The 144179-nt window shown below is 41.3% G+C and overlaps 1 protein-coding gene across 2 annotated transcripts; it reads right to left on the reverse strand.

Annotated features, from left to right (window-relative positions):
- Nucleotides 1-20902: 20902 nt before the first annotated feature.
- Nucleotides 20903-85424, reverse strand: JAG2 (jagged canonical Notch ligand 2). 2 transcript variants are annotated; one of them, XM_069949988.1, is made up of 26 exons: nt 85034-85424; nt 83861-84187; nt 58345-58399; nt 52232-52486; nt 51617-51677; nt 45074-45204; nt 43967-44086; nt 43740-43853; nt 43003-43116; nt 41498-41611; nt 38844-38890; nt 38461-38634; nt 31786-31936; nt 31346-31510; nt 31062-31175; nt 30505-30618; nt 30304-30417; nt 28803-28919; nt 27526-27553; nt 26308-26393; nt 25934-26047; nt 25705-25820; nt 23598-23840; nt 23068-23199; nt 21805-21961; nt 20903-21627 (listed from the first exon to the last, which is right to left on the reverse strand). In XM_069949988.1, exons 1-26 carry the CDS (start codon nt 85202-85204, stop codon nt 21191-21193), a joined length of 3771 nt encoding a protein of 1256 aa, XP_069806089.1. In that variant the 5' UTR covers nt 85205-85424; the 3' UTR covers nt 20903-21190. The 2 variants fall into 2 exon arrangements, with proteins under 2 accessions (XP_069806089.1, XP_069806090.1); XM_069949989.1 differs by lacking the exon at nt 41498-41611.
- Nucleotides 85425-144179: the final 58755 nt, after the last annotated feature.

Here is a 144179-nt window from a genome sequence, read left to right on the forward strand (position 1 = left end):
GGGTAAAATCACTGCCCAACCTCTTTGTTCTGGGAGAGATAAGCCGCAGTCAGAGCTCTCTGGATGCAGCTTAACCCTCCCCATAGAAAACAATGGAAAGCTCACGTGCCAACGATTCCCATGAAGTTCGAGAACTGTGGAGATAACTGGCGGCTGAATGATCATTCGAGTGTCAGTACTTTAAGGTGTTTGGCCACCTTTAGCTGTTTACAAAATTATAAAATTATGTTTTTCCTATAAGTGTCGTGGAGAACATGCTGAGCTGTAGCATTGTACGCCTTTTCCTTCCTCTGCATGATTTATGTACAAGGCCTGGTTCTGGAAGCCAAACCCTATACATCAATCATGCAGAGCAGCTAGGGGTGGGGGAGAGAGGAGATGTGCATGCTACAGCTCAGCAAAGCCTCTGCAACTCTTGACCTTATGAGAAAACACCATTTAATACCTCTGAAAACGGCCATTTGCTAATGACTGGAATTATTTATTTTATCTTACCATCATCTATCTGCCCATGTCCACAGCTCTGAGAAAGACATTGGGGGAGATTTATCAAACTGGTGTACAGTAGAATTGGCTCACTTGCCTCTAGCAACCAATCAGATTCCAATTTTCATCCCTCACAGATTCTTTGGAAAATGAAAGCTGGAATCTGATTTTTAGCTAGGGGCAACAGAGCCAATTCTACTTTACACCGGTTTGATAAATCTCCCCCATAGTGTTGATAAATTCCCTTTAACGTTGGAGGTATCCAAAAGGTATATTGTAGCAATAGATTTGAAGCAAAAGGCGTACCCCTTGGGCTCTAACTTTTTCACTTTCTATAGTTACTTTCTTATAGAAAATAATGCATAAATTTTATAGAATGCCAGAAAGTCTCTACCACTGGGTGCGTCCATTTTTTAAAGCATTCTAGGACTATATTTAGATGCATGTGAAAAGTTCCATTGACACATAACGGGAACGCTCAATGAATATCCTGTTGCTTTCTCAAGAATTGTTCAGTCGTGCTCCTGGTCCCTCATTTTTGCATTGAGCTGCCAAAGCTCCTGAGTAACAAAAGAGGAAATTCTTATCCCTTATGTCCAGTCGCTGAGGCTAATTGTGAACCTTGGTGGTTTTGTTTATAAGGAATGCAAGCATGAAAGTGTTTTTGGAAGATTCTTGAGGAATGTAGGAGACTGATTGCCAATTACAGGACATGTGTTTCCTGTCATTTTGTTTTTCAGGAGGGAAGTGCGTCCGATTGGGGAGATATTATTTAAGCAGACAATCCCAGGCTGCAAACTCATTCTCAGACCTAGGCATAGCCCACCCTCAGCCATATAACAATGCAGTTCTGCTATCGCAAAATGTCATCGTGCAATATTGATAATGTTGACTTGAAAAAGTTTAAAGGTCACCTGGAAGGAGATTATGACCTTATAATAAAAACTAGAGCTCCCTTCGGCCGACTTTAACCAATGCTCCATCCTATACTTTGTTTTTTTCTTCTTTTATAAGACTAGATTTTTTGTCATCTTTGTTTATCTGAGTCATTTCCTGGAAGTTTAATTTACTCAGGTCCCAAGTACTAAATGTACCGGACATGACAGAAGAACTTTGAAAGGGATTCCCTGCATCGGAGCAGATGTAGGTGTGATGATATTAATGTCTGTATTTACCTATAGGGGATGTCCAGTTTAGAAAATCTGTCTTTGTATGCTCTTAATAGGGAGTAAGTAGTTGGGAATTCTCTGTAAAAGATCCTCATGTCTTGGCCATGTTGGAAAGTGGTAACAAAGAACATATCTTGCTTTGAAGGACTGGCAATGTCTTGCTTTAGGGTACATGCACACTATGGAATTTCCGTGGAATCTTCAAGCAGAGGCCGTCCGTCGGGATCCACTTGAAGTCTTCATGGAAATTCCGTAGTGTACATGTACCACAAAGCAGGAGAGAAAACCTGCCTGCAAGTGTTTAGTTGTTGGGTTGTATGTGTTAGGGTACATGCACACTACAGAGTTTCCGTGAAGACTTCAAGGGGAGGCCGTGCGTTGGCATCCACTTGAAGTCTCCATCGAAATTCCGTAGTGTGCATGTACCCTATAGTAGGAGTAGTTGTGTGCATGTGTAGTTGTTGGATTGTATGTGTTAGGGTACGTGCACACTACGGAATTTCCATGAAGACATCAAGCAGATTCCGCCGGGCAGTCTACGCTTGAAGTTGCGCCTGTTCCTTAGACTCAATGATATTTGCCCGTGACTTCCACCATTTGCCCAAAGAATTGACACGTCAATTCTTTGGGCAGACAGTACAGTTTGCCGGCAAATATCATTAAGTCTATGGAATGGGTGGAACTTTAAGCAGAGGCCGCCTGTTGGAATCCGCTTGAAGTCTCCACAGAAATTTCGTAGTGTGTATGTACCCTAACACATACAACCCAACAACTACACACGCAGGCAGGTTTTCCCTCAGATTAGAGCTGGGGATCACAGCCACTTTCCTATAATATAGACTTGTATAGTACAAACAAAATTGAATGTAAAAAGCAGAGATGCACACTGCCAGGCCGTCCCAATAAACACTGCATCATATAATATTCCAGGGCCATTTTCAACAGCTTTGAACAATTGCTAGCTTGTCTTCTAATGAAAAAATAATACTCTGTACTTTTCCCTCCTAACATACAGAGAGATGTTTTTGTATAAGATCAGCTGGTTGCTGTCCGGGCAGCCGCCAGCTTGTTTAAACGAATGCTTCTGTTAATGCCCACCTAAGCATCTATTGTCTATTATTTTCCTGTGAGAAAGAGAACATGAAATGTGCTTGTATAGGGGAGACTTGAGAACAAGCAATCACTCTGAGGGTGTTACGGAAATTATGTCACATACTGAACCTCTGCCAGAAGTTCAGGCGAAGTTTGTAATGTTCTGTGTCTAACCTTGGCTTGTGGAAGGTTATATAGGATGCAAAAGGAGGGTCACATGATACACTAAAGAAAAAAATCATAGTGGTAGTATGGATTCCGTAGCAGTTAATAGTCTGCACTATGCTATGGGTATTTTTTTGACTTTTTGTTTATTTTTATTACATTTACTTTATGCATTTGGTACTAATACCATTTTAGTTGACTAAGAGACTTTACAACTCTCGTCACTGGTAACTGCATCCTGTTCATGGGATCAGGCATCAAAATTATTCAATTCATTTTCGTCTTCCTGCAATCCCAAGAGGGGATGGAGGTGGGGGTGGGTTCTTATCGTCATGTTGCATCCTTCACCTATTAGTCACCACGTGGCACTGACCTCAATGTTAAGTGGCAAATTCCTAAAAAGAGTGCGGTATATAAGTCTATAATTTTGCTGTCCTGATTTTGGCATATCTTGACTCTTTTACGACGTGGTATTTCCTTGAATGATAAACAAATAGGTTAGCTATAGATGTTAGAAGAGATATTGAGGAATATGAAAGTGTCTCCATGTGAGTATGATTTATAGTTTTCTTGTAGATTTATTCTACATAGAAGACTGAGTAACTATAAAGTATATTTCATTACTTATCTTGTGCTGATTTATATTCTTCCGCTTGTATTGCAGGCTTAAAGCTGCAGAAGTAATTTTGCAGGCTTCAGAGCTGAAACCTCCAAGCATGCCCTGCTTCTTCTGTGTCCCGGTTGTCCTGTTGCAATCTTAAAGGGGTTCGTAATCGGCCCTTACACTATTGGGGATGTTTGTTGACAAGTTTCCAGCTGTAGCCACCACAATTGTGAACACGGTATTTTGCCATAATACAGGTTGTATCTCAGGATAAGTAACATAAGAAAGATAAGTTATGCCATTTATTTACCAGGTTACTTGGAATATTGTGCCATAGTCCCTTGTGGCTGACTGTAGGTTTTTATTGCTGACCTCACTATACCTGGCTTACCTAAAGTGATGAAAAAATAAAAAAAACATTTTATACATATATATATATATATATATATATATATATATATATATATATATAATTATATATAATATATATATATATATATATATATATATATATACACACACACACACTAGTAGACTGAACTGCACAATATATGAAGCATATTAAAATTAAGAGAATAAGACTGCTCCTTTAAGAAAGTACTAGCATCATACATAGCATAGGGTCCAATAAGGATGAGCTAAACCAATTACATTACGACAAGCAATCATGGAATCATTGAAAGATGGATGGTGTTATAATTAACAATTAATGTGTTGTGTAACCGAGAGATCAGTCCCCCCATCCCTCATCTGCTCTCTCTAAGGTATTTCTTTCCATCTACTTAACACCATTCTGTTTCAAGAAGCCCACCTGTCTCTAGCAGGAGGGGGCCTGAGGTTTATGAGGCAGCTGCTCCAAAGCAGAAGAATATTTCGACTGACCCTGTGTTACAGTAGAAATCTTCTATCTATCTATCTATCTATTATCTATCTATCTATCTATCTATCTATCTATCTATCTATCTATCTATCTATCTATCTATCTATCTATCTATCTATCTATCATCCCTCCACAAACATTTATGACACAACAGGCCATATGATATTAGTCTCTTACATATTACTGCAAAAGACTCATGGCATGCCCATTGTCTGATTTTGTAAGAATTTATTTGCAAATTATGGTGGAAAATAAGTATTTGGTCAGTAACAAAATTTCATCTCAGTACTTTGTTATATATCCTTTGTTGTCAATGACAGAGGTCAAACATTTTCTGTTTTTTTTCACAAGGTTGGCACACACTGTTGTTGGTATGTTGGCCCATTCCTCCATGCAGATCTCCTCTAGAGAAGTGATGTTTTGGGGCTGTCGCTTGGCAACACGGACTTTCAACTCCCTCCAAAGGTTTTCTATAGGGTTAAGATCTGGAGACTGGCAAGGCCAATCCAGGACCTTGAAATGCTTCTTACGAAGCCACTCCTTTGTTGCCCTGGCGGTGTGATTTGGATCATTGTCATGTTGAAAGACCCAGCCACGTTTCATCTTCAATGCCCTTGCTGATGGAAGGAGGTTTGCACTCAAAATCTCACGATACATGGTCTCATTCATTCTTTCATGTACCCGGATCATTCTTCCTGGCCCCTTTGCAGAGAAACAGCCACAAAGCATGATGTTTCCACCCCCATGCTTTACAGTAGGTATGGTGTTTGATGGATGCAACTCAGTATTCTTTTTCCTCCAAACACGACAAGTTGTGTTTCTACCAAACAGTTCCACTTTGGTTTCAACAGACAATAGGACATTCTCCCAATACTCTTCTGGATCATCCAAATGCTCTCTAGCAAACTTCAGACAGGCTCGGACATGTACTGGCTTAAGCAGTGGGACACGTCTGGCACTGCAGGATTTGAGTCCCTGGCGGCGTAGTGTGTTACTGATGGTAGGCTTTGTTACATTGGTCCCAGCTCTCTGCAGTTCATTCACTAGGTCCCCCGCGTGGTTCTGGGATTTTTAGTCACCGTTCTTGTGATCATTTTGACCCCACGGGGTGAGATTTTGCGTGGAGCCCCAGATCGAGGGAGATTATCAGTGGTCTTGTATGTCTTCCATTTTCTAATTATTGCTCCCACAGTTGATTTCTTCACTCCAAGCTGGTTGCCTATTGCAGATTCAGTCTTCCCAGCCTGGTGCAGGGCTACAATTTTGTTTCTGGTGTCCTTTGACAGCTCTTTGGTCTTCACCATAGTGGAGTTTGGAGTCTGACTGTTTGAGGGTGTGTACAGGTGTCTTTTTATACTGATAACAAATTTAAACAGGTGCCATTACTACAGGTAATGAGTGGAGGAAAGAGGAGACTCTTAAAGAAGAAGTTACAGGTGTGTGAGAGACAGAAATCTTGATTGTTTGTAGGTGACCAAATACTTATTTTCCACCATAATTTGCAAATAAATTCTTACAAAATCAGACAATGTGATTTTCGGGATTTGTTTTCTCATTTTGTCTCTCATAGTTGAAGTCTACCTATGATGTAAATTACAGACGCCTCTCATCTTTTTAAGTGGGAGAACTTGCACTATTGGTGACTGACTAAATACTTTTTTTTCCCCACTGTATATGAGGTCTATAAATGTACATTATGTATAAATGTACGTTTATTTTTCATAGCTGATCAGCTGAAAAGGCTGTAGCTATCTAGCAACTTCCTTGCACCGTTCATTGCTTACTGGGTAAATTGGTGTATACTTGGTTGTGACCATACCCAGTAGTAAAGCTCAGTCACGTTGGCCATTACCAAATGTCGTAGTGCCATGGCCCCTTCACTGAGCTGAATGGCAGGATATGGACCAAATATTGATGGTCTGTATTAACAATAGGCCTTCAGCTTTAAAATCCTGAAAATTCCCCTTTAAATAAGAGATAGGCATCAGTTAAATATGTAATATAAAAGCCTTGTGTTTACTAAATCCCGATCCCTTTGAGCACCCCTGACTTGGAATAAATTCCCCTTTTCATAGTTCCCAGTTTTCTTAGTACACCTTTTATTGTGCTCTTGGCCCAGCCAAGCATTTCACAGTTTAACTTCATCTAGTTGTACAATGAATACCAGAGCATGGAGAAGGTACTTTGGAAATTCCAGTGACGTCTAAGCTTGATCAGTTTCACACGAAGCGGAAAACTCGGAAGTGTTGCAGGAATTCTTATGCATTTCTCATGCACGTCTCTCAGCCTGTTTCTAGTGCAGGAGGTTGGCGTCTTGGCACCCTGTCCCATTGAGAGCGTGAGTCGGGGTGATGTCTGGTCATGTTTAGTGATCACAGGGTTCATAAAAACTCAAAACTCAAGTTATGAAGTGAAGTTTAAAGCCAACAAAACTTTCATTAATTAATGTTAGCTTTGTGGTTTAACGCAGTAACCTGAGATGTTTTGCTGGTTACTTGGACCCACTCGACAATGACTGATGATAATTTATGAGAGGAGAATCAATATTGCAAAATGTAAATATGTCATTCTAATGATGGGGAGAAATGGGGGCCCTGGTGCCCTTTCAGCATAGGTGCATGGAGTTAATTTGCAACTTGGTTACATGAAACATACAGTATATATTAATGGTAGTGCATCTACATTTTTGGCCAAAAGTTTTTAAATTTCTATATTTTTAACCCCTTCAGGACGGGGCTAATTTTTGTTTTTTGCGTTTTCGTTTTTTCCTTCTCAATGTTTAAAAGGCCATGGTGCTTGCATTTCTTCACCCACAGACCCTCGTGAGCCCTTTTTTTGCACCACTAATTGTACTTTACAATGACAGACTTAATTTTTCCATAAAATATGCTGTAAAACAAGAAAAAAATTATATGCACGGTGAAATAAAAAAAAAAAGGAATTTGTTTTACATTTGGGGGGGTTTCATGTTTACGCCATTCGCCCTATGGTAAAACTGACATGTTATATATGTTCCTAAAGTCGGTACGTTTACAACGATATGTAACTTAAATTACTTTTATTTTATCTGACGCCTTTCAAAAAATTAAAACCTTCTAAAAAAAACTAAATGTGTTTAAAATTGCTCTATTCCCAGCCTTGTAACGTTTTTATCCTATGGTCTATGGTTTTTTGTGCCATGATCAGTTCTTTCTATTGGTACCTTGATTGCGTATATGCGACTTTTTGATCACTTTTTATTACAATTTGTCTGGATCTGATGTGGCAAAAAATGCACAATTTTGCACTTTAGTGGGTTTTTGCGCTTACACCGATTACTTTGCAAGATCAGGAATCGCTCGGGCGATTACACATGCAGCGATAGCAAAAATGTTTATTTTTATTTATAAATTATAAACTTTTAGTTCCCCTGGGGGACTTTTAGTATTACTCCAGTGATCTACCATACAGATCACTGCAGTGTACTTAATACAGCAATGATCGCTCAGATCAGAGCTGTATTACTCTGGTCTGCAGCAGATCAGATAGATGGATTGCTGAGCCGGGATCAGCATCAGTGCGATGCTGAGTCCCAGCTCGGTAAAGAGAAGGGATCTCCCCTCCACGATCGCATAGACACCACGGAAAGGGGGAAACAATCCATTTAAATGCAGCTGTCAGTTTTAAAAGCTGCATTTGGATGTATAATTAGCGGTCCCGGGCTACAGATAGCACCTGGGGTCATGGCGTTTCAGAGCGGGGTTGCCGTGTGACCCCTCTCTGAACGCCCCCACCCACATCAGGACGTACAGTTACGTGCTGGAGTGGGAAGGGGTTAAATGGGTTCTTTACACTGAGGTGAGGAGTTGTGGTTAAAGGGTGTCCTGGTTGGGCGTACATAGAAACATAGAAGATTGTCGTCAAAAGACCACCTGGTCCATCTAGTCCGCCCTTTCAGTATTTCCCTTCCTATTATCTTAGAATATATATGTTTATCCCAGGCAGGTTTACATTCAGTTATTGTAGATTTACCAACCACCTCTGCTGGAAGTTTGTTTCAAGCATCTACTACTCTTTCAGTAAAGTAATATTTTCTCACGTTGCTTCTGATCTTTCCCCTATCCAACCTGTGTCCCCTTGTTATTGAGTTCAGTTTTTTTAATAAAAACACTTCCCTCTTGAACCTTATGTATTCCTTTACATATTTAAAGGTTTTGATCATGCCCCCCCTTTTCCCTTCTTTCCTCAAGACTATACAGATTTACATCCTTAATTTCTTTCATATCAACTGGTGCCAGAAATTTGTAATTTACTTCTATTAAAAAAATCTCAAGTCTTCCAGTACCTATCAGCTGTTGTATGTCGTGCAGGAAGTGGTATATTCTTTCCAGTCTGACAAAGTGTTCTCTGCTGAGACCTCTGTCCGGAGCAGTAGCAAATCCTCAATGAAATCCTCTCCTGCTTTCAAGATTACCCTCTTACCCTCTCCTCCAGGGCAAACAGCAGCTCATAAGTACTGGAAGAGTTGTTTGTTTGTTTTTTAAATAGAAGAGTGAATTACAAGACTCTGACACTTTCTGGCACCAGTTGATTTGAAAGATTTTCTTTACTACCCTTTTAAGTTTTTCCTGAGATTTTATGCCTGACACCCTCTACCATTTTTGTAGCCTGCTTTAGACCCGTTCTATTTTCTCAATGTCTTTATTAGATGAGGTCTCCAGAACTAGACACAGTAGTCCAGATGTGGTTTCACTAAAGCTCTATACAGCGGGATCACAATCTCCCTCTTCCTACCAATTACACCTCTAGCTATACAGCCCAGCATACAATTTGCTTTTCCTACCGCCTGGTTGCACTGCTCCTAAATCCTTCTCTTCTGAAGTCTTTGCCAACAATGATACAAGTGATCACCTGAAATACATAGGGAACTTGTTCCCCAGCAGCAAGTGTTCATTTCCTCTGCAGTGCTACTACAGCAGGGATGTGGAAACTTTGACCCTCCAGCTGTTGCAAAACTACAGTTTCCATAATGCATGGACAGCTAAAGCTTTGGCTGTCCAGGCATGATGGGAACTGTAGTTTTGCAATAGCTGGAGAGCCGAACATTCCCAGGGAAAATGTGTAGCATTACACATCGTCTGTTGAAACTAATGGGTTTTTTATGGGATAGACATGGCATATCCTCCAAAGCAGCAGGTTATCTTTATATTCCAGTCTTTCATAGGGAAACTCAGTTAATCAAAGAATTTTCTTAAAAAGTATCTGAAAATTATTTTTTTCACCCAGATCACCTCCTTGGAAAATTCAGCATAGTGTATTACATAAGATAATGTAATTTGGAATACAGAAATGTGTCATGTGAGAAGAATAATCGTCTATTCATCAAAACGTTAGAAAATATATGACATTTTCCTAAGGAAAAAGAACAAACTTTATAGTCAAATGCCTTATAAAATATCATGCAGCATAATACAATGACTGTATTATTGATTTATACCCTGTAGTCATCACACTGCAAGGATCAGATTATCAGCTAATGAGATTTTCTTGTCATTAGATAAATGGCAATCATCTTAAGTGACATACTATGAAGCAGAGCATGCTGGGAGTTTAACTTTTGCACATAAATGGGGTCTGTATTCAGTATAATGGGAATCTATCAGCTGTATTTGCTGTAAAGAGCTGCAGATACCTTTTAGATAGTTGTTAGGGTTTAAAAGCAAACTTAACAATCAGTAGAACTGATGGTTGGGAAATTAAGGCAACAAGTTTGGCAACCACCAAGTGTCAAGAAGGTGGAGCCCAGCTGCTCAACTGCCACGGCTTGGAACACCTCCATGCTTGCTCCCACTTCTGAGCCCCTTCGTGGCTAACATACAGGGCTCTCCTTGTCAATGATGGAGGGACTGGGAGGTATGCCAGGCTGTGGCAACAAACCAATCCACCCCACCTTGTCATTCCCCACAAAAAGGGACAATATTCTTGCATCTCAGTGGGCCCCATTGTAATGCCAATGGTACTGCCTACTGTAACCCCAATCCTACTATTATGTCTGTCCTCCACATGCCAGGAGCCAAACCATGGCCTGATGTTTATCATATGCTTTAGGCCAAGTTTTATCATTTTAATTTTTTAAAAGATTTAAAACTTTTTAAAATTCTGACTTTTATGTCATTGCTGTAGAGTCCAATATTTATTTCCTTTAAAATTGCAGGTTAGAGACAACATGATATAACCTTGTGTATAGGATCTTCGCCCCTGGCACTAAGCTAGGACTTGAATAATTGATGTGTTTCACCAACTCCAATCAATTTTGTCATTTTCACTTCCCACTTACGATAGATGGAATTTTTGCTTGTAGGCTTCATACCGGCTGTCTGAAAGCTGCATCATGATGCATAGCAAATCTTTGTCAATTTTAATATTCCAAAATGTATTAGAATTAATTATTCATGACACGAATAATACTCGTTGCTTTACATAAAAAAGTTATGTCTTCTATGAGTATGTTACTTGTGTAGATCCAATATGTGGTATGTTATCACAAGTACCTCCACACCCCTCCAAAAAGGTATATATGCTAGAGGGGGTGTTCTTGTTAAGATTGGTGGAGATTTCTTCTATTAAATTTCCCTGTATTTCTCAAAGAGCTAGGATCTAGTTATTAAGTTCCCCACCCAATATATTTTAAAGCTTTTTGAGTGAAGGAAAATCTAATTAAGTATTTGGTCCCAAGATTTGATGAATCCTTAGACATAAAAAGAGATTAAAAAAAGACCATATCAGTGTAGTAATATGGTGCAACTAGACTGTGACAACAATCCTTGGACATCCTTCATATAGGATACTTATGCTACGTTTACACGGAGCGATAATTCGCCCGATCGTACGATTAACCATTTCGAAGTAACGATTTTTTTTATAATGATCAGTGTTTAGATGGAACGATATACTGTATCGTACAGAAAATTTGTTTTGCGATCACTTAAGCCTATCTCGCACATAGTTAAAATCGGTGAACGACTGTTTACACGGAACAATCTGCGAATTTTTTGCGAACGATTTAAGAACATGTTCAAAGATCAAAATGAACCATTTCTCGCTCATCATTCGATCGTTTGCGGCGTTTACACGTACGATTATCGTTCGAATTCGATTGTTATCATGCAAATTCGCACGATAATCGTTCCGTGTAAACCCAGCATTAGAAAAGTGGATTTTATTAATGGGGAATTTTTTTTTTTTTTTTTATGGAATTTTTGTACTGCATCAATTAATGACACCTAAACAGGGATGGGAAGCAGGGATGTCGCATGGATGTGGAATAGTACCATTGGATGCGTCCAAAATGAATGGGATAGGTTTTTTTTATGAGAAACTTTGTGAACTTACTCTCAAGCCCTGTTCCCTTTTCATTTTTGGCATCTGTATATCCATAGATGCCCAAACACCTGGCGTATGCCAAAAGTGTGTCCTTTTGGCATACTGTAGGCCACAATGCTTCTGCATACCTTTTATACTTTGTTTTTATAGTATAGGGAAGAGTTGTCAGCTGCACCTGTCTATACACAGAAATACATTTTCATTTTATATTGGAAGGCAACAGGCAGGATATACCGCTTTTTGCCTATACATGGACATACATAGCCTAAGTGTAAGGAAATGCTCAGAATACTGGAAGGAAAAAAATAGTTGTAAATAAGGGTACTTTTACACTGAGCAATCTTTGGCCGATCACCGAGATTGACCTGCATCGTTCATGCGGCCATCTAAATATATTATTGACCGCATATTTCCTTTAAACACAGGGAGATGTGCAGCCGATAGTGATAAATTGCTCTGCGCAAAACATGCGATCATCTGATGGGTGTCCGTTTTCCAGTTCATCAGCTGATCACTGTCACTTTTACACGGGCCGACATAATATAGTCTATGCAGTGAACAGAGGCTTCAGAGATGGCCAGAGCACATATTTGAATAGGATCTGCTTGACTGCCTATGTGCGCTGATACTTTACTAAGTAAGCAAATTATAAGATCATATCCCTTCATTTATAATTCAGAGTATAACAGCTGAGTCAGAAGCTAAACTCAGACATACCCAATACATCTTCTCTCACTTTGGAAATGCAGATTCATAGTGACATGGATACCTGCTGATGTATTTAACTCTTTACTAAGAATACCGAACAAGTCTCAGAATAAGCATCCATACAACGTATCTTATATGATTATTTAGTAAAATATTTTATCTAAAGTGCCAGAGATTTGAGCTACATTTAGATTTTTTAGAATTTTATATAAGTAAATTCAGTTCTATTTTCTGGCTTCACTCTGAGTATATTATCACATCATACAGGGTATTTCTGCATTTTTCAATTATCCAGTGGATAGGTAGGATAAGAACCTCTAATTGTCAAAAAAAAGGCACCCCAGTTTTCTGTTTCCACCCCATCCATCATATCTAGGAGCAGCAGTTGAGCCGGTTGCTTCATTTTTTTGTTGTCAGAATGACAGTGTATATGAACACATGGTTAGCTACCGCTATAGGGCTTTCCGGTCAATCAATAGGAAAACCCAGTTTCAGACCTCTACCTGTGGATAGGTGAAAGAAATGCTTTGGATAGGTTTACATGCTATCTAAACAATGGCTGTGTTTAACACTACCTACGGTCAGCATTAATGATCATGGTCATCAGTGGCATTAAACAACTTTTGTGCGCACAGAACGGCTGCTGTTTAGACAGCATGTAGTATTCCCATTTGAACATGTCTAGCATATCCCACTCCTGTTAAAGGCCCAGCTTAAAGTGACTGTACCACCAGGCCAAGACTGAAGCACTGGAGGTGGGCCGACCCACCCTTAGTGGGAAGAAACCCCAGCCCCTCCATGATGTCACTCCATTAGAATCAATGGAACCCTACCATAGAGGGGCTGGGGTTTCCTCCCACTAAGGGTGGGTCGGCCCGCCTTCAGTGCTTCTGCTTGGGCCTGGTGGTACAGTCACTTTAAACAATGCAATGAAGTCCACTGTACATCACATCACCCACAGCTGCAGAATTGACAACTATTGGGAACACAGGTGCCCTGTGTCAGCAGATGTCCAAGGGTTGTGTCTGGTATTGCAGCTTGGGTCTATTGAAGTGAATAGGGGTCAGCTACAATACCACACAACCTGTGGACAGGTGTGGTGCTGTTTGAAACAATAAAGCTATTTGGAAACCTGGCCAAACAAAAAGGCTTGTGACCGGAATACAGGGGCCAATAAGCACATAGATTGGCCACCAAACTCGTGCACTGACTGGCTGCTGCACGCTTACATATGTGCCGCAAACTAGATGAAAAAACACAACAGTTCCAAAAAATACCAAGAAGAAAAGTCATTGTAGGTACGAGAAATCTGTTTTCAGAAAAAAAAAACAACACTTTTTTTTAACCTGAAAAATTTCAATATTCACATAAAGTAGTTCTCTAATATTTTATAGTTCTTAAATTAGTAATAAATCTGCAGAACAAATGACCAAATCTAGTGAAGTCCTCCTCAGGTCAACACAAGTCTGATAAATAACCTTCCTGTAATTCTCATAAGGGCATGTGCACATACAGAACACCCGCCGCAGTTTCCGCAGCTCGCATCTCCGCTTCTCCCATAGGCTTTATTCTATGGTTTGCCAGATTCCGCCGTCTGCCCGAAGAATGTACCTGCTCATTCTTTAAGCGGACGGCGGAATCGGGTAAATCAAAGAATGAAGCCTATGGGAGCAGTGGATATGCGTGCGGCTGCCAGCGTCTGCAAGCTGCAACATCCGCAGCGAGTGTTCCATCGGGATTCCGTAGTGTGAACATACCCTCAAAACACTCCGCGAGAAAATGTATGACAGAACTGAAAACTAGGTGTTACCATCACTCTTGGCAATGGGGTATGGGTCTACACCGGCAGACAGTCAGCACTGATTAGATGGTAGGGACATGCCTCACTGAAAGGGGTTGTCCCGGGATCCATAGGATAGGCTATCAATAGTTGATCACCAGGGTGCCAACACTTGAATTCCCAGAGGATCAGCCTCTTGATGTCCGCAGTGACAACTGAACTGGAAGCAGTTAATTTGTTCCTTGTATTGAAAAGAAAAGGAGCCGTAGCTGCAGTATATAGGCACTACCGCTACACAAGGACCCGCTTGTGCGAACAGGGGATTCGGGAGTCGGCACCTTGCCGGTCAACTATCGATAGCCTATCATTGGTTTTATCCCGCACATCTGGTTTTCACATCTCACCAGGCACCCTCGCCTGCCAGCTATTTGAAGGTGCCCCGATGCCCCTGTGAGTGCTGAAGCCTCTTTAGTGTTTCATAGTACTCATACCTGCCAATAATTTTTTTTTTTTGGTACAAGGTACTGCAACATTGTCCCCCTCACTTAAAGGGAACCAATCAGCCCACTTGGGCTGCTTTGGTTCTCTGGAGCACTGTATAAAGCACCTGTGCAGCTTGCGGTACATATCGTCCGCAGCAGCAGCAGATTTATACTGCAAAAAAATAAGTTTAATCCTGCAGTGCGCGGCAGGCGGTGATCTGGGCAGCTCCCCGCCCGTGTCTAGTCACCGCTCTCTCCCTGTCAGAGCACTCAGCGGGGATGAGTGATAGGCAGAGAGGCCTGTTACTGGCACCTCTCCCTGTCAATCATCCCCGACAAGCGTGCTGACAGGAAGAGAGCGGTGACTAGACACGGGCGGGGAGCCGCCCAGGTGACTACTTGCCGCCCCTTTCCCTGCGGCATGCTGGGGGATTAAAATTAATGTTCTCCGGTACAAAGCAGCTGCTGCAGCAGCCCCGGGCCAATACGTGCCGCGAGCTGCACAGGAGCTTCATACAGCGCTGCAGCAAATTGGGCTGATTGGTTCCCTGTAAATGCTCCTGTACCTTGCACAAGTGCTACTAAATAGTGAACATTGATGAGGTGCAGGACTAGCACTATGAACCATTAAACGGCTAATTGGCAGGAGTCACTCCCAAAATCCTGCCAATCTAATGGCCGATTGTAATGGTGTGTTTAGACAGATTTATCTGACAGATTTTTGAGGCCAAAGCCAGGAAAAGACTATAAACAGGAAACAGGTCATAAAGGGAAGGCTGCGATTTTGCCTCTTCTCAAATCCTTTCCTGGCTTTGGCTTAAAAAATGTCAGATAAAATCTCTGTGTAAACCAGTTGCGAATTCCATTGCTCATCTCCGCCTGTGTCATAGACTCCATTCTATAGCCTGGCCGATTCCGCCGAAAGAATCGACAAGTCAATTCTTTTGACGGACGGCGGAATCCATCTGTGCCTAGAATGGAGTTTATGGCACAGGCGGAGATACGTGCGGCCGTGAGCAGGAGCCAGCGACAAAGTCCGCAGCGGCCTTTACGTGCGTATTCCGTAGTGTGCATGCACCCTAAGGCTAGACAATGACCCCTATAATGATTTGTTCATTATTACAGGGAAGTGTAGTAACCCCAGCATATTTAGTATATATATTGGCAGAACGACTACTTCAGATCAAAATGTTAAATGCTGCACAAGAGAATCACATCTCAAAACAGCTTTTACATAGATGATCGAACACAGAGAGATGAAAAACTCCTGGCAATGGAAAATTCCCCTGATATTTGCAGTGATAGAAGATCAACATGAATGTGGAAAATCCAAATCCATGTGATTATCCGGCTGGATTTGGAAAACGTAAATCCTTCTGACCTCTATACTCTGGAGAGAGGCTGACCTTGTTAGCTTCAATCAAATGAATGACAATGTAGCGGGAATATATCAGAATAAACGTTTCCTTTAATGCATCATTTTACAATAACAGAAAGTTATAAGTGACTGAGAACATACATAAGAATACAAACAAAATAAAGACACTGCTGTTCTATGGATCATATAATGGCCCCTGTATTGTAGGCAGATATGGCATGTTCCGATGGCCATTTTATGGAGGGAGTTTGAATGTGTTGCTATAGTTTCAAAACAGGTGGAAGATGGGCTCTATGGACTGGCTATAGAATCTGTCTCCTGTAGCAGGAGGGGAGGGTACACTCATCTGTGGGCTTCTCTTGGATTATAATAGTTGGTGGGGTCTGAACACCTGGTATCATTAAAAAAAAAAGTTTTCACATGTCAAAAAGTTTTAATTGGTCTAACTTTGGTTCCATTTAAACAGAAAGATTATCTGAAAGATTTGAAGCCAAAGCCGGGAATGGATTGGAAAAGAGGAAAAATCTCAGGCTTTCCTTTATGACCTGATCTCTGTTTATAGTCTGTTTCTGGCTTTGGTAGATATTCTTTTTGTGTAAATGGACCCTTTAAAAGGGGTTATCCAGCAAATTTATTTATTTTCAAATCAACTGGTGTCAAAAAGTTAGTATAGATTTGTAGTTTATTTCTACTTAAACATCTCAATTCTTCCTATACTTATCAGCTGCTGTATGTCCTGCAGGAAATGGTGTTTTTTAAAGGGAACCTGTCCCCCCCGTGCCGGGGTGACAGGCTCCCGACCCCCCGCGACAACCCCATATACTCATCTGATCCTGCCGGGTCCCGCTTCTAGATCCAGTCGGGTCACGGAGATCTTAGCCGCTGCAGCCCGGCACGCGCGCTGAGAGAGGAGTCCAACGCTCATAGAGAATGACAGGAGAGTCCAGCACTCAGTCATTCTCTATGAGCGTTGGACTCATCTCTCAGCGCGCGCGCCGGGCTGCAGCGGCTAAGATCTCCGTGACCCGACCAGATCCAGAAGCGGGACCCGGCGGGATCAGGTGAGTATAGGGGGCTGTAGCGGGAGGTCGGGAGCCTGTCACCCCAGCATGGGGGGTGACAGGTTCCCTTTAAGTCTGACACAGTGCTCTCTGCTGCCACCTCTGTCCAAGACAGGAACTGTCCAGAGCAGGAGAGGTTTTCTATGGGCATTTGCTACTGCTCTGGACAGTTCCTGTCTCAGACAGAGATGGCAGCAGAGAGCACTGCGTCAGACTAAAAAAAGAAAACACCATTTCCTGCAGGATATACAGCAGCTGATAAGTACTGGAAGACTTGAGATTTTTAAAAATATATATAAAAACTTTCTTAACCCCGTTGATTTGAAAGAAGATGATTTTCACCGGATAACCCCTTTAAGCACATGGCGACATGTTGAGTGCCTACAGCTTATAATACGTGTGCATTAGGCCTAAAGACATATGTTATTGAAACTATAGGCAGCAATGCATTAATACATGTGCACTGTATTGCAATATTCACATGGTATTCCATATAAATGTGATAGGACTGTAATATAGTAACATTCTGTTGCTGATAGCAACCAGTGAGAGCTCAGCTTTAAACTTTTACCACAGCAATGTGAGGGGGAAAAAAATAAATCTGTGATTGGTTGCTATGGGCAATAAAGGGAATCTGACTATAAGCCTTAAAAAGAAAAAAGAAAAATCTTCCCCGTAAATTTTTAGGTTAATAGAGATGAATGCAACTCGAGCATGCTCAGATCCAATCATTCAGCATTTGAATACCTGGCAGCTAAAGTAGTTGGATGCAGCCCTAGGGTTGCCTGGAGAATACAACTTCCTTAGGGCGGCATCCAACTTTTTTTAGCCACCAGTATTTTGACAGCTTGTTGTCTAGGTTACTGACCACCACTCTGCTCTAAAAGCAGTGGTCTGGCTGGTGTAGATAGCTATACAGTATATAGTCACACTATGGGGGAAGTTTATGAAGGATAATCCCCCAGCGTATGCCAAGAAGTAGGTGCAGATCCTTCCCTGCTCAGTGGCGTGCACCAGATGTAACCTCTACTTGCCCAATGGGTGGGCAAGGGTGGCGAGGCTGCACCTAATTTATCAAGGTTTACACCTGAAAACAGTAACCAGGCAAAAATTAGCACCAGCGCTACATTTTTGTGCAATGCCTGCGCCAGGAGCAGGGCCGGCCGGCGTGCATCTCTTAGTAAATCCGTCCAGGAAAAAGGGGGCGGGGCTCTATTTTAGACTTGTGTACGAAAGTCTTGATATATAGTATCTCTCTATAGATCAACATTGTAGCTATATAAACGCACCAACCAGACCACAGCTTTTACAGCTAAGTGGTGGTCAGTAACCTAAACAGACTGTCAACAATGTCAGTGAAAAAGCAGGAGAAGCAGACAAGTTTGCTAAAAAGAATGTAATTGCAAAAATGTAACTTTACAAAGGTCTACTATGGGAATAGCCCTTTAAAGGGAATGTACCATCAGGCTGAGGCTGAAGCACTGGAGGCGGGGCGACCCGGCCCCAGTGGGAGGAACCCACCGCCCCTTTATGTGACGGCTCCATTGATTCTAATGGAGCAGTGTCATAGAGGGCCAGGGGTTTCTTCCCATTGGGGGTGGGTCAGCCCGCCTCCAGTGCTTCAGCCCGGGCCTGATGGTACATTCCCTTTAACAGTTGCATGTAAAAGAGTTACCAATGTCAACCCCCCCCAACAACAAAAAAAAAAAAAAAAGAAAAACCACAAAGTGTTAACATTGTTATAAAATGCTTTAATAAATAGTTTTTTTTCTGAAACATTTTTAAGAACATGTCAACCAAAATGCACTAAACAGAACAAGATCCTGCTAAGCAATTCTTGCATTCTTGTATAAAATAATTATTTTCAAGCATTCACGGTCATTGGCCAGAGTTTACACTTTCAGATTCCCCCCCTCCCTTTTCCCTACCCACCTCCCGCTGGTAATCCGTCAGTAAGGATGTTGCTTTACACTGATACTATCATCAGAGGAGAGAAATGAAGCAGCTTGACATACTATGTAATAATAATAATAAAGCCTTTAAAAAAATACAAAAATAACTGCAGAAGCCTTATGTATGAACAGCCATGTTTTCGTGAGGTAATTCAACCTATTGCGATTGCTGCTTTTGCCTTTTTTATCCCAAGAAAAGAAAAATAAAAATAGAAGAAAAAATAAAAAAATAAAATTGTTCCCTTCATTAGGCTTGTCATTGAAACGAAAGAACATAATGTATCACCACAACTAACTGGTTCACAAAAAAAAAAAAAAAAGAAATGCTTGTCTCTCTATGACGTGACCATCACCTACATTCTGAGCAAAGTTCACCAATCGCCTTAAAAAGACAAAAAAAAATAAAAAAATCACTTGGGCTCAAAAATGTTTCTATGTACACTAATGTGTGTCACAGCATAGGCACAACAGACCTAACTCTTAAAATCGTTTAAAGCCCAACTTCACAGACCTAAATTTCAGGGGTGAATTCCATAAACCCCATGAACCCCCCTATATCCATTCCACACTATCCAGATTAGAAAAACATGGTTGCCTTCTTCCAGAAACAGTGCCGAACCTGTCTACAGGTTGTGTATGGTACTGCAGTTCAACTTATGCACGAACTACAATAGCAGACAGTGCTCATGGTCAGGAATGGCACTATTTCTGAAACGTAGCCTTGTTTATCTAGTTGTGTACAAGCCTTGCAGTAAAACCAGAAATTTACGGCTTTTATGTCACAGATTAGCGCCAGGCAATCGGGGTAAGCTGCGTCCAGGCTAAAGACATGGATTCTATGTGAAATCTATGGGCCACGTTTACATTTAAAGTGTGAAGGTTTTGTGAAGTCAGGTTTTAAACTTTCCTTACTGAATCTGGACAGTAAAAAAAAAAATGAACATAAAAATATATGAATAAAACCTCCCTTCTGAAACATAAATTAAAAAGGAATGGCATGACAACAGAAGAAATTCTGAAATATTGTTAATAAATCAAATATACAGAGCGATTCCTTCAATATATACATATTTACAAAACATATGTTTACAATGAGAAAATAAATGTCTCTATAAAGGAGGACCCTAGCGCTCTGCCTGTAATATATGAGATATATATTAAAGCAGAAGGTAGTCTTTGACAGTTGCTAAAGAAAAAGTTTAATCTCAAGGCACTTGTCACATACATCAATACTGCAATCCTAAAATAAAAATACGAAACAATAAAATTAACAAGAATTAAAAAAAAAAAAAATTAAAACAAAAACGAAACAAAAAAAAGACACTTAAGCCATAGATCGCTGTGTCGCATTAATGCTGTGCCTGTTAAAAGACTTTTAAGGCAAAAAAGTTTGTTGGGAAGCAAAGATAATGGAGACCTATGTAAGAGCCGGGCACGGAATATTTTTTTTTTCCTACCGTCTTGTCTAAGAAACATTGCAAAAAACACTGGACAGAGACAGGAAAGAGGAGGGGGTTGGTTTAAGAAAAAAAAAAGTTTAAGTCACTCATTTTCCTCAACCTGGAGAGCCGGACATAGTCATTAAATTATAAACCTTAATAAAACAAAACAAAAAAATACATCTTGTAAACAACTGTACAGTCTTTGCATAAGAAATCGGACATGATATAATGAAAATACAGAGAACCTTTTGTCTCCTCTCGACTTAAGAGGACATAAAGCAAACTTTATAAAAATAGCAACTATCAAAGAACTTTTTGCTTTTTTTTTGCCTTTTTTTTATAGTCACAAATAATTTATAGAAAGACTACAGCAACAAAAAAGGAGGGAAAAAAACTGGTAACATTTTTACATTATATAAAGAAATTGGGAGTCCAGACTTTAGTCCTGAACCACTCGTCCGGAGGAGGAAAAAAAAAAAAAAATCTGGCAATTATTGCCAAGGAACATGCCCACAACACCAACAAATGGTAGAAGGGCCATTCTATTGGAGATGAATTCTGTGTCTCTCCTCGTCCCGTTCTCAGCATAGGTACGCTGTCCTTTCCATACGGATACAGCTTTGCTTCCTTCAGTGGGGTGCGTTCACAGTTTTAACACATCTGTTGTCCACTTTGTCAAGACTTGTCCGATGTGGTTTACTTTTTGAGCAGTCACTTTCCCCTATGCTTGTGTAAGCCTTTGTGTATGAGTGAGGGAGGCAATCGTCCTCCTCTGTGTCCTCCTCCTTATCCACCATGTCCTCCTTCACCCCCTCTTCTGCACCAGAAGTTCTTTTTTGAATATGGAGGAGATTTTTGCATTCATACTGAATGTCTCTATAAGGCACCCCTATTGGGTTCCATATTGGATTTAAAGGTTGGCGCTGGTTATTTGCTTCTTCTTCTTGGCGAGCCTCTCGCCTTCTCTCTCGTTCTTTTCTTCGCTTTCGCATCCACCAGACACATATAATTATACACGTCACCCAGACAATGCCAAAAACAACACACAGTACTGGGACAAGGTAATCTAGGAAGAAAAGATAACATTAAAAATTGTAGATAACAATAGCAGTCAAGAAGGGGGCAGCATTTAACCAGCATTAGAGGTAAAGTACTGGCATGTTAAAGAGGATTTTTACTGGGCTACAAAAAAGGGACACACGTTCAATATAGTGAGTACTATACACGTAGAGACATTACACACCTGAACTGGATCCATCTACTACTATTGTCTCAACTTTGACTTCAGTGACTGCTAACATGACTGTACTGTTCTGTCGTTTGGTAATGGCATTGACAATTGTGTTGGCGGCGTTCTGAATGAGACTGGCGTCTTGATTGTCCACTTGTGAGACGAGTGCCTGAAAGAAAAGACCATGGGGAACCCGACTAAGTTTGTAGCATGGCAAACTTGGCTCAGCAGTTTCATTACTGCAAAAATGTGTAGACATGGAAGGCTACCTATATGACCATTGTAATTCCAGACCCATACTTATCCGAAAAGAAGATCAGAGACAACCTTCCCAGATTAAAGAGATTGTCCAGATTTAGAAAAACATGGCGCTTTCCGCCAGAACCACCACAACTTTTGTTCTCTGTTTGGGTGTGGTTTTGGAAGTCCCTTCCATTGAAGTAAATGGAGCTAGATTGCAGTACCCCATACAACCTGAGAACACTGGTAGTGCAGTGTTTACAAGAACATAGCTGTGTCCATTGCAACCCCCCAAATTCTGTTAAAATTCCTGAGGAAATCGGTCTGGGTTCTGCTTTTGACCTTCCTAGGAAACAGATTTTGCCCGGGAAAAGTGCACAATAAAGGGGAAATTTAGTATTACATGGCGGCCATTCAGATCAACATCTATCCATGTAATATATGGATGGATCAAACCAGGCAAAACAGGTGCTGCACCTTTAGATCATCTTCATGAGCGTACCCTCTAAGTAATAAATAAAAAAAAAAAAAAATTATAATGCTGAAATGTTATTTGCTGCAGGATCCATTAATATCTAAGGAACCATGTAAATGATACATTAATTTAGAAAAAAAGTATATTGAATAGAGATGAACGAACCTCGAGCATGCTTGAGTCCATCCGAACCCAAACTTTTGGCATTTGATTAGTGGTGGCTGCTGAACTTGGATAAAGCCCTAAGGCTATGTGGAAATCATGGCTATAGTCATTGACTGTATGCAAGTTTTCCAGACAACCTTAGAGCTTTATCCAAGTTCAGCAGCCCCAACTAATCAAATACCGAACGTTCGGGTTCGGATAGACTCTAACCCGAACCCGGTTCGCTCATCTCTAATATTAAGCAAATAGATATTCTCAGCAATAAAATTTACATTAGTCAGTAACATCTCATTCACATCAAGAAAACCCATTAGATCAGCTAAATCCTACACTTGAGCCACTCAAATGAATATAACCCCTCCAGATGACACTGTTCTCGACAAGCTTATACTTACCACTGTAACCTCTACTGCTTTATCTGCAGAGAATGTTTCGTCACACAAGACGACGAGGGGTTGGTCTTTGGATACAGTCCTGATGGAAGGCAAATACCGGATCTCCGAGCAGATAATTTCAACTGTAGTTCCCTTGAATCAATGTAAAAAATCAGTGATTATATTCCATAATGAAGAACCGAAATTTAAATCTACCCTAGACATTATTCAAGTTATACAACTTAAAGTCTTAAAGAAAATTAATTTACAGAAAAGAACTCTGGCCAAAACAGATACTGTGTTATGCTTAGGTGAAGGGTCGGAGGGGGAAGAATATGATAAAAATTCAAAGGTCATTGTGAGATGCCCTGCCCCCTAGGACCCTGCACAAGTGTACCGTACGGTCTACAGTTCTACATTGAGTGCTGCCTAATGAAGCTAATGAGGGCTAAGCTTCATGTACAGTAGCATTCTAAACACATTGCCATAGCATAAACAGATATAAACTCTGCCTTTTTAAATTCATCTTGAATGAGAATTTGCATTGGTACCTGTGGAATTTTTTCTGCATTGAATATTAATGTTATCCGGGCACAGTTGTTATCCAGGTATCCTGAATTGGGTAGGCATTTAATCATATGAGACCCCTTTGGAGCACTGCACTCTCCCCATTCACGACATGGTGGTTGGAAACACTTCACAGAAGAGACTGTCGGCTCACATTCCTGATCTTGGGGACACTGGTTCTTATCACTGCTTTTTTCCAGTAGACATGGCTTTTTGCCACACCAGACCTTAAAAAAAAAAACAAAAAAAAAAAACACGGGTTAAGCTACACAAAAGGATACATTTAAAGAGTCACTGTCGTATTTTTTTTTTTGCAGAAATCAATAGTCCAGGCGATTTTAAGAAACTTTGTAATTGGGTTTATTAGCCAAATCTGCCATTATCTGCATGTAAAAAGCCTTTTCCCAGGTCCCCCCTCCTTCCTCTTTTTCATCCACTCTGAAAAATCTGAAAATTGTGACTTGTTGCAGGAGACGTCCCCTGTCTGCTCTAGGGAGAGGGGAGGGGGGAGGAGGAAGGAGGGAGTTAGCCGGCAGCAGAAAGCAGATAACAGAGGATTACAGGCATTACTGGGTGACAGCTGTAATCTGAGCTCAGACAGGTCACTGGTGACTGTCACAGGAGATATCCCGTGAGGGATTTGTAGATTAACTCTTTGTTGTCCTGTTTTGGTCTTTTCTTTAGCTCTCTCCATAGGAGAACAATGAAGACAGGGGGGAGAGCTTCAAACTGATTTTTCATGATAAAAATACATTTTTCGGATAATAAACCCAATTACAAAGTTTCCTAAAATCGCCTGGAATATTGATTTCTCCACAAAAAAAATTTCACGACAGTGACACTTTAAATAAAATCATTCTGTATAATGCACTAGTTAAAATATTAGGGGAGTTTTAACCCCATACAGACTATGTGCCTGTATTTCCCCCTATGGGTTAAAATGCACATGTCCCATCCCATAAACAAGTAGATGTCAAATATCATTAAAATGTAGTTAAACTTAACTGATTCCAGTCTTGTAAGATTCTAGAACAGAGGAGAGATCTTTAAATGGAGCACTGTAACTTGAAAAATAAAACAAACCTCCGACATGCCTCTGCAAGTGGAAAAAGTTTTGATTGGTCAGGTTCTTGGTGACCCTAATCAATATCTAGAAGGAGCTAGAACAGAATAAATACATTCTCTCTCAGCTCTGTGCCATGTGACTGATTACAATGGAAGTCAATGGGACAAGCACTGACACAGTAAGCAAAGAAGCAGAATTCTTCTCCCCTCACATGCTCTAGCAATTGGCTAGGGTCAGAACACTTAGACCCAAATTTGATCAAAACTTTTCACGTCTTCAGGGTGCACTTGTTTTTGGAGGAGTCCTAAATTTGATTTCTGATCTCCTTCTGATGGCAGGATGATTTGCCATGTTGCCAGATCCTCCTCCAGGAGATAAGCTGCCACCAGGAGTGTCTGACTGTGGCTTTCACTTCCCAGTGAGATCATGGACAAGTAACTGAGCACACATGTGTATGGGAGATTGGGGAAAGACAGCTGTCATTTATTTGCTGCATCAACATACTGCAGTTTTCCATCATTCACATCAGTCCCTGTCAGGGCTCACAATGTCATTCACCTCTCTCTAACAAACACACCATGGCAAATTTCATAGGAAGTTCAGTTATCCATCAGTTTTTGTTGGAAAGAAACAGAAATACCCTTGGCAAGGCAACACAAACACAGTGAGAACATACAAGCTTTATGTAGACGTTGCTCTTGGTTGAATTTCAATCCAAGACCTCAGGACTGGAAGGCAACAATGTAACCACCATGGGGGAATTCGTTCTAACTGGTGCTCCAGTCAAGACAACAGCAAGTCATGTTGATGGACATTGGGGGTATAAAATGTGCTACAATTTTGCTTATACAAGATGCCTAAGAGCATGGTTTTGACGGCATCATTTTGCACGAAATACAAAAATTCCAACAACTTGTCTCACAAAAATGTCAATGTAAACTTAATCTACATTTGTTTTCACGAGAGCTTGTCAACCCAAATGTTAATGCGATGGATTAGAAGAGGATGAGCATTATAATCCATACCTTGGTACAGTCAATCACTCCATCTAGACAGTGACAGCTATTGCATTCCTCATCCCATTTGCTTCCATGGGGGTACTGCATTCCTTTCAGCCAACAAGATCTTCCAAAGCCAATCACTAGCAGAAGGGGGGGGGGGGGGGGGAAAGAAATTTAGATCTTCTGCCAAAAAGTCCATAAAAATTGCTGACAAGAGTCCCAGAAACTTCTGTGAATACAATAAAGTAATTACCTTCCTGGCAGCGTGGCCCAGCTCGCCCTGAAGGGCAGGTGCACCTGTAGCCATTGATTTCATCTATACAAGTGGCACCATACGCACAAGGGGAAGACTGGCATTCATCGATGTCTACAAAAGGCAAAAATAATAATAAAGCCATGCAGGCCTTTCTTGTCTACATAATAGACAGTAATCATAGATGGAGGAACCCGCTTGGTTTACAGCACAAAGTGTGCAATGCATAGAGTTGGTCTTTTTTTTTTTTTTTTTTTTTTCTTTCAATGTACTGAGCACAGCTGCTAGGGGGTTTGTCATTTAATCTGTTCTCTGCTACTTATTCATAAATTGCACATTGCAGGAGACTTTATATATAGTAAAACATTTCTTACTGATTCTGCAGTCCGGTCCAGCAAATCCGGGCGCACACTCGCAACGAAACCAGTTGACACCATCAACACAGATTCCACCATTGTAACTGGAAGGAGGTGAAAAAACAAGAACCACCCATTAAGTATTGGATCTTTACAAGAGATACTGGTGCAATCCAACAGTTCCTAAAGAACATCTGTCATATTAAACATGCAAGAATAAAATATATGTGAATTATTCATAACCACTGCCTCATCCATGCATCCTTTTGATCTGCGCTTTGCAAAACCTGCATCCTATCAAGTTTCTATATCAAAATTGCAGTTCTACCTTTCCACCATGTGTTATGGAGATGGAGTTGAGCAGGCTGATTTAGAGTTTTACTGGTAGAATTCTATATAACCTGGCTTAAGTACAGCAGGTGAGTGACAGCGACTCATTTAAAGCAGGCTCTGCCCACTGGACTCATAAGCTCAATCATTCAGACACTCCACCTACTGTCATAGGCCCAAGGTATAGAGACTTGTTCTAACAAAACATTCAGTAGGCTGTGAATAATTGACAGGTGTGCAGGTATTTCTGTGGCCAGTCACCTGAATTTTTTCCCCACAAAGGGCAGGACCTACTTTGGAAAGATGTCAATCATTGAGTTACTCTGCCTACTGGACACAATTGGGGAAATTTATCAAACATGGTGTAAAGTGAAGCTGGCTCAGCTGCACCTAGCAACCAATCAGATTCCACTTTTAATTCCTCAGACTCTTTGAAAAATGAAAGGTGAAATCTGATTGGTTGCTAGGGGCATCTGAGCCAGTTTCACTTTACACCATGTTTGATCATTCTCCCCCATTGTTTTGTTGGAATAAATCTGCATAGTGTGGGCTTACAGGTCCAGTTGGTGGAGTGAGTGACTGGTAGGCTTATGATCCAATGTGGAGATTCTACTTTGAGAGAGCAAACAATTATTCATTCAATCTGCCTACTGGACTCTCTAGTCATTTATTCACTGCTTTTGGAGATAAAAGTCTTATGGGGGTTTAAAAAGGGCCAAGTGGTATTCGATTACATGAAATTTATATGTTTGGCCCAATATCGAAGGTCTGTATGATTGCAATAAAGATGAATTTCTGCTCACTATCAAGACTGAACAATTTGACAACCTATTTTCCTAACACAACATTATGGGCACCTATATAAATCAGAATAAATAAAAATCAGACAAAAATCATAACACTTACCAAGGATATGGATTGCAGTCATTTGTATCTACAGAGAAAAATAATATTACATTTTCACTAGATTGCTTAATGAAAAATGCAGCCTTACAAACAAACATAGGGCCAACCTACTCCATAGCTGGAGATCTAATCCCTCACCACCCCCAGCTCTGCAGGAGAGCACTGATACATGAGAGGGTAATAGCTGTATATACCTAAGGTGGGCCTGTCATCTACACACAGTAAAAGCAGCCCAGGCTTCAGCAACACAATACATTTAGGTGGAAGTTTCATGCAGTTTGAGGCAGTCCCTCAATCCACCTCTGGCTTTGGCTCAGAAGTTGCATATATATATATTTTCACCCATAAAAGGGTTTTTATCCATGAAAGACACCCAATGAGTTTGTACAGAATTAGAAAAACCTAGCTTTCCAAAACAGCACCACATCTGTTCATGAGTTGTGTCTAGTATAGTGGTTCAGGTGTACCAAAGTTAATGGGGAAGAGCTGCAATACTAAATTCAAACTGTAGACAGGGGTGGTGCCATTTTGTGAAGGAAAAAGAAAAAAAAAAAAAAAAAGAGCAGTGATGTTTTTCTAACCCTGTACGACTCCTATAAAATGTTTGGGGTAAAGGTCCTGTGAACAGGTGCTTCTATGGACAGAAGCCATAAATGCCAGAGCCAAAGGCAGATGGACAAACTCGTTCTCTATGTATGTCCCCTCGTCTTCAAAAGATTGCACAAAAGTGGACAATATATACAATTAATAATAATAATCTATTTGCCTAGCTCCAACAGATTCTGTAACACTTTACAATTCAATACAACCCTGGCAATAGGTATAGCCCAAGTTGCAACTGACTTTGCCATGCATAACTATTACACTGCAAAATGTGTATAGGAGAAGCTTAGAGATTTAGATCTGCATAGGTAAAATAAGCCTGAGCCAACAACCTAGGAGCTTATGACTGCTCCACATTATACATTTTCAACACGAGCTATAAAAACAAGTAAAATTTATTGGAGCTGGGGAAATAATAAGTTGCAAAACTTTAGGCCAGAGGCAATAGTTTGCAAAGATTTTTAAGTATTCTATAAATACAGCTCAACTACATCCCTAGTCTTCACGTATACTTAAGACACACACACAAGCTTCTTTTTCGTAGCCTCTGGCTATTTCCCATCCCAAATGAGTCAAATATGTTGGCAAATAAATGAAAGGATAAAACTTGTTATGAGACACACCCTATATCCTAAAGGAATGAAAAAAAAAAAAAAAAGAAGCAAAAGGCTTACTCTGTGTGCAGGTACGTCCCTCCCATCCCTCTTTACACATGCAAGAGAAGGAATCTCCGTTGCCCACGCACGTCCCTCCATTAGCACAGGGGTTGTGGAGACAGCTGCTGTTCTTTGCTGTAGACAAAAACATTAAAAAGTAAATATTTTTTTCTTATTTTCTTAAAGATTAAAACAATGAAGGGATCTAAATCACGGAATAGTTCGCAACCCGCAATATCAGGCGCTCTAGCATAGGCCTCAGCAGTTCCCAATGCTTATGTGGCTAAAAGTTGTAGGAGTTGTTCAGGGTTAAGGTGGTGATACACTTTAGACAGCCACTTATTTTGGTCTCCATCTGCCATCGGGGGAGAGTCAGGAGGCTGTCAAACACATCTAATGTGTATGACCAACTTCATATGAATGGGTAGATTGATTTTAATTTCTCCAGAAAGAGTAGCATCCTTTCAGAGAGGCCCTGTCTGGTATTACAGTACAGCACTTGATTTGGAGTTATAATGAACATCTTACACTTCCTACGGACAGGTCAAAAATTTTATGGGTCAGGACCACATGCGTCTCTGCTGTGTGACTAAGCAAGATGGTCCCATAGACTTACATTATAAGTCCACCCTGGTCACATGTTACAAAGCCAGGCGATAACATGCTAAGCATGGACTTCTTACAGGTTGGGACCTGAACACTCAAACTCAACAGATAATGACTTCTCATGTGTCTATGACATAACACAAAATTTTGTTAAAAAGAAATTTATTTATATTGCCAAGTGACAAGAGACCCTTTGGGCAAGAGGCAGAAACCTTGACACTTGACCTATTCTCACCTAAGACTTAGTATTCTCAGTACTGTTACAATAACTACTTAGGCATTACAAGTCCACTGCTGATTACTGCTGATTACAACTCCCAGCATGCCCTGAGGTCTAAAACTAATCTGCCAAAATCTCTGCACATGAAGGAAACATTACAATGAATGAATAGGTAACACCATGACATCACGTCAATAACGGCACAGCACAAGTGATACCAACTCCAGCAAGGACTACTATACAGAGGTCTTCACAGTACATAACACCAAGTATAGCAATATTAAATACCAGCAATTGCCAAATGGCTCTTCCTGGACACTTTGGCCATTAATGGAATTATTGCAGCAAGAATTGTACATGGTTAGAAAAAAAAAAAAAAAATTATGTTTTACAATCCATTCAGCATAGAGAATTCCTATAATCCTAGTCTGTCCAACGCCATAGCCATAAATTACACCATGACTGGCGTAGGTCTCAATGGATGTGGGTTCACATGGAAGATTCTCCAACATGTGACTCTCATACTACTACAAATCTAAATCTCTGAACCCATGCAGAAGTGTAGTTTTGCAACAGCTAGAGAGCCACAGGATGGGGACCACCGAGACAGACCTATACTAGGTGAAAGCAATACTGAATTGGTCAATAAACTGGACTGTATCAAATAACGTAGCGTCACACGATCATGCTCACCAATATTACAAGTGGCTCCTTCCCATGCAGAAGGGCAGAGGCAGCGGAAAGTGTCTCCTGTATCATAGCAGGTGCCCCCATTACTACACGTGTTGGCATCACACTGATATTCACCTATTGATGAGAACATGGAAATATACTATAAAATGTAGCCCTATAAGATACATATCTATTATATACATACATCAGAAAAATACTCACGTGAGTGACAGGTTTTGCCTTTCCATCCATTTTCACATTGGCAAACAAAATCGTTCACCAGATCAATGCAGCGACCTCCGTTTTGGCAAGGATTTGGATTACAGTCATTGTAGTCTGTAGAACATAAGCAATGCCAAATAAATTAAAGGTATGTGCATTACACACTGGTAGATTGTTCGTGCGTCCAGAGTATTAACCAGCTGCTGCCCTATTATCCTGTATTACACAAGGACATGTTCAGCCGACAGCAGATTTTCTGACATGTCCGCGAGTGATCAGCTGATAGGAGAGGGTTTACTCATTCGTCAATTGTTTGCTGGCCCCATTACATTGGACGCTATCTGCCTGATTGGACTGCAGATTTCACATGGCAAACCCAAACATTAGACCCACTGATGCCAGTCTGTCTGACTAATCCTAATACAAATTGGCAGCAGCGCAAACTACATATCAAGTGGCAGAGATCTGGGGGGGGGGTCAAGCTTTGGACTTCTGCCACAGTAATACACATCACGTTATTATCCAATGTGTGAACATACTCTTAAAGTGTAACTTACTGATGTCACAGAGTTCTCCTCCCCATCCGCTCGGACAAAAGCACTTAAAAGAGTCGATTTCATCGGTGCACGTGCCACCATTTCTACAAGGATTGCCATGGCAGTCGTTTATATCTGAAATATAGAATAAAAAAAATGTCAGGACTGCAATAATAAAAATTTTAATAAAAAGCATATCATAAAGTGAAAAAAAAAAAAAAAAGAAAAACAAAAATACATAATTATAATAAAAGCATAAACTGATAGAACTATGCAATAATACATATTTTTGTAATTTAACTTACTCTCATGGCAATAGGCCCCAGTGAAGCCTCGATTGCAGGAACAGGTGAAATTCCCACCAGGCAGACTAATGCAACGTCCGTGAGGCCCGCAGACATTAGAGGAGATGTAACGGATATCTTCCTGGGTGGCATTAGTAGAAATCGCTATTGTACAGCTGTCTATGACTAAAAATAAAAAGAGGGACGCATTAGTGACACTGAGACACTCACTATCAGCTGCATAAAGGAGTTTGCTGGCAAAAAAAACCTCAGGGCTCGGGGGCTGCACACTGAAATAGCAGCCAACGACTAACATTTGTACAATGCATTCTGCACAGCAGTTTATGGCACCATTTTCTCTGCATGTGCCTACAAATATAGACATGACCTAGTCTGCAGGGCCCCTTGGTAAAAGATCATTCTTTTCCGGTTAAACAGTACATGCTGGCACCTCCGCTCACCTTTACACAAGCCATTTTTGCAGTGGTCTTTTAGATGAGAACAGTTCTTGCCGTCGTAATCGTCCGAGCATGCGCAGTAATAATCGCCTCCTACGTTGTAGCAGGGAGCTTTGTTCTGGCAAGGGTTTGGGTCACAGAAATCAATATCCACCTTGAAGAAAACAAAAAAAAGAAAAATTTGCAAGTGCCAAATAGCTGGTGGGTTATACAAGTAATGGAGGACAACCTACACTGGAAGCAGAGGCAATGATGACCGCTATACACACACACACACACACCGTGATAAATACTAGAGATGAGCGAATCTTGAACACACTTAGGTCCACCGAGTGGGTGGCATCCGATTACCCGTGGCTGCAAAAGTTGGATACAGTCCTAGGAAGTCCTGGAAAATATGGAGACAGCCAATGGCCTATGGCGGTCTCCCATGTTTTCCAGGCAGCCTTAAGGCTGCATCCAACTGCTTCAGCTATCAGTAATCAAATGCTGCACACTCTGGTTCATACAGACCCAAACATGAGATTCGCTCATCTGTATTAAGTACAAAACCAATGATGCAGAAGTTGTAAACATCATTTAGGAAGATTGGAATGAACAGTGCCATACAAACAAAGTATGTAAAGATTCCGTAAACCAGACACTAAAGCCTAATCACACAAAAAGGTGATATCCCACCGCTGCCACCAATTTGTCACGACCACGCGCGCCAACCTGCGCCGGCCCTGACAAGGGGGAGGGGAGTCCTAACCACACCAGGCGGAAAGGATCTAAAACAAGGACCAAAAGGGGGGGGAGAAGGACAAGACAAGGGAATCAAAGGAACTTGGGGCTCTGGACTCCCCTGGGTTGCTTTAGCCCTACAGGTCGATTCACCTCACGCACTCACGCTTTACGCCCTGCTGCCGGGCCGTAACTCGAGCGTAAATCGCCACCTGCCGCCTTCAGCACACCCAGACACCAGACACCCACTTGGCCACGAACACTGCCTGCTCGTTGGCCAACACAAACACGACACTTCGCTGTATCTGGACCCACCAGTCGCTGTCATACACGTGACCCACTGACCGCAGCCAGACACACCTCCACGAAGCACGCACACAGAACTTTGCTATGTTGGGACCCACCGGCTGTCGTCATACACGTAACCTTCCAGCCGCTGCCAGACACCCAAACACAACATACATACACAACTTTGCTGCCACCACCCTATCTATTACGTTACTGGGGAGACAGGGAACCCCAAGAGTGTTCCACCCGCAAGCAGACACACCCACACGGTAGAGTAAGCCACCCGGTCATACACTATACGGTCACACACCGCACATGCACTCTTCCTGGAGCTAACTAGGTTCGTTTAGGCTACAAGACAAACCATCAAACTTTTAGGTTTAATGCATTAAAATGGACAGTACTTGGTTACACAAAGATGGTTACAAAAAGACATACAGACACTGCAAACAATTAAAACAAAAAGGATAAAATAAGAAAGTTCTAATACTTAGCACAGGATGCGTTGTATAGGTTCTTCCTTCCCAGGGGATATGGGCTTAGAAAGTGGTGCACAAACCAATTCGATTGGATCCCCAACTTTGTGACAATTACATGTTCCCTAGGTCTCACTTTTATGTAAGACCTGAAAGGGTTGGGCTGAGGGCGTCACCTGACATCTGTAACTCAGCCCCTTTGGGCAGCGCTTCAGCTGCCCCCCTCAGCCCTCAAGGGAACACACTTGGACATATCAAAAAAGATACTTTCCCAGGCACCATATCAATGGTACGGGCCCCAGCCCTTGTTCATAATTTATATCTCGTCATCCTGATTCCTGGCATATCAAACATCATATGCCTCGGACACTCAGAAGGTGAGATACCCCTTATGGCATGATGAGGACAGGTAGACAGGCCATGTTTGGACTCCCCGCGATGTCCTCATCATAACCGACACTAGGAAATTGGTTCTGTGGCTCTATGTTTTATCTGAAGAAAGTTATGGAAGATTTCATATTCCTATTCCTTTCCTCAAAGAGAGTTCACCCCCTGCTGGCATGGAGTCAGTGAGCCTGCCTCAGAGGTGCGAAGTCAACACTCTAGTCACAATCTACTCCACCATCTTCTTTACAGCTCCATGCTTATTCCCCCATGCAGAGAGACTTTTGGTCTTTTACACAAGGTAATCAGACGGCCTGACTCCAAGCTAATCAATAAGTCCATATGATTAACTTGCGTCAGCTATGGGTTATTGCCATTAGACTAAATCTATAAAATATCAATCACAATCTATAAAATATCTACTGCATGAATACATATAAACCACACCACACCTAAAACCACTTTACATATTCATGAATAAGGACAGGGCTGTCCATATTCCTTACACAGAGAATTTGGGGAGATTTTAAAAAACAAAACAAACACACAAACACACCTTTTCAATAATCATGGCTGCAAATTACAGGTAACCCTGGGAACGGCCACGCTGAATGCAATGGCTGGTGGGAATGTATTAGCGAGCACATCTAGCCTAATAAACTAAAAAGGGTTGTGCAACCTCAGATGTGTTTGTTTTCTTGTAATTGCTTGCCAATGCATGCCAAAGCCTGCTCCACCTGCGTACACAGACGCATGAATAGTGTAACATACGTGGACATAGGATATCAGGCGGTAACTAGTGATGGGTACTCCACATACAGGTAGATGCAGAACAAATATAATGGTTGGTGTTTTTGATGGGTTCTGTGCACTGAAGACCGACCCTACAAGTGATCAGAACAATCCCACCCTCTGATGTGAGCATGACCAATAACAATACTACTATCTTTGGTATTTGCTAGGTATGCACTTTCCCAATATATCTATCTATCTATAGATAAAACAGGTAAAGCTTTAAAAGGAAGACAAGGAATAAAAAAGCAAGTAGAGAGAAAGAGCTGGATCCTGATAAGGCTCTAATAGACATGGAAACTGGATTATCCTCTTCTTAAAAAAGCCAGACCTAAAAACAAACCAAGCTAAGCATTCCATTAACTCTACACTTTCCACACCGGATCACATTTCATTGTATGCTAATCTGCAAGAGCAATGACACGGACAATGATGCAGCCTTTGATCCATTGTCGGGAATACACAGTGCATTTTATATATACACACACGTGTCACCTTAATGCATCTACCAAACAGCAGAAACCTCCTCCGCAGCATAAAACACAACGAGAAGCGAAGCGGAGCAAAAATGCCCAACTTAAACAAATGTGAAAACCATGTAAACCTTTAGGCAGTTATGGCCTTTTAAGGTAGTCTGTCCTAATAAATGGCTTCCACTTGTCTTGACTCTGGTTACTAAAGCCAGACACAAATTTTTGTCATAAACCTAAAATGCCACACTTTCAGTATCTAAGGTCTGTTCGAGCCAATGGATTTTAAGTGTTCATGTAACACACGCTCCAAATAAAACTTTGTAGTAGTATCTACTGCAAAAAAAAAAAATGTAGATACTGACTCTGTATCCCAAAAAAGTGTGTGTGAAGGAAACTGACATTTAAAACTCTCGCCTTGCCAGTATACATTCATCCAGCTGCCTAAACTGACAGACGTCTCTACCACCCATGGAATGCAAGAAGTCTGACCAAGGCACACTAAGGAAGAGAGCAATGCCAACCAATCCGCTGGCAGCTGGAAGCTCAAAGACTCTCCAAGGCGGCGAAGGAAGCCTGTCTGCCACCTCCCTGATGTAAAGCAGTCCCACTAATAATAATAATACACCCAAGGATTCTGACAAGATTTGGCAGAGGACTGGCAGACGCTGGCATTGCACAAACAACTCTGCTATGTTACAATGCAGCAGTGAGGAACTATTTTTTTCTTTTTTCTAAGATTAAAAAAAATTTTTTACCACTTCATGACTGGACAGGAAGGTGGAAGTAATTTAAGTGAGAAAAAAAAAAAAAAAAAAAAACTAGCACCATTCTAAGAACTGCAAAGGTCCTGGTGGTCTAGTGCTATGTACAACGCTATATCAAAGCTACCAAAGAGACCACTGGAACTGCCAAATACACAACCAAAGTAATGCATGCTATGCCATTCATTACCACCTGCAATGATCAGTACATTTCATGCTACGTTTACACGGATCGATAATTCGCCCAAGCGATCGCTTAACGATTTTGAAGCAATGATTTGGTTTTTATAAGGGCTCGTTCCCACTGAGGAAAGGTAGCGGAATTCCGCGACGGAATTGTCCGCCGCGGAATGCCATTAGCCTCCCGCTCATAATGGGAGTCTATGGGAGGCGCGCGCTCCTGCCCTGTCCGCGCTGAAGAATGAACATGTTCATTCTTCAGCGCGGACAGGGCAGGAGCGCGCGCCTCCCATAGACTCCCATTATGAGCGGGAGGCTAACGGCATTCCGCGGCGGACAATTCCGTCGCGGAATTCCGCTACCTTTCCTCAGTGGGAACGAGCCCGAACGATCAGAGTTTAGACGAATAAGTAGTTAGAAAAATTGTTTGAACATTTTTTTCAGCGAATTTTCAGCGAACGATGAACTACGATTTAAAGAACATGTTGAAAGATCAAAATGAACGATTTCTCGCTCGTCGTTTGATCGTTTGCTGTGTTTACACTGTACGATTATCACTTAAATGCGATCGTTTATGCGAAAATTTGAACGATAATTGTTCCGTGTAAACGCAGCATTACAAAGGACAATTAAAAGGATTTGTCCTGGATTTCAAGGGAATAAAATGGCTGCTACTATCTAGAAACAGTGCCGCTCTGGTGCATAGATTATTTCTACTTTTACAACATAAGCTTGGGCTGCAATACCAGCGACATCCTCGGAACAGGTTTATAAGCAGATACTTTCTGATCCCAGACAGAAAAAAAAAAAAAGCAAGCGCCTGTGTTCCGGTATATAACACCCCCAACTAAACAAAAAAAACAACAACTTTATATTGGGAGTGGTGAAAAAAATTACACAAATCAAAATTTGCAGAAACATGAATAGTGATCCAATAGACTTAATGCCAAAAGAGGAATGTCTTCTTTGTATGAGCATGTCTGACTGAGGTTCATAGATTGAAAGTTGAAAAAAAAAAAAAAATTGTGCAGAGCTCAAGGATTTGTCTAGATGTCAGAGTGCAAGAAGAGTGCTGAGAATATGGCCTTCTCCTTCAGATGTCCCCCTATCAGCGGCGGGCACATGTTTCCTCTTGTTAGTATAAATTTCCCTTTCCAGTTCAAGTTTAATAGTATGTAGTGAGGATATAGTTAAGTGGGGACAAAACTTCCTGCCATTCACATAGCATCTATCGTGGCTCCTTGATCTTCTACAATAAAAAGTCCAAAATGTAATAAAAGCAACAGGGCAAACAATTTATACCACCTCCTACATTACCGCATTCTACATGGGTAGAGGAGGTGGTAATGCAAAGTTACCAGTAATCAACATATTGCTATACAGAGTGAGTAACTTTCACTATCTTGTATCAATTTACACAGTGTTCTGGATTTCGCTTTGGTTGTGAATAGTGTGCACTGTATTGGGAGGCCACATGACCAAGCAGATGAATCACAGACACATTCCAAATAGCATTGAAAGCATAGAGAGAAGAATACAGGATAGAGCTCTGTTTACACAGCTTCTTATGCACCGTGAAATGCCATATTAAAGCGTAACGTCACCTTGTATATGATGCCTCAAGTGTGATTTAACACAGCGTTCATATGTAGCCAAAGGCATATGCACCAATGAGACTTTGGGCGATGAGAACCTACGCTTGGCTTCTACCTCGACATGAGCAAGGAATGTCATGGAGCAAACCAGCAACAAGTGCTTTAAGTTCTAGGTGGTTAGAAGTGTGGTGGTAACAACTTGTATCAAAAAGTGGTCCCATGACCTTATGCACAGCCCTGCAATACAAAATGATGCTGATCCTAAACATTAAAAAGAGTCCCATAGACTGTAGGATCGGCAAATGGTGACGGACTGTCTGCTGGGACCTAAACTTATAAGAACAGAGACCTTTTGTTGCCCAAGTGGATGGAGTAGCAGCATGCAAGTTCAAGGGGCTTTGGCTATTATTGGAAGTCTCATAGAGAATAAATGTATGGGCTGTCAAGCATACCTGTTTCCGCTCCATTCACTTTAAGGACAACTGTTGACTGGTGGGATTCCCAGTGGTCGAACCCCCACAGATCAGCTAGTTATAACTTAATCTTGAGATAAACCTTTTAACAATGGACTTGCAAAGCACCAATCCATAAAAGAATAGGCTTACGCTGCGCTGACAATGTCTGTGAGGCATATAACCCAACCCTTTCACAAGGTATACTTCACTATAAAAGTTTGTGAACGCAGGAATATAATTACACCATGAGCTGCTGACTTGTCAGAGACATTTCTCCAGGGTACAAAGAAGCAACACATCTCTCTGGAATTTTAATGATCTAGAAATTCAATTTACTAATAAAACGGACTAAAAAAAAAAAAAAAAAGCTGTCCCTTCATGTGTTTAAAGCCACTCAGACACCACCGTACAAATCTGCTTATGCATACAAAGTATCGTGTGATGCCTACATTAATAGGTAATGTCCTGGTCTCTGGAGATCGCTTGTTTCCTCCACAGATAGATTTCCCAGTCCATGGAGGATGGCACACAGACTCCTGGGAAGCACTCACCTCACAAGTGGTGCCAGCAAAGCCAGGGAGACATCGGCAGTGGAAACCATTGACCAGGTCGTCGCAGACGCCTCCGTTCTGACATGGATTGCTTGAACATTCATTTACTTCTATCTCACAGTTCTTGCCGACAAATCCACGAGGACAGAAACAGCGATATCCATTTATCTTATCCTGGTGGAATCGTAAGATAAAGTGCAATGTTTAGATTTCTATTTAATAATTACTTAAAGGGGGATTGCACTAAAAAGCATTTTTATATAACTGAATTGGTCACCCATAGCTTTATATATCTACAATATAATGTAATTAAAGCTTCTGCACCATCTATGTGGTTTCTCCGGTATTTGTATTGCTTTCTATAGCGTAAAAGCATAACTTACCTTGCAAATGCCTCCATTCTGGCACTGACCGCGGCAGTCATTAACATCTAGAAGTAAAAAATATCTTTATAGAATACATGGCAGAAAGTGGCGTTTAAACATATGATATACAGCATTACCAAGTAAAAAAAAAAAAAAAATTATATTATATTAATATATATATATATATATATATATATATATATATATATATATATATATATATATATATATATATATATATATATAGTCTAGCTCTTAAGTCATCTTATCCAGTCGTGTTGCTAAGAATTATTGATGATCTTTTTCAGTCAAGCTGGATGACAACCACTAATAGAATGTATTTCAGCTCCAATTTAAGAAATCATCCAAAATAATTAATTTAAAGTGATCAAGTGAGATTATATAAAAATAAGCCTTATACCAGACAGACCATGAACAAAGGGAGGTGCCATTTCTGGGGGGGGGGGGAAACATTTTTTTCTCTGATCTTGCTTAAAGGGAACCTGTCACCCCCCGTACCGGGGTGACAGGCTCCAGACCCCCCGTTAGAGACCCCTATACTTACCTCATCCCGCCGGGTCCCGCTTCTGGATTCGGTCGGGTCCCGGAGATCTCAGCCGCTGCAGCCCGGCGTGCGCGCTGAGAGATGAGTCCAACACCCATAGAGAATGACAGGAGAGTCCAGCGCTCCGTCATTCTCTATGAGCGTTGGACTCATCTGTCAGCGCGCGCGCCGGGCTGCAGCGGCTGAGATCTCCGGGACCCGACCGAATCCAGAAGCGGGACCCGGAGGGATCAGGTAAGTATAGGGGGTTCTAACGGGGGGTCGGGAGCCTGTCACCCCGGCACGGGGGGTGACAGGTTCCCTTTAAGCTGACAGAATTAGATGACTCAAGGGCCTAAGGGCCCTATTACACGGAGCAATAATCATCCTGATTCAGCTGATTATCACTTCTTGTAATAGACAGGGCGATCAGCCAATGAAAAGATTGGCTGATCATTTCTTTAAACCCTGACCTAAAATCATCGGCCGCTGACTGCGCATCGCTATGTGTAATAGTGATGCATGGCTGACAACTGAATTCAACAAACAGTTTAAATTCCCTCTATGCTACTGGGATCCTTCAGCGCTCTGCATGCTTCTTCCCTGGTCCCTCGCGCTGCAGCTTCAGAACAGGGTGGTCCTAGCCAGTCATTGGCTGAGCTGCCTCACAGCCCTGACGGGCCACTCTGAAGCTGTGGCACAGGATCAGGGAGGAGGTAGAGCGTAGGAGGAGACCAGGAACATGAACAGGTAATGTAAGCTGTTTGGGCAAAGGCTGCATGGACATCGCTAACAATGTCCGTGCAGCCCTTGCTAAACAATTATCAGGCCGTGTAATGGGCCCAGAAAATGAGCGCCGATCTGGCAGACTGGTGCTCGTTTACAGTATTGATCGGCCCGTTGTCAGGCCATCTGATAGGACCCTTACTCCCACATTGTGAAGTCTGCACTTTGCGCAAATACGGTCTTGTTTTAACTGGTAAATTTTTTTATTTTATTTAGAGGCAGAAATATGAGGATTGATTATCATGCGCACACCGCGGCTAATTTTTTGGCAAACAAAATTTTGTGGTAACAGGCCCAATAATGCCAAAGTAGATTTCTGCAGTAATACGTGCAACTGAAAAACCTCTACCATACATCTGAATGGTGATGCTTTGGATGCAAACACATTTCTGCAAGCTCCCTTCAGATGAACACAAGAGTAAATATTAACTGGAAAAAAATCTGCTCATTTAAAAAGGTGTCACACAAACATGTGCAGAGTTTTCATTGGTCAAGGTCTTAGTGAAGAGACCCAATTAGTGTTGAGTTAGGGTCCATTGACACAGAAAGATTATCTGACAGATTATCTGCCAAAGATCTGAAGCCAAAGCCAGAAATGGATTTGAAAAGATGAGAAATCTCAGGCTTTCCTTTATGACCTGATCTCTGTTTATAGTCTGTTTCTGGCTTTGGCTTCAAATCTTTGTCAGATAATCTTTCTGTGTAAATGGACCCTTAACTTGCCAAACAGTTCGACATTTGACTCCTGGCAGTTGGAAAAGTTGGATGCCGCCCTAGAGAGTCCTGGAAAACATGGATACAACCATAGTATACAGCCAAATGCCAAGCTTTCGGGCTTAGAGAACACTAACTGCAAGTCAATTACTGGATAGAAAGAAGAGATGCATGTAGCCATGTGCGTCAAACCCAGGCTTGCTGCTTAATCCAGCTTGTTAGATTCTAAGTTTATGACAGTGGTATCCTGCAACAGGTAAGATCGAGGAGCTAGCCAGGGAGCAAAGCCACATACGTCTCCCAACTCATTACAGAGACCCCAACTAATCAAAGCCATTGGCATGTCTGTGTAACACGTCAAATTTTTTATTTTTAAAGGTGCAATAACGCTTTAAGGCTGTGTTCACATGTAGTATTTTAGTCAGTGTTTGTAGCCAAAATGAGGAGTTCCTCGGTGTTGCCTCTACTCCTGGTTTTGGCTACAAATACGGACCAAAATACCATGTGTAAACATAACCTCAGAGCCAAGTCTTCTGCACCCCAATGCATAGACGGTGCAGCGAGAAGGTGAAGATGGCCAAGTATAGGATAGGAAGAATCAGCTTAGAATGAACCAGTCAATACTAACTGATGTGACAGTTTTTTCCTGTCCATCCTGGAATGCAGTCACAGTAATATCCACCAATGAGATCTCTGCAAGAATAAGCATTAACACAGGGATTTCCCTCACACTCATTAGCATCTGTGAAACAAGACAAAAGAAAAAAAGTACACACCATTACACAGATTCCCAGGCACCAAGCAGAATACACCGACAGATTAATAAACTAGTAGCAAATCAAGAATACGTTACATTTCATGCAGAATAAAAACATGCCCATCTACTGGATTAGCCATATTCAATGTCTAGTTCATGCCAGAATATCCACCCCAAGTAGTATTTGTCCTATTGTCTACTTTACACTCATTGGGGAATATGTGAGCTGGAGCTGCAAAGGAGGGTGGGGGGAGATTATTTAGAATGCACAAAAAGGAGGCATGTAGATGACCAGCGCTCTTAAAGGGAACCTGTCACCCCCCGTGCCGGGCGACAGGCTCCCGACCCCCCGTTAGAGCCCCCTATACTCACCTAATCCCGCCGGGTCCCGCTTCTGGATCCGGTCGGGTGATGAAGATCTCAGCCGCTGCATCCCGGCGCGCGCGCTGAGAGATGAGTCCAACGCTCATAGAGAAAGACAGGAGAGTCCAGCGCTCCGTCATTCTCTATGAGCGTTGGACTCATCTGTCAGCGCGCGCGCCGGGCTGCAGCGGCTGAGATCTTCATCACCCGACCGGATCCAGAAGCGGGACCCGGCGGGATTAGGTGAGTATAGGGGGCTCTAACTGGGGGTCGGGAGCCTGTCACCCCGGCACGGGGGGTGACAGGTTCCCTTTAAGGCAATTTAAGGGGACACTCTATTCCCTACCATCTCTAACATTAAAAGGTTAAAAAAAAAAAACTGTGGGAGACTAAGTCAAATAAATGGTCTGCTCAGATTTCAATAACATTTTATAGAATAGTCACTGTACACAGAAATAGTGAATATGCGATTAGGTGTCATTTTCAATTTTATTTTTTATTACATTTAATCAAGAAATATATATTTTCCTCCTTTTTAGTGTACAGATTTATCCCCCATAAAAAAAAATTAAAGCAGCTCATTACTATACTAAAAAAAATAAAAATATGTAATAAATATGTTGTAATAAATATGTTGTCAATATACACTTTTAAAAAGTATTAATAAAATATTACAAGCCCCACAAAAAGCCCCATCACCAGTTTAGTCTGATAAAAACCCATCACCATTAGTAAAACATTAGGTAAAAATAAAAATGCATTATTATAAAAAAAAAAACAAAAAAAAAACAACACACAACTTAAAAGCCCCGAAACTGCATCAAGGATTGAACTTCGGAAATGCTAACTTAGTTTGGTAAAGTAAAACATAAACATATGAAATATTCTATTATTACGGGGATTAAAGGCGACCCCTCTGTGTTCTGTCGTCAATGCATTGTTTCAAGTACATACTCAATGTCACTACAGAATGTGGTGGAGAAATATTATGGCTAGGTTTCCAAGTGACTTACCCAGCTGACAGGTGGTCCCAACCCACTGCGGAGGACAAATGCACTCAAAGCCATTAATAAGGTTTTTACAGATTCCTCCACTTGCACAAGGGTTAGATGCACATTCATCAATGTCTGAAATTACGATAGGAAGGGAATATAACAGTGAGTAAGTTCATATCAACATGCATAGACCTCACTCGTATTGCCTTCAACCCCAGTACCATATAGAGACGAGGACATCTAAAGTATGGTATAATATATTATATATATATTTATTTATATATATATATATATATATATATATATATATATATATATATATATATATATATATATATATATATATATATATATATATATATATATATATATATATATTATATATACATATACACATATACATATACACACACACAATAAAAATAATCACACTAAAAATAATCACAACGTTCCCACATCTATAATTTTATGCCAAATGGAAGCCACTTGGTCCCAACAGACAACTATAAGTATGACTTTTAATGACTGGTCAGCTGTGATCACTGTTAGCAAATGTAGAGGGCTGATTCTCATAATAGCATAGGACTAGTCTTCAGAACCACTGCGCCCTCCTGTCAACCTTGACTAAAAAAAAATAATTGTCCAATATTTGAGACTTCCCCACTTGCTTGAACAATGACTTTCAGAAAACCAATGACTTTCAGAAAACCGATAACATACAGAATAAGATGTCCTTTAACGTTTGGCAAACTTACCGATAGCACAGGTTGCACCTGTCCACCCTGGTGGACAATGACACTCGAACCCAGTGGAAACTTCATGACAGACACCATCATTTGCACATGGGTTTGAAGCGCAGGCGTGTTCAGCTAGAAAACATAAGTTCGGTTGCTATGTTGGTAGACAAAATAGACATTGAAAGCTTAATAATTTGGAGGTATTGTCTTTTATTAGGGTAATAAGGGTGAGGATCCAAATGTACCTATTTCACAGTTCTTCCCAGAGTAGCCATCGGCACAGGCACAGTGATATTTGTCCGGCTCAGTGTTCATGCAGGTGCCCCCGTTTAGGCATGGATGATGGGTTCCACAATAGTTCAGGTCTTTAAAGGAAAAAGCAAGTATTAACATAAAACTAAAGACTGGTGAGAACTGGCTTCCGTCACACTTGGCTGCCCAATGTCACCAACAAGAGATGTAAAGGGGCCGAACAATTTACGAGCACAAAAAAAGAAAATCAGAAGGGTGAGAAAAGAATGGTAAATTCTTATAGTCCGGAGGCTTCAAGAGGGAGAAGATAACCATGCAATGCTCCACGAGCCACTTCTCTGGAAAGGGGTCAAGGCAACAATCCTTCTAGAGGTGCCGACAACAGGATGGTAGACAATTGGTGGTGCTAAATAACCAGTGACCTTTCCTCCTCTATCAAGGGATGCCATAAAAATAGTATGCAGTGACACAAAGATCATAAGGATCTATGCACCGCTAATTCGCTACTTGGCCTTGACCTAAAGTCTTGAGCAATGCTGTCCTATGGTGATCTGATGAAAGATCTGGTTTCATTGACGACCAACTTAAACACAGTTACCAGACTAGTTGTATAAAAACTTAATGACATGCTAGAAATTCTACACATCGTGGGATATGAGATACCTGGTTCTTTACTCGTAGCAAGAAACCAAACATGAAGGAATGATTAAGTCACTGCCTGGACGTCTGGGAGGAGGGGGGGGGGGGGGTTCTGACTCTACACCATACCCAATACTCATTTTCCTATACATCAGGCAACTAAGGATCAGGCATGTCGAATTTCCATATGCCCAACCCTTTATTTCCCTTCACGAGAGAGATGAATCTGGCAATAGATTATTCTCCTCTCCTCATTGAGAACACGTGTGCTTAGCCAGCTAAGGTGTATGACCGTAGAAAGGCATCTGACCATTCAGAAATAAAACTCAGAATCACAGGGAAAACCTACATCATAAAGATGTCAACCAGGATGGAAGCAAACAGCACCGCCATGAGTAAGGTTTAACACCACCTTTGCCTTCAACGACAAAGATTATCTACGATCTACCCACAAAATGTACCTTTATCGCAGAGAAGTCCACCCCAATTGGTCTCGCAGTTACACTCCCACGGCAAACGACAACTCCCATGGAGGCAGCCAGGGTATGAAAGACACTTGTTGCAATAGTCCCCCTGCCAGCCATAGTGGCACCTAGGATGAGAGGGTGCATAGTTCAAAAATAAAACAATGACAAATCAAGAAAAAAGAGAAACCAAATGCATCTGTAAGGGGAAAAAAAACAAACACTTTCAAGTTGATGACACCAACAGACTACTATAAATAAAATTCACCTAGTAATTGGGGAACATTTCAAGTCATCAGGCCTATGTTATCAGGGGCCATAACAGTCCAACATCATATTTTTATTAAATTGCTTCTATGAACTATGAGTAGGTAAGTTCCCTTTAGAATTGTAATGAGTATCCATAAAAAAAGTGATTGAAATAGCTTGATCCAAATCCAAAAACCTCAAGCATTCCCTAACCCAAAAGCGGCCTGTTGTGTACCTATATAAATGCATGCAAAAAAATTATTAGAAAAACTGAAGACAAAAGCTCAGAGCGTCACCCCAGAATCAGTATAAAGCTCTTTTCTGCGGATGCTTTTGGGCAGGATTGGCAAGGGGTTAGCCAATCTGTTTTTCTAAAGAGTGGAAGTGTTATTTCAAGGCCTGGGGGTGGGTGAAGACACAGCTGTCTTGTCAGTTTTAACTGCAGTTATTTTAGGAACCTTTTCCATACAATGAGTGTTACGTATTCACGCTGTGCTTTTATATTGTACGTTCCCTGATCACCCAGACCCCTAACATGACTTCAATGCAAGGTTTCCTTTATTTATCCAGACTAACTTTATACCTACAGTGGCTACATAATACACAATCAAAAAGTGAAATGTGCATTTCCCTATCCATAAGGCTATAACATACTGATGTAGCAGAGCTGAAGGTCACTGGACTCTTTATTGCATACAATAAAGCAACCTTTCCCTGCAGCCCTCTATAAATCCTAAGGTGGCACAACACAGTGCTATTACAAACTTAGCTCTGCTACACCTGCAAATGACCACAAAGCAGTAGAGGTAAGCGCTACTCGAGCATGCGCGAGTCTAATTTTTCGGCATTTGACAACCGGTTGCTGGAGAAGTTGTGTGCAGCCATAGGGAGTCCGGGAAACCAGATACAGCCTATAGCTATGTTCCCACACAGTATTTGTCAGTGTTTTGCAACCAAACCCAGGTGGAGTGGACGGAAAACACAAAAAGACTATGTTCACACACTGTTGATATAGAGTGGATGGCCACTATTTAATGGCAAATAATTCCTGTAATTTTAAAACAGCCATTAATTGTAATTAAATGACAGCCATCCACTCAATTTCAACAGTGACCATAGCCTTTGTGTTTTCAATCCACTCCTGGTTTTGGTTGCAAAAATACTGTGTGGGAACATAGCCTATGGCTGTATGCATGTTTTCTCATACTCCCTAGGACTGGAAAAAAAAAAAAAAATCCCCCCAAAAATCTGATGAATAAAGATTTTGAAAAACCAAAATAAACTGAGATGTGCTGGTGTCAGTCGGGAGCTTATGGCAGTGCAGGATTCTAGGATTCCTCAGTGACAACATTTTTATTTTTTATTTTTAGAGGAACACAATGTTTATGAATCAGAGGGTCACTACGTGTTAATTCCGGTTCTTTTACCATGATCTAGGAAGAGTAAATGTGGACTTCCTCTGGCACAGGAAGTCTGCTATGTCCTAATTTTACAGGTGATGGGCCAGCTTTAATTCAACTTCCTTATCGGAAACAAAGGGATTTACACAAATTCTATATGAAACTTTTTTTTTTTCTCTCTGTCCTCCCACATCCTATTGTTGTAGTGACGTCTTGGAACATATATGGTCTCTAAGACACATGCACAAAAGTAAATAGAAAACTTCATTTTATAATCTGATCTCATCTCATGCTTCCGGGCCAAATCATTCACACGACACCAGTGACGGGTTGAGGTCAGGAACAAATTAACATATAAAAGAATCTGAGTATAGAGCACAAGGTGTGGACAGTGTCAAGTCAGCTGATCTATAATACTTAAAGGGAAACCATCCGCAGGGTAGAAGAATCTAATTTGATTTGTCCCTATAGCACAGTGTGTTTAGGATGAAGGGAACTTTTTTACCTTAAAGAGTCACTGTCGATTATTTTTTTATTTTTTATAGAAATCAATAGTCCAGGCGATTTTAAGAAACTTTGCAATTGGGTTTATTAGCCAAATCTGCCATTATCTGCATGTAAAAAGACTTTTCCCAGGTCCCCCCTCCCTCCTCTTTTCCATCCACTGCAAATAAATAAATAAATCAGGAAATTGTGACTTTTTGCATCAGATGTACCCAGTCTGGTCTATAGAGAGGGGAGGGGGAGGAGGGAGTTAGCTGACAGCAGAAAGTAGATAACAGAGGATTACAGGCACAGAGCTGGGTGACAGCTGTAATCAGAGGTCAGAGAGGTCAGTGGTGACTGTCACAGGAGATAAAGGGTGAGGTATTTGTAGATTAACTCTTTGTTGTCCTGTTTTGGTCTTTTCTTTAGCTCTCTCCATAAGAGAACCATGAAGACAGGGGGGAGAGCTTCAAACTGCTTTTTCATGATAAAAATGCATTTTTCGGCTAATAAACCCAATTACAAAGTTTCTTAAATTCGCCTGGACTATTGATTTTAGCAAAAAAATTTCACGACAGTGACACTTTAATCATTGGCACCGTTTCCATGATATTAGCAATTTAATCCATATGCTAAATTAGTAGTTTTGGCGCACTGGGGACGGAGCTACCCCTCCTAATAAATATAAGAGTGGGTCGGGGAGGGCAGATTGGTGGGCTCCTGCCCCAGTGTACTAAAATACCTAATCAGCATATTGAGTAAACCGCTAATAGCACAGAAACTTCAAAGAGGAAGGCAAGAAACTTTATCCTTGGTACCCCGTGCGCTACAAGGATATATCTAACCGGCTTGAGAATCCATGCTTCTTCTACATTCATATCTGCAGAACGGTACCAACAGAACTGTATGCCAACATATACAGAGGTGGACCTATGATTGATCCAGTGAGTTTAATTGACTAAATGTAGTCCACTTCTATGTGTATACAAATGCACACCTCAAATGTAGAATCCCCACCAGATGTGACCATAGCTTAAGGTTGTCCAGCATTATGACAGCTTTCTTCCAAAAACAGCTCCACACCTGTACACATCTATATATCTGTACATCTATTAAAATAAGAAGATCAGAGCTGCAATGCCAGATATGACCCATGATCAGACGTGATGCTGTGTTTGTTGTCTAACCTTGAAGACCTTAGGGTATTGCTTAAAGTGACTCTGTATCCACAATCTGACCCCGCCAAACCGCTTGTACCTTCAGATAGCTGCTTTTAATCCAAGATCTGTCCTTGGGTCCGGCACAACCTCTCTGTCCCTCCTAATCATTAGTAATGCTCCAGGCAGATTTTCTTCTATTCATCACCTGTGTCAGCAAGGCACATGGGCTGGATCGTTAAGGTACCTGTGCAATGTTCAGACAGGAGAAAATGTTCTAGGGGCATTCCTAATGATGAAGAGGGTGGAGATGAGGGGCGGTGCAAAGTTAGGGCACAGATACTGTAAGCCACGGCCGTTTGGCACAGGGCTGCAAGTTTAAAAAGTTGTTTTTTAGGACAATAACTATCACCTGCCGAATGGACCCCCAGCACAGACCTTGGATAAAAAGCAGCTATCCGAAGGTACAAGCTGTTTGGGTGGGCAGATTGTGGGTACAGAGTCGCTTTGAACATACCCTTAAACTTGCCCTCTTACCAAATCAATAATTGCCTATGGGGTAATTGAGATTATGGTAGGTAGAATTAAAGGAGGGGGGGGGGGGGGGGGACACACAAACCACTTTGATTTTGTTGGTCAATGCAACCTTTGCAAGCATGTGCAGCACAGAGGCCACACCGTATCATGCAATCTTGTCATCTAATCCAAGGGTATTATAATAAAATGCTTTGCTGAGGCTAAATACCGTAGACTTTAGGGGCATGTTAAAAGGTTTTAAGGTTTTATTGTGACCAGCAAGAATGTTTCTAAACCCTCATGCCAACTTTTGTGTGCATTGCCCACTAGGGTCCAGAGATATTCATTGCTTTCTAGTGACAATACTAAACAGCAGCTAACTAAAACAAAGATTATTATTATTACTCATGAATACACATGCCAGAATTTCAAGATCTACTGTCACAAGTAGTGCAATAGAGAAGGAGCATGGAAGGGGGCAACTATTTATAACTAATATGTTCATCCTCACAAAAGGTCTATATAAAATAGGATAACTATCCTTGAAAGAAATTCAATGGCTGCCATTATTACTGGTTGTGTTTGTGATACAAAATAACATTTGTCAAAGCACATTAATAAATTATAAAATACATAGGAAACGAACAAATAGCTTTTGTGTAGTCTGGGTAACCTTATCAGGCTCCAAACTTCTACGTCTGCACCAAAAGCAATTGTTAGATGTAGGATACGTCGACCTTGCAGCCGAGAGGAAGAGGCTGCGAGACGGAATTTCACGGGGGTACAAAGTCATTCTTTACATTGCATCCTTAAAACCAGCTGGCACCTTGAATACAAGGAAGGTACTGAAACAAGGGAAGGAAACTGAGAGGAACGGGGTTCTGAGGATTAAAAAACACAATGTGTACTTTGGATTTTCTTATCTAGAATATGACAGGGAAAAACAGAAGCACGTGATATTGATGGCCTCTGTATATATACGTTAAAAATTCTATTCATCCATTTTCCCATAGGGGTCATCACCCAGCTTCTCCCGATTCCTGAATGATGTGTTTCCATAGAGTTGCATAGCTAACATACTTGCAGTTCAAAGCTCCAGGAAAACTAGGTGACAACCTTTTGTAAGAGCTGGAGGCCATATCTGTGTTCACGAAGCCAAGAAACATAGTGCAACAAAAATTTTAACTTGACCAAAAAAAAAAAAAAAAAAAGTTACTCCAAAAGAGTTGAACTTGTTTTTCAAAAATCTTAGGAAGACGGATGACAATGCCTAATATTACATGCTGCAACGTATGCAAACTGCCTAGAAGGTTTAAGGCATAGTCTGTAACACTTGCAGTCCAATCATAAAAATATTTATGCAATAATCAACCATGAATACAAGAAGCAAACAGACAAAAAGTAAAATATATAGAAACTGCATTAAACAACTGGGTTTCATGTTGTGTCACACACATCACTGAGAGATTGTAAAAACAACTATCTTGAAGCAGAAGATGTAGCAATCGGCTTCCTTCTTGAGACTCCGGCTAATAAACAGGTTCCAGCTATGGAGAGGGAAGATAAACCCAGCCCATACTTCACTTGTGGCTGCATTGGGCTAGATGTTAATCAGGTTATAGAAGGGAAAAAAATTCAATAATGGGATCAAAGCAATGCTGACTAACACTGTGCACGGCTATAAGATTCAGTCTCCACAAGCCATGACTCTAGATAAGAGGTCTTTGAAGACAAATGTTGGCCAACCACTTGCACACTTTAAGCAGATGATCTGAAGGTCGATCATTGTTTTGGTAAGTGGTGTCCTACAACATATTGATTTGTGATCCTTAATTTCAAGGACCAGAGTCATGTGACTATGTAGAGGAAAAACAAATGTTCAAGGGGGTTGGTTAAAAAAACATATACATATATGTGCACATTGCCACATACACTTGACAAGTCAGGCAGTGGTTAAAAAGGATTGATCTGACTTCTTTAGAACAATGTATCCATATTGTCATATGCCTCTAACATCCATAATTACATTCTGCTACCAACCTTGGGGCACTGTACCAATGCACAAAACAATATGTCCCATTTTTCTCCTACTGATGCCTATTTGCAAAGTTATAAAGTAATGCTTTACTTCCAAGCTCAAATGTAGCAGAGGTAAAGCTGAGCTGCAGCATACATCCTCCTCCCTCCCCAACATGATTCATGTGCAAGGATCAGTGCTGGAAGCCAAACCCTGTACAAGGTTTGTACACCAATCATGCAGAGGAGCAGTGACTGGAAAAACATAGCTCCCCTTTTCTTTTATTCACACTTCTCTACAATTCAAAACCACGGTGGAACAAATAATGTATCCATGTACCCCACAATAAGCATTTATGACCAGTATATAAAGCGTAAAGTAAAACTACCATGACAATAAGAAGGTGAACTATACTCGTCCTTCTCATCCTCATTATTCAATTCTGAGGTTTCATCTGATAAACAAAAAGTGGCAACGCTCCAAGAATCCCTATCAGGGGGATAGGATGCAATTATAGGACTCCAGCAAAACAAAGCATGAATCATAGTCCAGCACATCCCAGACATAAAAAAGCACACTGTCCAACACAGACAAGTCATAAGACAAGAGCATACATTTTGAAGCAGTTTTTCTAAAACACAGATCATTTACTACATTTGTAGAGATGCAAGCGCATACACCTCCGAGCAAAATGAAAAAATAAAGTGTAACTTACTTGCATTCTCCGGGAACAGAACATCCGCCGTGGAGTAAGTCACATCCCTGCTTGCATATTGCTGTAAAAGAAATACACTTATTAGAAAAAAGTTTTACATTATTGAAATACACTTAGACATTCATTCAACTAAAATCTCCCAAAAGTCCTAAACTGTCTATGGGCCAGGAGACCATATCATTATGGTGCGTTTACACAGACAGATTTATCTGACAGATCTTTGAAGCCCAAACCAGGAACAGACTATAAACAGGGATCCGGTCATAAAAGAGACTGGGATCTATCCTCTTTTCAAATCCATTCCTCGCTTTGGCTTCCAAAATCTATCAGATAAATCTCTGTGTAAACGCACCCTTAGGTCAATCCATTATCACTTTCACCTTGCCCAAACTGGTTGGCTTTTCCCACCACCCTTGATTGATAAATTTCTTCCCAACATCAATGAGGCTGGAAAAGGGGACGACTGCCAAGGCTGATCACCCTGGGTCCTCTTTTCACATATACAGCTGATCTTGCTGGGAAAGATGCAGGTATCCAAGCATCTCCCGGGAACCCCCACTATGTCCTTATGATCCAATAGGGCATTGCATAAAAAGAAGTGGGTCAGTGACTCACCTTGTTTACACTCTTCTCCCATCCAACCTTCCATACAGGCTTTATTTCCATTGTGGTCACAGGTGTAATGGCCAACAAAGTCATCCCTGGGTCGACATAGCTTATTACACATAACGCCATAGTAATTTTCATCACATTTGACTCTGATTTTAACATCGAAGTGGGCAACATGGCCATTCAAAACCAAGGGTGTCCACTGGTCATCCGGGTTGATTACTCCAGCGTATGGAATTCGATCAATAAGAAGAGATTCGTCTGGGAGGGAAAAGAAAATAAAGTTGTTGTTTAGTTGTTTAGGGAGTTCTATGCTTGACAACTGGATTAGAGAACTGAATGAACTGTACAAGTTCCATTGATACTACATTCGTTGTGGTTCATTTGACGTGACGTGACAGAGCGAAGACCACACACAGATGCCATACACAGAGATCTGATATACAACCCTCAGGCACTGCATTTGGCAATCAACATACCCTTCCAATACACACAAGGCCAACATTGGCACCGAGCTGCAATACCAGAGCTTACGCAAAAAGCATATGTGGCTGCAATGGGACTTGATGGTAGCTGTGGGGAGAGCTGTAGTATACTCCAGTGTATAGGATTTCCAGACCTGGGTGGCTGGCACTGTGCCAGTGTAAAGCAAGGGTCGAAATTTTAGAGCATTATCTATGCCAGTAAGTTAACTCACAATACAAGATGCAGCCAATGGACAAGTTTTACGAAGCACATTAAGGACCTGGTCCATTGTTGTTTGCTTTTGTTTTGGGAGGTGGGGTGGTAACATCTAATCTTTACCTTAGCTAGGATTGATTTAGTTGAAATTTTTTTAAGGCATTTCCTCATCAGTGCCACGAACAGGATACAGACTATATAGCTCATCCCTGCATTCTCAGACTGTTCCATTTCCCACCACCCCTCCCCCTTGTACAGGCTTAACATCCTCGATCAAGAGCATAAAGATCTAAATATAATTTATTTTCTTGTTGCCAGTTTGCAGCTAAAAACAAAAAGGTAAAAATTGGGTCTACAAAACAAAAAAAGAGCAGCACTAAGTAATGTAATTATATTGAAGTGTAGTCAATATAAGCAGCTATAGCCAAAAGAGTCTTGGCACTCACAAAGACAAACAGGATGTCGAGCTTCCATGCAAATGCAAGTGAACTTGTACCGAAGGACACAACTAAAAGAGGGTTGTCTCATGCAGAACCTGTTCATACGCCCTTCTCAGGCATATGGAAGTCACAGGGATTGGCAAAGGGCCATACTCACACCATCTTTGCATTGCACGAATGACCATTGATTAGAGTTTTGCAGTTTTTGTCCAGCCAGATGCGGCATCCCCCAGGTTAGAGATACCAGACTGTATACATAAAGGGGATCTCTTATGGATTAGTGCAGAAGGATTACATGTGAGGGAAGGGGGCTTCTTCCACACAATGCATCTAAAGGGTTTAAGTAAAGAAGTTGAAGGTAATGGCCCTATTCCACGGGCCGACTGACAGGAGCAAACGAGCGCTATTAGCGAGTGAGTCTGTGGGGGGGGGGGCACGGGGAGCATGTTGAAAAACAAACGAATGCAGCGATCAGCCGACATTAACAATGTCGGCTGATCGTTGCTGTCAATTCCACGGGACGATTATCGTCCGTAGCAGGCAATAATCGTTCTGTGGAATAGGGCCTTAAGAGTAAGGTTTGTCCCGACCTTATTTACTGTAAACAGGATGGGACAAGGGGAATTAGGGGCCTTTGACAACGAGAACCTGGTACGACGATCTGGACACCATCTCGCTTAAAGGGGTTATCCATGGCCACTTTCTTGCAGAGACAGTCCCAGTCTTGTCTCCAGCTTGGACGGGTTTTGCTGCTCAGCTCCATTAAGGTGAATGGAGCTTAATTGTAAACCGCACCTGAACTAGAGACAAGAGTCGTGTTGTCTCTAAAAGAAAGTGGCCATGTTTTCATAGCGCTGGATAACCCCTTTAAATTCTAGCTGGCACAGCTGCCACAATGAGAATCTCAGAAGAGATGTCCTGAGATGAGAGGTTTGATAGGTCTGATGACACGACACAGGATACGACTACTTCCTCTACATTCCTCCCAGTGCTCTACCAGTCTGACGACAGCAAGAGCCGATCGCATTTAGCTGGAGGAAATAAATACAGGAGGGAAAAGCTATAAAGCAGCAGCCTTAAAGAAATATCTAAAGATTTTATATATAGCCAGTAGCTAAGGTTACCCGAATACACTTCACATAGCCGGATCTGTTTTTATTCCAGTTGATCTCTATTATGGTAACAAAATCTGAAGGGAATTTACAGGCGCGACAAATTGCAGTTTGCAGCATTACCACAATCTTCTGATTTTTTAGATCCTTGATTATATCCATAAATAAACATCCTATATGCGGTGTGAAAAGAATAGTAACAGGTTAGGATTGGACGACTGACGTCTTGGTGCTTTTGTACCAAGACAACGGGGCTCCAGTCACGTTGGCAGCAGACAATCTAATTGAGAAAATAACATGCTGGGCAGAGCGGTAATTTAGTTAAGTGTAAAATGTGACACTCCGAGACAGACTAAATATGTACCACTGCCTAATGCGTCCAGATCAGTGCTTACAGGAGGCAAGGAAACCAGGAGGAATTGGTGGGGTGGAGGTCGGTGGATAGCCACCCTATTCATCTCATCTGTGGACCAAGATAGGATATAGAGAAAATGCAAAAGTATTCTGCATGAGGTCACTCATTCCAGTGGGAAACATCACATTAATTAGGGGTCTGGGGAGCGGGAGACCAGCATATGGAATTTTCAGGGACTTTATCGATGAACATTAATATTCAATTGGTGAGGGTTTGTCACTCAGGTCCCCACTGATTCTCTGTTAGCAGGAGCCACATTACCTGCCTGCCTTGGTGCTGGGTGTCAGACATTGATCAGATACTAAAAGGTCTATCCTGAGGATTAGGCATCAAAAAAAAGTTTTGGAAAACCATTTTGAGGCTATGTTTCCACAATGCCTTTTTAAGATTAAAAAAAAAAAAAAAAAAAAAAAAAAAAAAAGTCTGTTCTTTGGTAATGACAGCCATTAATAATCTTTACGGCCACCACTATAAAATAACGGCCATTGTTTTACCTAAAAAGACATTGACGAAACATAGCCTAAGAGTAAAAAAATAAAAATAAAAAAGGAATCATTCACTAGATAAAACTAAGGAGATCCAAAAACCAGAAGTGAGCAAACTCTTCGGCAAAGTACGTAAATTTTTTAAGAATCTGTTGTAGAAAGCGAAGGCTTTGATGTCAGCAAATCTGTACAAGGACAAAGCCTATTAGAGATGAGCAAATGTCTAAAAATTCATTTTAAATCCAATTTGACCAAACAGGCCAGATGTGATTTGGTCCATGCTGAAAGAGCCCTGCTGAAATGTTTGACATAGTCCTGGGAGGTTTTATTGTTGCATGTGAAGGGGGCTATAAAAGAACTAGGAGTTTAGCACTTGATACAGTAGATTCTATGATTTAGGTGCAGATTTCACACTTAAATCCTAATCATGTGATCACGACAAAAAGTCTCTCCATAACGGACATTGATTTTAATGGTCCATCTAAGTACATTTATTCAAGACTTGGTTCCAATGGCTCTCAATACCATTGATGGTCTAGTCACCCCTATGCCCCCCACCAATGTAGCCTTATTTTACAGATCTCAATCTGTTGCTAAAGAGTTATATAAGAATACCTCTAATATCCCTCGATAACCAATGCTGTATACTACATGGAAAAAAAAAAAAGGGTCACATGAGATAATTTAGGAAATAAAGGTAATTTAACTACAATCAATGCCCATTTCACACATCACAAGGCAATAACCAGAAGATGGACATATTGTTGAAAAGCATCCTGGTATTACATATTTTCTTTCTTTAATAAACTTAGTAATGACATGCCCCTGGCCTGAACACATCTTTGGTTACATTTGCAGAGATGTGTAACATGGGATACGCACAGGCATCGGGAATGTCAAAGCCTTTGAATAAGAAAGGTCAATTCAGTAAATAAAGATGGCTGCTACTTTCCCACGAGCACACCTTCAAAGCTACTCTTAAAACCCTAATTCTTCTGGGTGAGTAAGTAAATGGCCCAAAAAAACAGATAAGACAGAGCAAAATATATAAGGTTTAAACAGAGAGAGGAAAAAAAAAAGAAAAAAAAAAAGCCATTTCGTGAAGACTGTTCACAGCAAACACTGGCAGGTGCACTATTCCCATGGAAGGCAACAAGCTGACTGATAGCTACAAAGAGCAATTTAGAACAGAAAGACATTACAAATGTGCACACGTCATCAAAACTAGGTCAGACAACCGGCAGGTTTGGGGTTAAAATTTACCCTTAAGGCTGGAACACCACTTACAAGTTTTGGGGATGGGAAATTTAAAGAAAGAATTTACTGCATACTTCTTCCTGGGGGAACCAATTATGGTTTTAAAAACTATTGATTTTTAGTCACCTATTTTACGCAGCCACGGGAACAGAACGACAGATGTGCGGCCATGGCCATCCGCATTCATTCATAATAGAAGATCTCCTGTAACACATACAGGTGTGTGTATGGGGCCATCAAAATTAATGGGTCATTATTCTGTCCGCATCTGCAATACCAGACACAGTCCAGAGAAAAGAAGTGTTCCTGGAGAGGGGGGGGGGGGGGGAGAGAATGTCCTCCTAATTTAAACACAAGATTGGAAAAAAAAAAATCTACCTAAGACAGTAACAGGACTTTGAGAGAATAAATTGATAAATGTTCTATTAAAAGAGACTATTAATAGATTAAATACATTATACAGGTTTTTTTTTTTAACATGAAAACAAGCAACAAAAAAGCCCAAGCAACAGGTTGTGAAGCTTTTTGTATCCAAAACTACACAACCAAAAGGCAGGAGCCATTGAGCAATCATTGCAGGCCAAACACTAAAAGCCCTATTCCACGAAACTATGATCGACCGTATTCAGACCGCTGCTGAGTGCTATGGGCTGCCCGGACAATCTAGCGATCACCCGGGCACTCTCAGTCAGCCCGTGGAATAGGGCCTTAAGAAGTGGGAGCTGAGTGCTGGGTTCCGGCAATCTCAATCAATAACCAGGTTGCCCTGAAGCAATCATAGGTCAACAAAATGCTCCAGGTATGGTAGCATCCTGCCATCTGCCTACCAGGGCTCCATGTAACACCGGTATCACCTGCAAATGATACAAATATTGAAAGCCAGACCATACTATTACTTAAGGTTTACGACGAGCTGACAAGCACAAATGTCTACGGGTTACGTCAGATACTAGAGCTCAGTTCTACTAAAGTGGTTGGATCTGAGCTGCAATGCCACATACAACCTGTTGACACCTGTGCTGTTTTTTGGAAGAAAGCAGCCATGTTTTCTCTAACCCTGTACCCTCTAAATTTTCACATACATCTCCTATGCAGTTGCTTCATCTTGGGAAGGTAGCTTTATAAGCAGCAGCCACATTTAGATGATGATACGCCACACAGTCAAATTCAACTTCTAAAAGCAAACTACATTTTCGGAACACAATCCCCAACTGGCTTCAGAATACCTGCATCTAAATGCTAGTGAGCCAGCGTCATACAGCACTACAAGTGAATCATTAGTACTGTCCCCAGAGGTCTTGTTAGCGGTGCCCGAGCTATAAGCTTGGGAGAGCGGCTTTGGCACCGGGTACTGTCATTACAACAATGTCAGGACTGGAATATGTGCAATCTTTACTGTTTAGTTTACAGTAAGAATCCAAAATGATACGGCAATTATTCTGAACGGAATATTAAAATAGAGATAAAAAGAGGCAGAGAAACAAGCAGGGGAAAAAGGATGAGAAAAGAGAAGAGTGAGTACAGGAACTATTGTAAGAAAAAACAGATAGGAAGATTGTAAAAACAATTGAGGGTAAAGGAGGGGGGGGGACAAGGAGGAAAAAAGTAAAAGGAAGGGCTAGACAAGAGAGTGAGAAAAGAGGGTAAAAAAGGATAAGGGAGGGGGGGGGGGAAGCAAAAGCAAGAAAGCAAGGAAGAAACAGATGATGGGCATGATAAAGTGACTTACCAACTTTGGTATCATTATCCCAGTCCCAAGCCTCCAATATTAATGTGAACGATCTCTGAAAAGAAAAAGAAAACAGATTAATAAATGATGGTCACAAATGCATATATGTATATTTTAATGCTCTCTCACTGTTACATGTTTGACTCGGTGGTCAAGTTCCTCTTGGGGAGGCAAAACACAAGAGGATCTTGTCCTCAACCCAGGAGCTTTGATGCTGCAAAAGTTTTAGGGAAAAAAAAGTGTTTTTGGCCCTTCTTTCCCAGGAGAGGCTCAAGCTCTAAAGTAATAAACTGTGGGTATAAAGTGGGTTACTGAAAGAACTCTAAAAAACAAATGACAAAGACCCATTAGCCTTCTCTAAATAACAAAAAAGGCATTTGCACTTTGGCCAAGGTCGTCTGATGCAAACACTGTTTCCGACATGGACAAGAAGCAACATCCCTGCTATAGCTGACATGACCTCGACATTGAAAAAGGGAAGCCATGCCCAATTCAAAACTAACTACGTACACAAGTGAAATCTGCCTCTACAAAAGGTGTTAGATTCTAATCCAACAATGCATCATTCATGAACCCAACTTGTGGTGGGAGGACTGATCGTTCTGTCTTTGCAGAGACATGGCACTAAGAGTTCATCAGAGGAAACCCAACATGAAACGTGTCATGGCAGCCATCATTTGCCTTCTTTCTGAATGGCAATCGTATTTAGCAGAGCCAAAAGCTTATACCTGTCTACCATTAAGAAACTCCTCAGTGACCATTATTATATGATTATGCAGCTCCATAATCCGAGCAGATATCCCACATTATTGCCTTACTGAAGTGAAAACACTCCCAGCTGACCAAATGACCAAATGAGAGGTGGTGGAGATGGTGGTGAAACGACTGTAAACATTAAAGCAAAAAGGAAGCATAATATTATGCTTCATAATAACAAATATTGCTATATGTTTTTTTTCGACTTTGTTTGGGGAACCCTGATTTTAGAGGTGTATCCATATTAATAAAAGTGCTCACATGGTGAGACTAAATTGATAAAGGGCCCTAGCTTGTGACAGAGCTTGTGGAGAGCGCCCAGACTGCACAAGATGTGTGAGCATAGCGAGAGAAAGTACTTCCATAATGAAGAGTGTATATAGGCTGAGAGAGGTGCAGCCTGGTCCAGGGAAGCCACTGTGAGACACTGTCTGGACCGGAGATTGGACCTTCAGTCTAAGGGATTTTTTGTTGATTAATGATAAACAATCTCAAACGACCGCTATAACGAACAACCTGAAATCGTTCACCCAATTACATGGAACAATGATCGCTATTTTGCCGTCGTTATTGCTATTTCCGAACGATAATCATCCCATGTAATAGGGCCCTTAGTGCCTGAAGGATCCAACAACAGTATGCCGAGGTGTTCAAGCCCCAGAGACCTACAGAGCCTCTGCTGGATAGGCAAAAGCCAGCAGTCGCTTTGCATGCAACCAGACTATGATTGACCAGCGTATGTATAGCGTGAAGTAGCCACATTGTGACGACAGTCGTCAAGGGAAGTCAGTTTCTAAACAACTGTATATAAAAACACATTTTGTATGATACCGCACACTACAAAAGATGACAACTGTGATATGGATACACTTATAATACTCATGACCTATGGACCTCTATGGCTCTATGTGGCGGCAGAACCAAAAAAAGGGTTAAAAAACCTAAAAACACAAACCTAACAAAAAAAAAAATGCATAAATTAAATTTGGCTGAGCAAAAAAAAAAAAAAAGGCCTTTAAATAATGTGAAAAACAAAGGGCGCTAACTGTTGTGGTCTGTGACTGGTTCGATTTTGCACAAATACAATGTATACATAGGCTATAAATAATATCCCATGTACACAATACGATCACTGTCCTCTGGTTAAATGTGCCCTGATGTCTGTCTACATACATCCCAATAGCTCAGATGTTCATCATCACAACTGGATAATTCTCTCGAGTCACAAGAGGACAAGACACAGAGCAGAACGTGACAACTGTGTCTGCAGCAGCTACTCTTCCACCCCGACACCATATCACAATTATCTGCTCGCTGTAGGTCAGTCTTTGAAAACCTGCACTTCTAAAGTGCAAGCTATTGCTTCTCTACTTACAGGTAGCTCAAGTGTTGACACAATGAAACGGTTTCTACTGAATTATTCTTCTTTTTCAGCTTTATACAATAGGGACCAAATAGTTGGCAAGAGCAAAATTGTGGGCAAACCCGACAGTAATCCCTTCAAGTATAAACTTGACTGAAAAAGTTTCTATTGAGTAAATGAAGTGTGACCAGGTCTAATTCAGAATACTTGTGGTTTCCTCAATGTGTGTCTTGTACCTTACTTGTGGCTTATGCTTAAGGAGCAAAAATGAAATCCTACTTGGGCAACAAAGAGTAAACAGCTCTGGTCTAAGACGCAGACACGTTGGCTGGAAGTAGGCACCAAGGTGGTAGTTTAGCTCCGATTTAATATGCATTTGCCACATTTCACACTTCCCTTGAGATGGCAGGAACCCTAATAAGATCATAATGACAGAGCTAGAAGCTAAGGCATACAACCAGGAGACAGAAGCTACAGAATACAACCAGAGACAGAGAAGCTACAGAATACAACCAGAGACAGAGAAGCTAAGCAATACAACCAGAGACAGGGAAGCTAAGGCATACAACTAGGAGACAGGGAAGCTAAGGAATACAACCAGAGACAGGGAAGCTAAGGCATACAACCAGGAGACAGGGAGGCTAAGGCATACAACCAGGAGACAGGGAAGCTAAGGCATACAACCAGGAGACAGGGAAGCTAAGCAATACAACCAGAGAAGCTAAGCAATACAACCAGAGACAGGGAAGCTAAGCAATACAACCAGGAGACAGGGAAGCTAAGCAATACAACCAGAGACAGGGAAGCTAAGCAATACAACCAGGAGACAGGGAAGCTAAGCAATACAACCAGAGACAGGGAAGCTAAGCAATACAACCAGAGACAGGGAAGCTAAGCAATACAACCAGAGACAGGGAAGCTAAGCAATACAACCAGGAGACAGGGAAGCTAAGGCATACAACCAGAGAAGCTAAGCAATACAACCAGAGACAGGGAAGCTAAGCAATACAACCAGGAGACAGGGAAGCTAAGCAATACAACCAGAGACAGGGAAGCTAAGCAATACAACCAGGAGACAGAGAAGCTAAGCAATACAACCAGAGAAGCTAAGCAATACAACCAGAGAAGCTAAGGAATACAACTGGGGACAGGGAAGCTCCAGATGCAATATCCAGCACACCATTCAGAAGGATTAGATATTTTGCATCTAAAATCACTAGAGATCAGCTTACAGCATGCTAACACACTCCAACTATAACATAACTACTAGAGTTATGTTGTCTTATCATTAAAGAGGGATAAATTCATAGCAGACTCAACTAAATCTCTAAAAAAGTGTCAACAGTAGGCTGAACCAAAAACGTAGGCCCTATTACGCAAAGCGATTTTCGTCCGTTTTTGGCAGATTATCACTTTGTGTAATAAAAAGGCAAATTATCAGCCGACAATGTTGGCTGATTATTGTCTTTCAACATGTTGCCATAGCTCTGTGTAAAAGAAACGGCAGCAGCAGACGACCGCCAACGATCTAAAGATTACTGCTTGATTTTCTGTAATCCAACATGCCTGACCCAATGGCAATTCACAGAATATATACATAAGAAAATGATCATGCACAATAGACCTATTCTCAAAACGCGTCAGTGCACTTTTCAAATGGAACCCATTCTCTGGAGGTGAAGCCTTATATAGGGCATCAAGGCTGACAAGCTTGTCAATAGAACAAATATGATCTAGGACTGAGCTAAGTGCAATGAACCACAAATCATAGACCCAGTAAAACAACAACTTCCCTTAAAATGGGCAAAAAAACAAAACAAAACTGCAGAGTTAAGCAAAAAATTTTCTACCTGCCCTAATTAATTCACGGACTCCGAGAATGGAACAGAAAAGAGGGCTCCCACCCCAGTATAGTTAATTTTATTTTTCGATCACCATGTCGTTTAGATCCTAGAACATCCTAAAAAGTCAAAGACCATTTATATTTTATGAACAGGTCTATGACCCAAATGTGATAAGGACTGGTGTTTGGTGGAATAGACTATGGATGGAGGCGTCACTATTGTAATTCATTCATATTCCTTCCACGTGTACAATCCCTCCAACCGCCCAAGAATTAGTGAATCTTTTTTTTTTTTTTTTTTTTTTATGGCCAGTCAAGTTACAGTGCCAAGTACGTAGTGACATGATGCAACAGCACTATCCTCGAGTAAAAACCCACTGCGTCCCATTATGTTGCTCCAGTCTTTGTATTGGGATCATTGTACCGACTTTGAGAAATGTCTCATTTTGCTGATGTGAATATTTTGCTGTATCATATGCCAGGAATAATTTTTTCCGCATGCAAGGAAGCAGCATCACAAAGTGGAGAATAAAAGACACGGCAGAACAGCGCTCCGTCTCAAGGTTAGATTGTCATTCCTACTGGTATGCGTTTCCTCGCTCTAGTTTCTAACAGCTTGCAGTCTCCAGTGTAGTTGGATCCCACCAGTATCAAATAACATTGCTTATTCCTGGCAACCTTTAGAAGAAAATGACGCTTTCATGTCATACATTCACAGAGTCCCTTTGATTGCTTCACGTCCAATCTTTCAGCTTATTTACACGTCCCTAAATTAAAAGGGGAAGGGGAGGTAAAAACAGGGTCAGGGAGTTAACTAACCTTATTAGGTGCAGGTTAATGTATAATAAGCTATTAATTATATAGTCTCACAGATCTGAAGACAGTCACTGGGGAGTAGATACAAGTGGGTTCTGCAACTCTCCAACAAGTCTTCTATCTGGTGGTCCAACACGCCCCTTACTCCATGAAAAAAAAAAAAGTCATATTTAACTAGCTCTTGGGCAACATTGCAAAATTCGGACCTACACCTGAAACATTTATATACTTAGGTACCTCATAAGCACCAAATTTTGGATGCAACAGTCATCTCTGCTGCACCCCTGAACATTGTCAATATTTCAAATCTGCAGTAGAGCATGATGGGAGTAGAATAGAGTACTCTGCCGCTTATGGCGCCACAAGACAAAGCGCACGTCACCCATACAACAGTAGCTGCAATTTTGTAGGTTAAATCAATATTTATGAGAACACCAAGTATCAATTCGAGGCGGTATTATCTAGAGAAGCGTTTTATTGTCACCGCTTGCTCGGCATGCATAAATATTTCACACGTCTCCATGGGTTGATTAAGGTTACATCTTACAGCAAATTTCCAATGTGTGATCATAGCTCCAAGATAAATACATCACGTACCAAAGCCTGTTTACCCATACATTAAAGAACATTTCTACATAAAAAGTTAAAAGGGAAGGGAGGTAGTCATCTTCACTGAAGTCCTTATGATTGGGGGTCTCAATAAGCATGCCATTAATGTTTAAAATGGGCCATAGAGAAAACATAGCTGTTTGTCAGACACTTCTCTCTCCCAGTCCCCCAAAAACTCAGCCAAGCTTTCATGGGTTCTTAATGGAGAGCAGAAAGCCGCTGCCTGAAGCCTCTGGCTGCAGCTTAAAATGCAGAAACAAAAAGGATCGGGGAGTTGAAATCCAACATGCCGGATCTTTCTCTCTCCCCCAACATCATCTATGAAGAGTCTTGAGGCACCCATATACGTTAGATGTTAGTTCGGCCATAAAAAGGACAGCAGTGCTCATTGGCAAAATACAAAACTGGGAATACTTCAGCGCCATAAAAAATGCTTCACCTGGACACTGTATGTGGCAATGGTCTTAGGTGATTGGTAACCAAGGACTTCCAGTCTTCTAAATAATCACTTTGATTTCATCTAAAATCTGAAAGTTGCACCATTCAAATAAAACCACCTAGTCAGCCAAAGAACAAAGTGCAATACAAATTATGGTTCGTCCAATGTGGACCCAAGTTTGGTCGTAAGGGGGGGGGGGGGGGGGGGGGTGGAAGGAAAAAAAAGTAAAGTACAACTTTGTACCCTACATCTTGGTAGCACGGTACCTGGTGTGTGAAGTTTATAAATGGTCTGCAAACATACAGGAAACAGCAAGCAACAGGCAACCACATATTTTCCTACGCATTTTATCATATTTTCCTTGAATGCATTCATTGCCGGCTGAAAAAAAAAGAAAAAAAAAAGTCTATTTTGACAAAGGAGAAATCCCTGCATGAACTCTGAAATACAGTCGTGAGCTTATTATGATTGGCTCACCTACCTGACCTCACATTAACTTGCCTGTGCAAAAATAGGGCTAGAACCCTGGCACGCTACAGCTTCTTTGAGGACTCGTTTCGCAATTTCTGAGCAAGATACGACTTATCACAATGCAGCAAGAGGACATCATGTAAAAGGCTTGGAGGTCATATGCATAAAACAAAAACAATATACATCTTTTCCAAAAAGACGACCACACTGGGGGACTATAAACGTGATTGGACAACATGTGCTCTGTGACATTTAGATGAATACGGAGTATAAGTGAAAGGATCTCGAATCAGGTTCTCACTGCAATGTCCTATAAATAACTACATCTTAGAGCGTGCAAGCCAGAGCGGCACCTATCCAAACCCAGGCCTATAAACACTAGCAGGCTGCAAAACATTTCTGTGTGCTCGGTTATATGTATGACATTCCTGCGTCATGCAATGGTCAGGACGGCCGAAAGGGGAAAGCTGTGAAGACAGCAGACACATTAGAAACCATCATAAATACTCAGGACTATAAAAACGAGAGAGGTTTCCAAGAAACAGATAGCAAGTCACATCCAACAACGTGCCGCATGTAGGCTCCCAAGCCAATGAAGCTCATGAAAATGGACAATTCCATAGAAAATGTTCATTCCTTTTAGTTGAAATAAAAAATAATAATGTTGTTACTGGATAGAGGTTGGTTGTGTCTGACAATTTTAGATGATAGATCCTTTATTCAGCAAAGAGCTTTCATCCACAAATGAAGTTCTTAGTTAATTTACTCTTCATCCGTCATCATTCAAGCATCTTGCTTGACCAGTCTGAACTGTAATGGCCAACATGAAGTAAAGTTTGCACGGCTGTGTCAGTGAATCCATCGTTCACCAGATGACTATTCACACAACCATCATCTTCTATCTTGCATATGGCTGAATTTATGGGCATCAATTTTTAGCAGACCGGAACCAAATGGGTAACGTGACTCATCCAACAACAGTTAGGGATCAAGCAAGCACGTCACCATGTGGCACAGCACTTTGAGGGAATCATACCAATGCAGTAAGAGAGTTTCCTTACAATGACTTGTGTGATCCATCTGTTGGGGAGGAAAAGCAAAGAAGCAAAATACCGCTTCTTCCAAATGCTTAGATCTAACCCAGTTATAGCTGGAAACATAGATGGCAAATACCACATTACTGAAGAGTTCTAGGCTATATGACTCTCTTTCAGGGAAGAGACTATTACTGCAAAACTTTCCGGCACATCCATCATTTGCATCATGTTTATTATCCCTATAAAGGAGTTCTACACCACAGTTCAGAGTGCCATTTTACATATGGGCACAGCCAAAGAGCTGCAGTATTAACTATACCCACAATGTGCTCTATTCCTGAGAAAAGCAAGTCCACCATGTAAAGATTTATTCCTGGCAGCACTGGACAAAAAACTGCAAGGGTATTGCCAGTGGGTAAGGTGTAGCTGCAGCAGCTGTCAGAGGGCCGGGAAGAGTAGCCGACACCACAAACAAACTAGACAACGTAAAGGATGGGAATTGAAGCTTTTTACAGTTAATCTGCTTCCCATCAATTAGTACATACTGTACAACTTTACTTGTGATGTTACAGCTAATGCTATATCAGTTTCAAGAATGACTTGCAAAAAAGGAAAGAGAATTAGGTGGAGAAGGATGAATTTTTTGGTTTACACATTCAGAACAGACTAGTATTCATTCACGTCCACAAAGTAATTTTTCCATTGAAATCACAGACGCAATAGGGCATAACACCATTATCAAACTATGAATTTACAAAGGCTACCTGGATCCTATGATATCCTCCACAAACATAGAAAGGCCCATTTAAACCTTGGCTTATTGGCGAAAAAGCATGCACCATTCTCAAAATGGACCAAAGTAGAGATGATCACAACCAGAGCATGCTTGAGTCCAATCATTCAGCACTGCCTGAAGAGGAATGTAGCCCTAAGGAGTCTGGGAAAATATTAATGCAGCCAAAGGCTATAGGCTCCCTTTGGTCGCATCCAACGTCTTCAGCCACAGGCATTCAAATGTCAAACAGACTCAAGCTCTCTTTCTAGTTGAGCTCATTTCTAGACTAAAAAGCAGTCTACAGCAAACATCTAATCCAAACTAAACTGGTCCACTGCAGTATATTAACGTTGATTGTCCAACACCAAAAGCAAATGCAACAATGCAGAAATGTGTGATGCAGGTTTAAAATCATATTTCATGCACATAAATCGAGTATTGATATATAAATTTCTATTTCTCAACTATCCACTGGATTAGTTGGGAACCCCACTGCTCACAGTGATTTCTCCAAGCAAAAGTCCTGGAAGTGAGGTCCCTTCTAGCAGTCAGTGGGGGTCCCAGCGGTCAGTACAGCTTAGGGCTGTTTTCCAGGGCTCCCTATGGGCTGCATCCAACCTCTGCAGCCAGGGGGTGTCAAATGATGAGCGTTTAGGTGGAGAGAACATCGCCGGACACTAAGGGCCCTATTACATGGGACCATTATGGTATGAAAAGTAGTTATACTGTTCAAATTTAATTATATAGTTAGTTAGTACAGGCGATTTATCTGCATTCAAAAAGACCCTCCCCCCCCCCCATTCACTGCTCATTATCAAGAAATTACAGCTTGTTTACATCAGTCGAGCACTGTGTAACCTATGGAGAGGGGAGGGAGATTAGTTGCCAGCAGAGAACAAAGGATTACACAGTGGGAGCTGTGTAAAAATTGAAAAATTGAAAACAGCAACACTTTAATAGTTCGCTGCAATTCCACATTCATTCGCTAAATGTTCAGTGTAATTCCACATAGTTTATTCATTTGCTGGGATCAGATGGAGTAACTACTGACTATCGTTCTGTGTAAATATAGCGATTAATTTCAGGTAGCCCCTCCACTCAACACTATTTATCATTTAACAAGAGGATAGGTGAATGCAATAGAATTGAATCTTTCCTTAAAGAGGACCTGTCACCCAGGAGGACGGAGCTGAGCCCACCCAACCCCCCTAGTGGAGCCTCGGATACCTCCCCCTTCCTGCATGCTCAGCTCTTGGACCCGGTGCACAAACAGAGATATCGGTGCATCGGCGACAAAAAGCATGTGTTTGTTTCCTTGGACCACCTGTCCACATGATATATGGACACATCGGGTCCTCCAGAGTGAGAGGCAACCTTTGTAACTGTTCCCTGGTCTGTATAATAAATGGCGGATCTTAGATCGCCTCACCACTAACTCACAATTCACCAATTTTTTTTTTTGTTTTTAATGCAAACAAGGGCACAGGCTTTCTAGGGCACTATGAGACCCAGTTATCGCACACACACGGCAAGAATTCACATCTATGACAAGTACGCTACACACTGCATGGGACAAATCCCACAGATTTATACCCAAAGGTCTGCATGAAGCCATCAGACCTACAATATCTCTACAGCAAGTCACTGACTACTAGACGCTGTACGTGACATTCTACTGTAATGGCTATTTTTAATTATTAGGATGTGGCTACGAAAGCACTGGCATTTAGGAGCCGATCTGTAGTACTGTGACTAATATACAGGAAAAGGCAGTCAGCAGAGTCTAAAATGGGACTGTACAAGTTGTATCCTTGGAGCCTGAGAGATGCCAGCACTTTGGGTACGTAGAGATGGAACTCTGCACAACATATGTAACCCAGCACACGTTACTATGCACGCCTCAGATTGCATGGTTGTGAATGCTTTGTGTATAGACATGTTTCACCTACTCACTAGTCCTTCTGCAGTTAGTGTTGTGATATACGTACAGTGACCATATTACAAATTTAATAACTCAGTGGGGGTCTAAATCCTAGAATCCCAATGATCAACTGATTTAAGGGACCGATTCATAATGGCCGTGGCCTAGTCATTGTTTACAAGGCACAAACTTCAAGCCCCCAAATATGTTTCGGCTTTCAAGGTTAGAGCTGCAAATGAGGATATAAACAATAAGACCAGTATCTGCCAGGTTGATATTCCGCAAATTGGAAAAACTTGCTGAGTAATGAAATATTTAAAGCACTGTGTGCAAGAACATTAGCACTTATGAAGCGTTGTGGCTCCACTCTAATGGAGAACTAAAACCACATATCAAGAGATTAAGGATGGGCCCTCTAAATCAATTCCTCTGGTGAGTCCAACGTACGTCAGCTTAACATTGCAGAATGATACGCGTGTCTCCAGTGTATTTGGCAGGCGTTCCACAGGCGATTTCCTGCGGGTTTGACATGTCTCATGAAGCAGTGGTGACGGCAGGTGCAGTAAATTGGGGGGAGGCAAGTACTGTTCCAGCCCAAGGAGGGGGAAAAAAAAAAAAAAAAAAAAAACTAGAAGGGTACTCAGGGGTAATATAAAAATAAAAAAAATATTCCATTATGAGATTACATGCACAAATGCAACCAGGCTATGGCATAATCTTGCATCTGGCAGACACCTTATGATCACTGATATCCTGATCACTTAAAGGGAACCTGTCAGTAGGTTTATGTTGCTTTAAATGAGGGAAGCATAAACTAGTGTCAGTAATACACCAGCATTTCTGGCATCATTTTGTTCAGCCGTTCTCCTAATAAGCAGGAAAATAGGATTCTTGCCACACCCCTCCCCCACCCTCCAGCTGCTGATTAATTACTGACTATACACAGCATGGATAGATAACTGCCAATCAGCAGCTAGTGGGCGGAGTTTTCTGCTTCTCATGAATATTGAGGACTACTGGGCTTATGCACATAATGGAGAGGACTACTTATTGTCCATGTTATTCAGGAGGAGATCTCTGGATCAGCTGCACAGAACAATGTAAATGATACATCATTCTGTTAAGCTTCTCTGCCACTCGTTTAGGCTACCCTTAGAAAGGACAGCATAAACCTACTGACAGTGTCTTTAAAAGCTTCCACCAAGGTTCGGTAAAAAACTGGAAATATTGCTGCTGAGCTGGGTTCTCCGTTTTGAGCAGGACTGCGTATACCAGGGTTTTTGAGGTGCCCACAGAATGCAAGATGCCCTAGCCTGGCTGTCCTTTATTGCTGTATGCCCACAACATCAAAAAAAGGGTATTATAGTCCATGGAGGGGGTAAAAAAAAAAATTTGAGTATTCAGGGCAAAATAAGGGCCCTATTCCACGGGACGATTATTGGTTGAATTATCGTTACATCGTTGGGATCTAAACGATAATTGTTCGGTTGAATAGCAGTTAACGACTAAACAACGAACGAGAAATCGTTGATCACTTGAAAAGACCTGGATCTATTTTTATCATTGCTCGTTCACAAATTGTTCACTTTGAATAAGACGTCGTTCGGTCGTTCGCAGTAGCTACGAACGCAATAGCGATGACTAAAACGACCAAGAATGATCAAAAGTAACGATTATCGTTCCATGTAAATGGGTGAACGATTTCAGACTGTTCGCAATAGTGGTCATTTGAAGTAGTTTATCGTTAACGATTATGCAAACGATAACAGTCCCGTGGAATAGGCCAAGTACTGTTCCAGCCCAAGGAGGGGGAAAAAAAAAAAAAAAAAAAAAAAACTAGAAGGGTACTCAGGGGTAATATAAAAATAAAAAAAATATTCCATTATGAGATTACATGCACAAATGCAACCAGGCTATGGCATAATCTTGCATCTGGCAGACACCTTATGATCACTGATATCCTGATCACTTAAAGGGAACCTGTCAGTAGGTTTATGTTGCTTTAAATGAGGGAAGCATAAACTAGTGTCAGTAATACACCAGCATTTCTGGCATCATTTTGTTCAGCCGTTCTCCTAATAAGCAGGAAAATAGGATTCTTGCCACACCCCTCCCCCACCCTCCAGCTGCTGATTAATTACTGACTATACACAGCATGGATAGATAAACTGCCAATCAGCAGCTAGTGGGCGGAGTTTTCTGCTTCTCATGAATATTGAGGACTACTGGGCTTATGCACATAATGGAGAGGACTACTTATTGTCCATGTTATTCAGGAGGAGATCTCTGGATCAGCTGCACAGAACAATGTAAATGATACATCATTCTGTTAAGCTTCTCTGCCACTCGTTTAGGCTACCCTTAGAAAGGACAGCATAAACCTACTGACAGTGTCTTTAAAGCTTCCACCAAGGTTCGGTAAAAAACTGGAAATATTGCTGCTGAGCTGGGTTCTCCGTTTTGAGCAGGACTGCGTATACCAGGGTTTTTGAGGTGCCCACAGAATGCAAGATGCCCTAGCCTGGCTGTCCTTTATTGCTGTATGCCCACAACATCAAAAAAAGGGTATTATAGTCCATGGAGGGGGTAAAAAAAAAAATTTGAGTATTCAGGGCAAAATAAGGGCCCTGAACGATTTCAGACTGTTCGCAATAGTGGTCATTTGAAGTAGTTTATCGTTAACGATTATGCAAACGATAACAGTCCCGTGGAATAGGGCCCTAAGAAACAACCTCCCAAGAACCTGTTCAGCCAATCTCTGGTTGCATCAGTCCCCCACACAATAGTCACAATAAGAAAAAGCAAAAATAACATCTTCAAGTAGAAGACATAATCTGTGAGTTAATGGGTGTCTGCAGGAGCCAGTCCCCCCCCCCCCCCAGTCTGTGCCTGGTCCCAACTAAGCAGTGGCTTAAGCTTTCATTAGATTATCAATGGCAAACCTCTAATGAGTACAGTGGCCTTCCAAGCAGAGCTTCTTCCTAGCGATTGTTGGAACCCTCAGCAGCCGGACTCACACAGAGCATAACTTCTGAAAGGTCCTTATGGCACGTAAGAAGTTGAAATGTTTACACTTGGGACACTAAATGAGAAGTCCAGAGTCTCTTTTTTTTTTTTTTTTTTTTTTTTTTTAAACAGCCAGGGAGGAGGTGGCTCAACATAACATACACCTCCCTAACTCAGGGGTCTGCTGTCATCTGCTCCGGTCCCCAGCTGCTTCTAAGTCTGAGTGGGGACCTAGGACGTAATGGGATCCCACCTTTGCCGCTGACTGGCTGAGCCGGCCTGACATGTCACATCCCAGGTCCCCACTCAGACCTAGAAGAGGTCATGGACCAGGAACCGAAGAGAGGACAGTAGACCCCATCGCTTGAGGCAGGGAGGGAAGTTCATGTTAATATGTTCACCCACCTCCTCCCTGGCTGTTCCGAAATTTAAAAAACTGTCAGCGCATCACCAGACAGATCTGTTATGGCAGACCCAGGCAACGTGCGGCCCACTGACCGTTTTTGCCCCATGCGCGTCCCCCTTTCAGGCTGCTGTTATTTTAGCATGCTCACTGCAGGGTGACTGTGCTGAACATAAGGATAATAGAGTTGCAAGACCTGTCAGCATCCTACTGCTCTAACCACTGTCATAGGATGTGGGCACCTCATTATAAAGAGGTATTACCCTGGTCAGAATGCAGGTGGTCATGATCCCAGATCCCCCACTTTTGGTCCTAAAAAGGCCATGTGATTGTCAATATTTAGAGGGGGATCTCTTAGGTACATGTGCAGTATATTACGACTTCAAAGACAGCACCATGCTCATTTTCAGCCTCTTTATAGCCAAACCAAGTAACGCATGTGAGAAAACAGTCTCCGTGTGCTCATTCAGGCAAAAACACAAAGCAAAGCACTAAAAACATAAAAATAACAAGTTTACATAAGTTTGCAAGGTCTATTGAATTTTAATGAACCTCTTAAAGACAAATAATGTGGTTGGAGACACACTTGACCAAGACACGTCCGCCTGTAGGAAAACATTACAATAGTCTATTAGAAAGGGAATCAAACAAAAACACAAAACTATGGAGCAGGGGCCATTCCAGGCCTGTCTCATCACAGTTATCCCTTTGTTCAAGGCATCAAAAGGGTAACTGGACCCCACGTTGTAGGGGGCGTGGAGTGTAGCAGTGTCTAGGACAGGGATGGGAAACCTGTGGCCCTCCAGGTGTTCCAAAACTACAATTCCCATCATGCCTGGACAGCCGTATTGTAGTTTTGAAACAGCTGAAGAGCCAAAGGTTCACCATCCCTGGTCTAGGAGTATCTGAGAACTAAACCACCCCTCTCTGTAGTCTATGTACACCTATACCTGGGAACCTGGTGACTACTGCACCTAAAGAGTGCTACAGCTATCTCATGGTGCAGTTACATGGAACGATGATTGTTCAAATTTTCACGATAACTATCGTATTTGAGCGATAATCAGCTCGTGTAAACACAGCAAACGATAAATCGTTCATCGTGATCTTTCAACAGGTTCTCAAATAATCGTTGGTCGTTCAATGAAAATTCGCAGATCGTTTCATGTAAACAGTCTTTCAACTATTCACCCTGTGTGTAAGAAAGGCTTAAGTGATCTTAAAACTATTGCAATAACAATTTTTCAAACGATATATCGTTTCGTCTAAACGCTGATTTATTTTATTTTATTTTTTTAACCAAACACATTGTTACGTGGAAATCGTTAATTGTTCGATTGGGCAAATTATCGCTCTGTGTAAACGGACCATAACTTTAGGTTATTCACAAAGAACATCACTACTTAGCCAAACTATAATGTTGCTGCGTTCTATAGAAGAGGAATACACAAGTCATTAAACATTACTCTGATTCTAACTTTGGTGTGTTCCACCTCTGTTGCGCTGTACATGCACAAGAATGGATCACTCCACTGTTGTGCAACACAAGCAGGCTGTACATTCATATCATAGTTACATGCCATATATAGTTAAACAAGTCCCTCCAGTCTCTGATCACAATACCAATAGGCACAAGTATCATCATGGCATAAGAGGTATGTATTTTTATTCAGTACTACAGTATGTACCACGAAAAGCCAAGACCAAAACTTGCCTGCCAGTTCCATTCCAATACAAAACTAAAGTCACCAACTATACTATTCAACCAAACTGGAAGAAATGCCATGTAATAGTCACCATAGATGAGGTCGGGTGCACTACCACTATAAACAAAGTCATTGAGAGTTACCATAATACCTTCTAGGCTTGCATGGAGCATGCATACGCAAACAACCTACTGAGTCAATATCATGTTAGAAAAGAAGAACTATGGAAATTATGGAGTCAACATCTACAGTAGGGGACAATGGACTAGAATGTGAATACACATGGCTCTATATCAGTAATCCCTGATCAGTTGATGCATTAAAGGAATATTCCACTCAAACATAACTTTTCATATGTTTCTGCCCATGCCGAGACTAACAATTCATTCCATACTTGTTATCTATTCCGTCTCCTTCCCCAATTTCTGAGCTGCTGCTTTCTGCTGAAGACAAAAATCTGAGTTTTTCTCTCGGTCTCCCTTGCGAGACGACTAATGTAAAACAAGTCCTTGGCCAGCTTGATCTGCAAATTCGTAGCAAGTTTGAAATGCTAGGAGGGTTAATCTCAGTGAGATCTTCAGCAACTTGACCTTATATTAACCCTCCAGCATTAGAAAGAATCTACAATGTTCAGATACAGCCTGCCAGGGCAGATACAGGCCTGCCAGCCTGTTACATCAGTTTTCTCAGAAGGGGAAGGGGGATGGTGAGACAGGGAGAAAAGCTCACAGTTTTGTTTTGTGTCTTTAGTAGAAAGCAGCAGCTAAGAACTGGGGGAACGAGACTGAATAGGTATGGAATGGATTGGATGGGCAACAACATATGAAAAGTTATGGTTGAGTGGAATACCCCTTTAAGACCACATGATGGGGGTTGTAGCATTCTCAACAGCTAGAAAGCTGAAGGTTGGGAGGGGAAGGGATACGACTCGACATGATTCAGGGCAAACATAGCAACTTTGGAGCCATCCAGTCTATGGCCTAACCAATACTACTGGAAACTCCTTAGAACCACTGAAACTCAAGTTCTGAAATGCAAAGTCAATTAGTTATATACTGTATATATGTCAAATATATGCAGATATTACTGAAGATACAGGATCACTATATTACAAAAATAGTGGCTTCTTCCAGGAGTCTAGAAAAAGCCTTGAAGAAGGAAAGGAGGTAGTCACTAAATAATAATAATAATAAAATGTAATGTGCAATGCGCACCCGCTGGAGTGTATTTAGATCATAATCTGGACATCACTTCAATCTTTTAAGCATTTGGTTTTTAACACCAGCACCTACTCAGTTGCCTAGCAACCTTTCAATCCAATTGATGAGGAAGTAACCTGAAGGATTTGGCACACCCTTTTCTTCAATATCAAGAAGTGACAAGTCTCCAAGCACAAAAGCCTATGGTGTGAAAGAAGGCCTAAAATATAAGCATATATAATAGAGAGGGGGGGGGGGAAATATAATATATTATACATACATACATACATATATAAAAAAAAATTTAAAATTACACACAAACTCCTCAAAGATGATGATATTTATTATCTACTATTTTAATTCTATTTTTAAATGTGTTTTTCTAAGAAATTATAAATACTTTAAATTGTCGATTATTTATACATGTAGTAAAACCTCTTATGCAAAAGGCTGCCCCTCTATCCACATCAGATTTCATGTGACTGTTTTCAGCCCATCACGCATTACGTGTTATATACTGTACAGTATGTATGCAATGCCTTTATAATCATACTGCTGTCATGGGTATCAGTTAATGCAGCACCTGCCAGATGGACCACAACCAAACAGAGGGGAAAGAAAACGTGTAAATATTAAGTTTACATAACTATCTCTTAATGCAGATACGGGTAACTAAATAAAAAAAAAAAATAATAATAAATATATATATTATATATATATATATATATATATATATATATATATATATATATATATATATATATATATATGCAATTCAAAGAATTGGAATCCCTAATAATAGATCACAGATGGCGATTGTATTTATAAAATAAACAGATTCCACTTTCCTGAAGAATAAAAAAAAATATATATATATATATATATATATATATATATATATATATATATATATATATATAGGTCTTGTGTTTATCTTCAAGAGGCGGGGGATGGGTGCCGCTCATTGAACTTTGTTTAGAAAACTCTTACAAATCTTATCCCAGGTGAAACTCGAACAGGTGTTTAGTTTCTGAAGCGTCTGTCCACAGGGCATAAGAATTGGTGACTTACAGCCTGTTGCTAGGGAACGGCGTGCTCGTCTTAAGCTGTGACACTTAGCCCTGAAATCTTGTTCTTCGGCTGCAAAACGGAAGATATTGTTTTTTTCTATTATTATTTTTTTTTTTTTTTTTTTTGGGGAGCATGTCAGTAGATTACTATACTGGCGGATTGGGCTATCCAGCTGCGAAAAAAAAACTACAGCTCCAATCATCACAACCTTTGGCTGTGCAGGCATGATGGAAGTTGTAGCTAGAGTTGTCAAAGGAAACCTGCTGTAGGAGGTATATAGTCACTATACTGTATGCAGAGTGCAGAGGTAGCAGTCACCACTGGGCCCTAGTGGAGGGAGGTGGGGAGGGGCTCCTATGTCACTTAAAAAAAAGGATTATAAATGGCCACGGTGAGCGAGTGTGTGTATGTGTATATAACTAATATATCTATCTATCTATCTATAACAAATTATACTTTGGGGTCTAGGGGGTATGGGTTACACCTGTACTGTCAGTCCTATATAAAAAGGCACGGCCATTACAAAATATCTTTTTGGGAAAAAGGTTTTGAGATGCAAAAGTCCCTGCTGACGTACTGTATTCAGGGCTGTGGACGGGGGGAGTTTGTTTTAGCTGGAGTCAGAGGGGGAGGGGGAGGAAAGTACTCCAGCTTTACAAAAAAAAAAAAAAAAAAAAAATCAAAATTTTATGATTGAATTCTCACATGAATTTTTTAAAAAATTCCTCATTAATATATTTTATGTTCTATTAATCTATGGACCTTATTTAGTAAAACCAGAACACTTTCTTACATACATTTAGTTAGATAGGGTGAAGCATTTCTCCATATATCAGTATTAAAGCACTGGTCCTATTATATAAAGGGGTAGGGGGTCACTATTTGGCAGTTTGTTTCTGAGCTGGAGGGAGATCTGTGCTGTTCTCTTCCTGGATGCTGGGATATTTGTATATTAGCAGCAGTGTAATATGAAGACATCCTGTGTAATATAAAGAAGGAGGAGAAGAAGCTATAAGTAGTGTAGCAGTAAGCTCTGTACTCAGTGTGGTGTTCTCTCTCCTAAAGGAGATTGTGTGTTTTTCTTCAGTGTGCTATGGCTGCAGCAGGCTGTAAGTGTGCATGCATGTGTGCGCGCTATGGCTGCAGCAGGCTGCATGTGTGTGAGAGGTAGAAATGAAAGCTGTATCCTGGGCAACAGTGAAAAATCCAGGGGGGCAGCGGATCTATTTACCCATTCCCCCACAGTCCAGCATCACTGCTAATGGTCCCCCACCTGGCTCCCGATCCTGTGATGTTACAGCCCCACTTAGTAATGCCCGCTTGGCCAATCAGTGAGTGAGGTGGAACACAGGTGCAGTCACTGAGTGGGTAATTCCTGTGTGGTTTTTCTTTGTGTATGGTGAATGTTTATTTAGAAACAGACTGTCAGGAGAAAAAGACCACCTGTTCCATCAAGACTAGTTCTTCAGAACAAGGTGGCAGGAGACTGGCTGCATTCACTGCACACAAAGGAGAATCTGTTTTATATCTTTGCCTTATTCACTCAGAAGTCGCCCCAGGATCATGTAGGGCATTAGGAAGAAGTTACTGAGCCAGATCTACTTATACAAGCGTGATAAATAACTCCCCTGGTGTCGGCATCGCCTCAGGAGTTGGTTCCTGATAAAATTAAGTCGGAGTTGTGGCTTACAGACTACACAGGCCTGGTTGCAACCCTTTCACAAGGAATAGTAGCTTATTGATACGGATATAAGCAATGAATACTTGTAACACCAAACACCTATGCTCCCATCCAAATGTATGTGGTCTGAAGCCAATACAGAAGCAAAAGCTGTTGGCCTAACATTCGATCAGATGACAATTACTTCTCCCATTCCCTCCATACACAAAAACATTGGGCTTGGCTGTATGATCAAGGGTCCAGAAAGGAGAGTGGATGGGTAAGCTGCAGTCAGACAGTAATGCACAGGCAGTTCCAATAAAACATGTACTAGCCCTCTCTCTCTCTGACACCATGTTTAAAGAGAATTAGGAGGACCCATACACAGTCGGCTAGTCCTGCTAAAATCAGCGCTTATAGCCAATTATTATCTAATGTGTGCGTGGGCCTTAACGTTTAGGCCACACATGGTAGAAATGTTTGCAACATACTCAGATATTGCTGCAGATTCAGCAGATTTCATCCACGCTTCTGACGAGGTAAAATCTGCAGTGTACTTATGTATCCATGTGTAAAATACCTGCATCATCTGGACGAGATTATACCTGCCCTGTACTGTAATCCAATGAGAACATCCATTCTCCACCTTGTGGGAACGTATCCCAACAGAGGAGAACCCTTGGGCATAAGACCCAAAATACATTTCTACCATGCTTAACCAGCACCTTACTTCTCTTGTATAGATTCAGTGATAAAAGTAAGCATTCTCTATTCATGCCTATAGCTACATTCAGTCAGGTCCCAGAGGGCAGAGATATGTGGGAGGTAAGATGTGACAAACACAAAGATAAATGGTTAGGCTACATACTAGAGATTGTTGACTGTTTCCAATAGAAACCGCAAAAAAGTGTAAACAAAAAAAAACATAAAAGACAATAAAAAGGAACTAAATTGCGAAACACCTTAAATAACCTTAGTCTGAATTTCCCCAGGGTTTGTAATGTAACTTTTTATCCACATACTACCAAATAGCCATCTACTATGGTTAATGCAGAGCAAAGGACTCAACACAGAAAACAATAGTGATCACCAGTCAGACTACCTTCCAGGCCATATACATAATTATATGTTAGACCATATATAATCCCAGCATATAATTACAGGTGCTATGCTACAACATAACACGCCAATGCATTACAAACACACTGAGCCGACAAGATGATCGATGAAGCAGCTACTGAGCCCCAGTCCAGCAATCACATCGCCGATTGTTTTCATTACAAAAATACGGTATGACCGTCACAATGTCTGGCAGATGGCCGACTGTCTATACTAAGTGTGATCAAGGACAATGGATCTGTATATAGATAAAAGCCTAAGGAAAAAATTTTCTGCGGAGACATCAAAGACATTTTTGAAGTTATTTTTTTCCCTTGGAAGAATTTTTACCTGTGGCTCTGTTAGGATGTGTGCATACATGACAGGTTTTCTGGTGCGGAAGTGATGCCGCCCCCAATGTTTTATATCAAAGCCCAAGGAAGGGCCACCGAAAACCCACAGAAGACAGCAGATATTGCAGAGGGATGCTGCAGGAAGACATATTCATGGGCTTCATAAGATTGTCCCTTTTCAAGTTAACAGGCAATACTTGTCTGTCTGGCTCCTCCTAAGTAGAAGTTTCTCCTTGCTCTGTCTAATGGTGCCCATATACCTTCAAAAGCCGTTGGGCAAACTTGTGGCTGACCACCATCTCACCCAATCCCTGCATTCACATGAACGTTCAATTCAGTACTGTAGTCTAATGCAAATCCAAAAGGGGTCCTATAAGGGAATGGAAGATGAGCATGTGCACTACTACTCCAATCACTTTGAGGACCCTAATCCATCATTGGTCGGACCCCCACCAATCACAGATTCATCAATTGTAATCTTTGGGTAATCCATCAATTTCATTCCTACCAAAGTAGCCTACAAGTTACCAAGCTATGGGCAGGTTTAGGCAAAGATGGAAAGACTATGTTGGGGTTTTGGAGTTTATCCAGTGCGCCACAATGAGTGAATTGAACCTTAGGCTATGTTACCCATCGGCACTGTGGTTTACGTTCATAATAGTAATTATCATAATCCTTGTATAATTCATGACATCGGCGCCTGTCTCCGTGTCCACTGTTTTGATACGAAGAACGGTGCTGCACCCATCAACTCTGACATTATATGATGGAGGCTGTGAATGAAACTTCCAATACAGATGTGAACAGAGACTGAAAGCAATAATCAGATTATAATACAGTCAATGCACTCTGCGCCAGCCGCCTGGCATCACATGCAGCCCCACCCCCGCCCGATGTCACCAAGTCTTTACACGTTTACCATGAAGTCATTATTACATGATCAGCAATGAAGTAATAAGAATAGAAACTCATCATCCTTCCTGGAATCCTTAAAATTCCCCTAAATTTATATAACCTTAGCTCACAGCCTGTAATCTTAAGAGCACGCTGGGACCTGTGGTGCCACAATAGCTGCAGGGACCAACATTAGTAAGGTCTGTTTCTTTCTATTGTGGCAAATACCCAAGTGGCAATGAATTCACAATAAACCTAACTGATACACAGCCGCTTAAAAGCAGGGATGGGGAAACCTTCAGCCCTCCAGCTGCTGCAAAACTACAATTCCCATCATGCCTAGACATCCAAAGCTGGAGGACCAAAGAGAGCTTTGATATTTCCGATCCTGGAAAAGCTGGGTGACAACCAATATGCATCTTTCTAGCATCTGTAGGAGGTTGTCACTCTGCCTTTCTAGTCCGCTGCACAGCAATTCTGCCCAGTAACATAGTGATCTATCTCCTGCTTGTGTAAAGCTACACAGTAAGGGTGGTTTGCCATACAGGACTATAGAAAAGCTGGGTGTCTATAAGACCAACGAGCTGTAAACATACACGCAGCCTGTGGATTCCTTAAAGTATGCTCCTGCAAACCTGTTTCAACAGGACGGCTCTTAACATAGCTCAACTTCATATGTAGTTTATGCCTTCAATCCATGAACTTCTGCCAAAGTTACCCGAGAAAGAAAGTGTCCAAAGGCTACACAAGTATATCAGCTATACCACCTTAGAAACAAAGTGTGGGGGGGGGGGATTTATCAAGCACTATTAAAAATCATCCTTTATAGCCCATAGAAGCTGAGCTCTGGTTGGTTGCTACGGGCAACCAATGTTCTTCATGCGTGACAGACTGAAACATTCAAAAGAAACAGTGCCACTTTAGACCACAGGTGGTGGCGCCTGGTACTGCAAACGGATTTAAAAAAAAAAATTAAACCTTAGGCTGCATCCACATGTTCCGTGTTCTCTCCATGAATTGTGCATGCTTGTTCTGGAGTTTCCCCCGCATTGCATGTATCAATATCATGCTAGGAGCGGGGGAAACCGTTTGAATCTCTGTGGCACTGTAATGAAGCGGCCAAGCGCCTGTGTCACTACAGAGATGCAGAGATTCAGTCCAGGACAGGCATTCACCCTCCGTGTTTTTACAGAGAGAACACGGAACATATGAAGCCTAAAAATGAGGTGCAATACCAGACACTGCCTGTGCACAAGAGTTGCGCTGTTTTCTGTTTCTCTCATTTTATACAGACTGGTTGCACATAGTGTCTGATCAGCAGGTGGCATTTTATAAAGATGAAGGAGCTGAGCAGATTTATATAGTTTGAAGGAAATCTTTAAATACAATTTGAATTAAATCCCTGCTTAGGAGTCCAGTGGGAGGTCCTACTCGGACAGCTGTAAATCACTTAAAGGCAAACCCACTCACACACAAGTGTAAAAAGACAAGAAGTTTCTATGAACACCAGACAAGTTCTACTGAATCCTTTAGCACAGAACTATATCTGCTTAGCTTCTTCTTCTCTGTAACACCATGTTCAGACAGAACTGTATGTACAACATGACAGGTTTCCTTAAACTGGTAAATGACATGCACTGAACTCCATATGTCTGTTCTCCAAAAAGGCTCCAAAGCAATCAATACGAGCGTGCACAAGGCGTTACAGGAAACGTAGACATTTTATCAACACTTAAAGGATAAATTTAGAGCAGCAGATTTTTGTAAAGGGGTCCAGAGCCCGGCCGTGGAGTACACCTGTCTCCGTCAAAGAGGAAGGGGTGTGTGAAGGGGGGGGGGGGGAGCAGGAAGAGAGGCTGGGGAAGGGCAGTTATATGAGCCCCTGGTGAAACCCGTGTTTTTAATGCACTTTAATCTCGCACAGAGCCAGCACTACTGATACGCCTCAGACTCACAGTTGGATTGGGTTTCTAACAGCTAGAGGAGAACAGGAGAGCAGTCATCTGCATGTGCAATAATGGGCTGATGACCGCAAGGAATGGCATTCTGTAGCCTTATGTACAGGTCCGGCCTATACCAAAGTAAAGTCAAAATAAATTTTTAAAAAGTTGCAATGTTTTTTTAAAAAACACTTTTTTTAACTATTCATATCACTTCAATACTTATTATATAAAACATAAAAACTCTAAAATCCCGATATCAATCACTTTAAAATTGTCCCTTTTGCAGAATGCAGGTTGCAGGGCTGGAATGTGAGCCACTTGCTGCAGACACAGGACTGTTTAGTATTACACTCCAGCCCGTATTTAACCATACATGTCATGAGCTCGTGTCGCAAACCTCCTCATCCTCCCCTCTGTTTCAGAGCCTCACGCTGGCGCCCAGCCAACTGCGCAGCACACCCCCAAGGTGACAATGCATTCCCCGGAGGAGTCTCCAGCCCCGAGCCAGCCTCTCTCCAGGCAGCGTGCTCTTAGTCTGTCTGTAATATCAGCTAAACATTTGCCAGGTAAACACATTTGTCCCATTGTACAGTCACCGGTGCAGCTTGGCCTCACCCCACCGCACTCCCTGTACACCAGTAACAACAACACAAGCAACCGGCCTCATACTCACAACCTCTAGGGCAAAAGTAGACATGATTGAAACTGAGGTCTGATGTTTATGTATAGAGACGAGCTATACAGGCGACGCAAAAAGTCTCTTTATGGACTATATATAGAGACGCTGGCAGATGTAGCGGAGTTTACCATTTGCTGCTAGTGGTTTTACACTGTGATCATGTGATGGGTGCTCTAGCCCAAACAGCGCAACCCAAAATAGGACTAACAACAAGTCAGCTCTGCTACATCTATACACACAACCTCACAAACACATGAAGCAGGTCTTGTACAACGGGAATAGCTATCAATCACATGACCAGGGCCACCTACATAGTGAAAAAAAACACAATCTCCTACTAGTATACCACAAACGAGCCTCCATACAGTCAGCTCCTAATCTCTGCTAGTAGTAACCTTGACTAACAATGTACGCTCGCTGCTGCACCCTGTACAAATCCATATAATCTGCAAACCGGTGTTACAACAAGACACCCAGGTGGCTTCGGTATCCATGCAAACTCAGGTGAATTGCATGCAACTATTTCCTTGCAAGGGCAAATTAACCACCAGTGTCTGTCGATCTGCGACGGAACAAAGAGGAAAAGGCTGTTTTATTTTTCACCAGAGCGAAGAAAACGTGAAACAAAGGCTCCTAGGTATAAACTGTATAGAGAGGAGGGGAATTCCTTCTATACAAGAAGAGAAAACGCTGCTGAGCTATAACCGGCGCCAGATTCAACCGTCCCCTCCTATAGTCCAATGCTGAAAAATCTGCAAAGGAAGTGGCATCACCAATGGCCTATACGGGGGAGACCTTAGCAAATAACCGGCGGCAAATTCACCCCTTCCCTCTGGCACAATACGACTAGCTTTTCAGCATTCACACATATAATAACGAAAAGGAAACGCAGTTCCATGGACTATACAGAGACGAACTTGCTATAAAGGAATAACTGGTGCCATACCAGTATAAAGAGCTACCTAAGAGAGAAGACCAGTTACACAGAGTTTGTGGAAAGATATCATTGGTGCCCAACACGGACAACTGGAACCAGACATATCTCATGGTCCTTAGCTAACCATAAAAAGCCAAGGAAAGGAAACACCATACAGGACGCTGGTGCCAATGAGAAAGCGCTGCAGAACGCTGACACTAAAGTATCCGAGGAAAGGGTGCAACCATCACTAGAAAACATACAGGACACTGGTAAGACAACGAAACAACGTTCCTTCGAGTTTCTCAGATATTTTATTTACAAATAGCCAAGAAAAAGAGGAAATCATCATCTAAAGTCTCTACAGGGCACTGGCGCCAATGACGATTGGCACACTTCAAGTTATGATTCAAAAAGATAATGGAACTGCAACACCACCTGAGCAACGCTTATACTGCCCTCTATAGAAAGGAGCAGAGAATGACACCCAGGCTCACGGTACCGCAACCCAAAAACATAAGATATATATAAAAGAGTAGAATACAAAAAGTTACGTACCGGCCAGGCAAACTGGAAAGGGATAACAATCCTGCCATTCTCTCCGGCGGCGTTTTTACCCTGTTGAATCAATTTGTTGTTGATATAGATAGTATTTCCACCAAGCACCGAGGTATGTCCAGAGCCGTAGTTACACGGCCCAGTAGGGGTGATCTTGGCCTGGAACTCCTTGAGGCACACTCTGAGATAGGTGTCACACTCATCCTTGCTGCAGTCCTGGTTGTGGGAGCTCTTCAGATCGTCGCAGCATTCCCCGTTCAACAATTCTCCGTTGACATTCTTCAGCGAGTTCAGCTGAAGCTCGAAATAACCCGTGGACTGGGAAGCCTAAATATAACACATCAAACGGAGGGAGACATCATTATGGTGCCCTGGTGGGAGCTGCCCGCCCGGGGGTAAGGGGAGGGGGGGTACAGGTTACATGTCACCCCCATGGAGCAGAACAAATGCAGATTAATCGCCGCTGGTCATAAAACGTATTGATTGCATGGAGGGATATGAGAGCACCCACATTGATCCACGCCAGGAATCACTTATAGGGTGTACTATAGTGATACGGAGCTGAAAGCAAGTCCCCTGGTGACTGCAGGGATACAATACACCTCCTATTGCCATCTACTATACACTACAAAACTTTACACAATGCAGGAACTGTATATATACATATAATTCAGTACAAACTGTGCAGATCCCTGTAAAATATATATATATATATATATATATATATATATATATATATATATATATAGTGTACACATGACATACACTATCCTAGATCTGCATAGATACACTGTATACATTGCATAACACATCAAGCATAGACATGTTAGTGCATTATATACTGATTACAGCCCTGTATTGTAATAAGGCTATTAAAACCTAATATTTAGTATAGATGACAAGATCTGGCTTCTCCAATGCTCTGATCACAGCTAGAGCTGCACCCCCAACCTAAGCTGGATGTAAAAAGAAAGAAAAAAATAAATAAAATAAAATTCACATTAAAAAAGGGCAAAGTTAATGTTGGCTGCTAAGATCTGGGGTGCTGTATGCAGGGGGGTAAGGCGCACTGCCTGCAGGATTAGGGGGTGACAGGGTGCATGCAAGGACTGGGGAGCATACCATTCTGCAGAGGAGGGGGGGGGGGGCTGTTATCCTTAGTGACCACCTTACCTGCACCCATAAAGTTAGCAGGATGAATCCCACCGCTGTCAGGTGGCGGCTGCCTGTCCTCCTCCTGCTCCCCGCCGTCCCCGGCATGGCCAGCGAGCTCAGAGCCGCCGCGGGGAATGACAGGAGGGCACGGGAGGCAGCGGCAGGCGAGCAGCCATGGAGTGAAGGCATCAGGCGGCTAGCAGCGCAGATAACATGGGCTGGAGATCAGGGCAGCAGCTCCCCAGCCAACTCCTCACATCACTCCTCTCCCCTGCTCTCCCAGCCCCGGCTAACCCACAGTGAAGCGGACTGACAGACAGCCCGGCTAACCACTAGCGAGGGCGCTGCGTCATTCATATTCATGAGGGGGGCGGTGCGTGGTGGGCGGGGCCAGGCTGCAGGTGGCGGCGGCTGCTGCTGCGGCGTCAGTGTGTGAGCTGCGAGCGGCCGCAATTGTTATGGAAACGTCTATGTCATTAATAGTATAGGGGGAGGCGTCCTGTATAGCGCGCGCCACACTTACTACGCATTAACGACCACCCCCTCTTATAAATGAGAAAATAGTTTTTCCCGGTTATTAAATTTGAAAACGTAAAAATGCTAAATCTGCGCTCTCCCGCTTTATTGTATGACCGGAGCGGCAGTTTCGACACGACGTCAGAGGGGCGTGGCTAAGAAACCTAATAGATAAATATATATATATATATATATATATATATATTGCAGATTTCTATACAATTATATATATATATATATATATATATATATATATATATATATATATATATATATGAAAAGAGCCATCTTGTTAGGTCTGCAATCAGTAAATCTAATGCAGACTGTGTGGTGGTTTACACTGAGAACCACCATATAGTGCACGGCTTATAGGTTATCCTTGAGTCATATACTTTGGCCATGTTATACCATGTAGGCTTCATTCTCTGTAAGTTTGACCATCTCACGGGACCTTCGCGGTAGCGCCATGATATTCGCCTCTTTATGTGATACACCATTCCTATATAATACATGTACCGTAAGTAACACGTTAACAGGATCTTTTCATAAATCCTTCGAACGTTCCAACATTCTCCAATCTCTACAGTGTCAGACTGCAACAAATGGTAACGCCCAGTTGTCAATTTATTTACAAGAGGGCAGGCACAATGCAAAGTCGTAAGGAAAGATGCTCCACAACAGAGACATGTCAGGAGAGGTGACAGATTCTCTTAAAGGCACAGTGTCCTAATAGCTGAATAGTTTGGTTGCTCCTTCACACATGCGTAATACAGACACACGTATTATAAATGCAAGTCCCAGCCTGACCGGAGATCTGGAGACCTGAACTAATGATCTATGGTGCTGTCAGTTTGGGTTGTTAGACCTGCGGTCCTGTATTCTGCATGTGTGACTGCAGCCTTAGGCATGACAGTTGCTTTGTCAGTAGGGACACTTTGACAGCAGGGAAGCCTTTGCAGTCAGAGTACAGGTTGCCACTTACATAATGTTATATGGCAGCACTTTTACTTTTCCCTACCCGTTTCTTGGTGTACTTATAATAGAGAATTTACCGGAACAGAAAGAGAAGAAACACCCACAGACACACATAGGGTAATACTGCAGAGAGAAAACGTAAAGTCTAATACCACATTACTGCTCGGCACTGCTATCAGCATCAAAGGATTTCAATGGCCGCCTACTGCCTTTCACCGGAGCCCGGTAAACCAATGAAATAATCGAAGACAGATGTTACAGGTGGAGGTCCACTAGTGCAGGATGACCGGGAAGTACACAGGGGCTAATCTGCCTAAAATCACACCACCATTTCAAGGATAATGCGAGAGAACTGTGACATCTGTCTTTTGTAATAGGGAATTGATTTATGTGCAATTCTCTATGTAAGACCAAACTAAATATTTAGTATCATAAAAATTCATGGTATAGTTCCAGGATATGCCACCTACCTGGGCATGACAGTTTAGTGACCCTCTTCCCTAATTCCCAGTCAGTGCTACCTCCATAGCATAAATATTCCATGAATATGGGTGGTTTGTAGTTTGGACTATAATGATAGCCCAGAAATTATTATTATTATTATTTTTTATCTTTTTATTAATAAGAAGCGTGAATAATTTTCTAATTTATTTATGTTTGTCTAAAACCTTACCAGACAACGACTGGTAATTCCATGCCGTCACCTACATAGGAGATGCATGTTATGTGCTAATACAGAGTGGATTTGTAATCCATTGAGCTCCCCCTTCTGCTTAAATAATGCAGAACATTGTGAAGAGTCGCACATAGCACCCTGGTGCTTAGTCATCTGTATAGGAAGATGTGCACAGGGCCACGCTCACCAACTTCTGCCTCTAACTTTCATTACGGTACAAAATGAGAAAAAAACAATCAGAATAAATTCAGCCATATACAGTAAATATACGAATGGTATTGTGAGTGATATGGAGTCACTCATCATAATAATAGTTAGAATCACCCTGTTTCTGCTAATGCAGTGTATGTTCAAGGATACAGAGCCATCCCACACTAAACACACGTTTAATCTTGGGATAACTACCAGTAGTTGCAGAAATTCCCAATTCTCAGGCTGTCTTCTTTGACTAGGCAGCCAGCAGCACTCTACAGCAGTCAGACTACAGACATCCATAAAATTGTAAGTCTCCACTGTAAGGTCCTACCGATGCCATTACAACTCAGTGTAGGCTATCAGGTTAAGCCGAGGGGTCTGCTGTTTTGCAGTTATTTTTTCCCATTGATTGTAAAAGCAAACTGATACAGGATGGTAATGTAAAGACTGCTGGGAAGTAATCTCTGCAAAACAGGAAGTCTCCGCTTAATATAAGGCTTAGTGGCCAGATTTAATACCACAAGATTTCAGCATTTATTTGAAAGGCCTGGGGAATTTATCAAGACCGCCACACAAGTATGCTGGTCTAACATGCCGCCCCCAAGTGCTCTGCCAGATTTTCTAAATCTGTGGATATGTGGCTGCCTTATGGCAGATGCACAAATCTACACCTGCAACGGAACAGATTTTTGCCATTATTTAGGTGTAAGTCATGATGAATCAGGCACAAGAGGAGGTCAAGACTCCTCCACACCTTGCTTCAACCAACCCCAGCCCCTCGCCCATTAGGGAAGCAGGGTGTACTTCAGATTTCAGATTTTTGCACAAACCACTTTTCCCAAAAGTACTCTAGGTGCCCTGCCCACTGTATTACAGCCACAACAATAGTGTGCCCTTCTTCTTCCTTAAGGCTTTTGTTGCCAAAGAAAGAGGCCAGAGAACTCCTCTTTATAACCATTCTCCCTGCTGGCCAACACATAAGGACCCAGAGCAGTGACATCCATGAATTAACTCATTCCCTAAACATAGGGTTTTCCATGGCCTTCAATGCCTGTCCCAGACCACTACTGGTGTCCACCAAACCTAAACCCAACAGAGATAGTTTTGAATGAGTTGGTGAAAAGAGTAAATGTAAAAGTTCAAGACACAGTTGAAGAAAAGCATCCCAAATATCTATCTCAAGAAGGTACTAGTGAACATACCAAGAGTGTAAAAACCTGTGTCACAGCATAACACAGAAACAGAGAAGATTTATGGCAGACTAGCCTACTATTAAGTCACGGCAGTTATGTAATTAAAGAGAGCCCCCCCCAAAGGTCCACAGCACACGGCATCACTTACCCATCCAACATCTCACTCCAACGGCTGGGGGGACTGCAGTTCCTGCTAAGTTTGTGTCATCTTAGAAGCTAGACAGACACCCCATCAGCTCTCCCCAGCTGGATTTGTCGGTATGTCACTAACAGGCATAATGTACTTCAGTGCAGAAGTATTACAGTGTATTATAGAATGTATTACAGCCACAACAATAGAAAAATAAAAATATTATAGCTTTTGGATAAGTGGCAACACAATAACCAAGTCTTTATTGCGTAAAAGTAATAAAGAACATTATTGTCATATTCGTAACACCGCTCAGAATAAAGGGAACATGTGATTTATTCCCCATGGGGAATGCTGTACAACTTTATCCAAACAAGGATGACAAAACAATGAAATAATAAAAAAATAATAATAAAATAAATACAATGTAGACAGTCAAGCCAAATTATTATGACACCAGCTAATATCCTAAATAACTGTTGTGTACAGCATGGACATCAGCGAGATGACCTGAGAAAAACTCAATAAAGTCCTGGTAGGTTGTCATAGGTCTCTGGAGCCATGCTGATGGCAGAGCATCCCATAGCTAGTGGTCCCACAGATGTTCAGTTGGATTCAAGTCTGGGGAATAAGGGGGCCAGGGTAGTATGTGGAAGTCTTGGTCATGCTCCTCCAGCCCATGTCAGATATTTCTAGCCTTTCTAGCTGAACGATCAGATGTGCCCCATGGCAAACCATCAGTATTTATGGGTGTATGTGATCTGCAGAGATACCCAAATCGGTTGAGAATGCCTTCCACATGGATGAGTGACCCAGAGAACGCTACAAGAAAATTCCCTAGACCATAATGCTGCCACCACCAGCTTGTGTTCTTCCAGCAATGGTTGCAGGATGTTGGTTTCTCTTCTGACTTGCCAATATCCATCCATTTGATGAAGGAAAAACTCTCATTGAAGAAGGCAACTCAGGGGAGGTCCAATTCCACTACTGCAGAGATACCCAAATTGGTTGAGTGCTTTCTACATGGTTGCCGATGCAACTTTATTAGCAGAGGTGCAGTGACTATCCGTCTGCTTTATGGTCCCATACACAATAGGGTTCACTGAACTGAACTAAACTACACGTGTAATCTTTCATGAGCTACACGTTGCCAAATTGGAAAGTAGGTAGTGGTTCAGACGCCCAGACGGATTCACTTAAAGGCGTTTCCCTCTTAATGAAATCGGTGGGGGCTTAATTTAAAGGGGACAGGGGCCTAATTTAAGACCGGCATATAAGTAAGCCGGTCCTTATAAATCCCCCCCATTGAGTTCATTAGACATGATAAATCTCACCGGTATTTGGCTGCTGTTATCTACAAGAGAACCAGAGATGAGCGAACTTCGCACAGACGCACATGATCAGCATTTGAATCTTGCTGCCTGGAAAAGGTTGCCTTGCTGCCTGGAAAACCTATGGCTACCTTCTCCAGACAGCAGGATTCAAATGCCAATTGTTCGGGTTTGTGGGAACTTGAACTTTCATCAAGGTCACTCATCTCTACTAAAGTCACTACAACCATATGGTGCTCAGACTAAGGCTATGTTCACACTACGTATATTTGAGGCTGTATAGCCACCAAAACCAGGAGTGGATTGAAAACACAGAAAGGCTCTGTTCACATAATGTTGTAATTGAGTGGATGGCCGCCATATAATGGCAAATATTTGCTGTTATTTTAAAACAACGGCTGTTATATTGAAATAATGGCAGTTATTTACTGTTATATGGCGGCCATCCACTCAATTTCAACATTATGTGAACAGATCCTTTCTGTGTTTTTAATCCACTCCTGGTTTTGGTTGCTATGAGGACCTGACATGAGGACCAAATACAGCCTGAAATATACATAGTGTGAACCCAGCCTTATAGTGGACCTCCCAACTGGCATCCTATTCCCTTAGCCATACCTTCCAAATGCTGGTCATGTAGATAAAAGGAGACAAACATGGCTCTGGCTACAGGAAGAATATCACAGTATGAAGTATACAATATTCTTTTCATGAAAGACACCATGGCAGAACTATATAAATCCTATTATAAGTCAATAGAGTCCAACAAATAGTGTAAGTGCCATTGAGCAATGGATTTCATTTTTCTGTTCTTATGGCAGAACAAAATAACAGAATTTTCAAGAACATATATTATGCTATATTTTACAATAGTACATTGTAGAACATTGTAGGGCATTGTAGTGGGCATAGGTGAGGGTACCCCATTGAGGTTTCTCGCTCAGTTGAATCCGGCACATTTCTACACTACATACACTGTCCATTGATTTCAATGAGAACTGTGTAATGCTTCATTTGTACTGCACTGGCGCTGCAGGGAAGCTTAACACTCGCTGTCTGATTCAGGTTACAGCTGATCGCTAACAATCAGAACTTCCTAGGAAGTCCTGTAATTGTATAGTTTCATTTTCCATGCACAAAAATACAGACCAAACTGTGCATTCATAATGGAGAAGGTTGTGCACTACGCCCAACTCATTGTCCGTGTAGCCTCAGAGTAATACTTTGGTTATGTAAATTATGATGAGCAAATTGTATAAAAAAATATCCCCTATGCAAATGTATAAAGAAAAGATAGCTAGATAATGAATCCGTAATTGCGATTTAGGCTCTAGGCATTGTACAATGGCAGCTGGGCACGGCCGTGTTTATTTGCACAATTTGTATGCAATATTCTAATTGTATTCATTATCAGAATTGCAGCTCGTATTCTTACACAATTATGTGTAATTTGCAGCTAGTAATACACAGATAGAAGACATGGCGTACCAAATTATATACATATGGATGGAATTAAACAACACTTTCTAAGGACATTAATACATTTAATTAATTAGTAACCAAACATTACAATGATCGTATTGTGTGATAATAACCCTTCAACATTATAAGATGTGAATGGTTGTCTTAACCTATTTCCAAATACCCTGTTAGGACCTTTAGTTATTAGATGGGCATAGGCTCAGAATTAGAGTCTATGACAATGGGGGGGCATCACGTCTGTGCTTTACACCGCCTGCCTATTGGTTTCAAAGCCTATAATGCAATACCTAATTTTCCCCTGTGGGGGCACTGCAGGGAAACTGAAGAACTACTTCAGGTTAACTGACAAATTAGAGGCGATCAAGACACCATGGAGGAGATTTATCAAGACTGTGTAAAGTAGAATTGCCTTAGTTGCCTCTAGAAACCAATCAGATTCCACCTTTCATTCCTCACAGATTCTTTAAAAAATTATAGGTGCAATCTGATTGCTTGCTAGGGGTAACTAAAACAATTCTACTTTACACCATGTGATCAGCTTATCTTTGGGGGGAATCTTTCTAACAAACAATTTTTTCCTAAAGTAGACAATGCTTTTAAGATTGTTTATTGGTGTTTTCTGAATGAAAGTCAAAAAATCAAAAGTGAAAAAAAATGAACATTATATAAATATAAACCCTGTTCACATAAATACACTAATACACTACATTTTGGTGCCTCTTGTCCAAGAACTGCATGAAGTCTTTAGGAAGCAATCACTGGTGTGAAGACATTTTTTTTTAAAAAATGATTATCCATTCATTTATCCACCCAGTGTGGGCATACAGTATAATATGTGCACCTGTACATGGGCTACGCAGGCAAAAAAATATTAGTGATGCTTTCTCTTAAATGATATCTCAGAATTACTGGTGGCACAAGCATTTTCACTCATTGCTGGGCCCACTGCTAAGGTGCTTCCCCTTGTTACTTGTCTTAGGATGTCTACACATTTCCTGTCATAAGAACACAATGCAATGTTATTGACACATTAGGGTGCTATTAGATACCCCCTGCCCCTCCGTGGTTATCAACTGTATATGAGGAACCATAGTTTGTAAACCAGCTAGGAACAGGCCTTGGTGGCTTTTTTTCTCCCACCCACTGGGCTAGATATACAGAGGGGTCTTCTTTTGTTGGTGTCTGCTCCTGTATAGTGTACTGTGACTAAACAATCTGGTAGGTGGCTGTGATATCACAAATATGTTTCTTTCCAATAAGCAACTATGACATCACAAATGGTTTTAAGGCGCCATTATATGGGGTGATTATCAGATGGGTTGATCATTGCTCCATGTAAAAGTCCAACTGTCAGGGATGGGCGATCGAATATTTGTCAACAGATCATCTCCACATTTCACCAGGGAATGTGTTGTCGACAATGGAAGTTGATGACCACATCGACAATCCTGCCATAGCTCATGCGGGCATTTACTCCAAATAAATGGACTGTGTAGTGCTGACTAAATTGTACATAGACAATGTTGAAGGCTAATGTCAGGCTCTTATCTGTCTGTAGGTACATTTCTGTGGCCCTGCTGGACGATACTCACCAGCGATGCTGTCCAAGTCCCGCACCTGCTTGTCACCGCCATCTAGTCCACTGCTGTACTTCAAGCTCATCCTGGGACTGCTCCTGTCATTTGATGTTTTCTCTCTCCTTCTGCTGCGGTGGCACCACTGGCTACTTGGGTTCGTGTGCGGACAACTGCTGTAGATTTTTAGGGGCAGCTTGTCTGTCTTGTCAGCCTGCTGCAGCCGCCTGCACCTGTTTGGACCTGCTCCGCCTGCCCCTCCTTGCCTGAGCATTGTTGTATTCCTGCACACTTATCGTAGGTGTCTGCTGTTTCTGCTGAATTTCCTTGTATCCTGACCCATGCCTGTTCTTCAGATTATGTTTCCTGTCTTACCTCTGTCTGTACCGTGTGTCTCTTCTGTTGCTGACTGATTGTCTGACCTGCCTTATAAATTGCTTGCCCTAACCCTTTACCTGTCTGACTGTGATACCTGTCTCATACCTGGTACTACACTGAATCTCCTGCTGATTACAATTACTTGGCCTGTTCCCTAATGCCTAGCACCAGCAATGTCTTGTTCTTGGATACCATCTGCTGCTATCACCACCAGGACCAAGCTTTAGAACCTGCACTAACACTGACTGATATGTTGTTTCTCACTGGTTCTTTTTTTGTGGGCCCCCAGGATCATTTCCTCTGGTTGGTCCAGATACCCCAGTCCAACACTGCCAGGACCACTCTAATGACAGAAGTCCAGCTTCTGCATGTTGGAGCATGATAAAGGATGAAGACCTAGACTTAGACTCCTCTCCCTAATGTGGCCCAAAGTCAAATCGGTTTAGTAGCACAGGGAGTCCACACTCCCTGCCCATTACAATATCTGTCAGGTGATTTACTGTGATGTCATAAATTGTGTTTAAGTGAAGTGAACCACTATGACATTGAAAGTGGGGCTTGAGCATGTAACATGGTGTGACATCACAAATGTATTGTGCATCATTCCAGTAAGCTGATGTGACATCACAACCAGTTTAAATTAGGTATGCTACTTTCATAACAAACCTAAAGTATTTCAGCTGCTATGACATCACAACTGGGTTTTGGTTAGGTGAACTCAGAGATGGGCATATGTACCCATATGTATATTATATTACCAACTAATAGCTGGAAATTATGGTAACCTATATACAGTTCTTTAACAGCTGGCTGAAGAAGTTTGGTGCAGCCCTAAGGCTGCCTGGAAAACATGAATACAGCTATAGGCCATAGGCTGCATTCATGTTTTCAGGACTCCCTAGGGCTGCATCCACCTTCCTTGGTAATCAAATTCAGCACGCTCAGGTTTGGACAAATCCACACACTCGAGGTTCGCTCATCTCTAACCACCACCACAACACGGAAATAAATGTGATTTTAGGACTGTTGGCAGCTATGTGCTTTAGGGTTTTTACATGTGGTTTTCCTGTCCTGTGGTTTTTCCCACACAATAAGTAGACTTCTTGTTTCTGCATTATCATGTACCTCATGTACATGGAGGCCATAAGAAGGCAAAAAAAAAACATGACTAAAATTCTTACTAAGCCTCTAGAGATGGGAGTCCTGAACAGGGTCTTACACGTACAGTAGTTATCAGAGTACATTGATCGTCAGTTGCAAAGATTTGTTGTGTCGCTACCTGCGTATCTTAAGGACACTACCCACTTACTATTTTAAAAAATTTTACTTGGAAAAGTAACTATATTTGGGCCACACTTGATGTGGCCTCTTTATATAGCAATATCCCCCACAAAAAAGGTATTCAAGCGGTTGAGTCGTTTTTGAGTGAGGATCCCCTTATGCCCTCCAGTCAAAGAGAGTTTATTTTAGAAGCTATCTTATTTGTTTTAACACATAATTATTTTAAATATGACAAAAAGTTTTTTATACAAGAATGCGGGACGGCTATGGGCACTAAGTTTGCCCCATGTTTTGCCAACTTATACATGGGGGGCCTTTGAAAGACAAATCGATCACCCCAATATTGTTTTATATAAACGATTCATTGACGATATTATTTTAGTGTGGGAAGGAGAGTTGGATAGTTTACATGATTTTATATACCATTTGAATCAGAATGAGTGGGGATTAGAATTTACTAGTCATATTAGTAAGGAGGAGGTAGTGTTTTTAGACTTGACTATTTTTATTGAAAATAATTTAATACAAACGGCTACGCACTTCAAAGAGGTGGATGCTAACAGTTATTTAGATTATAACAGCTGTCACCTTAATAGCTGGAAAAATAACATCCCCTTTGGACAAATGAAAAGAATTAGACGAAACTAGCTCCACCGTAAAATGCAAAGAGCAGATGTCTATACTACATAATAGGTTTATAGAGAAAATGTACCCCCAAGCGTTGATTAAGGGGGCTTACGATAAAGCTTTGAGCTATAGTCAAGAGACCTGTTTGTTACCATCGGACCCAGGGAAAGAAGGAACCAATGTGAATAGAGATACTCTATTCATTACTAAATACAATGCCCATCATAGAGATATAAAACAAATATTGAGTGAAAATTGGGGGATTTTGAGAGATGACCCTATATTAAAAGATTGTATTTTTGAAAAACCACAATGTGTTTTTCGTAAAAGTAAAACACTAAAAAACCACCTCGCTCCCTCGGTCCCTAGAATGGAGAAAGGTGGACCTAGCGATATTACAAAAAGTTGGTTAATGGAACCAGGGAGTTTCAAATGTGGTAGCTCTAGATGCAAATGTTGTTTCCATATAAGACACAAAAGAAAAGAAATACAAATACCGGAAGACAGAGATCCATTTATTATAAAACAACATTTAACATGTGACACTAACTCTGTGGTCTATATGTTGGAGTGTCCTTGTACACTCAAATATATAGGAAGAACAAAGAACACCTTAAGACAACGTCTCAATAAACATAGGTTTAATATAAACCATGGATATCAGTTACATAGTGTCTCACGACACTTCTTAGAACACCATAATAGCGATTCTAAATTATTACGCATTACTCCTATAGAGAGAATCCCACAGGAAGACTACAAAAGCTTGTGTCACAAAGAAATGTTTTGGATCTTCCGACTGAATACATTGAACCCCCATGGATTGAATGAGTCTCTAGAACAGGTATTTTAATTCATTAAATTTGCACATAGGACACTTTGATAGAATTATATAAATTTATTTAGTATATTTGTATCATTACCATGAGGGTCATTATTTATATATTTATACTATTTATTTATCTTATATATTTTTTATTATAATATTTCATGGGGTAGCATGTGTAGTTGTGAGAACAGCATACCCCGTAGAGATTTTGTATCTTTTAGCCTGATTATGATTCTTGGTTTTTATAATAGATAGCCAAAGATACATTTTTTATCTTTTGTGTATATATATATATATATTAATATGTTTCTGATTATTGTTAGTATAGTAATTTATAATAGTTTCCTATTTACATATGAAATTATGTTCGGTGGAACGCATGTGAATCGCATCCATCTTATCCGGAGTTATTTCCGGTATTATTGGAACGCACTAGTGAAACGCAAGGTCCTTCCGTTGTGAAGGATTGCGATACGTCACATCCGGCCAAGCCGGAGCGCTAGCGAGTAGCGTCATTTCCGGTTTGGCGCGGGATATGATCGAACACCATTTGATGATGTAAGTACATGCACTGTATAAATACTATTTGTTGTTTGTTACCTGTTGGCTTGATAAAGGTGGGTGTTAGCCCACTGAAACGCGTTGCCAGTACCATTAATAAACGGAACCTTTGGAGTTACCAAGGTGGAATACCCTGACGTTTTATATCTACAAGCGTCCTGGAGGGGGTTTGGCTCAATGATATCAGCCTCTCCCCCACTGTGAAGTGAGTGCTTTATGCCGTGTTTACGGTTTCATTTCTTATGCTCCTATAGTCCCCATCTCTGAGCTCTGCATTTTTTGTATTTTATTCTCTCACGTACAGTAGTTGGAAGGGTGATTTAACCAACTAACTACTGAGCAAGGGCTTAATTGCAGTTGCTATGACTTTCTCTATCTACTTATACACAAGGAGTATTATAGTTGTCTATCTATACCTCTGCAACTAGGTAGACCTCTCCATTTGTTATCTTACATAGATCCAGATCACACAAGCAGACTGCAATGATGCTAATACTGTGTTATTGTTTCTTATTCATTCACTAGGCTTCTTGTGAAAGCAGGTACCAGCAGATATTTTCCCTAAATACCTGTATAGGACAGATGCCCATCCTTGAGATCTGACAAATAGATCTTTACAAGTATGTGGATATCATGTTATGACTTTCATTAGGGAGCACATAAAAGAGTCTGAGGGATTTGTTACGCTGTATGATGCGGCATTGATTATTTATTCTATAATACACTATATAATATACGTAAGCAGTCCTCTCTCTTCCTATATTGTTTTGGATCTGGCCGTATTGCCATAGATTATGAGGGTAGCGTAACCTAAGCTTACATTCCAGTTAAGACAGTCTAGACAGAGATGCAGAGGAACAGTCAACTGAGTTAAAGCTGATTTAGTAGCCTATTTTTATTATATTTAACCAGGCTCTACTTCCTTCATTGTCGGTGTGAGCCAGTGGCTGTAGAGAGTGGACTATGCAGATGTAGTAACGGTAAGCTTGTTACATAACATAGCTCATCGGGATATCAAATACTGCAAGTAAACCTATTCTTTCCAAGGGTTTCTTGTATAAACCCAAAGGCGTAGAAACATAGAGGCAGACTTGGCATGTGTTATGGCACCTTGAACAGAAGAGGTCCAACCCGTGCTACTGATAATTAGAAGAACCCGTGCAGGACTCAATGGTTCCCTAAATGAAATGTTGTCTTAGATTTCCAGTGACATATCTAAACCGGGTGAAAGGGGTTCACCGTTTTCTGAAGATAAAAAAAATGGCCAAAATGCTGCCTTTGTTGCTGGTGTTACAGTGTGGACAGATGTGCCTAGTCAATATAGAACGGCCAAACACTTGAAAGGTTCAGTGACTGCTAGAGACTGGGGGACCTCAAATGCACTTTCTCCAGACCTGAATCCCATAGAAAACCTATAGGATCAACTGAGTTGCTATGTAGAGGTTGGTAACTTTGTACCCCAGAACCCTACTGACCTGAGGGCCACTCTTCAAGAAGAGTGGGGTGCCACGTCTACAGACAGTAAGGGTCCTATTACAAAGAACCATGATCTGCTAAATCAGGCCAATTTAGCAGATCATTGCTCTATGTAAAAAGGACAAGGATCAGTCGATGACAATGATCATCAGCATCATGTCAATTGGTCTGGACCTAAAAGCATCGGCCATGGACTGCGCATCACTACGTATAATAGTCTGCGCGGCCAATGGCTGATGAATCTGTAAAGAATTAATAAAGTTCATAAACTACCTGTCCATGCCCCCGGTGTCTTCCTTTCTCCAGGCTCCCCACAGCCTCCGATGCAACTTCAGAGCGGCCTCTGAATTGACAGGCCAGTCAGCCAATCACTGGCCAAGAACACCGCACCCAGTGATTGACTGAATGGCCTGTCACTTCAGAGACCGAACTTTATTTTTAAACTTTTAAAGGGGAACTCCGGATAAGAAAAACTTGTTTTCTATTAAAGTACATTAAAAGTTATATAGATGTGTCTATACAATGTATATAGGCTGGGTTCACACTACGTATATTTCAGTGAGTATTGTGGTCCTCAAATTGCAACCAAAACCAGGAGTGCATTAAAAACACAGAAAGGATCTGTTCACACAATGGTGAAATTGAGTGGATGGCCGCCATTTAATGGCAAATATTTGCTGTTATTTTATAACAACGGCTGTTATATTGAAATAATGCCAGTTATTTACTGTTATATGGCGGCCATCCACTCAATTTCAACATTGTGTGAACAGATCCTTTCTGTGGTTTTAATCCACTCCTGGTTTTGGTTGCAATATGAGGACCACAATACTGACTGAAATATACGTAGTGTGAACCCAGCCTATTACTGTATCTGTGTGATTCTGCCACACTGGTAGCTGAAAAATTGTTTGAGATGAGGAAATCACCATTATTTCTTCTACTTAAACACCCTACCTTCATGATATAATATCACTTGGGTGTGAACATATCGTTTTGTGAGTAGTTTATATATTGTTTCTACCTTATTCTAATCCCTTAAACTTTCTCATTTTTTTGTCTACAGATAAAGTAGTATTTTTTGCACCATAATTTGTAGTTTTTCTGACTTGATGTGACCAAAAATCTAAAATTGTGGTGTTTGTTTTTTCCATGTTTATGCCATTCACTGAGCAGGATCAATAATGTTATATATTAGGGTTATCCCACATGCAGTAATACCAAACATTTTTGTTTATTTATTTTTTATTGAATAAATGGAAAGGGGCGGTCATCATGTTGGGGATATTCTTTATTATTTTTAAGACATTTTAAAAAATTTTTTAGTCTCCCTAAGGTTTCATAGGCAATCATTTGATCATACATCAATGCAATAGTACTGTACTGCATTGATCTGTGCAGTCTGAAAATAAAGTCTACATGGTAGTCACAGAGGCTCTCAGAAGGCTTTCTGCTGCCACGGTAACTGAAGGGTAACAATCGGGACCTTGACAGATGCGGAACTTGTCTTTTAGCCTTTTGAATGCTGCGATCAGCATTGAAGTCCGATCCTGGCAGTTGCAGGTAAGTGGCAGCCTAATATGCCGCCATCGCCCATTGCATATGGAGCAGGCTCAGCTTTTGACCATCCAGCGGCTGCTGTATACCTAAGTAACCAAAATATGGTATGAACAGGGTCTTAGTTATATTTGTAGACTTACTGTACGTCAGTATTTGTATTAAAAACAAAAATGAGGTGATTCATCTTTAATCTTTTTAACTGGATTTTCCCTATAACAATGATTATTTTTCCTCATAAATAAAACCTTTATATATGGTGACTTGTACCATTTTGGATTGAACTGTGACTAAATGCATTGTAACAGCTAAAAAGAAATGTATCATGCAGCCAGGTATATGCAACATTATACAGACCTATAAGGTGGAGTGGACAGCAGTCATTTAACAAGGAAAATAGGCAAGAAATGTTCAGCCTAATATGGCAACCAGGAGCCAGTGTTTACATGCAGTAATTTACAGGGCTTTGTCACCGCCATAGAAGTAAAGGTGATTTATGGTTCAACAATTTAGGTAAATCTCTTGCTAGCAATATGCTGAGAGCTAGAGCTGTCCAGGAAATGTAAGATAAATGTTTGAAGGGTGGTCAGTAACATAGACTTGGCCCACACAGTGGTTTTATTATTTATGTCTGTTTAAAGGTCCAGCAGGTATATGACTCAGTATCACAGACACTTGTTTCCTAGACAATTCCTTTAACCCTCTGATTACAAGACAAGGAGTCAGTACTGTAATACATAGGGGTGTAGCTATACAGGTAGGAGTCCTAATCCCTGAGGAGGGATATTATTCTCCAGTAGAAAACATGAATTATTGCATATGGTGATGGCGAGTGGCTCTGATCCAGATTTTGCATTGAACCCAGAAGCCTTAACTAACACTGCTGGAAATACAGCTCTTCAACTTCTGGCCCTTTAGCCATTGCAAAACTACAAACCCCAGCATGCCTTCATGCCTTTGTTGCAAGTTTCTACTTAATCAAGACCTTGGGAAAAAATATCTTAAAAAACAGGAACAATCTCTATGAGTAAAGAGATGTGCAGACCAACAGATTATCATAATATAATCCTGTAGAATATACACTGCTCATAAAAATGAAAGGAACACTTAAAGTGACACTGTCACCCCCTTTGTGCATTCTGACATCTCTACACAGGTGTAAAAGGTAAATTTAGCAGTTTTCATACCTTATTTTATATCATAAGTGATGTTTTATCAACTGCAGATTGTGCAGTTGGGCGGGGCGAGGGCGGGGCTTCACGGCAACAGTGCCACTTAACCCCGCACACAGCACCACCGTTGGCCCCGCCCCTCCGTAATGTCATCTGCACATAGGCCCCACCCCATCGACGCCCTGTATGGGCCGACCTAGAGGGGGTGGGGCCAAGACCTTAAGGCCAGCCTGTTCCAATGGTCGGCGAGGGGGCAGGGCCTATGTGCTCACCTAGCACAATCTGCAGTTGATAAAAGATCACTTTTAACTTGAACAAGCACCATGACGTATAATATAAAATAAGGTATGAAAACTGCTAAATTTACCCATTACACCTGTGTAGAGATGTCAGAATGCACAAAGGGGGTGACAGTGTTACTTTAAGCAACACAATATAACTCCAAGTAAATCAAACTTCGGTTAAATTATGGTGCGTTTACACAGGCAGATTTATCTGACAGATTTTGGAAGCCAAAGCCAGGAATGGATTTGAAAAGGCGAGAAATTTCAGTCTTTCCTTTAGGACCCATTCCCTGTTTATAGTCTGTTCCTGGCTTTGGCTTTAAAAATCTGTCAGATAAATCTGCCTGTGTAAACGCATCATTAAACTGTCCACTTAGGGAGGAACACTGATTAACAATCAATTTTCCATGCTGTTGTGCAAATAGGGGTTGTGCTCGCAGCTCACAACCTTGCAGGACGCTTGGCCTTTGCCAGAGAACACCAGGATTGGCAAATTCGCCACTGGCGCCCTGTGCTCTTCACAGATGAAAGCGGGTTCACACTGAGCATATGTGACAGATGTGACAGAGTGTTGAGACGCTGTGGAGAGCAATCTGCTGCCTGCAACATCCTTCAGCATATGACCGGTTTGGCAGTGGGTCAGAAATGGTGTGGGGTGGCATTTCCCCAGACCTGAATCCGATTGAGCACATCTGGGACATCATGTCTTACTTTATCCAATGTCACGTGTTGCACCACAGACTGTCCAGGATTTGGCGGATGCTTTTGTCCAGCTCTGGGAGGAGATCCCTCAGGAGACCATCCGCCACCTCATTAGGAGTATGCCTAGGCAGTGTAAGGAGGTCATACAGGCACGTGGATGCCACACAAAATACTCAGCCTCATTCTGACTTGTTTTAGGACATTACACCAAAGTTGGATCACCCTGGAGTGTGTTTTTTTACTTTAATTTTGTGTGTGACTCCAGATCCAGGCCTCCATTGGTTAATAAATTAGATTTCCATTGATGATTTTTGTGTGATTTTGTTGTCAGCACATTCAGCTTTGTACAGAACAAAGTATTCAGTGAGAATATTTCATTCATTCAGATCTAGGATGTGTTATTTGAGTGTTCCATTTACTTTTTTGAGCAGTGTCGTTCTGATATTTCTCCTTAGTGTCATGTGCTCAGGTCATCCTCACCGTATGTCTTGTCCTAGATGAGATTAAGCAGAAAAGAAGAATATCTGGGTCAAGTACCAAGATCAGTCTTATTATGTTCCTTAATAGTTTGAAAACAACAATGGCCTGGGCAGTGGTGTATAATAGTGTAAAAACCACTATTATAGTGTAATACCTAATAAAGGGAATGCAGGTTATTACATTATACCAGGGAGGTAAAAGTATTGTAGTAGTAATAATTTGTTGGGATTTAATAGGAATCAGTCTATGGCATGTATTATGACTGTATCAGTGTGACTCAGGACACAAAGACAGAAAGATCCTGAAAAAAGGTGCAGCACAAGAGAAGACCTGCTGGTTTACAAATTGGGGAGGAACTTACAGAAAAGTAGGTTGTAGGGTTGAATTTTAAAGCATTTCCTATATAATATGTGTAAAAGAGTAATCTTATTACAAAGTCTATAATGTACAGTACTGTAATAGTAGTGGTTTGCCCAAAGGAGGCCTACTAGAGGAGAGGATAAAGTAAAGGACAGTCAATCTGGAAAAAAAAAATACATTTTCTAGTAATACATGTGAATGACGCCATGTCATTTGACGGTACTTCAATGTGTGAAGTGTAAATATTCCCAAAGTACTTACATTTTACTTGTCAAAACATCCCGCTTCTGGATCACTGGCGGATCCTCTGGTAATCCAGAAATTCTGGTCTCCAAGGATACGAAGACGCAATAAGACCATACTTTGCAGGACCCCCATTGGATTCAACGGAGGTTTTGTGGGTTGTAAGATCATTGCATTTTTATATCAATGGAAACCCAAATTTTTTAGAATAACAGATCCTGACATTGATAAAAGGGTTACCCAAAGGGCAGAAAAAGTCCTACCTGTTGTACTCCCCGATGCTTCACTTCTTCCCTCTGGCCATTTTGTATATCCTATATCCAAGTATATCCTTCCGAGGCAAAGAGGATTGTATGTAGGCAAAGACACGCTCCGCACGCAATGTCCAATAGCTGCCTGATGTCACCATGACATTGGTAACATGGGGTATCTATTGAACATTGCTTGGGACATATCAAACTTTTTGTTTGGTCAGGAGCCTGGAAGAGTGTGGTAGCGCATTTTACTCCCTGACTCCCAGTGATGTCTATCCAGATTGCTCCATTATAAGTCTTTAGGGATGCTATATGTCAAAGGTTTTATTAATGACTGATGTGCTTAAAAGAGGTACTCCGGAGAAATTTTATAATAATAATAATAATAATAATAATTATTATTATTATTATTATTATTATTATTAATAATTTATTTTATTATTTTTATTTTATTTATTTTTTTCAAATCAACTTGTGTCAGAAAGTTATACAGATTTGGAAATGACTTCTATTTTAACAGGAACAGTCCAGCAAATCCTGTTCTGTTCTGGACAGTTTATGTCACGGACAGAGGTGGCAGCAGAGAGCAGTGTGTCAGACTGGAAAAAATATACCACTTCCTGAAGACATACAGCAGCTAATAAGTACTGGAAGACTTGAGATTTATTTAATAGAAGTAATTCACAAATCTGTATAACTTTCTGACACCACCTGTTTTTTGTTAAATGTCAGAAAACATGTAGGGGGAGATTTATCAAAGGGTGTAAAATCAGGCCAATCACAGCTCAGCTTTAGGCAGTGCTGAAAGGAAAGCTGAGCTGTGATTGGTTGCTGTGGGCAGTTTGCACCAGTCTAAATTTTACACCCTTTGATAAATCTCCCCCGTAGCGACTAGAGATGAGCGAACTGTTCGGACTTTTGGTCCGAAAGCAGTTCGCTCTCTCGTCATGCCTGTGATCTCGGCTGCATAGTTGCACCTCCCGGAAATATGCGTTCAGGATATTCCAGGGAATTGATGTTGAAATCCCTGGAATATCCTGCCCGCATATTTGCGGGATCGCAACTATGCGTCCGGGATCACAGGCATGACGAGAGAGCGCGGATGCCGTCAGACCAAAAGTCCGACGGTCCGCTCATCTCTAGTAGTGACCATAAATGTATGCCTAGTGTAAAGCCACCTTCACAGAGGCTCCGCCCCTGCTTAGAGGCTCCACCCCCTTGTGATCCGACAATCGTCTTCTACACTGTGCATAGTGGATAAGTACCTCAGAATACCCCTATGCAATTGACGGACATGTAGTATATCGTTCATATAATTAAAGGGAAACTATCAGCAGGTTAGACAAATCTAACCTGGTGAGAGCCCCCTATAGCTCCGGGGGAGGAAGGTATGTGTCTTACCTTCCTCCTAGGCACTAAGTCAGGGTAAACTTCACTCCGGAGTACCGTTAGGAGCACTGCCACGTCATCCACTACACCCCCTCCATTGATTATCATTAAAAGGGGCGGGCTGGATGATGCGGCAGGGCTCCAGATGGTGAAGATTACTCCGACTAACAACACGGGACCGCAGCTATAGGGGGCTATCAGGTAGATTCGTCTAACCTGCTGACAGTTTTTCTTTAATGCAGTTTTTTTGTTTTGGTGGTGGGGGGGCAATATATATATAATATAGTATATAATTTTAGTTTCCGATCTTTATGGACAAATTATAGTATGAAAATCTCTCTCCTAAGTGTCCAGTACAACAGTTGTCATGTGGATGTCTAAAAAGCCATCATGTCTAAGTATTATGTAAAACACAGTATCCTACATTCTTACAGATGTCCCTTCAGGACGGCTATTTGGGTGGCTACCTAAGTGTACATTAGTAATACAAAGTGTTTATGTATGGTGATAGGTTACATAGAATCAGCAGGAGCAGCCCAGAAGTGCAGGGTTGTGTGGTGATTTATTGTCCGAGGCTTTTGGTCAAAAAAAAAAAAAGAAAAAAAGAAAAGATTAAAGATTACGCTGCCTCGGTAATCCCTCCGGCTGGCATCTGTCCTTGTTTTCTTTAGAACATATACAAATGTGCTGATAATAGTTAAGGAAATAGGATCTATGATTCTTCAGAGTTTTTACAAGAATAGAGACACTTTACCTTTTATGGGGTGTTTCAAGGTTTCTGCCACTCTTACATGTGTAACCGTAAACCACAGCCTGATATATTTTATGTATGAAAAACTAGCCGCCACGTGTAGTCCTCACAATATTTATGGCAGGGCACGCTTTACTTTTTTTTTTCTTTAGCAAAATTGAATACTTGTATTTTTTAAACTTACTAAAAGTGGAGATTTAGTCTCAAAATAAATTGAAAATCCTTGAAAAAGTGAAGAGAACACAGTTTACAATTTTTCTTCTTTAATTCTTATATCAAAGAAATCAGGGTGAAATTTTTTTTTAAAGTTTTGGGCATAGATGTATAGATAGGATAGATGATAAATGTGTAATCTCTAGGATCCCGACTAATCACTAGAATAGAAGAGTTTCAATGGAACAGTCTTAGGCTATGTTCAGACTACATAAGTTCCATATTAATCACGGCAGTTGTTGCAGTTTTGCAACAATGGCCGTGATTACTACAGAACTTACATAGTGTTACACTCTATGAATCCTAGCCGGAGTGTATACGCATGGTATACACTCCGGCCGGGATCCCTAGCAGCACTGCAAAAAACTGACATGTCAGTTTTCTTTGGGCGCTATTCATTGAATAGCAGCTGCAGGAGATATGTCAGTGCAAACAATGGAGCGTGCGGCTCCGACCGCAAGCTCCATTGTGTGCAGCGGGGAATTCAGATGCGGGCGCACACTGATGCACCCGCATCTGAATTCAGCGGCAGCGAAGATCATCCGGCCAGTACTGCAGGCATACCAAGGCATATGGAATATGGTGCTGACCTGATGGTATGTCACTTGGATTCTCTCTATGGTTTTACAGGGGACTTAGAGAGATCCTGACATTTTGTTTATTGGGTATATAGATACTCAAATTTAAAGGGGTCTATTACATATTTCCTTAAATGTCTACTTTTATAAAAAATCTATATCTAAAATTAACTGATGTTGATATCAAGGGGACACCAGAGAATTGTTTTATTTATGGCATTTTTTAATTTTTTTTTCCCTATGTAATCCTATAGTTTACGTTCCAGATCTCAAGACATGTAACAGTGGGTGAGATCACGTTTCACTCTGCAGCAACTGTTAATTTTAGGAGATCAAACGGAGGGGACATTGTTTTTCCACCTGCAAGTCAAACACAATTCTCCATTTCCAATGCATGTTTTTTTTCTGGACTATAAAGAGACTGTATGGCTTCAATTACTGCCATGTGCACTATACCAGGAATCAGTGTTTATTTCTAGGAAATGTTATTGGATGTTCAATTCGAAAGCATAACACTAAAAACAATGTCAACAGATGAGAAATAAGATACTGCAGGGGTCACAGATAAAATTGTCATTTATTAGGCAAAAGAAGGCAACAAAGTGGATTAGTCCTGCAGAGGATTTGCAAAAAAAGGTAGACCATGAAAGGGCAATAAGGTGCACATGACACCCGTCATTTTTTTTATTTTTATTTTTGGCAATTTATATATCAACTTCTCTGGAACTACGCGGACTGCCCAGTCTAAACAGCCTATTTTTTTAGATAGAGCCCTTGGCAATAAGTTGATCATATGCTGCGTTTACACAAAACGATAATTGGCCCGATCGTACGATTAACGATGTCGGAGTAACAGGTTTTTTTTTCATAACGATCAGCATTTAGACGGTACGATATATTGTATGGAAAATTCTTTTGCGATCGTTTTGCGATCGCTTAAGCCTAGCTCACGCATTGGTTAAATCGGTGAACGACTGTTCACACGGAACGATCTGCGATTTTTTTGCGAACGATCAACGACGATTTGAGAACATGTTCAAAGATCAAAATGAACGATTTCTTGCTCGTCGTTTGATCGTTTGCTGTGTTTACACGTATGATTATCGTTCGAATTCGATCGTTATCGCGCAAATTTGCACGATAATCGTTCGGTGTAAACGCAGCATTAGACTGTCCCATTACAGATTCCCAGCTGTTCTGTGATATGTAGTGGTAATCTAGAAGGAAATGTTCAGTTTCCCAGCAGTGCCATCACAGGATAAGTGGAGCATTACATGGTGCCATAGGGCCATATGGATGAATGGATGTGCTGGGTCCTTCAGATGATCTTTGTAGCTTCTCTGGCTGGTGGAGTTCCTGAATAATAATCCTGTTCAACTCATTATTCCCCATTGGAGTATTAGAAAGTGGAGCTTGTAACCCAAAAACCTTTGTACCTGTTGACAAATCCTGGAGACATGTCAACATTTCTAATTGGCCTAGGTAACTTCAAGCAGTAGGGAGAAGAGCACGGCTAAGCGCCTCTCTCCCTATCTTGCTGCGCTATGGGGGTGAGCAGTGCTCCTAACAGGTGTCCCAGCAACATAAAGGGGGGAGAGTTATCAAGTAAAAGCCCCGCCCCCCTTCAACCCCCAGATTTACTAGGAAATCCAGCGGGACCTGCACCTGTCGCGTGGCGAGCGCAGAAATCTAGATGAGCTCTGAAGCAGGTGTAGATTACCACCATGAGTTCTACCTGTTTGCAAACATAAATCATGATAAATCAGGTGCAGGAGGTGGCCATGCCTCCTCCCACCTTACCACGCCCCCATGCCCATCCCAGCAGGCAACCATAGCACAGATTTGCCTTGCACAGATCTGCCTAAGCTTCAATTGGTTGAGGCTTGGTTCCCAGACCTCCCACCCACAACCCTTTGGCTGGTCTCACAAGCGAAACCTGGTGCAATCAGTAACTTTTGACATATCTGAAGATATGGGCAACAAAGTGCAGCTTTTGAACTTCACATGAGGTTTGGTTTTACCTGCTGTGATGGTGGAGATTTAGTACCTTCCCCCACTCATCTCAGAGGGTCTACTTCCAAGAAGACTTTAATCTTATGTCTGGGTGGGGGAGCATTTTGGAAATGTTGTTGAGGTATTAAATAAACATTGTATGCCTAAATAAGGTTTAAAAAAAAAATAATTAAATATTAAACCAAAAATAATAAAATACTCCTATGCAAACAAAAACTCTATTCCTTAACCCTAATGCTAAATGTTTGGTATTATTGTAGTTATTATACATACATAATTAGATATAGTTAATTGATTTGATTTATCATAACAACACATGATGATCCCAATAAGAAAAATCCATATGGGTTGGCATGTATATGAATTTTAATTTTAACCACTGTAGGATTTTTTTTTTTATCCAGCAGCTGCCAACGCTGTTTTCCTAAGCTCAAGTAGCAAACCACTTGCTTTCAACAAACACGTTTGATAGCGATGAACCCCTGTTTATTTAGTGAGGTGTGTGAGCACTGCGGGCTGCGTACGTTGCTATAAAAAGTTTACACAGACATCTAGAAAATTCAATCAGTACTACTCGTGTGTCACGTGGACATTGAATCCCCTCCTGGAAGTTTATTTTTTTCAGTAATACAGTATGTCTGCCGCTTGACCTAAATATAGATGTAGAGGAGCGCATTCTGACTTCTCCTGTTACAGATTCACACACACGATTATGGGGCCTTCCAACATAGTACAACCAAAAGGCCCACTTCATTGCTGCACATTGGAATAGCTGAGGAATTCTTAATGTAATATTGTTCTTTAAGAAAATATTTATTTCATCCTGATTACAATATTATAACATTAAAAGGGAAACTCCAGTCATTATTTTTTATATATTGCTGAGGGTGCTGAGAAAATAATTACCAACAGACACAGACAATGCGCCCATACCAAGCCGGGACTTCATGGTCCAATAGCCTGCTGTGGCTTGATACAAGATTGCCTTTCGTACGTCTCCTCTGATGTACCCCGGCAGGAGCTGCAGTGTCTCTTTCGTTTTATGTGCGTTATAGAGTTGTGCCTAAGGCCCCGTTCTCACTGAGCAAAGGTAGCGGAATTCCGCGACGGAATTGTCCGCCGCAGAATGCCGTTATCCTCCCGCTCATAATGGGAGTCTATGGGAGGCGCGCGCTCCTGCTCTGTACGCGCTGAAGAATGAACATGTTCATTCTTCAGCGCGTACAGAGCAGGAGCGCGCGCCTCCCATAGACTCCCATTATGAGCGAGAGGCTAACGGCATTCCGCGGCGGACAATTCCGTCACGGAATTCCGCTACCTTTGCTCAGTGGGAACGGGGCCTAATTTTTGCACAACTCGTCTAGGTGAACTCAACCCAATACTCCTACTTATCGGTATTCGCCTTTAAAAACTTATTACACCAGGAAGCGCCCCCGCCCTCTCTCTTTTGTTTTCCCATAATATAAATGGCACTGGAGAGGTTGGGGACTCTTTTACAGATTTCTACTTTGGAATCCAAGTGCTTCTTATTACACCTGTATCAGGCAGATCAGTGTTCCTTGGCCGTGTGTGTCCCTACAGGCCTCCCACCTACCTTGTGTCCTTTATAATACAGGTGGCTTCCAATATTTCCTCCGATTTCTAAATCCAATATTTCTTCCATTCTCTAAAAATGGAATTTGGGAGCCAAATAGACACCTGGGGGGACATTTATGAAGTCCGGCGGCTTTTACGCCGGGCTTACAAATGTCCCCGCAGCTCCGGAGCTCAGGGGATTTATGTAAAGGCGTAGTGCCTCTACTTAAATCCCGATTGCACGGAGCCCGTCAGCGCGAAACTTTTGAAACCTACGCCACCTCAGAGCTGCCGTAGGTTTCAGTATCATTTTTCCACCGGAAAAATGATAAATGCGACGCACGCAGAGGGCGCGGCCCCTCTGCGTGCTGCAGCACCCCCTCTGTAACGCCCCCTCTCCACTCCACTGGCGAAGGTGGAGCAGATGGGGCAGATGCAAAAAAAAATTTAGCAAAAATACCATTTTCCCTTCTGTACCTCTGTACACCCGCCCATCTCTGTATTGCACCCCGGCTTCTGTGTAATGAATAAAGCCACGGGTACAGCACGTGATCTGTGGCTCTATTCATTCCTATGGAGCCAACGGAAAGAGACGAGTATATCTTCTTCTTCTGGTGTACTCAACTCTTTCCGTCGCTCTATAGGAATGAACAGATACGTGAGTCACATGCCGCCCACACGGCTCGATTCATTACACAGAAACCAGGGCCCGATACAGAGATCTACGGGGGGTACAGATGTTGGACCCCTCGCAATACTCTACTTTTCCCCCATCCTGTTGATGGGAAAGAAACTTTTTTTTCCTCTTTAAGATCCTCATGTCAAATCAAAAACATACTGCAGAATCCTCCATCTGCAGTATACCATCCCCAAGACCAGAACCTGTGGACTAATGCTATATTACACTATGTATAAGGAAGGCATTTGTGTCCTATCAAGCACCGGGTTCCAACCCTAACCTTCACTTAGTTACTAAAATTACTTCTGCCATTTAAAGGGGTTGTCTCAAAATTACAAGTTCCCCTATCCGTAGGATAAACTGATCATGAGAGGCGTTCATTTGCTTGTATTTGCCCCACCGCAGTCTTGAGAATAGGAACCCAAGTCTCCTGTCAGAAAGGAGCAGAGGGACGCACATGAACATCACTGCTCCATTCATTCACATGCATGTTCCTATAGAGAATGAATGGAGCAGGGTTGGGCATACGCGTTCTGCTGCTATATTCTGAAAAGGAGTTCAGGTCCTCATTCTTGAGTTGGGGGGGGGGGGGTAGTCCAGCAGTCAAACTAGTCACTGCCATGGACAGTGGTGGTAGCAGAGAGCACTTTCTGCATGACATACAGCAGCTGATAATCACTGGAAGACTTGAGATATTTCAATAGAAGTTGAAACTCTCTGTAACTTTCTGACACCAGTTAATTGAAAAACATTTTTTCTCTCTCCGTAGTACCCCTTTAAGTAGGAAATTTGGACTAGACAAAAACGATTTGACATTCTCAGAATTACCCTTAATCCTTATTTGAATTCTATTATTTTAACCGATTGATCATGAAAATCTAACGTAGTCAGAAACAAGAATTCTTTTGTTTTTTAGCACATAAATGACTGACTGTGGCTCAGGGACCTGATACATTTATGTTCTACGTCTGAGCGCCGAGCCATAGAGAACAATGACTTTGATATTAGGGGGGCGATCACCGGCACGATTCTTTTGTCAAAACCTTGTCTTATTATGCAAAACAGTTGTTTTCGAATAACTTAACCTTGTTGCTTTGCCAAGTGGAATTGAAAAACTGTTATTTTAGAAAAGGGGCCTTTGTATGTTCAGGAAGCGTGACACCAAGATCCTAAACTATTACCATTGAAACATTCCATTGTCAAATGAAAAATAAAAAAAAAAACCACAGGAAAATGTAACAATACTCTGAATAAATCAATGCATTTTTGAAATTATTGCTAATAACAATAAACATAAAACAACTTAACAAAAATGTTACATTTCCCATAGAGGCAATGGAAAGAAAGGATCCAAGACAAGATCAGGCTACGTGTTGCGCCAAGGGTTATATATGATGCCGTCACAGGGCAGCTGTGTTGGTTTCACTTGTGCCCGCAGATCACAAAGATCTTAAAGTTTAGCGGTAACAGCATTCCTTATTGATAGGGTTTTTTTCCTTTATCCTGTGCATTATGTGTAAGCTAAAACCCCTGGTCTTAGATTACCGTTATTGAGTTTCAACCTAAGGGACATGTTGTCGGGAAAGGTTGAACATAGTGATGTTATAGAACTTGTGTTCTGAAACTAGATGAAACCGAAAAGTGGATGTAGGTGGTCATGTTTTCTCCAACCGCCGTCATAGTAGAATTTGCAACGCACAAGTTATAGAACAAAGACATCCAATAGGAAGGTATCGAATATATTTTGTAGTGCTCTCCAAAAAAAGAAGAAAAAAAAACATACCTTTGACTAGAGATTCTTGAGGAGCCAGGATTTTTGCATTAGCAGCACTCTTTCTCTAGACAATGGGGGATATTTATCAAACTGATGTAAAGTAGAATCGTTTTGATTATATTTAGCGGGCTAGCGTGGCTATTAGCGGGCATGGTTCGATCGCCGGGCCCGCTAATTAAGTAATCGGATGCAGCTGTTAAAGTTGACAGCTGTATCCAATTACCTTATGCAGCCCTTCCCTGGTGTCTAGTGGGATGGATCGCTTCTCTGGGACATTGTCCCGGAGGAGCGATCCACACGTCCGCCTCAGGCCGGGGTCTGCGCCGTAATGACGCTGATCCCGGCTCGGCACTCGATTACTTCCAGCTGCAGCAGCAATCTCATTAATCTATGCTGTATAACTATACAGCATAGATCTCAATGAGAGGTCAGTGTGCATATACTAGAAGTCCCCCAGGGGGGCTTCTAGTATAAGTGTAAAAAAAAAAAAAAAAAGCCCCCTCCCCTAATAAAAGTTTGAAAAAAAATAAATAAATAAACATGTTCTGCATTGCCGCGTGCGTAATCGCCCAAACTATTAATTTTTCACATTCCTGATCTCGCACGGTAAACGGCGTAAGCGCCAAAAAATCCCAAAGTGCAAAATTGCACATTTTTGGTTGCATCAAATCCCGAAAAATTGCAATAAAAAGTGATCAAAAAGTCGCAAATGCGAAATCAAGGTACCGATAGAAAGTAAAGATGACATCACTAGTGTATGAAGTCCTCGATCCATAACCGCCAATTCAGTCAGACCCTAGTCTGTCCACTGGCTTGGAATTAACAGCAGGTTGCTATGAAGGTTGACTTGAAGACTCGCCCAATTCGAACTTCCTATAAGGATGTAAATTGGCCTTTCCTAAGTTTTACTCTTTGTTAGTTATAGCTACTTTTTGGAAAAGGTGGATGGCAGTCAATATATCCAGCATAACAGCTTAGACTAGGTTCACATTTTGCATCTATATTGTCTATAGACTGACATATATGTCTACCATGCCCGTGGGCATTAGGCAAGCTGACAATTTTTTGGCATACAATTACTCTTGGTAAGCAACTTTTGTACAGCTCTAACTGCGATCCTTTTACTTGCCTCCATGTTTTCCTGAAAGCGCCTAAAACATAGAAGACTTCTCTAAGTTATATACTATGGTGATGTTTTTTCTTGTAAAGAGAATACCACTTATAAGAATCCCAACCTTGCTTCTCTTCGCAGGCAACTCCTTAAGCACCTTCTTGTAAGTAATTAACTTTGACAAACGCCACGATGGGTATATAATTCCTGGATGACCTTGATCAAAAAACAAACAAGGGCCACATGCTGGAGCAGGTGCAATAGATATGATACTATGATAACATTTGTGCATACACAAACCCTTTAATTTTGATTCCAGAGGAGTCTTTTTTGCCAACTGGCTTTGAATGCGGCTGGGTGTGGTCTAAGGAGATCTATGACTCTTTGTCCTTCTTTACAATGTGAAACAGAGTATTACAAATAGGTAATTTGTAACCAGGATGAATGGGATTGAAGTAACGAGTCCTGTGCCACAACACTTACACATACAGTAAACACGAGGCTACCATGTAGCAACATAATGTTTCCAGCGTATATAGCTGTGGCTTCTAAGTAGACATTGTAGATCAGTAGAAGTCTACCTGAGAAACTATGGGCCCTCACAGAGGATCCCAACATCACCAAGGGGCTACAGACTATTAGAATCTTATAATTTATACATCTAACATAAACAAAGCTAACTTTTTTGGTATACCTTTTTGAAGTTTATAGGGTGATTTTAGGTAGTATGGGCTTCCTAGACCGCTGATCAGACCTCAGAATGTCCTTCAGGTTTGGAAACAAAATTATGTAGGGGCAGTAAGACCACATTTATAATTATACCTACACAAGTTGTAGAACTTTCTAGGTCTTACATGATGGGATTTGATCTCATCTTTGCCACTACACACACATGCATGGAACCCTAATACCAAGCTGGGAGACTGGCCATAACCTGATGTCATCTTACCTGCTGCCTGCTACCTACCTTGATGAACTTTTATTCCCTATAAAGAGTTTAGGGAGTAGTGTTGAGTGAAGTTGCCGAACATTTGGGTTTGGCCAAACTCGAGTGCTCGGCATTTGACTTCTGCTGCCTGGAGAAGTTGGATGCAGCCCGGGGGATTTGTGGAAAACATGGATACAGCCATAGGCCATATTCACACAACGTAAGTTCCGTACTAATCATGGACGCAGGCGCCTGCTTCAGTACTCTGCGGCGCTAAAGATAATCCAGCTGGTGCTGCAGTATGAGATGATCTTTTATGAGACCGGCCGGGTCACGGAATGGCTGGTCTCATACTAAGTGTGCACATAGCCATATGCTGTATCTTTGCTTTCCTGGCAGCTCTAGGGCTGCATCCAACTTTTCTAGGTAGCAGGAGTCAAATGCAAACGTTATGGTATGACCAAACACGAACATTTAGCAAGTTGGCTTAACACTATTAGGGAGGGATAAGTGGAAGGGTCCGAGTGCTCAGACCACTTGTGATCTCTTACAATTCCAAAAGGAGTGTTGATTCAGTATGAGTTTAAGGTTCCTGAAAATAGGCAAGACAATGCTCAGCGATCTCTGGCACTTACATCAAGGGGATAAAATGGTGATGTCACGACCCGACTCCCAGAGCTGTGCGGCCTGTGGCTGCTGGAGAGGATGATGGCAGGGGGACACTGAGGGACACAGGGCACTGGAGGGACACTGAGCATCCCTCTGCCATCATCCTCTCCAGCAGCCACAGCCCACACAGCTCTGCACAGAGTTGGGTTGTGACATCACCATTTTATCCAGAAAGTGAAGCGTTGATGCAGTAGTAAGTGCAGGGAAAAAAGCACTTTATATGAATTTCCTGTTATAAGTGTATATTGGGAATTCGTATAACTTTTGGGGGCCAATACAATACTTTAATAAAAAATTTTGCCAGACTTCTCTTCTTTAACAAAAAAAAAAAAAAAAACGTCACCACTGAGAAATTTCTAAAGTTTTTATCGTTCAGGGTCACATTGACATAAGTGATGGTCCTTAAGAAATGTTTACACCATGAAATAAAGGTAAAATACAGCCGTAATTTTGAGATATAAATACGTCCATATTTTCAATATAATAATGCACTCCATTGAAGTCAAAGAAATCGTCCCGCAGTGCACAGACAGTATAGGATCACAGCTGTAATTGATTACGACCGCCCAAATAACGAACATACTCATTATTTACCACCTGTTTTTGCAGAACATGGCCATTTGAATGCACCATTTTAGCGACGAGGTTTGAAAATCGTCCGGCAGTGCACAGACGGTATAGGATCACAGCCGTAATTGATTACGACTGCCCAAATAACGAACATACTGCTTACCACCTGCTTTTGCAGTGCACGGCCATTTTTTTTTTTTATTCTTCACCTGTTCACACATTGTTTTACCTTCACTCAATATTACAACCGTATTTAGATTTTATATTTTAATATTTATTTTTTTTACTGTGTGTGAACATAGCCTAATAGTGCGGATCTGTTATAACTCTGTAAACTGTGAAAATTTGTTTGTTTTATAAAAAATAATAATAATCATAAGTGATAATGTTTTATCAAACAAGAATGACTTATTATAATACATAAAATTCCTCCCTAGTTTGTCCATTCGTAGCGTTTGTTCCCTTTCCTAAATCACCTTCTCACATCGCACATATGCACAGCAAACTTCCAAGTAACTTTGGTAAAGTCTTCGCCAAGTATGGGCTTTCACTATGTCCTTTTATGGTCAATGTTATTAGGTCTTATTGATCCTTATGTCAATGTTAAGGACAGACGTTAAGTGTCCTATTGCCAGACGCTGGGGGGGCTGTCTGACTTTTGGAAACATGCCAGATGTCCAGAGATGGGTCAAACTCTATTAACTGACGAGTAAACCCCCAGAAAAAAAACATCCAGCACTTGACAGGACTCGTACGCACTGTCGTATAAAATGCTTCACCAAATCCTTGTTTAAACAGTCTTGCAATTACTAGTGGCACAACTGCCTAGGCTGTGTATAGAGGCCAGGTTAACAGAGGTCAGCTCTGGCAGGCGGCATGGTCTGCTGTCAAACCTAAACACTTTATAAAATTGTGTAAGTTAAATAAAGGGTTTAAAAGACATAAAAGCAGACAGACATAAAAGAAGATCTATGTGTTTAATATTTACATTACATTGTTTGGAAGGTTTGGCTGCCTGTGTGAGGTACAGTACCCCGTAATGTGGAGGGGAAGGCATAGATCTAGGGCAGGTAACTAAAGTTACATGGATGGGGATCACCCTATATACAATACTCTGCAGTGTAGATCAGTGGTGACTGCAGGTATTTGGGGCTTTCTTTTTTGTATTTATGTCCATAAAAGTCAATATGAGACTTTGCAGCAGTAGACGTTTTGCAACATATCGGGGAGAATTTACTGATAATGTGTTATTCTTGGTGCAAACCACAAATGTGCTGTATTTATCGCATAAGTGCAAGCTGTTTTGAGATTTATCAAACATGGTGTAAAGTGAAACTGGCTCAGTTGCCCCTAGCAACCAATCAGATTCCACCTTTCATTTTCTAAAGAGTCTGTGAGGAATGAAAGGTGGAATCTGATTGGTTGCTAGGGGCAACTGAGCCAGTTTCACTTTACACCATGTTTAATAAATCTCCCCCTTGGTGTGTATGTAGACTGGCTAGTCCAAGTTTGTAGTGTTTAGTCTAAGTTTAGACGGTTTACTAATTGGCTTCCTTTGGGCAAAGTTAGTAAGCCAGTAAAGGGGTATTCCACTCAAACATAACTTTTCATATGTTGCTGCCCATGGTGAGACTAACAATTTATTCCACATTATTTATTCTGTCTCCATTCCCCAGTTCTCATCTGCTGCTTTCTGCTGTAAACACAAAAATATGTGTGTGAGCTTTTCTTTCTGTCTCCCCCTCCCCCCCTCCCTTTTGAGACAGCTGATGTAAACACTAGAGATGAGCGGACTTTTCGGATTTCTGGTTCGTGAAGCAGGTGGATACCTCCTAAGGAACGCCTGGAAAACTGGGATGCAGCCAATGCCAATGGCTGTATCCCAGTTTTCCAGGCATTCCTTAGGAGGTATCCACCCGCTGCACGGAGCGAGCCGACAGCGGGAATCCGACGCCGATCGTTATGGTTCTCACGAACTAGAAATCCGAAGAGTCCGCTAATCTCTAGTAAACACGTCCCTAACTGACTATCTGCAACATTGTAGCTTCTTTGCAATGCTGGGAGTTTTAATCAAAGGGTTTTTCTTAGCAACTTGACCTCAGATTAACCCTCCCAGCGTTACAAAGAAGCTACAATGATGCAGATAAAGCCAGTGAGGGACTTTTTTTTTTTTTACATTAGCTGTCTCAGAGGGGAGCGAGAAGGAGGGGAGACAGAGAGAATAGCTCACACAAAAATTTTGGTATCTTCAGCAGAAACCAGCAGCTGAGAACTGGGGGAAGGAGACTGAATAGATGATAACAAGTATGGAATGAATTGTTAGTCTCACTAAGGGCAGCAACATATGAAAAGTTATATTTGAGTGGAATACCCGTTTGAAGGGTATCCTGGATAAGGGATAAGTGTTATAGTGTCTTATTGCAGGGTGTACAACTTGTGGAACCACCTGCCATTTCAATAACAGGGTCCTGAGTCTTCTGTTGGAGTAGTGGTCTGTTGGAATGGAGTGGTGGTTGTATATGCACGCCGCTGATCCATTCATTGTCTATAAGGGTTGCCAGAGATTGCCAAGTACATTGCTCAACTCTGCCAGATCCAATAAACATGTGTGATCGCCCCTGCTGCTCCATTCCAACAGGAAACTTGGGACCCTGTTTTCAAGAATTAAATTCAGTGTTTGGATAAGTTGCTGTTAGGGAAGTGTGTCAGTGGTTTACCCCTACTCTCTCCATCTGGTTGGCAGCTATAACATGTGTATGACTACTTTATGACCTTTGACCTTCCAGGCTAAGTACACTAGTGGGGCACAGAGATACCTTCCTAAAATGGTCCTCCTCCCAAGTATGAGGGGTTAATTTGTGTGGAACATTTATTATTCATGACCTGACAGATGTTTTGCACATTGTTTTTGGGACATTTCTGTTATTTTGCATATTCCTGTATGGCACTCTTTCTTATTAGGATTTGGTCTGGAACAGTAATTGTCCTTCTTGGCTTGGGACCATTTTCTTCATTGCTGTGAGAGTTTGTGCAGTTTGTGTTCATAGAAAGGGGAGGTCTGTGGAAGGTAGTGGCAAAGGGGCCACTGTGATCAATTAAGACACAGGGCAAATTCTCTCAAGGAGAATCCCGTAGTGGGGTAGTATCTCAGACACCCATTGCATTACAGTAAGATCAGGCTGCAGTAATCTTGGTGCAAATTGCCTTAGAGGGAACTTTGGAGTCAAAATCTCCAACCCTGCTTCAATGGAGTACTTTGGGGAAAAAAATGTTTTCAAATCAACAGGTGGCAGAAAGTTTTACAGATTTATTCAAAAATCTCCAGTCTTCCAAGACTTATCAGCTGCTGTATGTCCTGCAGTAAGTGATGTATTCTTTCCAATCTGACACAGTGCTCTCTGCTGCCACCTCTGTCCGTGTCAGGAACTGTGAAGAGCAGGAGAGGTTTTCTATGGGGATTTGCGGCGGCTCTGGACAGTTCTTGTCACGGACAGAGATGGCAACAAAGAGCACTGTGTCAGATTGGGAAGGAAACTCCACTTCCTGCAGGACATACAGCAGCTGGAAAGTACTGTGAAGCTTGAGATTTTTTAAATAGAAGTAATTTACAAATCTGTATATTAAAGAGAATGATCCTAAGCCCAGCAATACAATTACAGTTACAGCCAAAATCCTAATAAGAATTTTTTATTGGAGTAACCCTTTAAGTACTGCATTTTAGTGCTCCGCCTCATCTCCTTGCAGTTTCTTACTTGAAAGCCCCTCTTACAAATCCAGCTAATCCAGTGTGAGAAAAATAGTCTCATGACAGATTTGCAAGAATTAAGTTGAAAGTCCAGCATTTGATTCCCTCAGCAAAAGCCGAATACATCCCCCATAACAAAGGTATAAGATCTTTGTTTCTAGTGCTCTACTTTATGGAAATCCGTCAGCTCCTGGGCACTACCTAAGGTGTTGACAGTGTGCTGTAGCTGGCAGTGAGCATGGTGCCTTTTTGTTAATTTTCAGTGCAGCGGATTATGTACAATCTTATGTCTCCTACTGTCACAGAGCAGTTGTTCGTGCCACACTTGTCATGCATCCTCCTCCCTCTTCATGAATAATCAATGCTGCCCGGCCTCCTGCTCGCTCAGCTGTCAGATTGCAGTCCACTGTAGGCAGGTTATCTCTGAAATAATCTCTCCTCCCTAATGTGTTGGAGCTGTGGTCTAAGGGTAACTCACCTGTCTACAGACCTGCCAGCAGTTCATTCTCTGGTTTGAATCCCCTGATGGAAATTAAATAGATGTCTTTTTTTTCTCATTATTGTATCATTTTTAAGGCTATGTTCACACACAGAATTTTTGCTCAGTATTTTGGAACCAAAACCAGGAGTGGATTGAGAACACAGAAAGGCTATGTTCTCACACTGTTGAAATTGAGCAGATGGACGTCATTTAATGGCAAATATCGGACATTGTTTTTAAAAAAAACAGAAATTATTTGCCATTAAATGACAGCCATCCACTCAATTTCAACAGTATGTGAACATAGCCTTTCAGTGTTTTCAATCCACTTCTGGTTTTGGTTGCAAAATACTGACCAAAATACTGAGCAAAAATACTGTGTGTGTGAACATAGCCTTAAAAATGATACAATAATGAGAAAAAAAAACCATCTATTTAATTTCCATCAGGTGATTCGAGCCAGAGAACAAACTGCTGGCAGGTCTCTAGACAGGCGAGTTACCCCTAGACCACAGCTCCAACACATTACAGAGGAAAGATTCTTTCAGACATAACCTGCCTATAGAGCACTGATCTGACAGCTGAGCGAGCAGGAGGCCGGGCAGCATTGATTATTCATGAAGAGGGAGGAGGATGCATGACAAGTGTGGCACGAACAACAGCTCTGTGACAGTAGGAGACATAAGATTGTACATAATCCGCTGCACGGAAAATTACCAAAAAGGCACCATGCTCACTGGGGGCTGCCAGCTACAGCACACTGACAGCACCTTAGATAGTGCCCGGGAGCTGACGGATTCCCTTTTAATTGTAGAAACACACTCATAATAAAGACTGCAAGGAAAACAGAGATCTTATGGAGTCCCCAGTGTAGACCCAACACCAGCAGTAGGTTTACAGCAGGGACGGGGAACCTTCGGGCCTCCAGCTGTTGCAAAACAATTCCCATCATGCCTGGACAGCCCAAGCTAAAGCTTCGGCTGTCCAGGCATGATGGGAATTGTAGTTTTGTAACAGTTGGAGGACCGAAGGTTCCCCATTCCTGGTTTACAGGATGTACAGTATATGAGTATATCTGGCTGCTTGTTGAGATCTGAGAACTTTGCTCGACTTGTGGTCAAGATAACAGGTGAACAAAGTGCCATGCTGAAGAGGGCCACCGATGAGCTTGGCCACAATGGATGAAAACCACAACAGTAGGCTGCATTCACAAAGAACCATGTGTACGCCTCAGTACTGGTGTTTTATAGTGCTTTCTCCCTATGGCATTAATAGCTGTGGTTATAGCATAACCACAATTGAAAAATTCCATAGAAATGGCTCCTAAGAAATTTCCTAGAACGGCACAGATGGGTTTTGCCACAAATTTCTTCAATTAGTCAAGCTGCCTCCTGTACCGCCGCTGGAAAATGTGAACTTACCCTTATATCAACCTTGATACAATAATCTGGGCGCTATATTTGTATGTAAGCCTGGCTTCTTGGTTACAATGATAATGTTATCAGTCTACCATACATGCCAACATTTTAAAGTAATTTCCAGGAACACTTTTCCACCGAGCCAATGCATTAAAACCTAACAAATGTGATGATTTTCCATAGATTTTGGTGTACTATAAATCACAATATGTCATATTAATCATGTTCACATTTCTTCTTGTACTGCAAGGGGTTCCTCCACCATTAAATATTGTGTTCAGTGTATAGGGTACATTATATTACCTCTTGTCATTTATGTGCTGTTATAAAAATCATCCAGTGAAGAATACACATTATAGCGCCACTTGCTGTTCAAAGGTCATAGTAATCTGCACGTCCAATTAGGGCTCCTTTTATAGTGTGTTTCTCTACTTCAGCTTTGCAACAGCTGGAGGGCCAAGGGTTTCCCATCCATGGCCTAGTTATATTACTGTAGTACAGCTAAAAACTGTGATGTGTCCCTTAGCATTTCACAGAATTTCTATTACAGAGAACACTGTGTCAGACTGGAAAGACTACACCTATTCATGCAGGACATACAGCAACTGATAAGTACTGGAAGAAGTAATTTTTATATCGGTATAACTTTCTCACACCAGTTGATTTTAAAACTATTTTTTGTTCCCTCTTTAATGCTGTCAATACACAGTATGCATAATCTAGGGTCCAATAGCACAATGCATTCTGTTATTTGGAAGCAGGTTTGTCATTTTAACATTAAAGGGAACCTGTCGCCATGAAAATGCTACCTAATCAATGCCATGTTATAGAGCAGGAAGACCTGAGCAGATTGATATATATATCTTAATGGGGGAAAAATTAGTATAACTTTTAAATTATTGATTTTAATCCCATGAGTATCTAAGGAGTCCAGTCCATTGAGGGCCACCGCCCACTGGACTCCTTAACACAGGATGATCAGAGATTTTAATCAACAAATTAAAAGTTATACAGACCCCCCCCCCCCCCCCCCCCAATCTGCTCAGTTCTTTTTGCTCTATAACATGATGTTGATAGAATAGACATCAGTGTCTTGGTGACAGGTTCCCTTTAAGATTGATATTGTAGAGTTTACCTTAGGAAGCAATAACCTAGAACACAGACAAGGTAAGGAGGCGTTGCCTCCTCCTGCACCTTACTTCTTGTAACATATGATCTATCTATCTATCTATCTATCTATCTATCTCCTATCTATTATCTCTCTCTATCTATCTATCTCCTATCTATCTATCTATCTCCTATCTATCTATCTATCTATCTATCTACCTATCTTCTATCTATCTCCTATCTATCAATCTATCTATCTATCTATCTATCTATCTATCTATCTATCTATCTATCTATCTATCGGGAAAAGCCTATGCAACAACTACACATTGTCACTTTGCAATATAACCCTTGAAAAACAGGAGGGAAACTAGACCTTCTCTTTACATAGACTTGGAGGGGACTTGATCCTAACAATGGCTAAAGCTGGTTAAATACTGCCTTTCTTTATCAACATTTATATTGTATTTCAATGACAAAACCTCATAAAAGTTTGATGACCAAACATGATAAAAGTCCTACAGTTGGTAGATGGACTAGCACTCTGCCAAATATCATTTTATGACACCGAATAGCTCTGCCCGCTGCCATCTCACCAGATGCTGTTGTGAGCGACCTCAATAGCTCTTTATTGTGAGAGAGGGATGTTACACCGTGGTGGACCTGAATAATAGGACTGGTTCAGTGACAGGTTATGGACGATGGAGAAAATTGTGGTACAGTTAATACTCTATTATACTGTGTTATTCTGTAGAGCACAATGTATGCTATGATATATATATAAATGCCTTTATATTATGTAGTTAGACACATTATAAATCTAAGATAAAAAAAAATGAAAGATATTGTACCTACATAATATATAGTTAAACACATTTTGAAAGAAATATTATGATACTTCCTAGTAACAATCTTCTTTTGCTTTTCTTTCCTTATCTTGAGTTATAAAGCTTGATATACACACCATTGGATATGCTAACAATCCAAAGGATGCTCAGCCCTCCAATCGTGGTACCATTGGTCGGCTATCTAATCTGAATCTATCTAATCCGATGTAGCGAGAAAGAAGCTTTGGTCACATTGAATATCCACATAACTGATCCGTTGTTCCTGCAGGAAGTAATCTACTGCTGGATGTATTTCGCAACATCTTATTCCCCTTTCCCAATCCAATTCCTGATCGCAAAAATAAGATATAAATGGCGTAGGGGGGCAAAATCACTGAAACCATTTAAAATTCACACAAAGTGTGACAACTCTGTCCCTGACCCCTGGTAGGGTACAGGACACAATGTAGTCCAGACTCTATTATAATGTAATGCTGCCTCCAGTGGGGACAATGCTTGACGCAATTTTGCCATTTACAATGGCTTCATCAGGGCTTCTGAAGAAGACAAGTCGGCAAAGGCAGAGTGATGGTGTGTGTCCTGGCATAACGTGGATATAACTGTTACCCATACTACCTACCTAATCACTGTACAGACCAAGTCTACCTCTTCATGGCAGCGGCATTCCCTAATAGCAGCGGCTTCTCAGAGCAGGATAATGCCATTCGGCTACACTGCAAAAAATGTTCAGGATTGAGAAAGGTAGCAGAGTTTAAGGTGGTGACTTGGCCTCCACACTCCTCTGATCTCAGTCACTAAACACTGAACCTTACAACCTATAGCATCATGGAGACCACAGGACACATTCAGAGGCCATTTCCTCATGGGTCGGAGCTGGTTTGGTTGTATAAGTGGGACTTGTGTGTTTTTGCTGCTTTTAGACACAGTCGATGTTGTGCTTTTCTTCGCTCATTTGATTTAAATACATGCAAATTGGAATATAGACTTTTTTCGGCTTAATGTGCTCCCCTGGCTCATTAGAATAAATGAATATGTAGATCTACTTTTTAATTGCTCGAAAACTAAGAATTGTTATATAAAGGGATATGCAAATGATGACTTTTTTTCTTTCTCGGAATTAAGTTTTTGTTTTATGTGTCACAGCGTTTCATCATTAACATTCCTTTGTAGACTGAATGTTTATACGGAGGGTTTCTGCACAGGGTGGAATTGTCTCTCCAAGCTGTCTGCCTGTACGGGACTTGTTTTATGGCTGTCATTGTACAGTGTTAACCAGAAATTCTGTTAGTGGGTTTGGCTGGCTCAGCGCTCCCCTTTCCTCACACAGGCAGGTGGAGCAGCTGCGGATTTGAAGACAGACAGTTGGATTTCATCCTCTCCTGTGGAGAGAGCGTGCACAGGGGCCGGGACACTATCAAAGCAGCCCAGCTAGATAGAAAACAACTGGTTGGGGGTGACAGCCAAGACAAAGTGCCGTGCACCTGCCAGAGGTTCTAGAGTGATTGTGAAGATGGCAGATGGTGCTCCTCACCTCCGAGTCACTAATGGCAAATCTGAAGCTGTCCGACACATGAGTTTACAACCATACCAAAACCCCACCAAACCACACACTGTACTGTCTGTCTGTCTGTCTGTCTATCAACTATAATGGGAGAAATAAATGAAAAGTCTGTTTGTATATTCTGCTGTTCCAAGCATCTATCTATCTAAAAATCCACAACGGAGTGCACTCTAAGTAAATGCAGTCGGACTGCCAGCAGCTGGAGGCTGAATCCACGTCTCCCCACTGTATATTCTCAAGAATTCCGCAGCACTTCCTCTAGTGAAAAATCCAAACTTGTTTATTCCATAACGGTCAAAAGATACATGCAACGTTTCTGCCTCATCACGAGGCCTTTCTCAAGCATGCTTGAGAAAGGCCTCGTGAAGAGGCAGAAACGTTGCATGTATCTTTTGATCGTTATGGAATAAACAAGTTTGGATTTTTCACTTAAGGAAGTGCTGCGGAATTCTTGAGAATATCTATCTATCTATCTATCTATCTATCTATCTATCTATCTATCTATTTATTTATTTGTCTATGCATATCTATTTCTATCTATCTATCTATCTATTTCTATCTATCTATCTATCTATCTATCTATCTATTATCTATCTATCTATCTATCTCCTATCTATCTCAGGTATGAGTAAGGCCCCAAGACAAATTTTAGGCATGTATAATGGTAACATAGGTAAGATAATACTGTCATAGTTAATAACACCAGTAAGCAAATATTATCACCATACTGTACACGTTATTGCCATACGGTTACTAAGCAAACCCACCAATATTGCCAATACTACCAGTGTATAGGTAACTCCAGTTGTTACAAAACTACAAATCCCATCATGCCTGACATAATTGACACCCCTGATACTGAGGTAGATCCCAGCTGTATAAAGGTTCTGCAGACCTTATAAGTTATTATAATGCAGTTACATCCAGTGACTCACTATAGACTCTATCTATTTTTTATCTATCTATCTATCTATCTATCTAAGAAATTCAGAATGAATGCAGCACTCGTGTAACGATAGATGTGGTGCCAGGTGGTATATACCAGCGACCACCCGGTATAGGTAATATAAATCAGAAGAATACCGCAGCACTCATGGGAATTCTATCCCATGAGTGCTGCGGTATTCTTCTGATTTATCTATCTATCTATCTATCTATCTATCTATCTATCTATCTATCTATCTATCTATCTATCTATCTATCTATCTATCTATCTCTTCTATATATAATATCTATCTAACACACAAAAGGGTCCAAGTCTTTCCACTATAGTTATTGGCTATGTTGACCATTGTTTTTGTTGTATTTTGGCCGTATTTTTTTTACTTTAAATTGACGTCTAGCCACAAAGATCGCCATAAGACAGCGGAAAAATTATGTTGCATAAACATAGCCTTTCTCTGAGTTTTGCACCCATTCCTGGTTTTGGCTAACTACCATGTGTGAACCCAGCCTAACATTTATTTATCTATTGCATATAAATCTTTTGCCAAAAAAATAGTTTTTTTTAGCGCAGAAAATCTAGGAATATTTTGTCTATAATACACGATCCATGTATGTGGGATATATATGTTACACAGGTCCATGAAAAGCCAATGAATTCCTATATTAATATAGATAACGGCCAGCCCGGACTCCTCCGCTATATTTCTTCTTCCTAGATAAAGCCTGGCTGTACAGACCCGTTGTAAGTTCATGTGCTTGGTTCAGCTGTTCTACATGAAAGACTAGGTGTATTCATCCATGCACCCATGAGATGTCCTATTGTTCTACAATGGCAAATGATCTCTTGTGACAATGCTGAGCTGCCGAGAGCCTCTCCAGTCCACCTGCACGTATTATATATGAAAGTATCTGCTGAAAAATATGGTTAAATAATTACTAATTCCATTCATGTCATAGTGACCAGTGGGTGCACTCCTTGCAATGTATACTTGTTGCAGATAATGAGTCTCACTTTACTCCTGCGGCAGACAATGAGAGCCGTGGCCCGCGCCGGGCTGACATTTGAGCCCTCCATGCTATGTTTATCATTTTAATCTCATTAAAATAGCTGGTGGCACAGTTTTCTGCAAGGTCTCTATAAGCAACCATAAGATCACAGCTGGAATTTGTTCCTTTCCACAATACGTCATTAGGGCTATTTCTGAAACAGAGCATGGGTCTCAATACGTTATTTTGCAGGCTTTTAATGGATCTCGTCTCTGTCACACTTTATTCGGAGGCTCATAATTCACTTATTAAAATTTATAGGGGGCTCTATAATCCTTCATGGAGGGAGGCTTGCTAAACAGGATAATCCCAGATTTTTTTCTTTTAAACGGCTTTGGAGAAGAAAATAAGAAAGAGGACAAGTAATTGAATTATGTTATTTTATATTCAGGAAGAATACAAAAAAATAAAGCCGGTTTCACACTCACATAATACAGATGCATGTTTGCATTCATTGTATGGCTGCAAGTACTGGCTGGACTACGGTTCTGATGAACTAAACCAGGGATGGGGAACCTTCGGCCCTTCAGCTGTTGCAAAACCACAATTCCCATCGAAGGCTGTCCGGGCATGATGAGCATTGTAGTTTTGCAACAGCTGCAGAGCCAAAAGGTTTTCCATCCCAGGTCTAGGAGTGTCTGAGAACCTGGTGATTACTGAACCTTAGCTTCGGCTGTCCAGGCATGGTGGGAATTGTAGTTTTGCAACAGTTTTCTATCTTTGACCTACAGCAAGTAAATGGAGCAACTGTGTGTGATTGATTAACGATCAATTCACAAGACCCCATTCTCATCATCAGTGTGGGTCCCAGTGGTCAGACCCCCACCAAGCAGATAATTCAGATCAAGGGTGGGGATGGGGCCCTCCAGCTGTTGCAGAACTAAAATTCTCGGCAAGGTTCGAGTTCGATAGAACCTAAGATTTTCCGCTGTTCGATCATCTCTATTCACCACTCCTCTGCTGCCCAACATTGCCCGCTCCATTGCTAAGCAAAAAAGGAAGTGCCTTCACAGCCAATGAGTGGTTGAGGTGGGGCACCGAAGAAGCCAGTGATTGGCTGAGCGTTGTGTAAAGTGGAGAGAAGGATTTGCCGAACAAGGACTTGGCACTCTCAGAGAGGCAGGAGCACTTCATTGTACGATCACACAAGTGCATGACTCATTACAATACATATCTCTGGTGACTATACCATAACTGTACTAAGTCTCTGAGAGCACCACTAGAGTTGAGTGAACTTTGAGCATACTCAAGTTAATCCAAACCCAAGAGTGTGGCATTTGATTAGCGGTGGCTGCTGACATTGAATGCAGCCCTAAGTCTTCCTGGAAAACATTGATAAAGCCATAGGCAATATTTTTGCTTCCTAGGCAGCCTTAGGGACCTATTACACAAAACGATTATCGGCCATATTTGGCCAATATCGGTCGTTACGGCCGATAATCGCACAAAGTCGGCTGATCATTGTCTTTCAATAGGCTGAAACCCAAACGATCAGCCTGGCAATGATATGCAGCTCCCTACGCCCCCCCCCCCTGCTCTGATAAGCTTGCTGTTGTTGCGTGTAGTAGCGGAGGCAGTGAGCAGGGAACGAGGAGCATGCGAGCGCTGACTTGATAAGTCGGTGCTCACTTGCTCCTTTGAATCGCCCAGTGTTATAGGGGCTTTAGGGCTGCATTCAAAGTTAGCAGCCACTGCTAATCAAATGCTGCACACTTGGGTTCGGATGACCTCGAGCATTTATCCTCTAGAATTTTCACTGGTTATTAGTGTCTACGGATATGTACCTTACATAAAGTGAGGTTGTTTGGGTATTTTTATTGCTAGCAACATGGTCAGATATTTGCTCATTTTAAGCAATGGAAAGTTCAGTGGTTGAACACAGGAGAGAGCAAAGTCTCGCCATGCAATCTCTTGTAAGTACACAGAGATACAGTATCACACAGACGAAAGTGCCTTCAAGAATTTTCATCCTATCCAGGTCCTTGCACGCTTTGTGTACAAGTTAACCATAGAAAGTGATTACCACACAGAGTTGGCAACCAAAAGCCCTTTGTAAATTTCCCATTTTACATGCTCCACATATTCTGGCTTGTCCTAAGTCAAAAAAGTAATGTCCACCTTATAACCATAAATCATGTGTCATTTCATAATATGGCTTCAAAGCAGTCAGCACCTTCTTCCTCTGATGAAGAGTTCCTTTAATTGTACAATTCTTGCTTGTTGTAGCACAGGTGCACAGAATATAATAAGCTTCTACAGAAACCTTCTGATGGTTTGTGTAGACACCGCTCAACACCCTAGGCTTTGTGACGTACAATTTCTTGGATCACTACCCTCCATTCTTGTAATGTGATAATCCATCCATGCACAGGTTTGTCTCTCTGCACCTCTTGCTCTCATTCCAGTTCGCTGTTGGTCTCCCAACCATTGGGAGTAATAGACCAAGGTCTCAGATCAAGGATTCTGTCCCTCTCAGTTTACAATAAGTGGTGTTGACTGGCACATCAGTGAACAGGAGGCACATGCTTTTATTCACTTGTGCAAAAAAGGTGTTCCCAAGCCTTGAAGTGTTGTGGGGTTGGAACACTTCCTTTCTCTCCTCCCAGCCCTATTCCTACTTAACAGCTATCTAACAGTGTTGGACGTTTGGAACATGAATTTCAGCTGACAGTTCCCCTTTAAATGAACTAAATAAAAGTTATACTGAATATTTTTACGTAAAACTATATATCAATCTGCTTAGCTCTTCCTTCTCTATAACATAAAGCTTTTAGACTGGATTGAGTTTTGCAGTGATGGGTTCCCTTCAAAGTCAAAGAAAGCCGAGTGAAACCTTTTTTTTCCACAGACCTGTCGGGCCAGCGCCAGAATCCAGGTGTTGCTGTTCTTTTTCAAAATGGCCCCCAGATCCTGCGCTTAGTGCCGTTTTGTTCTTGTGTACCGACGCGCTGTATGCACTGGAGGCAGGTCCAGTGCCTCCCAGTGTGATAATATCCCATCCCCTCTGTGACGTGCTTCCATTAGAATCAAATAGGGCCACATCACTGAGGGGCTCTAGGCCTGTCTCCAGTGCATACAAGAACTAAACGCTGCCTAGTGCTGGAACTGGGTGGTGTTTCGAAAAAAAGGACCCCCGCGCCAGTAGGTCTGTAAAAAAAAAAAAATTTTCTCCACCTGATGGCACATCACTTTAAAGAGATTCACAGTTTCACCACATAACATGCTTACGATCACTCTTAAAGTGTACCTGTCTTTATAACTTTCAAAATCTAAATCAACAGTAGGTGTAAAATAAAGCAAGTTTGCAATATACATTCATTATTTTTGTTGTTGTTATCATACTGTAAAACAAAGCTCCAGGTCAGTCTCCTGCAGGCAGATTTGCTGGTGGAAAAAAAAAACAGACTAAACACAGGAATTCTGGCCAGTACAGAGAGTCACGGCTCAATGTGTCCATCAGTCACATGACTGCCTGCTCTTTGTGAGCGCTCAGATGGCCTGGGATACACAGGACTCCCTGTTTTCTGACTGTTTCCTGTTTTTTGAGAAAAAAAAAAGAGTCAGAAAACAGGAAGTGCCGTGTTTTCCATGATAACTAAAAAAAATAGTGAATGTAAATTACAAACTTGCTTTATATCACATCTACTGTTGATTTTAAAAGTCAGAATGACAGTGACACTTTAAATTCGGATACCAGCAGCCGTATAATTTGGATAGCTGTACAGAACATATGTTGTGGTGCGTATATAAATTTGATTGCAGTCAGTTACTCATAGTCAGCAAGGCTTTCTGTTCTTCTTCTGACACTACCTGCCTGGCGTTACACAGCAGCAGCAGACATGCTCAGATCAGAACTAATGACATCATAAAATAGCAGCGTCCTAGAGTGACACGACACATTGGACAATAAAGAACCTTTGGTCAGTGGAACAGGAAACAGCATTTGCTAACATTGACAGCTGCTGATCTGAATTTATGAGAAATGCATGACAGGATCTTGTTTGACATAGTGGTCAGGCTGAGCGTAAAAAAGAGCTATTGTCTTATTGCGGAGGCTTAATGCTGCATTTTCCCTCTTTAAACCAGATGCTTTTTATCTGTCTTGCATGCAAAGTAGAATCATCTAGTGGTAACGTTTTCCAATGTAGTTTAATGCACTGGAAGTAATGAGAGCAATACAGTTATATGTTATAGATATTCTATGCGATAAAGTAAAATATAAGATCTCTACAAGATCATGATAGGTCCATCCTATAGTAATGCCTTCTATTTTAGTCATGTCCCAAGGATCACTTCCTATTTGCATTTCCTTCCCCACTTATAGCACTTCTCCACCCAAATAGTAAAAATGTCACTTGTGCCAATGACTGTCCTAGTGCCCTTGGCCTAAACAGTACTTTAATTGCTGATAGTGTATGATGCAGCCACGGCCTCATATTTTGAAGGCTACATAGAACAAAATAGTTTTTCCCAATCATCCAAACCTACCCTTTCTTTCCAAATTGAACTTTGAACCCCCCCTATACTTACAGGAATATTTGACAATCCTAGACCACAAATGATATTAATAGTGACACTTAAAGGGATCCATAGGGGGGATTAAATTAAATTAAATGTTTTAAAAGTTATTTATATAGATACATTTCTTTAAAAAAAATCAAACCTTCCAGCACTTTCAGTACTTTCAGTATCAGCTGCTGTATGCTTTGCAGGAAGTGGTGTATAGGAACTGTCCAGAGCTGTAACAAAACCCCATAGAAATACTCTCCTGCTTTAGGCAGTTCCTGACATGGACAGAGGTGGCAGCAAAGAGCACCATGTTAGACTGGAAAAAATACACCACTTCCTGTAGGGCATTCAGCAGCTGAATTGGTTTAAATCAACTGGACTCAAAATGTTATATTGATTTGTTAATTACTTCTTTTTAACAAAAAAATCAAGTCTTCCAGTATATATTAGCTGCTATACTGTATGTAGTTTTGTAGTATGGAGTTTTCTTTCTAGTGCTCTCTGCTGCTACCTCTGTCTATATCAGGAACTACTGTCCTGAGCAGTAGCAAATCCCCATAGATAACCTCTCCTGCTCAGGACAGTTTCTGTCATGGACAGAGGTGGCAGCAGAAAGCACTGTGTCAGAGTGGAAAGAATACACCACTTATTGCTGGGCATACGGCACTGATAAGTACTGGAAGGCTGGAGATTTTAAAAGCAGAAGTAATTTACAGATCTGTATAACTTTCTGACATCGCTCCCTCAGCTTTCAGCCAGTGTCTCTGATTGCAGATCAGTCCTCTGTATGCAGTTTATGTCTGAAAGAATCACTCAGATATAGTTGAATCTCTGAACCCAAATGTGTTGGAGCTCTGGTCTAAGGGTAACTCACTTGTCTAGAGATCTGCCAGCAGTTCATCCTTTCGTTGAAGTCACCTTTATTTATTTATTTTTCTTATTATTATATCATTTTTACGGCTATGTTCACACACAGTATTTTTGCTCAGTATTTTGGTTGGTATTTTGCCACCAAAACCAGGAGTGGATTGAAAACACAGAAAGGCTATGTACACTGTTCAAATTGAATGGATGGCTGTCATTTAATGGCAATTAATTGCTGTTATTTCAAAACAAAGGTTGTTTTAAAATAATGGGAATTATTTGCCATTAAATGGCGGCCATCCACTCATAACCTGCCTGCAGAGGACTGATCTGCAATCAGAGACACTGGTTGACAGCTAAGTGAGCAGGAGCCCAAGTAGCATTAATTATTCATGAAGAAGAGGAAGGAGGAAGGAGTGGTGAGGAGTGCCAGAATGTGGCACAAACAACACTTAGACACTTCATTACAGTAAGATTGTGCATAATGCACTGCACAGACCTATTGCCAAAAGGCACCATGCTCACTAGGGGACTGCCAGCTACAGCACACTGTCAGCACCCTAGGTAGGGCCCAGGTGCTGACAAATTCTATTATTTATTGGATATAGACCTACAACACAAAGACCATTAGGTATATTATTCTTTAAACCCTAGACCACCAAGGATATTATTCAATGGCAAATAATCAGTTCTAGACCATAAAGGATATTAATAGTAACACTAGAGCACTCTAGACTACCAGATCTATTATACCATGACAATGAATATATCTCCATATAGCACAGGTCTGTATACAAGTTGTATAAGGGCATGTTAGGAGGCATGTGCAAAGATGAGAGAGCACAAGGTTAAAACCACATATGTCACATATGTATTGAATACCAATCAACGTGAAACATATTTTCATTGATCCATTTAATTAAATGGCAAATCATTAGTTTAAGAAGCGCACGATGACCATGTTTTTATTATTGGTTGTATTTTTCAGAGTCTACGGAAAGGTCAGGGGCTATGTTCACACTAAGTAAAAAGAAAAGAGAGAAGAATTCTGCTTTTTCTTTTTGAAAAGATAACCGTTATTGGCACGTTTTAATAAAAGTCAATGGAATGATGGCCGCTCAATGCGCGCAAAGTAATAAATGACGGAGTGTGTCTGCGCTGATGTCAAATTAATAATCATGACAATTATTTTCGGCCGTCTTTTGCGAACAATGGATGTTATTTTCACACACACACTTTTTTTTGTCTTTACTATTAAATTCAATGAACTTTTCAATAAAAGACACACCTAAAGGTCAATCAGTCCAACTGAACTAGAATAATGCACCAACAGCCGCTATTGCACTGGTGGGCCTCATTTAAAAAAATAATAAACAGATAGTAAAAAAAATGTTGTGGGAACATAGCTAATGTTTTGATCCTTATATATAAGATGAGTGTATGAGTTTTCATATTTTTTTTACATATATTATCACTTGGTATAACTGTGGTGTGGTTCTTAATGCACTGTTCTCTGCAGTAATAGAGATAATAGTATAATAGCTATTTAGGTTCTTTTATGACCTATTGTTGGTATGGTAGAATTTAGTGTCTGTGGGCACACACTATATTACAGACCTTAAAATGATTTAGGAATGCATTTAAGTTTTTAAAGGGTTTTTTTTGGACTTTAAAGGATTGTCTGGCACTCATTTTTTTTCTTTGACCCTGGCCACCAGTAATAATATATAATCGTAATTAAATTATTTTAGATCACAAAGAATATTAAAGGGCTTATCCAGCATTAGAAAACCATGGTCACTTTTTTCGAGAGACAACACGACTCTTGTCCCCAGTTTCGGTGGGGTTTTGCAACTCACTTCCATTGAAGTGAATGGAGCTTAATGGAAATCTGTGACTCAGCACTGAACCACTGGCCCACGTTGGCATGAGAGGGTAATACATTGGCTTGACAGTGGCATGGTTTAACCCACAACACTTATTTGAAAAACATATTTACCGATAGAGCTGTGTGTAACCCTATTTATTTTTGTTTTTTAAGGAAGAGTTTTTTTGAACTTTTCGTATGTTATTGTGTCCTAATGAAGTTGGACAAGCACTAAACTTATAAGTGTTTTGCAGCCCTATAGAATATGAATGCAGCACTGTTCTCTGGATCGAAGTGGGTTCCAGTAGTCAGACCCTCGGCGATCTGCTTTCATAGGGCATACCAAGCTCAGACAGGAATACTCCTTTAAAGCGACTCTGTACCCACAATCTGACCCCCCCAAACCACTTGTACCTTCGGATAGCTGCTTTTAATCCAAGACCTGTCCTGGGGTCCGTTCAGCAGGGGATGCAGTTATTGTCCTAAAAACAACTTTTAATACAGCAGCGCTTTGTCTAACAGCCGGGGATTACATTTGTATATGCATTACTCTGGCACACCCTCTCTGTCCTTCCTTTCCACCCTCCTCAACATTTACTGCTGTTTGAGCTTTGCACAGGTGTATTAACGATCCAGCCCATGTTCATTATACAAACAGGTGGGGAATAGGAAGCAATCTGCCTGGAGCATTCCTAATGCTGAGGAGTGTGGGGGGGGGAGGGACAGAGAGGTTGTGCCAACCTAATGCATATACAAATGTAAGCCCCGGCCGTTAGAAACAGCGCTGCTGGATTAAAAGTTATTTTTATGACAATAACTGCATCCCCTGCTGAACGGACCTCAGGACAGATCTTGGATTAAAAGCAGCTATCTGAAGGTACAAGTGGTTTGGGGGGGTCAGATTGTGGGTACAGAGTCGCTTTGATCAAATACAACCTGTGCAGTCTTCTGCAAGAATAAAATAGGTGCACCTTCAACTGCGGCATGTTTATAGCTTTTATGTATATTGGTATTATTTGGGCTCTATATGTAAGTATATTGTATTGTGGAACAGCTACTTATCCACTGTACATTACACTCTATTAGTGCTGTATAAGTGATGATGGCACTTTATAACATTGTTTATTTCTTTAGGAAATAGTATAAAAGTGTTGTGTGTCCAGTATATGGCATTGTTATTTAGCGTCTATTATTATAATTGAGCACTGTATGCTACCATTGTTTAGACACTGTATGATGGCATGCATTATGGGGGCACCAAGAGAAGATGTAAGGCCCTGTTTGCGGATAAAGAAGAGATTAAAAAGCACAATGTTAATCGCTAGATTTTTTTCTAAAGATTTTTTTTACATATCAAACAGGCTATTACATTCTAGAACTGGAGAACAATATTTATAGATCAGCCCATTACACTACGGAGAAAAGCTGAATTAGTTTAATGCAGATCCGTCCGAGGCCAAAACATCCATTACAGTAATGTTGATGATGGCAAATGCATCTCCCAGAGAATCAATAGTTATTTGTAATAGACTAGAACAATTATCAAGCTTCAGGCTACGGTGACCCATCTAGACTGCGCTGAAGGAACTGGGAAGAGAGCCCAAAACTCAACCATCTCTAAGTACTTAATGGCAAGGATAAAAAGGTCAAAGAGGGAAGATGTGCGTTCAGCCTCCGTCTCTGCCTTATACAGAGTTATACAATACAGGCCGAGGCAAGGGACACAATACATCTTGTAATGTAAACAGCTGGATAATATAATGCAGCCGTCTCCATAGAGCACAAGCCTGTATGCAAGCAGAAAAAGAACATGTAAGGAGGCATGTGCAAAGCTGCAGGAGCACAAGGTTAAAGATATATATGTTACATGTGTATTGAATACCTGTCATCTTGAAACATATTTTGGTTCATCCATTTAATTAGAAGGTTACATTAGATTTTAACCCCTTAGCGACCCATGACGTATCTGATACGTCATGGTGCCGCTCGGGGCGTTCAGGGCGTCAGCGCAAAAAAATTCCAAAGTGCAAAATTGCGCATTTTTGGTCGCATCAAATCCAGAAAAAATGTAATAAAAAACGATCAAAAAGTCGTATATGCGCAATCAAGGTACCGATAGAAAGAACACATCATGGCGCAAAAACTGACACCTGACACAGCCCCATAGACCAAAGGATGAAAGCGCTATAAGCCTGGTAATGGAGCGGTTTTAAGGAACGTATATTTGTTAACAATGGTTTGAATTTTTTACAGGCCATCCGATACAATATAAGTTATACATGTTATATATCATAGTAATCGTAACGACTTGAGGAACATGCATAACAAGTCCGTTTTACCATAGGACGGACGGCGTAAATGCAAAACTCCCCGAAATCAAAACAAATTCGTTTTTTTTTTCAATTTGACAGCGCAAATGATTTTTTTCCGGTTTCGCAGCATATGTTATGGAAAAATAATGCCTGTCATTGCAAAGTACAATTGGTTTCGCAAAAAATAAGCGCTCATATACGTCTCTAGGTGAAAAAATGCAAGCGCTATGGACTTTTAAACTTAAAATGGAATAAGCAAAAGCGCAAAAACGAAAATAGGCTTTGACCTTAAGGGGTTTTAAAGAGCACAATGGCCATGATTTTATTATTGGTCGTAGTTTTTAGATGGTAAAGGAATGGAAAGGTCTATGTATCATGTATATGAGACCAGAGTGTTTGAGTGTTTTTTTTTTATTTTTTTTTATTTTAGTACATGTATGTGGGAAGTTGCAGATAATGTAACACTTCTTACTGTCCTCTTCCTCTAAAGGAAATGGCAACTGAGCCAACCACTGGCTGAGGCGCGTCACCGCTACAGTCCTTGATTGGCTAGTCAAAGGGGTAAGTAGAAAGTGCTGATAAATTCAGCTCTAGACAACCCCTTTAACCTCCGGAATCATGCTGCACTGGTACACCATAGCGCGCAGCACAGGAGCTGAGCTCACTTTATAGAGAGTGAGGAGTAGCTGGGTCCTCACAGTAAATGACCGGCAGCAGCGAACACACTGCCACCTGCCACCCTGAATGGCGGAGGTCTCATACTTACCTCTATGCAGTCTAATCCCTGATCTTCCCATACAGTCTGCCTTAGGCAGACTATAATGAAAGATCATTGATAGCATTACCAGTGTATGTAATCTAATGATTGCATGTAAAAGTCCCTTAGGTTCTAGAAAAATATACCAATATTATTCAGCAAAGTGAACAGAGTAAACTACTGGTACTCTCTGCTTTATAAGAATGATACTAACAGCAGTTCCAAGAACAGCCACCCAGCCAGAGTAGACAATGAAGGGAAGTTAAAGCTTTGTAGGAGTTTAATGGTCTCCCTGATTTAGTCTCAAAAATTCTAATATTTAAAAGGGTTGTCACACTTGTATACGCCACCAATATTAGATTTATGGGGTCCTACTTCATCATTGATTTGAAGGGTCCACAATGCCAGAGAAGTGTTGCAGACCCTTTAGAGGATACCAGCCATGTCAATACATCACTGTACTTTTAGTAGCGATAGTGCAAGTTGATTGAGCATTGTCCCATTCAAGTAAACATGGCCACACTGTAAGCCTTGCACTGCTGCTACTAAAATTATGGCAATACCGGTATGAGCTCTAAACACTGTAAAAGGTGTAGCTCATGTTCAAGAGCTGTACAAGAGCCCCTTCACATAGTTAAAGTGACTCTGTACCCACAATCTATCCCCCCCCCCAAACCACTTGTACCTTCAGATAGCTGCAGTTAATCCAAGATCTGTCCTGGGGTCTATTCGGCAGGTAATGCAGTTATTCTCCTAAAAAGAATTTTTAATCTTGCAGCGCTGTGTCTAACAGCCGGGGCTTACTCCAGTCCTTCCTCCCCACCCTCCTCATCATTAGGAATGATCCAGGAACATTTACTGCTGTTTGACCTTTGCACAGGTGTATTAACGATCCAGCCCATGTTCATTATGCACACAGGTGGGGAATAGGAGGCAATCTGCCTGGAGCATTCCTAATGATGAGGAGGGTGGGGTGGAAGGACAGAGAGGGTGTGCCAGCCTAATGCATATACAAATGTAAGCCCCGGCCATTAGACACGGCGCTGCAGGATTAAAAGTTGTTTTTATGACAATAACTGCATCCCCTGCTGAACGGACCCCAGGACAGATCTTGGATTAAAAGCAGCTATCTGAAGGTACAAGTGGTTTGGGGGGGTCAGATTGTGGGTACAGAGTCGCTTTAATCATCAGGAGTGCTGAGAGTCAGAGCGGGATAACCACTTTAAGCTCCAGAAATCCCCTTTAAAGAGAATGAAACTAGCTAGGCTAATGAGAGCACCAACTGCAGTAGCAGTCACTGCCTAGCAAATTGATCTATAGTCTTTTTTTTGGTCCACCAGTGTGGGAGCCACTGTTTGCATGCTAAGTAAAACCCCCACCTTGTTGATGTCCTAATAGGGCTCATGAAAAGGGGCACTCCTTTTGGGACAACTCAGTTAAATTCTAGTTAGAGAATTGTAAAATTATTTGGTCAAATTGGCAACACTGTCCATGGTAACTTGTAGTATAAGGCTATGTTCACACTACGTAAAAGTACGGTCGTTGTTGCCATCGGCAACAACGGCCGTACTTTTTGCAGAGCGCAACATAACCTTATCTGATATGGGATCCCGGCCAGAGCGTATACACATCGTATACGCTCCGGCCAGGATCCCATACAGTCAATTCACACAGTGAAGCGAGCGGCTCCGGCCGCTTGCTTCACTGTGTGCTATGGGAAGCTCTGATGCGTGCGGGCGCTAATGCGCCCGCATCAGAGCTCTGTGGCCGGGAAGATCGTCCGGCCGGTACTTAAGTACCTGGCGAGATGATCCGGCCAGAGACCGGTCGTTCCGTGACCTGGTCGGGGTCACAGAACGTCCGGTCTCTTACGTAGTGTGAACATAGCCTAACAATGAATCCAGCGTTATCATACTGGTAGGACATGGTAACGTTCCACTGGTCTAGTCCATTATTGGCTCATGGGAAAAATCAAACTCTTTCCAAAAGGTTTCTGCAGAAAACAATGGAAATTAATGCTGATGTAAGGCTTTATCTTCCCATGACTTCATTATATTAAGCATATTAAGATCATAAGTATCCGAATCCCTATTAACCTGCATATATATGAGTGCACAGTAATAATAAATGTTGCTTTGGCAGCTATGCGTTTCAATAACATTGCTCAGTGTGAAGTCATAGGTCCATGTAACCTTGTCAAGGCTCATAAGTGATGATCAGATGTATGCAAAATGCACAAGGGAAAACTCATCTCTTGTAATATTTCACTTGCAAATATATATTCGAGGAAGACGGAGAGGGAGCTTCCCATGGGAGGTAGGGCTCTGGAGTCGGACTAATGACATATTTGTCTAATATTTCTTTACCATATAGTCAGCCTGCACTTGATACTATATCGATATAATTTTCTATGTGATGGATTATAAGAACACAAATTCTAACCAGTAAGATGATAAAATGAGGAATATCTTCTTCTTATTAAAACTTGCCTATTTTAAAGCGAATGTATCACTTGTACATCACTTTTTTTTTTCTTATATGGATAGACCGGCACAGGCACAGGGATGCTGATACCGTGGTGTTCTTTTTGAACTGCCGCCTGGTTCCCATGCACTGTGCTGGTGTATTACCGAGTACCGGCCGGACGTGAAGCACTGACAATCTTCCCTGCCCACTCTCACACAGTTCCATTGATATTAAACTGCGGTAACGGCATCCCTGTGGCGGTCTATTCATGTTCATGTTAAAAAAAAATAAAAAATCGATGTACCAGTGTACATTCACTTTAAGGCTATGTTCACACTACGTTAAAGTACGGCCGTTGTTGCCATCGGTACACACGGTACACACCTTCCCACACAAAATGCTTTTCCCCTTGCAGGGGGCTTTGCCTAATAAAATTGTGACTTCTTGATACATATGGCGCTTGGTGTTTTTTTCAGGCATTTTTTTTCCACCTATAGAAGCCTATGGGAGAACTATTTCTTGCAAACCACAATTAATACTTTGAGGGCTCTGTAGCTGGTTAATAGGAACAAAACCAATTGAAACTAGGCTCCACTTTGATTTTGTCAAATTAGACTACGTTCAGTCCATGCTGAATAGTTGGCCCACCAAGACATACGCCCACATATTTTTTTGACAGGTTGCATACTGGCGACACGTGTGCAGAACACGATGTGAATCAGGACTTAAGCTGTGCCCTGGGTGAAGGAGAGTCTAACTACAGCTCTGATATAGAAGATTTCTTCCGCTAAAGAAAGAACAACTAAGAATTCACATGCACTTACAGTGAATATACTCTCCATTTCATTATGCCTGAGGGCACAACTCTAAATGTGACAGCTCATCCTGACAGCTAATGTAATTGTGAGGGGAGTGATATCCCTGCACAGAGAGCGCTGTATGGTGATATTACAGCTCTGTAAAAGCATCAGGAGAGCGGATGTTAATGACTACATAATGCGGTATTATAGGTCACTGAACAATGCACTAATGGCTGGCTATAATTGGTGCAATGCTTGAGAAATCCTAGGATCACAATTATATGAAAATGTACAGTCCAGTCTAACACAGGAATAATACTACTATTGTAGGATAAAAAATAGGGTTCTACCACCCCATATATCAATGAAATAGCTGGAATAGGCCCCAGGCTGGTTAAATTTGAGCAAGAGCGCCATGGCATTTATTTGCGCAAAATACACCAGTGGCCAGGTGTAAATGTGCCTCTGCTTTCTGCCCAATTCTTTGAGTGGAGAGCGGGGGTGCACGAGAAATCCCATTGAAGCAATGAGACAGGCAGGATTTCAAGCAGAATCCAGGGCGCGGACTCCGCTCAGAATTTCCACCTCTTTTGCTCCGTAAGCACAGGTCTTATGGCTATGTTCACACAATGTTTTTTCCTCTTCATTTTTGAAAAGAAAAAATCACGTTCGTCATTTCATTGTTTGGGGGCTCAACGGCTGTTGGTAGATTATTCTAGTTTGGGTTACTAGTTGGCCTTTGGGTGTGTCTTTAATTGAAAAGTCTATTGAATTTAATAGTAAAAACGGTTAAAGGACAGTGAAAATGGAAAAACTGTGTGTGAACAACTAACAACTGTTTGCAAAAGACGTCCAAAAATAATTGACATGATCATTATTTTTGAAGTCCGCGCAGACAATGTCCATCATTTTATACACTGTGTGCATTGGACCTCCATCATTCTATTGACTTCAATGCATTGCATTTAAATAGGAAAAATGTTGTGTGAACATTGATGAAGGTAGGAAACTTACCCTCATCTTCAGCATTCCGTATGCAATAAAGTCATATCAGCATATGTGCACACGGAATAGGAAAATCAGCTGCAAATACGGCGACATCTTTTGCCTTAGATCCACACCAAGTTTGCAATCAGATTCCACCTTTTCATTTTCCAAAGAGTCTGTGAGGAATGAAAAGTGGAATCTGATTGGTTGCTAGGGGCAACTGAGCCAGTTTCACTTTACACCATATCTGATAAATCTCCTTCATAGACTTGCTGTTGATCCCCATTGCATTGCTGTCTCCATGTGAAAAATTCAGCATCTTGTACATACAATTTCTTCCAATCTCATCTAAAAGGCTGGTACTGTAATCTGCTGTGGATTCTCTGCCCACAAATGTGCATGGAAGACCTACAGAATTCCCAGTATGTGTAGATGTTTTAGAATAGCACAGTAGTATGGTGACAAATGGAGGCAGCCATAGGCACTCTGTGTGCCACCATATGGCTCTGTAGCAGAGAGCCATAAGGAATCCATTCACAACTGCACAAGCTATTTGAAAATATTTCTTTCGCACACAGGAGGTCTGTGGACCAAAATAAATCTCCCATAGAAATAACTAATCTAATTTGTGGTTCCTAATTGTTAGGATTTCATTTTAGCTGGTGCCATAAAGTGCCAGAGATTTGTGATTTATTTCTACAAAAAAAAATGTAAACTCTTTTGGTACTTATCAGCTGCTGTATGTCCTGCAGGAAGTGGTGTATTCTTTTCAGTCTGACACAGTGCTGCTGCCATCTCTGTCCATGTCAGGAACTGTCCAGGGCAGTAGCAAATCCCCATAGAAAACCTCTCCTGCTCTCCAGACTGGAACGAATACCACTTACTGGAGGACATACAGCAGCTGACAAGTACTGGAAGACTTAACATTTTTTACTAAATAGTAAATTACAAATCTCTAGCTCTTTCTGGCACCAGATGATTTAAAAGAAATTTTGGGTGAGCAACCCCTTTAATGCAAACTATTGTGCTGATTAGGCATAGCTCCAATAATCTAAATATATAATAATCTAGCAATCCAATATGTGGAATACTGGATATTATTAAATATAGAATCGTTACCAGAACACTGCACATGAATGACCATAATAAAATGGATGCTCCTGGTGTATACCGTATACTTAGCCCATTCATTCTTTCTCGTAGAGTAGGGCATCAGGGCAGCTGCACAGCTATTGGCACAGAATGAGGAGCCCATTATAAATCCCAATCTCCAGTTCCTTGCCTAAAGTTTATTCTATTGCATATGGATAACCAGATAACAAGTATGAATAGAATGAAACATTGGTTTTGTTCTTTGGTGGCTGTAACTTTGGGGTGTTCCTATTTATTTACTATATTCAAAGGTTAAAGCATAATTTCCCGATTGCAGGGGGATCCAATCACTGGGACACCCACAATCTAAAAAATGAGACTCCTTAAAGGTGTGTTTACACAGAGAGATTTATCTGACAGATTTTTTTAAGCCAAGAATGGATTTGAGAAGAGGAGAAATCTCAGTCTTCCCTTTATGACCTGTTCCCTGGTTATAGTCTGTTCTTGGCTTTGGCTTCAAAAATCTGTCAGATAAATCTCTCTTTGGAAACACAACATAAGGCTATGTTCACACAATGCACGAACAACGGCTGTTGTTTTGCACTTTTAAACAACAGCCGTTGCAGTGAGTGTCGAACAACAGCCGTTATTGCATTGAAAATTGCATTGAAATCAAGTAAACAATGGCCATTGTTTGCGTTGACTTTATCGCAGCACATTTTTCTATGACAACAATGTCCGTTCTTGTTATAAAAAATACATTGTGTGAACATAATAATAATAATTTTTATTTATATAGCGCCGACAGATTCGGCAGCACTTTACAATTCTGGGGGTACATACATAAACAAAAAATAGACATCACAGAGAGATACATATAATTATCCCTACATGAGGAGTGAGGTCCCTGCTCGCATGCATGAGCTTACACACTATCAGGAGGGGGTGCGAGACAGAATGGCAGAGGGGCAAAATGCATCATTGTTCTTATGGTTCGGCCATCATTATAAATAAGGCAGTGCAGGTAAGGGTGGGTGAACCTGTCACCAGCCAATGCATGCATGCACAGGTCTAAGTGTTTAAATGCTTGGCGTGTGTGTGTGTATGTATGTATGTATATATGTATGTATGTATGTATGTGTGCGTGGTGAAGGTGTCTGTGTGTGTTTGTGTATGTATGTGTCTGTGTGTGTGTGCGCGTGGTGGAGGTGTCTGTGTGTGTGTGTGGAGGGGGGGTTGAGGGTTGAGTCAAAATTAGGGAACCTGGTAAGCCTGCTTGAACAGATGAGTTTTGAGGGCACGTTTGAAGCTTTGGGTATTGGAGGTGAGTCTGACAGTCTTGGGTAATGCATTCCATAGAACTGGTGCAGCTCGGGTGAAGTCCTGGAGACGGAAGTGAGAGGTGCGGATTAAGGTGGATGTTAATCGTAAGTCATTAGAGGAGCATAAGGCACGGGTAGGACGGTAGACAGAGATGAGGGAGGAGATATAGGGAGGTGCAGCACTGTGGAGAGCCTTGTGGGTGAGCAGGAGGACTTTGTATTGTATCCTGTGTTTAACAGGGAGCCAGTGTAGTGACTGGCACAGGGGGGAGGCATTGGTATAGCGGCTGGACATGGGGATAAGCCTGGCCGCTGTATTGAGAATGGACTGGAGAGAGTAGAGTTTAGAGGAAGGAAGGCCAATTAGTAAGGAATTGCAGTAGTCAAGACGGGAATGAATCAGAGCGACAATAAGAGTTTTAGCAGATTCGACAGGAAGGAAGGGACGGATTTTAGAGATGTTTTTTAGATGCAGATTACAGGAACGTGAAAGAGATTTAATATGAGGAG

Source organism: Dendropsophus ebraccatus, chromosome 13 (assembly GCF_027789765.1).
Source record: "Dendropsophus ebraccatus isolate aDenEbr1 chromosome 13, aDenEbr1.pat, whole genome shotgun sequence".
Classification (NCBI taxonomy): domain Eukaryota; kingdom Metazoa; phylum Chordata; class Amphibia; order Anura; family Hylidae; genus Dendropsophus; species Dendropsophus ebraccatus.

Coding starts and splice junctions, on each gene's coding strand:
- JAG2 (XM_069949988.1), bottom strand. CDS start 85,204: ATGCCTTCACTCCATGGCTGCTCGCCTGCCGCTGCCTCCCGTGCCCTC. Junction 44,087..45,073: donor TGGACTTCTCTGCGATAAAG/GTACATTTTGTG, acceptor TTTCCTTTAAAG/ACCTGAACTATTGTGGAACC. Junction 23,841..25,704: donor GAGTGATTGACTGTACCAAG/GTATGGATTATA, acceptor TTTTTTTTTAAG/GTCTGGTGTGGCAAAAAGCC.